At 53.2% G+C, this 133,068-nt stretch overlaps 31 protein-coding genes across 31 annotated transcripts in view; 17 read left to right on the forward strand and 14 right to left on the reverse strand.

Moving 5' to 3' along the window:
* BDP55DRAFT_548915 (dual specificity phosphatase) overlaps nt 1-212 on the reverse strand; it is a gene marked incomplete at both ends in the record, with an annotated part of 2,164 nt that extends 1,952 nt beyond the window's left edge. Inside the window, one exon of the mRNA XM_060568878.1 lies at nt 158-212. Coding sequence (XP_060431495.1) covers nt 158-212 — 55 coding nt within the window. The remainder of the gene's footprint in view (nt 1-157) is intronic.
* Nucleotides 213-1,666: 1,454 nt separating this feature from the next.
* Nucleotides 1,667-2,718, forward strand: BDP55DRAFT_659510 (transcription factor Pcc1-domain-containing protein). The gene is made up of 3 exons (XM_060574552.1): nt 1,667-1,746; nt 1,952-2,105; nt 2,218-2,718. The coding sequence occupies exons 2-3, from the start codon at nt 2,062-2,064 to the stop codon at nt 2,516-2,518; spliced, it is 345 nt and encodes a 114-aa protein (XP_060431496.1). The 5' UTR covers nt 1,667-1,746; nt 1,952-2,061; the 3' UTR covers nt 2,519-2,718.
* Nucleotides 2,719-2,783: 65 nt separating this feature from the next.
* Nucleotides 2,784-5,263, reverse strand: BDP55DRAFT_87119 (helix-loop-helix DNA-binding domain-containing protein). Its single transcript, XM_060581283.1, has 2 exons — nt 4,583-5,263; nt 2,784-4,528 (listed from the first exon to the last, which is right to left on the reverse strand). The coding sequence occupies exons 1-2, from the start codon at nt 5,144-5,146 to the stop codon at nt 3,041-3,043; spliced, it is 2,052 nt and encodes a 683-aa protein (XP_060431497.1). The 5' UTR covers nt 5,147-5,263; the 3' UTR covers nt 2,784-3,040.
* A 3,692-nt stretch (nt 5,264-8,955) lies between these two features.
* Nucleotides 8,956-10,421, forward strand: BDP55DRAFT_692788 (velvet factor-domain-containing protein; the record flags this gene model as incomplete). The annotated part of the gene is made up of 6 exons (XM_060577157.1): nt 8,956-9,167; nt 9,227-9,281; nt 9,338-9,417; nt 9,477-9,769; nt 9,828-10,095; nt 10,154-10,421. 6 exons carry the CDS (start codon nt 8,956-8,958, stop codon nt 10,419-10,421), a joined length of 1,176 nt encoding a protein of 391 aa, XP_060431498.1.
* Nucleotides 10,422-11,937: 1,516 nt separating this feature from the next.
* On the reverse strand, nt 11,938-16,743 carry BDP55DRAFT_548985 (RhoGEF domain-containing protein; the record flags this gene model as incomplete). The annotated part of the gene is made up of 3 exons (XM_060568893.1): nt 11,938-12,054; nt 12,122-13,216; nt 13,267-16,743. The coding sequence occupies 3 exons, from the start codon at nt 16,741-16,743 to the stop codon at nt 11,938-11,940; spliced, it is 4,689 nt and encodes a 1,562-aa protein (XP_060431499.1).
* Nucleotides 16,744-26,908: 10,165 nt separating this feature from the next.
* Nucleotides 26,909-27,717, reverse strand: BDP55DRAFT_87242 (uncharacterized protein). Its single transcript, XM_060581284.1, has one exon. It carries the CDS (start codon nt 27,445-27,447, stop codon nt 26,995-26,997), a length of 453 nt encoding a protein of 150 aa, XP_060431500.1. The 5' UTR covers nt 27,448-27,717; the 3' UTR covers nt 26,909-26,994.
* A 429-nt stretch (nt 27,718-28,146) lies between these two features.
* BDP55DRAFT_87278 (uncharacterized protein) lies at nt 28,147-30,220 on the forward strand. Its single transcript, XM_060581285.1, has 3 exons — nt 28,147-29,070; nt 29,140-29,484; nt 29,539-30,220. The coding sequence occupies exons 1-3, from the start codon at nt 28,465-28,467 to the stop codon at nt 29,905-29,907; spliced, it is 1,320 nt and encodes a 439-aa protein (XP_060431501.1). The 5' UTR covers nt 28,147-28,464; the 3' UTR covers nt 29,908-30,220.
* A 1,987-nt stretch (nt 30,221-32,207) lies between these two features.
* BDP55DRAFT_87287 (uncharacterized protein) lies at nt 32,208-34,109 on the forward strand. Its single transcript, XM_060581286.1, has 2 exons — nt 32,208-33,056; nt 33,110-34,109. Exons 1-2 carry the CDS (start codon nt 32,372-32,374, stop codon nt 34,099-34,101), a joined length of 1,677 nt encoding a protein of 558 aa, XP_060431502.1. The 5' UTR covers nt 32,208-32,371; the 3' UTR covers nt 34,102-34,109.
* A 1,290-nt stretch (nt 34,110-35,399) lies between these two features.
* On the reverse strand, nt 35,400-38,026 carry BDP55DRAFT_740341 (uncharacterized protein; the record flags this gene model as incomplete). Its single annotated transcript, XM_060580413.1, has 3 exons — nt 35,400-35,880; nt 35,938-36,912; nt 36,968-38,026. 3 exons carry the CDS (start codon nt 38,024-38,026, stop codon nt 35,773-35,775), a joined length of 2,142 nt encoding a protein of 713 aa, XP_060431503.1. The 3' UTR covers nt 35,400-35,772.
* Nucleotides 38,027-44,098: 6,072 nt separating this feature from the next.
* BDP55DRAFT_659536 (uncharacterized protein) lies at nt 44,099-45,789 on the forward strand. Its single transcript, XM_060574553.1, has one exon. It carries the CDS (start codon nt 44,539-44,541, stop codon nt 45,442-45,444), a length of 906 nt encoding a protein of 301 aa, XP_060431504.1. The 5' UTR covers nt 44,099-44,538; the 3' UTR covers nt 45,445-45,789.
* Nucleotides 45,790-48,802: 3,013 nt separating this feature from the next.
* On the reverse strand, nt 48,803-50,305 carry BDP55DRAFT_727208 (uncharacterized protein; the record flags this gene model as incomplete). Its single annotated transcript, XM_060579266.1, has 3 exons — nt 48,803-49,101; nt 49,191-49,871; nt 50,155-50,305. The coding sequence occupies 3 exons, from the start codon at nt 50,303-50,305 to the stop codon at nt 48,803-48,805; spliced, it is 1,131 nt and encodes a 376-aa protein (XP_060431505.1).
* A 4,029-nt stretch (nt 50,306-54,334) lies between these two features.
* Nucleotides 54,335-54,907, forward strand: BDP55DRAFT_727209 (uncharacterized protein; the record flags this gene model as incomplete). Its single annotated transcript, XM_060579267.1, has 4 exons — nt 54,335-54,360; nt 54,519-54,594; nt 54,660-54,736; nt 54,829-54,907. The coding sequence occupies 4 exons, from the start codon at nt 54,335-54,337 to the stop codon at nt 54,905-54,907; spliced, it is 258 nt and encodes an 85-aa protein (XP_060431506.1).
* A 698-nt stretch (nt 54,908-55,605) lies between these two features.
* BDP55DRAFT_87481 (uncharacterized protein) lies at nt 55,606-57,140 on the reverse strand. Its single transcript, XM_060581287.1, has 6 exons — nt 56,904-57,140; nt 56,728-56,793; nt 56,601-56,616; nt 56,353-56,478; nt 56,031-56,255; nt 55,606-55,817 (listed from the first exon to the last, which is right to left on the reverse strand). The coding sequence occupies exons 1-6, from the start codon at nt 56,904-56,906 to the stop codon at nt 55,771-55,773; spliced, it is 483 nt and encodes a 160-aa protein (XP_060431507.1). The 5' UTR covers nt 56,907-57,140; the 3' UTR covers nt 55,606-55,770.
* A 4,503-nt stretch (nt 57,141-61,643) lies between these two features.
* Nucleotides 61,644-63,474, forward strand: BDP55DRAFT_740345 (caspase domain-containing protein; the record flags this gene model as incomplete). The annotated part of the gene is made up of 5 exons (XM_060580414.1): nt 61,644-61,743; nt 61,830-62,033; nt 62,088-62,913; nt 62,990-63,159; nt 63,227-63,474. 5 exons carry the CDS (start codon nt 61,644-61,646, stop codon nt 63,250-63,252), a joined length of 1,326 nt encoding a protein of 441 aa, XP_060431508.1. The 3' UTR covers nt 63,253-63,474.
* A 185-nt stretch (nt 63,475-63,659) lies between these two features.
* BDP55DRAFT_630449 (uncharacterized protein) lies at nt 63,660-68,019 on the reverse strand (the record flags this gene model as incomplete). The annotated part of the gene is made up of 6 exons (XM_060572148.1): nt 63,660-64,371; nt 64,419-65,849; nt 65,900-66,118; nt 66,166-66,578; nt 66,637-67,782; nt 68,011-68,019. The coding sequence occupies 6 exons, from the start codon at nt 68,017-68,019 to the stop codon at nt 63,660-63,662; spliced, it is 3,930 nt and encodes a 1,309-aa protein (XP_060431509.1).
* Nucleotides 68,020-68,937: 918 nt separating this feature from the next.
* On the reverse strand, nt 68,938-69,584 carry BDP55DRAFT_548959 (uncharacterized protein; the record flags this gene model as incomplete). The annotated part of the gene is made up of 2 exons (XM_060568886.1): nt 68,938-69,351; nt 69,498-69,584. 2 exons carry the CDS (start codon nt 69,582-69,584, stop codon nt 68,938-68,940), a joined length of 501 nt encoding a protein of 166 aa, XP_060431510.1.
* Nucleotides 69,585-70,545: 961 nt separating this feature from the next.
* On the reverse strand, nt 70,546-71,685 carry BDP55DRAFT_630451 (ATP phosphoribosyltransferase; the record flags this gene model as incomplete). The annotated part of the gene is made up of 3 exons (XM_060572149.1): nt 70,546-70,916; nt 70,974-71,543; nt 71,613-71,685. 3 exons carry the CDS (start codon nt 71,683-71,685, stop codon nt 70,546-70,548), a joined length of 1,014 nt encoding a protein of 337 aa, XP_060431511.1.
* A 1,669-nt stretch (nt 71,686-73,354) lies between these two features.
* Nucleotides 73,355-76,568, forward strand: BDP55DRAFT_659577 (sucrose transporter). The gene is made up of 5 exons (XM_060574554.1): nt 73,355-74,287; nt 74,348-74,373; nt 74,433-74,744; nt 74,806-74,877; nt 74,942-76,568. The coding sequence occupies exons 1-5, from the start codon at nt 73,818-73,820 to the stop codon at nt 76,093-76,095; spliced, it is 2,034 nt and encodes a 677-aa protein (XP_060431512.1). The 5' UTR covers nt 73,355-73,817; the 3' UTR covers nt 76,096-76,568.
* Nucleotides 76,569-76,708: 140 nt separating this feature from the next.
* On the reverse strand, nt 76,709-77,287 carry BDP55DRAFT_549142 (ER protein Pkr1-domain-containing protein; the record flags this gene model as incomplete). The annotated part of the gene is made up of 3 exons (XM_060568905.1): nt 76,709-76,810; nt 76,883-76,995; nt 77,026-77,287. The coding sequence occupies 3 exons, from the start codon at nt 77,285-77,287 to the stop codon at nt 76,709-76,711; spliced, it is 477 nt and encodes a 158-aa protein (XP_060431513.1).
* Nucleotides 77,288-80,200: 2,913 nt separating this feature from the next.
* On the forward strand, nt 80,201-83,478 carry BDP55DRAFT_88007 (F-box domain-containing protein). Its single transcript, XM_060581288.1, has 3 exons — nt 80,201-80,657; nt 80,721-82,631; nt 82,790-83,478. The coding sequence occupies exons 1-3, from the start codon at nt 80,379-80,381 to the stop codon at nt 83,345-83,347; spliced, it is 2,748 nt and encodes a 915-aa protein (XP_060431514.1). The 5' UTR covers nt 80,201-80,378; the 3' UTR covers nt 83,348-83,478.
* Nucleotides 83,479-89,590: 6,112 nt separating this feature from the next.
* Nucleotides 89,591-90,306, reverse strand: BDP55DRAFT_88110 (uncharacterized protein). Its single transcript, XM_060581289.1, has 2 exons — nt 89,911-90,306; nt 89,591-89,841 (listed from the first exon to the last, which is right to left on the reverse strand). The coding sequence occupies exons 1-2, from the start codon at nt 90,213-90,215 to the stop codon at nt 89,823-89,825; spliced, it is 324 nt and encodes a 107-aa protein (XP_060431515.1). The 5' UTR covers nt 90,216-90,306; the 3' UTR covers nt 89,591-89,822.
* A 1,324-nt stretch (nt 90,307-91,630) lies between these two features.
* Nucleotides 91,631-92,137, forward strand: BDP55DRAFT_630456 (uncharacterized protein; the record flags this gene model as incomplete). The annotated part of the gene is made up of 1 exon (XM_060572150.1): nt 91,631-92,137. One exon carries the CDS (start codon nt 91,631-91,633, stop codon nt 92,135-92,137), a length of 507 nt encoding a protein of 168 aa, XP_060431516.1.
* Nucleotides 92,138-99,303: 7,166 nt separating this feature from the next.
* BDP55DRAFT_659616 (uncharacterized protein) lies at nt 99,304-101,101 on the forward strand. Its single transcript, XM_060574555.1, has 3 exons — nt 99,304-99,791; nt 99,861-100,344; nt 100,417-101,101. Exons 1-3 carry the CDS (start codon nt 99,761-99,763, stop codon nt 100,727-100,729), a joined length of 828 nt encoding a protein of 275 aa, XP_060431517.1. The 5' UTR covers nt 99,304-99,760; the 3' UTR covers nt 100,730-101,101.
* Nucleotides 100,878-101,427, forward strand: BDP55DRAFT_88219 (uncharacterized protein). The gene has a single exon (XM_060581290.1). The coding sequence runs from the start codon at nt 101,025-101,027 to the stop codon at nt 101,394-101,396; it is 372 nt and encodes a 123-aa protein (XP_060431518.1). The 5' UTR covers nt 100,878-101,024; the 3' UTR covers nt 101,397-101,427.
* Nucleotides 101,428-103,867: 2,440 nt separating this feature from the next.
* On the reverse strand, nt 103,868-104,649 carry BDP55DRAFT_88292 (uncharacterized protein). Its single transcript, XM_060581291.1, has 2 exons — nt 103,949-104,649; nt 103,868-103,887 (listed from the first exon to the last, which is right to left on the reverse strand). The coding sequence occupies exon 1, from the start codon at nt 104,432-104,434 to the stop codon at nt 104,048-104,050; it is 387 nt and encodes a 128-aa protein (XP_060431519.1). The 5' UTR covers nt 104,435-104,649; the 3' UTR covers nt 103,868-103,887; nt 103,949-104,047.
* Nucleotides 104,650-108,128: 3,479 nt separating this feature from the next.
* On the reverse strand, nt 108,129-109,839 carry BDP55DRAFT_630459 (uncharacterized protein; the record flags this gene model as incomplete). The annotated part of the gene is made up of 6 exons (XM_060572151.1): nt 108,129-108,446; nt 108,671-108,804; nt 108,843-108,982; nt 109,043-109,521; nt 109,594-109,718; nt 109,830-109,839. The coding sequence occupies 6 exons, from the start codon at nt 109,837-109,839 to the stop codon at nt 108,129-108,131; spliced, it is 1,206 nt and encodes a 401-aa protein (XP_060431520.1).
* A 627-nt stretch (nt 109,840-110,466) lies between these two features.
* On the forward strand, nt 110,467-113,627 carry BDP55DRAFT_659626 (Cullin family protein). Its single transcript, XM_060574556.1, has one exon. It carries the CDS (start codon nt 110,702-110,704, stop codon nt 113,453-113,455), a length of 2,754 nt encoding a protein of 917 aa, XP_060431521.1. The 5' UTR covers nt 110,467-110,701; the 3' UTR covers nt 113,456-113,627.
* Nucleotides 113,628-122,619: 8,992 nt separating this feature from the next.
* BDP55DRAFT_714125 (uncharacterized protein) lies at nt 122,620-123,143 on the forward strand (the record flags this gene model as incomplete). Its single annotated transcript, XM_060578262.1, has 1 exon — nt 122,620-123,143. One exon carries the CDS (start codon nt 122,620-122,622, stop codon nt 122,950-122,952), a length of 333 nt encoding a protein of 110 aa, XP_060431522.1. The 3' UTR covers nt 122,953-123,143.
* Nucleotides 123,144-125,226: 2,083 nt separating this feature from the next.
* On the forward strand, nt 125,227-127,402 carry BDP55DRAFT_630462 (uncharacterized protein; the record flags this gene model as incomplete). Its single annotated transcript, XM_060572152.1, has 3 exons — nt 125,227-126,034; nt 126,095-126,439; nt 126,498-127,402. The coding sequence occupies 3 exons, from the start codon at nt 125,227-125,229 to the stop codon at nt 127,400-127,402; spliced, it is 2,058 nt and encodes a 685-aa protein (XP_060431523.1).
* Nucleotides 127,403-131,893: 4,491 nt separating this feature from the next.
* On the forward strand, nt 131,894-132,383 carry BDP55DRAFT_88600 (uncharacterized protein). The gene has a single exon (XM_060581293.1). It carries the CDS (start codon nt 131,982-131,984, stop codon nt 132,243-132,245), a length of 264 nt encoding a protein of 87 aa, XP_060431524.1. The 5' UTR covers nt 131,894-131,981; the 3' UTR covers nt 132,246-132,383.
* Nucleotides 132,384-132,520: 137 nt separating this feature from the next.
* Nucleotides 132,521-133,068, forward strand: part of BDP55DRAFT_549219 (cytochrome P450 4A12A) — a gene marked incomplete at both ends in the record, with an annotated part of 1,794 nt that continues 1,246 nt past the window's right edge. The window contains 2 exons of the mRNA XM_060568913.1: nt 132,521-132,795; nt 132,889-133,068. The exon at nt 132,889-133,068 is cut by the window's right edge and continues 130 nt beyond it. Of these exons, the coding sequence (XP_060431525.1) occupies nt 132,521-132,795; nt 132,889-133,068 (455 nt within the window). The remainder of the gene's footprint in view (nt 132,796-132,888) is intronic.

The following is a 133,068-nucleotide window of genomic DNA, read 5'->3' on the forward strand; positions in this document are numbered from 1 at the left end:
TAAGGCATAGTTGTAGCTGTCGCATGCTGCGCTCACGTCGGCTTGCGATGAGCGAGGCGACCGAGACGGCGCAGGATAATGATGCGACATGATTGCGATGTTGAGGGCGGGCAAAATGCACAATTTGGGAGTTGAAAGGGCACGCGCGGAAACTCACCTGGGATGTATTCAATGACCTGGCCCATGTTGGCACTCTTGGATGAAGGCGCCATTGGGACTGATGAGTCTCTGTTTCCTCTCTGAAGCTATTCTCCGGTTGAAGTTGAAAGGAGGCAGTTGCTCTCGGCACCGGAATTCAAGATGCAACTTGGAGAAGGCTGGAGGCTGGAGGGGGTCCGAAATGATCAAGGCAGGTGCCGAGAGTATCCAGAGGAGAGGCTACTCCTTTGTATGCAAAGTAATGCGCGCGCAAGGGAACTCGGGAAGACAGTCCCTGGGGAAAGTGTCGTGCAGTAAATGGGTGCGGGATTGTGAGCTGGGTTGAGGCAGGAATGTTGAAATGGCTGGTCTGAAACAATAACAACAACAAGCAGCTACCGTACACCTTTTTGGTCTTGATGTTTTTTTTTTTTCGGGGGGTCTGGGAAGTAGACCAGAAAAGCTGCGACGCTCTTGCGGAGAAAAGAGAAGGAAGCGCAAGAAAACAGCAACCCGACTCAAGGGAGATGTGATGCTTCAAGGGCGGACAAGACAATTGTCGGAGTCTATTGGGAGGATGAGGTAAAAGGAAGGTATTGCGAAAGCGCAAAGGAGACCGAGTGACGGTGTTTTTGTATGGTTTGCTGTGTGTTTTGCTCCAAGCGGTCAATATGGGGCCGGCCCAAAACAGCAAGGGTCGGTTGTTGTTCCCTTAGCCTTCTGTGCAGTGTGGCCCCCCCTCAAGTGGCCCCCCTGCACCACAGCGACCACACTGCTGTGGTGTGTTCTGGCCCTGCTCCTCCAGTGTTGTGCTGGCTGCCGGGCTGCCAGGTTCGTTGTCACGACAACCTGCCAGGGGAAGCACTGACCAAGGGCGCCTCCTGACGGATGGATCGAACCGTCCCATTGGCTCACAACGCCTGAGGCAAACGCACCCGCCTCAGATCCCGCTTGGCTTAGCACCACCTCACTCCGTCACTTCGTACATAGATACCTACCTACCTTGCCAAGGTATCATGGAAACTAAACCCTTTGCAGCATCTGACGGCTATTGACCACTGCCTGCGCCCTTCTCCAGTTTCTATCGGAGTAGGTAGTCCAACAATAACAAACCAAGGTACAGATAACCGTCTCCGCATGAACTGGTTCTAGGCTTTCCAGGTTGCTTATCGGGCGGCACTGCGTCAAACAACGTGTGCTGCTGCGCCAGGGCAACCCCACGTTGCCCATCTCCTCCCTCTGCTGTGGACTCTTCAACTGTGGACTAGGTACCCTACCGTCTACGAATACGGATGGGTACGGAGTATGGAACAGCACACATCATCCCCAATGGAACCAATAGAACATGTGTAAGTCAAAGAGGTCACCAAGTCACGTTGGGGACGGCCCGAGAGCCCTGTGCGTGTGCGTTGGCTACATTGCTTGATTTTGTCGTGTGTCACATTCGGTCCTAGACTGATGCCGCCATGGAAACAAGCCCGTGGAATGGCGGGGCACTTTGCTCCCTACACAGTCACACTATCTTTTTTCTCGGTCCCTCCAAGGTTTGTGCTCACCTCGTGTCTCCGTCCCGCTGTCCCGCTCATTGTTTGGTTTCTTCAAGGCAAGGTACGTTACTTTCCAAGCAAAGTGTCTGCCGGCCGGACAGGAATTTCCTGCGCCGCCAATGACGACTTTACCTTCTCTTTTTGTTTCTTCTCAAGTTCCTTGTCCCGAAAGATTCCCATTCATACCCCACAGAGCCGCAACAGCGTAATAGCGACGGGGCTTTCCCATTCCTGTCCACCTACGTTACTTACATAAGGTAAAATAGTGTACCGACGACTAGCCATACCTATCTCTATCTCGATTGCACCCCTCCCCCTCCCCCTCCACATCCCACCTCCAAGCGCAAAACGCTGCCAGCGCCCAAAATCTCTAACCATGGCCGTCCGCAACACCATTGACCAAGAGTTCCCCTGCTCACTGTAAGTCGTCGCTATACCCAGATTCCGCATGGGCCCCTTTCTTCTCATATCCTATTGTATCATTTCCAAAGACGAAGAAGAAAAAAAAAAGCTGAGACATCGAAACGAATAGAACAATTAACGTCCCCTTCCCGACCCCGCGCCTAGCCAAAGTCGCACACAAAGCCCTCGCCGTCGACCAAGAACTCTCCCCTCTTGTCCGCCGCACCTTCTCCATCGATTCCGACTCACCGAGCACCGCCGACGCTGACGCCGATGCTGCCTCCGTCCTCCGCGTACACTACAAAGCCACCACGAACCGCATGCTTCGCGTGGCCGTCAATGGCCTCATGGAGAGTCTGAACCTTGTCGTCGAAGTTATGGAGGAGCTGGATGTTGATGTCTTGGAACATAATCGGATCTCTTCGCAATAAGGGATTCATAAGAGAAGGAGAGGGAGAGACGCTGCAAGGAGGCTGAAAACGCCTCTATGAATTGCCACTCGAAATATGGAGAACTAAAAGAAGCGAGAAAGAAGAAGCCACCCTTAAAATCTGGGAAGAGAGCGCGAGAGCGCAGTCGAACGCGACGGGAAGAGGAGACGGAAAATGATGCATCATGACTTTATATTTTTTACATTTTGTGATACCCTAGAATATACAGCCACACGATATGTGACATGATTACAATGTGCCAATGCTCTCTCTGTCAAGTTACAGTCTAGATTTTGCATCTAGATTCTCCTGAACCGAATACCTTGGCATTGTGCCAGTGATGACCCCTGAACGTGGCCAGATACAACAGAAATGGCAGGGGAATATGCTTCCTAACAGCTTTACAATCCCGGATGTTCCTCTATACCCCCCTTAATTACTTCGTATATCATGCTCGCCCGGTCTGTTGATCGATAGATTTCCTTTGTAGCTCTCAAGGCTCGTCATTAGATATGCGCCCTTCTAGCTCTCCACTGCCTCCTTCTGCTCGAGAGACTTTTCCTTGAGCTCCAACTTCTTCTCCGCTTCCTCGGCTCGCTTGTTGGCATCGGCGACTTCCTGCTTGAGCTGCTTGATGTACTCAATGGCAAGTTCGACGGTGCTGGCCTTGCTGTTCGGCGCCCCTCCAGCCTTGGCTTCTTTCTCTCTCTCTTTCCTCTCTTCGCTTTCACTCTTGGTCTCCTTTGGCGGCTGCGGCAACAACGTCGCAATCTCCTGCAATGCCGAATTAATGCGGTTCCGGCGGCCCTGTTCCGCAATCTTGTGGGACGTGCGTTTTGATGTGAGGTTGGTCGACAGTTCGCTGGGATACGTCACACCGGGTACGGTATTGCCCTCGAGGATGTTTTGATAGTTGGACTTTGACATTAATAGACGAGATGCCGTGTCTTCCGCGGACATGCCCGGTGTTCCAGGTAGAAGCGGCTTGATGCTAGGTGATATTCTCGGTCGCAATGCAGGCGATACATGTACCGAGCTCACGCTTCCCCTTTTGCTCTGACTTCCTCTGGCCAACAGCTTTGGCGTTTTCCGCGCCGAAGGGCCTGAAGATCCAGGAGCAAGGTTCGGGCTCGCGCTTGCTGACGCCGCAGCGGTAGGTTTGGCAAACACAGGCGAAGGGAGCGGCTGGAAGGACGAACCCGTCGCCGTACCGGGGTCCAAAGGCGATTGAGTTGGCGTTGATGTGTCTAGTCTAGGGGGCTTCGTTTTTGGAGCAGAAAAGTTAACGGACTCGGGCAACTCGAACGATTCGATGTGGTCCGATGGGCCTAGATCGAGAGGATTTGAAGAGGCAGAGTTGTTTGCGCTAGAAGCAGGCAGCTTCATGAGAGAGGCCGGGGTGGCGGGAGACGGCTTCCCTTGAACGTGAGCCGGAATAGCAGGGTGAGGCTGGGGTTGAGGTTGAGGTTGAATAAAGGGCGATTTGCTCGATTGCTTCTGTTGCGGAAGAGGCGGCGGGGGCATATCTGACAGGTTCTCGGGCGATACTGAGGCATTTTCAGACTCCTCGCTGCTCATCGGGGCTGGCAAAGCCGTCGAAGGAAGCATCTGATCCAAACCATCCTCGTTCACCTCCCGCATCTCTGACAGAGCCTGTGACACCATCTTCGGCGTGGGTGTTGCCTTTTTGCGCTGGGGTTTTGAAATGGGCGACTGTCGAACGCTGGCTTTGGCCTTCGCTCTTGAGGCGTTGGTCTTGCGAGCCTTCTTTGACAAATCCACCACTGGCTGTTGCGTGGTTGTCGTTTCAATGTCCATTTCGGCTGGTGAGTTGTGGGTTGAGAGGGACGATCGACGATCGTAAAGAAGTCCTTGGTCGCTTTGCGCGTGCAATGCCGGTGAGGTGAGAGGGCTGAAGTATGCGCCTGGAATTGTAAACCCGCCGGCTTCCATCTGGAAATGAGGATCCAAGGGTGTTACTGCTGGTGAGACCAAGGGAGTGAAAGCCATCTACCATGGTCAGCTTAAAAGCTTCGTTGCACTTTGAGGGGGATCAACTCTTACATCTTGCTGCTCCTTCATCCTTTGATACCTGCTGCCAAACATGGGCGTCTGGCTTTGGTCGTTTGAGTAGAATTGGTTGCTGGCAGGTGGCATTTCGAGACTCTGGGGTGTAGGAGGAACAGCATGTGTCTGGCTAGCGTAGTATGCGACCTGCTGTTCTTGTATCTGGCGATGTTGCTGCTGCATCCTTTGCTGCTGCAGGTACTGTATTTGCGCGTCGATTTCGGTGATGGCATCGCTTGACGTCGACGGGGGAATCATTTGAGTTTGTATAGCAGGGTGCGCAGCGGCCGTTGTCATGTTGATAAGCTGCGCTTGCATGGCCGAGGTGGTAGCTCCCATGAGCATGGATGTGTCGGTTCCTCCCATCTGAGTGTCGAGCTGCTCGCGACCAGGCTGGTGCATAATGCCGGTTCCATTGCTAGTCTGATAGTCGTTGAAGTCGAAGGGCATCGCATCGCTAAGATTCCCCATTCCACCCAGGTCCAAGAATTGCTGAAACTCCTCATCATGATTTGGCGCCAATGCCGGGTCCTGGGGGTTCCAAGAGGCGGCGTCCATCATGGCTACACTGAAGGTTGAGGCTCCGGGTCGGAGAATTTCAAAGCCCGAGTTGCAAATAACGCTGTCGTGGGAACACCGTCGGGTCTTGTGCGCCTTCCTTTTTGCAGGATCCGTTTCGCAAAACCCAGATCAATGACCTCGATTGGCGTGGTCGTAGGTCGATAGCGACAGTCGTTGGAGTATGTCGGGGCGAAGTGGGTGAGAGAGGCTTGGTAGGTTGCGCATAAGGCAGTGTATGGAACGTCAGAGACACGGCTTGCCGTGGGGTTCTGTTCGAGGTGCGTGGGGAACACGGGATGAAAATATGCCGGGCGCAAAGTGTAGAGCGCAGTGCCTCACGCCGAATGAACTCGGTGGGAGACTTCGCTCTCTCGATGTCAAGAAAGAGACTCCCAAGAAAAACTCGGGTTTGGATAATCTGCAATGTAGTGCTTGGTGGACGAGGTTGAGAAATGGTGTTGGAAACAGGAAAACCTATCTCTCGTGGTGGAGAGAGAGAGAGAGGCTGGAGAAAACGAGCCGACGGAGCTGAGGGACTGGGGAGGCAGTGGCAGCGGCAGCGCAGCGGCAGCGAGCAGGTGATAATGGTGGGAATGGTGGGGGGGACACACCTAGAGAAGGAGGTGGGACGGGAGTGCATTCAGATGGATGGACTGCTATTGGCAGCCGGTGAGTGGTTGACGAGCCCGTGGACACATTTTTTTCTTTTGCGTAGTGTAGAGTCGTAGACTGGCGGACCCAAGCTTTGGGGCCTCGATAGTCGAATGCTTCCTTGCCCAGGACATGGATGACAAGTGAACTGGCCCGTGCCCGGTGCATTCATGCTTCCCAGGACTCCCCAGTACAGGGATTTAATTGAGTGGTTGTTGTTGAGCAGCGAGCTATCCGTAGCTGCACTAGGTTTCTGTAAATTGGTCGAACCGACCGACACGCGGTTAAATTGGGAAACCGAAAAATACACAGTACGATAACTCTTCCTCGGTGCCCAAAGACCCTATCCGAACCACCTTGCCGACGGCAAAATGTCATGTTGGCGGGTATACTGAGATACCAGCAGCGACTCCCCGCTAGCAACCTCAGATCTCGGATCGTCAAAAGGTTGGATAAGGTCACTAGACAAATCCAAGCACCGCTCCTAGCGATCCTCACTCCTATGAACAACCAAAATAGCAGCCTGGTAAGGTATATTTACGTTGGAGTCACAGTTGACGGACATTCGGTGCGAAACAATTGCCCAACACGGTTCCATGTCCGATCGATCACTCACTGTCCGGGAAAATCCGTCTTCGCTACAAGTACTGTCCGAACCCTCAGGCGATGCCCAGTGTGAACTGTGAAGTGAGCAAGCCATTCCTTGCCTCTAGGTAGACAATTCCACACCTCCGGAGACAACACCACGAGGTAATCAAGCTACTATGTAATTCCGTATTCTGTATCTACGCATCTTGACCAACTTCTACTTGCCTGCCACTGCTCCAGGGATCTCTCGTCTGTGCTCAACCTGACCCTGTCCACCCTTCTCCATGAGACAAGAAACCTCCTCTTTTCTCTCAAGTTTCAACTGACAACAGTGGAGGTATTACACTATTTCCATATTGCCCCTCTCGGACTCGGAATGATTGTCGGGGAAACCGCAACGTGTAATGGCTGGTATTTCTCCCCGACCATGGCACTCACCCAGCCATCCTACGACTTACCAGTCACCACACTGGAGAGTTCAATAATTAAGACGGGACGAGGGGAGAAATTTTCTCACCCGATGTCTTTTTACGGATTGGCGCTCCGATCACACCGAGGCCTTGAGCGAGCAAGATTAACTTAAAGTGGATCTGGCCCCCCATCGGCAACGGCGCCGGCGCCGCGCCACGCAGGTTCGTCGGAAGCGAGTTCGAGCTTTAACCGCTCCAAGCCCCAAGACTCTCACTGTTGCTTCCATCTTAAGGAAAATCTCGGGGTGTCAAATGCCAGGTGAGGGCATGGTAAGCTTCCTAGCCGCCCAGAAGAGTCAAGAGACATTCCGCAGCCAAGCCCATCACGGCAGACGTCAAAACTGTCAGCCCAGGCAGAGTGGCTCTCTCTAGCCATCAGGCGGGGTCATGTTCCCACACTTCGAGTCCGTGACTCGTGAGCTTGTAAATTCGGGGTCCCATCTCGGATCTCCGACTTCGATCCTGACAGGCGCTGCAGTGCGGTTATTTAATATCCAGCCCGGAATCGGTGCTGCACTGCCTGCAAGTCATGAGCGGTTACGGGGTCCTGCAAACGGGGTCAGACGAAGAATGCAACCTGTCGCCTTTGGTTTAATTTGGATGACCGGTAGTTGGGTACTGTGGACTGACATTGGGCCCAGGTTGCAGTCGTATTGGTCTCTCAGAGTCCAGGGTCCATTGGGATTCATGAAGAAGAACCCCTTCATCAAGGAATGTCCTTGTTATTGCTTTAGGCCCTCACACGAGCTGCTCACGTTACCGAGTGACGGCTAGAGTTGCTCCCTCTCTGCGATTGCCCGCCCCTCTACGAATGAATACCCAGGCAAGCATCCGTAATCACAGTGAGGTGTGATAGGAAACGATGTTTCGCCTTTCTATCCCAATCCAAGGACCTCACCGATAGGCCTCTGGCAGGCGTCACGATCTACGTGGTATAGGAGCCTTCTCACTCACCACAAGCATACCCTCGAGTAAAAGTCCTCCGTAGAAGTCGTTACGTAACGGAAGTTCTAGAACACCACCGTTGATGTGCCTCCTCGTGGGGGTTGAAGGGCTGGGGCCGAAGGTACAGATTCCCGGCTGCAACCATGATTATGTCAGCTACTCCACTGCCTCGCTTCACTTTTGCTTAACTAAGCTAGAGGTGCACCGCCATTTTGTGGCTGGTGTCGTGAGTGAGATGTCCTGAGTTTAGGTTTGGTGGCTGAATTTCACGTGAACGTCCTCCTGACTGACCAATGTCGCAAAAGTGTCGCACAGGTACCGAACCTCATGAATACATGGCTCAAACCATTGCAGGCGCTGGATCATCCTTGCCCGTCATACCAGACACGGCCAGAAACGTCCGGTTAGTAAGGAAGGCCTCTCGGAAGCGTTCATGCGGGAACCCAGCCCGCACAATATTGAGGTTTCTGTTACGGCTCCAAATGCCAGATGTAGCGATTAAGGGCAGTCTAATGGCAGGATAGAAAATTAAGGAGTATCGGTAAATATTCTTTGAAGAAATATTCGTTAGCGAGACGATATTTGAAGAAGGCATTCATTGTTCAAAACTCGATAAATTCGGCGAAGAGCTGCTGATATGTGATTCGTGAAGCACGAAGAGGTAGCTTGCTACCTACCTTAGCTGCTGCCCGCTGCTGCCCGCCGACCCGCTACTTACTTGAGCGGGCTTAACGCTGAATGGTCGACGGGAAGCAAGCATTCGAGTGGGTGCTCGCTCGGTCTCACCCAAACGGCAAACCAAAACACTCCTTTCCCCTCAGCTCCCGCCCCCTCCCCCTCCACTTCACCTTGTCCTTCCCGTTCTCCAATTGTTCGGCGGCTTGCTTACCTTAGCTCTGTCCCATCACGTCTCTGGGCTCCTGGAGCTACCTTGCAGTACCTTATTACCACGGCACAAGCTCAACCATCTAAACCCGAAACCCAAAAACACCATACCTGCACCAATACACCCGCCCGGGCCCAGGTATATAATCCGATCTCCCAAGATCCTGTCACAATCCATCTTCGACACCTGTCATCCCACGGTTGATTGAATCCTCAAATACCCCAACCATGAATTACGGTCATCAGCATCCTAGTGGCGGCTACCACCCCATGCCGCCTGGCCATCCCGCGAACCAGATGCCACAGCTTCCTCCCATGGGATATCCAGCACCAGCGCCCTTGCCGTCTAACATGCCGCCTAATATGCCGCCTAATGGTATGTCCATGCAACATCAACATCACCAACCGCCTCCGCCGCCTCCAGCCCAGGCCCCTGTGCCGGCCTCCATTTCAAAAACGGATGACTTGGGCAGGAAATATGAGTACGTCGCGCAACTTCTGCAGGGCAGGAAAACACTTCCGCTGACAATGTGATTGCTAGGCTCGTCGTTGTGCAGCAGCCCCAGCGAGCGCGAATGTGCGGGTTTGGTGACAAGGTACGCTCACGATTGCCGGTTATGCGACTCGCGACTCCCACTAACAATTGCCCTAGGATCGCCGGCCGATTACCCCTCCTCCGTGTATCAAAGTCGTCGTGCGAGATGCGAAAACTGGCCAAGAGATAAACCCAAAGTACGTGCGGCGCATGAACCATAGCAAAATTGATTTGCTGTACTAATTGTGGCGGATAGTGATATCGATTCTGCCCACTATATCATCCAGGTTGACTTGTGGTCAGAAGATGGCACCCAAGAGGTGAACCTTGTCCGTCACTCCTCCAACACGGCTTCGATATCGACAACACAGCCTTACTCGTACACGGCGCTGCGCGAGGATCCAATGAACCCGCCACCAGCGCAGCCTTACCAAGATATGCAGCCTTACGGATCAGCACCCATGGGGTACGGGCAACAGCCGCCGCCGCCCCAACCCCAGCAGCATATGATGCCAGGCTACGGCATGGCAGCTGGATCCAACTATCCCCGTCAGTCTCCCGACTATATGACTGCTCTATCGTTATAATGTACTGACTCGCGGCGTAGAATACCAATCAACTAATTCTCGGTTTGCGCCGGCAACCCAGTACTACCCGCAACACGCCAATCCAGGCCCTGTGCCCTCGCAAGCGGATATGGCGTACGGCCACCGGCAGTCGCTATCCATGGCGGCGAGCCAGCCCCAGGGAATGTTCACGAGAAACATCATTGGAAGCGTCAGTTCCAGTGCCTTCCGCCTGAATGACGTGGACGATCAAGTCGGTGTCTGGTTCATCATGCAAGATCTGAGCGTGAGAACCGAAGGTCACTTTAGGTAAGTTTCTTTCCGCGATCCGATATATCAGTAACATCACTAATTCGTTCCTCTCAAGATTACGCTTCTCATTTGTCAACATCGCGAAGCCCCCAGGCGTGACCAACCCGAACGGATCGATGGTGAATCAGCACAAGGCCCCAATCCTCGCTGCGACTTTCAGCGACGCTTTCCAGGTCTACTCGGCCAAGAAGTTCCCCGGCGTCTGCGAGAGCACTCCCCTCAGCAAGTGTTTCGCAACGCAGGGCATCAAGATCCCCATCAGAAAGGAGGGTGCCGCCGATGGGAAGAAGGGTGGTGACGATGACGACGAGACCTACCAGTAGCGCAAGTAGGATAAGCGAATCGAACCCGGGGATTGGCGCAACCAACATTACTGGTAATTCGCCTGGAGTTTAGGAGATGCACCGTCACAGCATAAGGATACAGCACGCAGAAAAGGGAGTCTTGGGCGGCTACTGTGGTGTGATATTTTCCCCGGACAGTGGGAGTCTGCAGCAAGGCTTGTAACTTGTATTAATTCTCATTTGGATTATGTGCCTTTGGCGCCATCTTGAAAAGTCAAAATAGTCAAAACGAAACAGACGTGACATGGGCGTGCCCGCGTGAGATCCTAAAGCATCGTACCGAGGAAGTTGGAACAAACTCATGAGAGCACACCTCAGCAAAAACTGTTATACCAAGCTACTGTAAGGGGCCCCCTGCAGGATACAGGATCAGGATCAGTTGGGAAGTCCGGTCCGTCAAGCCAAGATCTCCGCCCACATTCCGACTCGGCCGGGTAACGCTCGCTAGCTTCCGCGTCTTTTTTCTAGGGTGGGGTCGTCCTAAGAGAGAACGGATCACTTTGGAGGGAGGGGGGGGGGAGGAAAGTAGGCAGGAGGAAAGCTTGTTATATTGGTAGATCGATTAGATGGCGGGAATCGAATTAGGTGGAAAGAGGAAAAGGCAGAACGCATCCCGTCAACCATTCAAATGAACCGTTTACAATTTATTGTAGAAACCTTTATCGGACTTATCCTCGCAGAGTAATACGGAGTAGATGGCTTAAGAGTAAGACTCTCCGGTTTCGCCCCCCGAGGCTGCTCTAGTAGAAAAACATTCACAGGGTATTCAAAGCACACACAAAAAGGACGCGTCTCACACAACACACAAGGGGTTCATTAGGCTTCTTCTTCCTCTCCTTTTGAAAATCCGACACATTGTCTCCCATTTGGATATTGAAAGCCTACAAAAAAATTTGATGCCTGCAGTTCTGACCGCAAGGCAATTCCAACGCCGTAACACGCCCTGCCCTGCCATTTCCTTCCCATTGCGGGACTTCTCGACTGAACGACGCTCCAACGCTCCCAAAAGTTATTTCATTGCTGATCCTCCCTTCTTCTGCTTCCTCTCAGGAGAAGCAAAGCCACTGTGGACATGATATCAGCTTCTGTATGATTCGCATTCCAGCCGTCAAAACCTCGTTGTGTCGCCTGTATCAAACGCCATCTCTCGTTTCCATCTCGAGCAAGAAAAAAAGTAAAGACAAAAGGGAAAACAAGTCAGGGTGGAGAGAGAGGGGGATAAAAGTGTACATAGCAAGGGGCATGTCCGCCATTGATCCCCTTGAACCAATCCCTGACTTCACTTTCAAGTGGAATCAAGTATAAGCCTCCTCCCTCCTTTCATCAGCAATAATACATGCCATGGGGATGAGTTCATCCCAGCTCAATAAACTTTTTGAGCGTTCGAGCCTTTGTCAACGCACACGTGCCTGACTGCACGCAGACATCAGCCTGGCCATGGGTGAAGAGAATCATGAGTGCTTTTGGTAACGCCAGCTGTGCGTGTGCGGAGGATCTAAGAATCGGCCAGTTTTGCAAAGTGCTTGGACCAAATCCAACCGACTTGATCGTCAGGGTCATCTTGGTTTTTGGCAAGCCAGAGCTCGCCCTTCTCAGCAATAACATCAAAGATCTACTCAAAGGATTAGTCTAATGGCTCTGGACATACACACAATACGAGAAAGAAGACATGTACTTACCTCACCGGCTTGGTACGTAAGATACGGGTAGCCAGCCTCGTGCTTTGTTGTTTCAATGTTGAACTCGAAGAGTGACGCAGCTAGCCAAAGTATGTTGTATCCGTTTCCAGCTGGAGTGCGCTCACGCGACGATGCTCGTGATGATCTTTGGCCTTCTTCCACCCCATCTGGCATTGGTAATGCGGAATGGAACAGACCAGAGAAGCGTCTGGATTCATTACCTGCATGCTGGGGCGGATATGCTGGGTTTGAATCTCTTCTGCTGTTTGATGTCGACTCTGAGCTCTGTCTCGGTAGACCATTCGCTTCGTAACTTCGACCAGTGCCAGGCCGAGTGGCGGGCGGGGGCGCAATTGCACGTGGCACAGGTGATTGGTCACCTGTAACTGGCGAGGCAGACAATGAAGGTCGCTGAGCAGTTGCACCAGCGTAGTAGTCCCGGTAATAGAACTGGTGGGGACTGAGTGGTGTAGTACTTGGTGACAGAGTGAACTGTCCACTATGGCGCTTGGCAAAGTCGGGTGTCGGCAGCATCGGGGCATGGTCACCATTGACTGACAAGCCTCTGGCTCGTGGAGACGATATCTCAGCTGGCCGGGGGCGGTGCTTAGTCGTGACATCGTCGGTGCTTGCGATAGTTGACTGCGACGTTCTGCCTCTGTATGCTGGGTTCAGGATCCCAATGTTGGCGAACAGTTCCTGCGCGTACTTGTAGTCTCGTTGGAAAGCAGAGACAATGTCGAGAACCTCTGGTGGCGGCCCCGTCTCTCCGGTGACCTTCTTGACCTTTTCCACCCAGATGGAATACCAATTCGCCTGGATATTGACGAAGTTGCCGAGACAAATGTTTCCAATTCGCTCTGTCAAGGCGGACAACTGAGGCAGCTCCTTCTTAAGGGTCTCGTTGAGGGCGTCGTACTGTTCCACCAACTCCTTAAGTCTGGCGTCTACTGTCTTTCCGCCTTTCTTGATTTGTTCTGCTCTCTCGTAGTCAAGCCGTCTCTTTGCTCGTTTCTTCATTGCCAACGAGGGGTTGCCATAAGCTTTGATCACATGCTCGAATGGCTCGATGACATGCTTGCGGACCTGCTGAAGCTACTTGGGTGTTAGTGTGTGAAGCCTGGCTTCTTGAACATATTACTCACATGATCTTCTAGGGCAATCTTCTCGATGTCTCTCATAGAGACATTAAATTGCACCCATTTGCTCTCCAGCTCCGGATAGCTCCCAGGCTGAAGACGCATAACGAGCTCCATGGCAGACAAGTACTGCAAGAACTCATGCACATAGGCGCTGACTTGCCGAGTATAGAATTCCACGTCTCTGAGCACAACTTGTAGCCGAAGGTAGTCGTCGCCAAATTTCTCGTGGAGCTTGGCGTATACGGCATCTTCAGGAATCTTTGAGCTTGCAGCCTGAAGCTTATCGACCCGCTTGCCAAACGCCCGAGCAAATCCGGCCTTCACATCGGATTCCTTCCTCTTCCGGCCAACAATCTGTCCGACGAGCTCGAAGTTCTTCTTCGTCTTGTTGATCTCGACAATTGCCAATTCCAGGGTTTCCTTGGCTGACAGCAGCTCGGCTCGGTCCGGATGATCCTCGGGCGTGTGTCGCAGAAGCTCTTGGATGAGGTTAGGATACTTTGTAATTCGCTGCATGGGTTTGATGAGGAGAGAATCCAGATCCCACGCCGCAGTCAGGTCCTTGGCCACTTCATTACACTCATTGAGCCAGACCTTGACAGTGGGGTCTTGCTGGATCTGAATCAAGCGCTTGGCCGCGTGGTCACTATTTCTGAGGAAGCCCTCATGCGCCAATCTCATCTGTTCAATATGCTTATTGAAGAGAGGACCCAGTGACGTGGCTTTGTCGTTATCGTCACCGAGTTCGGGCGCCACTTGATTCGTAGACGAGTTTCCAGTCTGCTCCGAAGCAACCGAATCCTCCTTCGGCAAGGGGGAACGCCTGCCGTGAGGAACATAAACCGTGCAAACAGCTTCCTTAAGCTGAGCACAGAACATGGTATGGAAGGTGATGATCTCGTCGGTATTTCTGAAGATGAGTTTTATGGTTTTGTCGTCCAATCGTGGACATGCTTCGGCGGTGCCCTTGTAAATCTCCTCCACGATATTCATGTCCCTGACAAAGACCATCTCGGTGTCGACGAGTTCTCTGATCACGTTGCGTCGTTGAACTAGGCGGTGTTTCTCTTTCCCGGTCGGTCCGTCTTTTAGACTGGGTGTTGCTATCGACTCAACCGGAGTCTGGCCGCCCAGAGAATACTCTCTGGTTTCGATCGACATGTGGTCGATGGACTGGGTGGTGGAAACAGGGCGTGATACATCTTCGCTCTGACGCCGAGAAGAGCCCGCGAGGGTACTTCCAGGAAGTGTGTCGGCGTAGAAGCTGCTAGCTGCCGTTCGCCTGTCACGAACTCGTGTAGACGCAGGCACTGGCGGAGGCTCATGTTCTGGCCGTGGCAAGGTAGGATCCGCCTTCCGGTGCGGGAAGTGACTCTCATCGATATAAGGAACCGAAAATCCATCTCCAGTATCCAACTCCGGCAGCTGGTGAATGGTCGCACGGTTGGACGGCTGAGCGACTGCTGTATCTGATGGCGCAAAGTCAGGGCTGTAATGTTCACTCTGTCGGGCAGACGAGTCTCTGCTAGAGCCCGATCCAAACGTCGACTCGGATGCATAGGGCGGCTTGGGGATCGGAAGAACATCGTCAAAGGCCGAAATTCTGTGGTGGATGGGTTCATCGCTGTCGACCGAGAAATCAGTCCATGCGGATTGTTGGCTGGTCCGGTTCACAGTCGCATGCATCGAGGGAACCATCAGGCTACGGGATGTGTCGGGAGTTTGCTGGCTTTCGAGGCTCGTTTTATGAGGGTCATCTTGCGGATCAGAGGACTCGCAAGTAGATGCTCGTTGAGACGAATCATTGTCCTTGTGGTGCTCAGCGTAGAAGTCTTCAGGCTTCTCAAGGGTGTCGCTCGCTGATCCCAAATCCTTCTCCGCATTGTGGTGGAAGTAAGACACATCACACACGGACCCATCCATATCGCCCATTTGACTCTGATCGTCAAAGTCATCATACGACTCCATTCTTGGAAACGGTATTGTTTCCTGTCTAGGAGAATCATATTCAGATTCCCGCCTGAGAATCTTGACCGTTGTTTCGTATGGTGGGCTCGAGAATGGAATCGGCTCGTACTCGGACATCGGCCGCGAGCTGGCGAATGCACCAGGAACGTTCGGTTCATCGAATTCACTTCTCGTCGGGGTCGGTTCAGGCGATTGATGGGAAGATGTTGGTTCCAAAGAGATCTTGATCGAAACCGCATCGTCTCCTGCGGACTCATCCTCCTCGAACGGGTATTGGTATTCCGCCTTTTCTGGTGTCGGCAGTCGTGGCTCTTCCTCGGGTTCAGCCTTCTTCTCCAGCGTTGGCGACGGGGGCTGCTCTTCGGCTTCGGTGGTCTCGGCCACCAACTCTAGCTGGATTTCTTCGGGCTCGTTCTTCTCGAGGGTTGGCGCACGTCGCACTTCTTCCAGTTCAGCCTGCTCGTGGTTACCGTCCGCTTGGACAATCGTCAGTCCAAGCCCAGTAGGAGGTTGCGCAGGCTCTAGCTGCACAGGTGGAAGTTCCTGTGGCTCATTATCAAACTCTGTAGTCTCCGAAGTGGCCGAGATTGCGGAATGCGGGATTTCTTCTTCTCTCTCGAAAGGAGGGCTCAAAGCCGGAAAACTGCCCGGGATGCCCAGCGTAGGGGAGTCTGCAGCTTGAGGCTGTGGCGGAGAGAGGGAAACGATGGGTGGCAAGATCGTCGAAATCGTCAGTGGCTTAGGCGACTGCGCAGGCGATGGAGGCTGCGCCGACGGTTCCGGTTCTCCAGAAGGTTCCTCCGCCGGCTTCTCAAAAGTTTCGCTATGATCCACTGAAGGCGATTCGGCTTCGATCGGCGGGACCGGCGGGACATCTTCCTCCTCAGCAGCAGCAGACTCTTCGTCCTTCCTGCGTTTCGCCGCTGCCTGTTTTGCATCCCGCACCTGGCTATCGCGTATAGACTTAGTATACGCCAGCCTGATGTGTTCGCGTCGTTGCTCAAAGTCAATAGGGCCCACAGAGATCTTTCGTCTTCGGGTCGTTGTTCCATCGGGCTTCAAGGACTGCTTCGGCGCAGGCTTGTGCGGCGACTTGGACCTGTCAACGGCTTTCAAGCGCGAACTTGCTGTGGTGGCTGTCGATACAGACTGTCGGGGTCGAGAACTGCGCAATGGAGGAGATAGCTTCGGAGGTGGTGCTGCCACATATGCTGTGAGGCGGGTATTGTTGTTCGGGGTCACGAGTCCTCGAGGCGCAGGTTTCCGTCCCGGTGTCGCTTGGGTAGGTGTTTTCGCTCGAGTAGGTGTCTTGGCACGATTGACAGGTGTAGTTGTCCGAGTTGTCTTACTTACAGGCGCCGGGCGCTTGAAGGTCGACGGAGAATTGGCTCTAGAGCTTTCCCGTGTTGATGGCGGGCTGTTCGAGTCGCTTGAGGTGGCCAGCTTGCGTACAGAAACCGGAAGGCGCGATGTGGGCGATGCTGCTCGTTCAAACTGCTCGACCTCTGCCATCGGCCGTGATGCAAGAGCCTTCCTCACAAGAGGCGCTCCAGCCTTTGACGCGGCCACATCACTATGTGCCCGAACATGACCTCTAACATTGGGGGCCGAACGTCCTGCTGAACTACTTGGTTGTGTTGTTGCGGCTCGATACCAATCGGTTGGGGAAGCCGGCTCGACGAGGTCAGGGTCGGATTTCGTCCGTTGGTGGAGCTTAGCCACATGTATACTGGACTCTGAAGTCCGCCGCGGTCGTGAGCCCGAACCCTCGATTCCAAATCCCACGGCCGAGGTATCCCGCTGGTCTGGAAGGATTTCGCCAAAAAGTAGACCGGGGGCTCTCGGAGAAGAGGGCGGTAAGGAAGGTGATTTGTTGTGCTGCAAGTTTGTCATAGATTTGGAAGCATGTGCAATGCCCGTAGCTGAAGTCGTATTCCGCGGCTTGGCGATGCGACTGGCGAACGACTGCGAATTGTTTGACAACTGATCCTCGGCGACATATCTCGTTCGTTGCGTTCGAGTGGCCGTTCCTCTGCTAGTGTCAGGTGTCAGTTCACGGTTCGTCGAGGCCCTCAGTGTAGAGTATGATGTTGACCCGCTTCCACTCGGTGTAGTTTTGTCGATATTTGTCGCAGCCCTGGTCGGTCGAATAGGGACGCCTCGCACAGGGATTCTGGGCATCGAAGGCGCTGGAGACGAGGTCTGCTGATCGAATCTCTTGGTCAAATCCTTGACGCTCGGCTTGCGATTTGTGTTTGTTCTCGGAGCGCCAATTGGAGGTTCGACAGGAGCAGAAGCAGATCGCTGCGAAGGGCGTAAGGGCGTACGGCCTGCGGGAGCCGGCGGGTGCTTTGGATCTTTGCCATTGCCGCCGTTTGGCCGCATGGCCGGGTTCTCGCGAGTTCGAGATACGGAGGTCGCCATGTAGTCGTAATCTGAGGAAGGGGTTCGTCGATGATGATTTGACGACTGTACGCCTCGATAGCTTCGGTAGAAATCATCCGGGTTTACTGAATCGTGATCATGACCAGCGGCGGCGAAAGCCCCAGCCGTGTGGGCGGCAGAGGCATCCAAGTTCTCGAGAGTGAAGGCGTTCGCTGTGGGGCTGCTAGGGATGTAATGGCGATGGTTTTGCTGAGAGGCTGTCTGGGATGAGCGGTGGTAACGATCGGAATCGGAGTCGAGGTCGAAGTCGGAGTCGTGATGGTCGTAGTGGGAATCGAAGTTTGGTTGACGATGAAGTTGGTGAGGGTACTGAGGAGGAGAAGCTAGAGGTTGCGGTTGGTGGTATTGGAGACGGACCTGGCGTTGCACATTGAGCGCAGGTGCCAGGCGGTCCTCGTCTTCTGGACTGCCAGCTTCCATTGTGGCCTGAACATCAGTCAGGCGTGTCGGGTGGACTGGGTCGTCAAGAATTCCATAGACCCATGCAGGCTGTGTGGGATGTTTGGGTTGGGAAGCATTGATGTGTTGGCCTGCAAGCTGAGTGGGCAGCGACAGTTTGGAGAGGCGACGGGCAGTCCCTGGTTGGAGAGCGTTGGCAGTGTCCGGGGCCTATCGACAGCAAATCTTAATGCATGGATGGGTGGCCGCCGCAGGAGCAGGCCGTGAGTGCAGTGCGACTTTTTGCTCTGTGGGGGTTTTATGGAGATTGGATAGTTTTGCTGGAGTCGAGACGAAGAGAGATCTGCAGGTGCTTTTTCCGCGATTGTGTTAATTTTGTCCCTTTTCCCGGGGTTGTTTTGTGGTGAGATGGTGAATCGGACGCAACGAGATGGGATGGCAAGAGCGAGGTTGGAATGGTGGGAAGGTAAAAGGCAAGGCCAAGGGCAACCAACGGGAAGGGTGAGGTCAAGATAGGTTGGTTGGTAAGTAATTCAGGCAGGTGAGGTAAGGTAGGGAGAGAGGCAGAGAGGAGAGGCAGGCGCACGCGTGCACGCACACTCACACTTGCACACACCACACAGATTGCCTTTTTAGCGCACTGAGCAAGTGCGAAGCGGGAAGGGAAGAGGAGGATACCTTCTCCCTCTGCGCTAATACATCTGTGTGAATGAGGAGGCAGATGGGATGGGGGAGGAGGAGAGGGGCCGGAGAGAGGTGTGTGTGTGTGTCGCCTACCTCGATGTACCTTACTTAGGTAGGTCAGTAGTGTGGTGTATATGTAGTAGGAAAGAGAGAAGGAGCCGTCGTCTTCATTGGTACGGAGTAGTTATTAGCTCCTACCTCGAAAGAAGACACTCGTCGACAATGGGCAAGAGCCTACGAAGCTAGGAAATGGCACAGGGAAGGAACGAGGAGCAGAATTAGCGCAATGCCTTCCATTCTTTGCGAATGCACCACATCACCAAATTGCCAGGCAGGTGCAAGCAGGGTCGGCACGGCACGTAATCATCTGCACCTGCTTCTTTTGCAATAAGCGAGGCAGAAAAGTCTATGGTCATTGCAAATTTATCAGCTACCTGTGGGAAGGGGCGGACGAGCATCCGTAGTGTATGCGCGTTATGCAGTCAGGTCGTGGTCAACGGGATGAGCTGAGACGGCAAGTGGGGACCGTAGATGCGAAAGGTGAGGGTAATGTCCAGTCGTTCAAGATGAATGCGGTTCGGTCAGAGTGGCAGCCGGGACAAGATGGAGGGCAAACAGAATTGGACCATCGGACATCGCGTGCAAGGTACGGAGAACAAACTGGGCGGTCAGCTTGGCAGCAACTCGTATGCCCATTGCCAGGGAGGGTAGGGTGTCCAGGACTCCAGGTGTTAATCGTACTAGAGAGGGAGACGGGAGAGAAAGGGAGGGGATGATGGCAGGTGCTAGATTCAGTTCGGTAGGTCTGTCCGGACACTCGGGAAAGAGGGAGCGAGACCCGGGCCAGGGTCCGGACGACGTAAAGGGGGTTGACTCTGCACACAACTATGTATCACATAGGTAATCCGTGCATATCTGCCTCTTGGATAGGACAGTCTCAGGAGCAGCGTAAGCAATCGACGACAGTGTTCAACGAATATCAACGGTGTTGCTGGCTAGCATCGATACATTCGAAGTAAATCGGTGGGATGGTGTGTGAGGGACAGAAAGACAAATTTGACTGCAACATCCATGCTCATGCACATCCAGGTCAGACTCACGGTACGGATACAAGGTCCTTTTCGATTGAGTCACATCAGAACCACGGAGCAAAAAAAAAAAAAAAAAAGACAAAAAGCATACCTACATGTACTCCGTACAGATACCCTACAGAGTTCCCGGCACCTGATTCAAATTGCGAGTTTAGGTAAGGTACGGGGTACAGAGAACAAGACGTCAATTTGCAAATTGTCCGTCTTTCCCTGTCAGCCTCCACTCGACTGTTTGGACCTTGGAAAACATGGCATGGGCATGGTTGCGTCTCCAGAGAGACCCAGAGAAACAAACATCAAACTCCACCGCGAGATTGATGAAGTTTGTATTCTGTCCAGACCATCCGTCTTCGCTCCCCCATCTCGAATCGCCCACTCTGGCCGGCAGGCAACAAAAACAAATCGCAATCTCGATTCAAACGATTCAGGATCTATCGTCTTGCGGGGGTAAATTCCTCTGCGATACGGCCCATATGCCCTTCTCCTTCCAAATAGGAAACGTTTTGTTCTTTCGTAGCACAAAGTCAAACCCTGGTGCGTCCCTTGGCCCTCGCTTCGTCCCGTCTTAGAATGGTCTCACGGCGTCTGAGTAAGAATGCAAGACATTGGAGAAAGGGGAATGGACTTGGAGTGCAGTGACGGTCCCCGTATCTAAGCCTTCCCACCCGCAAGGTACACAGAAACAGCCAAAGATGATGAGAGACAAGAAGCTTGGATTCAAATGCCAAGATCGTACGGCCACGACCAACGTCAAACGTCACCACCAATCGGTCAATATTTTGGGCGGTAACCGAAGCCAAAGAACGGCGGGGCCCGGCTCTTCCAGTTCATGGGTGATTGGCTATGAATGCGCAAAGTGACGGCAAACTAGCAAGCATTCCACGAGGTCGGAGGAGTGTGTCTCCATGCTAGGAACCCTCGTCATGGCACGATGCTGTACCGCAAGGCTTAGATCAAAGCCACGGACGAGCAAAGGTCAAATAGATTGACAAATACGTACTCTATTAGGTACGGATACCGCTCTAGCAAAGTTTCCTTCCTCCATATCCATCCGTTCGGCACCGACAACGGAGGAGGTGGAGGTGGGAGGGAAACAACATAACAACGCACCTCGTCCCGAAACGGTCAAAGTCGGGTCGAGACCGAGATTGTGGTGGTTGTGGTTGCCGGTTGGGGTTGCAATCAAGCCAAGTCCTTCCAGGTCCCGGGTTGGAACATCCGAGAGAGCTAAGTTGCCCTCCGACGACAGGATGACTTCAAGGTTCCTATGCAAAATTGCTCAACGCTCAGCAGCCCAATGCGGCTGACCATTGATTCTGTGGCCGATAGCCATCCGCCAACTGATCTGCTTTGGGATCAATATGCACAGGGCACTGGGGAGATTCGTTTCGATCAGGGGAGCGAGTGAACTATGTTGAGAGCCCGGGCACCTATATCAGTGCTACTATCGACTTGCGCACATACGGATGCTCCATGATTACCGTGTCGCCGTATTGGAAACACTCGAAGCTGACAGACAGCCCACTATATGTACGCGGTCATGACCCGGTGGTCATCGAGAGAAGAGATCCTGCTTGCCGCTGCATTGCATCCTGCGGGCTTACGCAGGCCGGACAGGTTGGGGAGAACAGGCGCAGCTCGTATTCTGGCAGAAGACGGGACGCAGAGAAGTAATTCAACGCTCTCGGTCTTGAGGCAGGGAAGTCCCGCCAATGGCCCAATGCAACTCCGGAGTCTGTGCTTATCTTAAGACATGTTACTATGATGTGAGGGCTCAGGGCAATCAATGGATGGATGGCCAACCACGCCGACTCAGCTCGACCTTCCTTGATGTAGCTCCCCCGCCTCTTCCATCTAAAGCTTGGGTGAGGTGGCTTAGTCAGATGTCACAGGCTTGGCCATCTGTGTCCTACTTGTTGACGCTGTCAAACACACTCTCTCTCTCCCGCTGTTGTCGTTGATGTATCAAGGTTGGTACTCCGTACAGTATGGGGAATCAACAACACTTGAAATGAGAGAAGAAAAAAACATAACAGCCAGGCACAACCTGGGGATTCACTAGGGCGCTGATACCCTGATTGCAGAAAATCTTTTGGCTATTATGAAACGCGATCCACGTCCGCTCAGCTGACTGGCTCGTTCCTACGAACAATACCGAACCGTCACTACCGCAGACAAGGAACCCTTTCCCCCAGGCGTTCACTCCAATTTTGAGCCGGACGATGTTGAACAAGTCGGTTCAACGTAGCACCGCAGGACCAACTCTCCTAACCGCGCGCCGCCGCCCGCTTTCCGCTGCCCTTGCATACATAGTAGAGCTCAGCCGGGCTCTAGTCTCCAGGCAATGCTAGGCTAACAAATGACGATGCACCTTTTGGTTAGACGGAAGTAGTGCAAGCCCTGCAAGCGTGCAGATTCGCCTGGTTACAGCATACTCCGTACATGGCATAATACCACAGATACCTATATATAAGCCGACCTATGTAAATGCCGGTGGTGGCTACATCCGTCTGGACCAAAATACCTACAGATACGTATTTTCCACAACAAATACTCGCTTGCGGGGCCTTTCTTCTACAGACTGCCCGTACGCAGACATGGTACACCTCGTGACGTCCAAAAGCACTGGGCTCTCTTAACAGAGTATGACTCCCGAGACCAGGGCAAGTTTGAGAGGCCGACGAACCCGCCCAGCCCCATTGTGCCTTGACACTTGAAGAATTTCCACCGCAAGGTAACGGGAGCTGGTGGACCCCCACGACCACCAATCGTCTCACCAGCCCCCCCTGGGGTGCCTTAGCGTCCACGGTCTCCCACGGTCTTGCGCCCCCCTTCAGTGGCTTGAGCGTCAAGGAGCCCTGGACTCTGGGGCTGTACACTACGGTAGCCAGCATGGCAGCGTCATCGAGCGACAAGTTGACGACGGCAAAATCTCCAAAGAGGGCAAAGCCACAAAGCAACCGTTTAAAGACGGCGCCCGTGTTCGGCAGATCCTGTGGGACGTGCACCGTCGTCCCAATTTTCCCCACTACTCTACGAGCCCAGACCTGAAAGTCATCAGCCAATCAGTACGTGCTTTTCCGACCGTTCAGGCTGCGGTACGTACCTGAGGTAACTTACCCGGTACCGTTAGGTTCTTACCTGAGCAAGGTTGGGTCCCCCGATCACTCTGTTAAACCTCCAAGGGCATTAGTTACCTGATACACTGGACCAACCAAAGACGCGTTGAGCTGTCGCGCCTGTCGACCACCCACAACGATCACAGAGCCCGAGTCTGATCCTCGATCTCGCCTCCGCAATCTCACTGTTGGCATTCCTCCCACACATGACTTGCATAATCAATTGAGATGACACCTTCTAGCGCGTGAGGTCAGGTCGCGCAATTCTGACTAGTGATCATTTTGAGTGGCTTTCTCATATCCCTATTCACCTTAGTCGTGGGGTTCACATGAGGACAGTAACCCAACCACATGTCTACTTCCCTGTCAGTGTTGACATGAAATTCGGCCACGATTATGGCGCCCAAGCGGAAGTTCCTGGCACTTGAGGATCCAAAGGATGAGCGTTCTGGGGACAAGAAGTCAAAGTTGGTTCAGATCAAAGGCCAGGTCAGGCATACGCTTCTACAACAGCACTATGATGTTGTGCAGACACTCCGCGAATATCTGCTTTCCAAGCTGCCAGGGTCTTCGAGACTTCGCCGCAAGAAGATTGCATCATTGGGAAAAGATGGCGCACCGCGGGCACGCATCGAAGACCCCGATATAATCCCAGAGCTGTCCTCGTTGTTGGACACGACCTTGGTCTGCACGCAACAGCGCCCTGGAGCACGAGCCGACTCTCGATGGGAGCAGTGGATGTCCTTTTCTCAAAAGGCCGACGACTCTGTCGTATCTCTCTCGGGAGGTTTGGCCCGAGCCATGTCCTCGCAGTCAGAGGTAGGCAATTTAGACGCGAGCAATCCGGCTTCAAGACTGACTGTCAAACACAGATTGTTGACTTTGTAGTGTGGCAAATATTCAATAGAAGTGCTGCTTGGCCGAAGCACCTGCTCTGTGATGGCTTCAGGAGGCAGGCCCAGAATATTGCCAATGCAAATGGCCACGGTCACAACAGCGGAATTCAGGGACTGGTCTCAGTCGACCCGAATCATTACGTGCAGGCCCTCAAAGAAGCCCCTTGGCCGCAAGCACTCATGCTGCTCGGGAAATCAGGTGAACAGATCATGATAGATCTTTTCATCGATACGTCGATTTTTCTTCCTGTGAGAGCCGGCCTCGGTAATATGTACCAACTCAGTGGTATTCCCATGTCAGAGACGGGTGTAGCTGCCAATCAGGACAACAAGAAGCAGACCAAAGGAGATACTACAGCGCCCACTACACTTCACGAGCGGCTCCCGTCTGAAATCAACTTCATCAGAAATCGAATGCTCTACGCTCGAGCTGCTCTTACCGCCAAGGGTACGGTTCAGTACGGACTGCGGCACATCCGTAAGTTGGCATTCAAACCAAACGCAGGGGCCTTCCACTGAAGTTAATCATCAGATGTCTTGAGTCGCTGTCCTCGTCTATCTTGTATAGAACAGGCAATGGAAGAAGATAAAACAAAAATGACAGCGGCGAACGAGCGCAATACGCTGAAAGTCATGATGTACATGTTCCCTCGACAGTTTGGCTTACACAATGCCTTTACCTCCAGAGTTGACCACTCCAAGACATCGCAAAAGTTTGCAGACTACACTCTCCGCGAAGAAGAGATCTCGACAACATTCAAGGGGCGAGATATCAAGTTTCCAAAGAGACTGCGTGGAGACGCAAAACGACTGGTGCAGAGGCTGCAACTTCTCCATGGTCGTTGTGCTTACGCCGAGATACTGCGGCATTACTGCCCCTCTGCCATTGATTTCAAAGCCCGGAAACCCGCCTCGAAGAAGCCAGTGAAGCTGTCCAAGAGAATTGATCCTACACAGGTGGCGGGAAGAGACAACAACCAAACAGTCGTGTCTTCTGGTCCCCCCAGGAATAGTATACAGAGCCGCTCTAAGCTTCATCAACCCGAGGCGCCTCCGCTGCTGCCGAAGTTTGATGCGATCACTGACTTGGCGACTCCCGCAGCTCATGTTTCCGCGTTCTGTCAGGCTGTATTGGCCAAGATCATTCCAGATGAGATGTGGGGCACTGGTGAGGCCGGGACTTACAACAAGCGTCAGATACTGAAGAAAGTTAATCACTTTGTCAAATTGCGGAGGTTCGAGGCCATGTCCCTGTGCGAGCTCGCAGACGGACTCAAGGTAAGGAAAATGATCTTGCCCTCGTAGAGTTTTATCTAATGCTCTTATCAAGATCACGAGTATGGAGTGGCTGGCGCCTCCAGCTCTCAAAGGCCAGAAAACCAGCTTGACTGACATGAAGAAACGACACGAAATCATGAACGAGTTTTTGTATTATATCTTCGATTCGCTGTTGGTACCCCTTTTGCGCAGCAACTTCTACATCACAGAGTCGAGCTCTCACCGCTACCGTCTCTTTTTCTTTCGACATGATGTCTGGCGGTACGTCGCAGAGCCAGCAATGACGACTCTCCGGACAAACATGTTTGAGGAAATCAAGCTTGACCGGGCTACCGCAATCCTCGATTCCAGACGACTGGGCTTCAGTCGTATCAGGCTTCTGCCCAAAGGAAAGGGCATGCGGCCGATCACGAATCTGCGAAGGAGAACAGAGATCAGGGGCAGGAGCTCCGTCCTCGGCCCAAGCATCAACTCTGTACTGGGTCCGGTGCATTCCATGCTCAAGCTCGAAACGGTGACCATCAGTCAATCTCTGTGTCATCGGCCTATTTGCTGACTATTTTTGCAGCAAAGAAACCCCTCCAGGCTTGGATCATCTATGTTCTCGGTGGGTGATCTATACCACCGCCTCAACGCCTTCAGTGCCAGATTTGGCAACCACCGCCCAGTGTTCTACTTCGCAAAGGTAGATGTGCAGTCGGCTTTCGACACGATTCCTCAAGAGGCCGTGATCAGGCTGATGGACGGCATTCCGAGTCAAGAACAATACATAATCAAGAAGCACGTCGAAGTTAAAGCCGGATTACTGGATTCTCGGCACCAGAAGAATGCGATATCAAAGGTAACGCGACGGTGGCATTCCATCGCCGTCACCCGCGACGACACGGCCGACTTTTCGCAGTTGGTAGAGAAGCGCCTCGGTACAAACCGCAAGAACACCGTCTTCGTGGGTAACACGATGAGGAAGGAGCTAGAGACGGAGGCCCTGATGGGCCTGATGGCGTCGCATATCAAGCAGAACCTCGTCAAGGTGGGCAAGAAGTTTTACAGGCAGAAGAAGGGCATTCCGCAGGGCTCTGTTTTGTCTTCCGCTCTGTGCAACTATTTTTACGCCGACCTTGAGGATCAGTATCTGTCCTTCCTGTCGGAAGAGGGGGAGGATGATGAGGGAGACTGTCTGCTCCTGAGGCTGATTGACGACTTCCTCCTCATCACGACGGACCAGGCGAAGGCGCGCAGGTTCGTGCGGGTCATGCACGGCGGGCTGCCAGAGTACGGCGTCGCTGTCAGCCTCAACAAGACCTTGGTCAACTTTGACATGGAATTTGACGGTACGAAAGTAGCCAGACTTCCAGAAGAGGGTAGGTTCCCTTACTGTGGACTGGGCATCGACTGTGATACCCTCGACATTGTCAAAGACCGAGGCCATGTCAAAGATACAGGTAAGCTTCTCCATGTCTCCATCGGAAAGAGGTAGGAAAGCGCTGCCGCGTTGTGAGCTAACCTTGCCATCAGTGGTTTCCAATGCGTTGACGGTGGATTACGGAAACAAGCCCGGCCAGAATTTCCAAAGAAGAGTCTTGAGTACGTGTTGCAACCTCACCCCCATAGCTCCCCTCAACATAGCTGCCCTCACTCGTGAAATTCGATTCAACCCTGTCTGCTAACCTTTGTGTCATCCGCTACCAGACGCCTTCAAGATCCAATCCCACCTCATGTTCTACGACACCAAACACAACACCCTCAAAACCGTCATGTCAAACCTCCACAAGGCCTTTGCCGAGACGACCGAGAAGATGTGGGCGTACTGGCGCTGTCTTCCCACCAGCAAACGACCTGGTGACGGGCTCGTCATGCGTACGTGTGTCCCTTGCGCCTTGCGGGAGACAAACCCTCCCGCTCATAAGCCCCACCATTGCTTAAAGCTGGGATTTTTCCTTCATCCCGACTAACGATATTTGCTTCTCGCTCCATAGAGACCTTGAGCAAAGTAATCGACGTAGCGTTTGGGCTGCTTACCAGCAAGTCTCGAAGGGAAAAGTACCCAGAGTACGACTGCGCCGTGGAGAAGACGCACGTTGCTTGGTATGTATTTCTTCCATCCCCAGGCCCCATACTGTAGACAACCCGCAGTTTTGGAAAGCATGTGCGCGCTAACTGAATGGTTCTTCCAAGGCTCGCTCTCGAAGCAGTGAGGACGGTCCTCGCGAGGAAACAGGCAAACTTTACGACGGTGTTGTCGTGGATTGATGCGGAGCTCGGGAGGCTCGACTCCAGGAAGACGGCCCGCGCGAGGAAGTACATACGAGGATGAACAAACAGAACATTACCACAGTACAAGATACAAAGTCGAAGAAAAGATTTGATGTTACCCTGTGCTTGTGTTTCCTCCGAGGCAAAATCCTCCTTGCCAATCACAAGGGGTCAGATGGGAACTCCCCGTGTCTGTCACTCCCTCAATGGCCCTCCTCTGTGCCACACAACAACCTATCCATATCGACACGTCGACGACCATTGGCGATGAAGTTCAGGCCAAAGTGCCTCTCGTGCCACCTGGAATCGCGCTGCTTGCCGGGCGGCAGTTGGACTTGGACTTTTTGTGCGATGCGAGAGTTGTTCATGTGAACCGAAGCACCAGAATTATCTCTTGAGGCGAAGCAACCCAAGCACCGCCTTAAAGACATTGATAGCAAGGCGTATTTCAAGAGTCAAGTTGATGTAATCAAATCTCACATAGATAATGATCAGCACTGCAGCCTTCTAGTAACTTGTTCTCGATCGTGCGAAGCCCTCCTGGCAGCTTGGGAAAGAAGTAAATAGGGGTAAGTCAAACGTAGCTACGACGATGGCCTTCGTAGCCATGAACGAACAAGAGTATTTCTTCCTAGAGAAACTCGCCGCAGCGTCCGAGTACCCAGACTCGCTTCTCTACCAAGACGAGCGACGGGCGACACTCAAGGCTCGCGTCGAGCACTATGTCGATAGGAGACATCAAGTATTTGACGAAGATTTGGGGAAACGGAAGGATAACCCGTTGGTCATCATCGATTGCGGCAAGGGTGACTTGCCAGTGGCAGACGGTTCCGACGACGAGGTTATCAGCGGGAAGAAGAGTGTAGAGAATGCTGACTTACTCGTCATACGCACCATCGAGGATCTACGAAACAAGCTGTCCTGGCCACATCCGAAGCAAGGCCCGTTCGATCCCGGACACCTCAAGAAGGACCCTCCACTACGAGTTATGTGAGTCTGCTCATCGAATCGCAATCAAGCGCAACAGCTAGAGGCACTAACCGCAGCAAAACCAGCCTGCTAGAGCGCATGTGGCCGACCTCGCTGCTGCTGAACCTCAGCGAAGACGTACTGCTACAGATCCTAACATACCATCAGGTCCCGGCTCACTTCCTGACGTTCATTACTAGCGGCGGCGAGTCTTGGAGCTTCGCCAGCGGTATGAGCTTCGTGGGCCTCAAAGGCTATACGAATACCCTCCTGGACCCCGGTCGACAGCCCACCAACTTGGCGGTACTGGGTCGTAGTGGAAGGCATATTCAGATTTGCCTCACCTTATTCAGCATCCGCGAGTATCCCTTGCACGCCTTACCCCGAGAAGGGGACCCCGCTAAAACGCCGCGCTGGGAGACGCACTCCGCGGTCGTGTACGTTCACTTTGATATTATCGAGGGCACGGCGTTGTGGTTGCTCGTTAGCCCCCGATCGTATCATCCGGAAAGAGGTCAAGGGACTCAGAACCTGCTTTGGAACAATTTGAAAGACGGCATGGCGGATGGTATGGACGGGCTTCGGTCACTCGACGTCCCCGAGCGATTCCGCATCAGTCTTGACAGTCTCCTCGCCGCTGCCGAGTGGTCCATCGGGATGTTTTCACATCACGTCCAGGACACGGAGAAGAGGCTTTACGACTTGGTGAGTCCGGTTTGCCACACGACATGAGAGGCGCAGCAGAAGTCGAAACCATGCTGAGATTCGATCCAGACCAAGCCGTACGTGTATCCGTATGACGACGAGGAGATGGTCGACGACAAGGCAAGCGAATCAATCCACGCCCAGGACCTCCGTAGAATGGCGTTCTTGATGGAAACTCGGCATGGCAGTGTCATGAAAGTTGAGAATAACCTTCGGGTCCTCCGCCGTCTCCGAGAGTTTTTCGTGGAAGAGGTAGCCGGTCACCTCGGCCCTCTGAGAGATTCCCACACCGATGACATCCGGACGCATATCAAAGGCTTTGCGGAGAAATTGACAACGGTGATCGCAGAGATCGAGGACTTGCTGGACAGAGCATCAGCACTGGATAAACTTGCGAGGAACAGAGAAGAATACGTACGTGGCGACTCAGAGCGTCGAATCAAGGGGAGCGAGCGCTAAACGGTACAGATTCAACGTTTACAAGCGCATCACTCGACTCAGCAGATGAAGACAATCGCGGTGCTGACGGCGGATGACTCGTCCGCGATGAAGCAATTATCCTTCATCGCCCTGATTTTGTTACCAGTCACGGTCGTATCAGTAAGCCAGCTTGTCTCCAGGAAACAATGTTGTTGGAAGAGAGAGAGAACCCGAATGCGCTTATCGGATGTTTTAACTAATGATATTTTATGCAGACCGTTCTCAGTACGGACATTGTCAAGTTTCAGGATCTTTCGAACGAAAACGAGAATACCACCCGAGGCACGGCCGAAGGTCCGGTTCCGATGTACAACTTTTCGGTGGCGGCCTTTAGTACATGGGCGGTCGCCAGCGTAGTTATGACAATCGGGACCTTGGTCATTGTCAAGCCAGTAGGGAAGCGTAGGAGGCGAGGCGACGGCAGTGTAGATTGTGGAACTAACGATTCCCCCATGGAGGGCACAAGGAGATGTCGACTGATGAGACGATTGTCTCATGCGTGGAACATTCGAGACAGGTTCGACTCAGCCATAGACTCTCCGTCCAGCAAGGCCAGGCCACTGAGCCCGGCGACATCGGCACTCGCGACTTCGATACACACGGCACCGACATTCGTCAAGACGGCATCAAATTCGCGAGGGACTCCGGTGGTGGATGTGGACACTCCCGTGCGAGCCCAGCCCTCTCAAACTTGGACATCGATGGGGTGCTGGCTGGGGGGTGCTTGGAACACCGTATGGCAGACTACGAAGAATAAGGTGAACATGACGGAGATGGCAACGACACCTCTACCGCGATGGGATAGTCGACGAGACGAGGGGCGAGAAGATGGGCAGAAATCGCGGGGAGAGGGTTCGTGAGTGCATGGTGTCTAAGCATGTTGGTTTAAGGCACAAGGTTATCCGAAAGGTAATGTAAGGTAGGGTCGCATCGTCTTAGTGTTAGATTCGGAGAAATAGAATCGGCCGCGGCAGATTGACACATGCCAGATCCTCTCGGTCCCTTGCTACCCTCCGAATCTCCAAGGCTGCAAGGTTATCTGACAGACTCAGCTCCTGTGAGCCGCATCTTTGTTTTCATGTTTCTTTCGATGGGTTGCCACTTTCGATACGGACTCGGTGTGTACTGTATTGATGTGCTTGGGTCGACCAGGATAATGTCATCAGGAGAAGGCTTCATGTTAATGGCCGAAACAATGGTCGAGTAAAGGCGAGGCTCGTCATGGCCCGATGATAGATAAGGAAAGCAGATGGAGAGATAACCTCAGATCACAATGTGGCAGTGCCTCTACCTTAGCCTCCGTACTCGGGTATGCACTGTCGTATCTCGAGGTACCTTGGTACCTGAGGTCATAAGTTTTTCAGGCAAGAAGAAGGAAGGGGTCCAAGGCAAGCACGGCAAGGTAAGTCTCCTGGTGTGCTGAGGTAATGACGCTGGTGCATAGGAGGTTCTGGCGAATCAGCCCACTACACGCAGCTAGCGGGCGACCGAGTCCGCCAGAAATGGCCCCCATGATTCGACGTCTTCGGATCCGACAGGGAACCACCTCGCCTGGCCGATGTTTTCCAGGGAAGGCCCCATCTCCCGAGGCAGGTGCCGTGCAGAGGTGGTGGCGGGCCGGGAAGCTTGCGTGGGGCGGCCTTCCACACTCTTGCCTTTTCTGACCACACGACTTACCTTAAGGTACCTTACGGTCCAGTGCAGGGGAACAAACTTACCTTGCTGTGGTGAGGAAGGAGTGGGCTCCGGCTCTTTCATAGACCGGCGGCGTGGTTGACGTCAGACGAAAAGAAGCGGCGATTCTGCGGCTACTCGTCTCCCGCCGGCTCAGCTTACCACGCTTACCTTAAGGCTTACCTTACCGTAATTGCCTTGAACCCTTATGTGATTCAATTCAACAGAACACACCAGTGTGAAATGCGGAAAGGTAATTCGAAGGAGAGGATAGTGAAAACAATACCCTTACCTTGTCTCTTAGTTCCATCCGTCTACCTACCTATTCCCTCTATCCATTATCTCGTCTCCTATCTTACACTCCGATACTCGACCCATCCTTGCTCGCATGACACTGCCATCCCATCCTCCTTCTACGACCTGCTACCTATTTGAGATCTCAGTTTGGTTTCCAAAGGGGCGAAACACATCTTGACTTGCCATGTTCTGTGGACGACAGAAGCACGCACTCTCTCACACCCACTCGCCGCATCCATAATTATCATCCAACTCACCCACACACGCCACACGTCGCATAATTTCAGCCCATCGCATTGCTGCTGCTCCGGGGCCTTTGCCTTTGAATACTCGTCTCTATCTACCTTGCCCCGATTCAAACCGGCTGCGGGCTCCTGAACCATCCCGTTCTGCCCACTCGCGACAACCGTACTCGGGTTCGCTTTGCAAACGACGACATATGACGACCTGGTCCAAGCACGCCGAAATTCACGAGGGCATTGGAGCAAATCCAGTGGCAGACTGTCAAACATCTGAACCATATCAATTATTCTCAAGAGGCTTCAAGTGTTTACTTCTTCCATCCTCCTTAACCAGACAACCCTGGCCGTGGCTAAGCAAACGCCTCCGTCACCTTTCCGGACTCGGAGATTCAGCCGCGTCTCGTTTACCTCGTGTAATGTGCGAGTCAGAAATACACTCAGCTAGCCGCAGTTAATGGCGGTTTTATTTATACAACACTACATTCTCCCTTCTTCCAACGTCTCTTGGCTCACCATTACCGACCACCACTGAACATTCGAAAGGTCTATCTCGTGAGGCAACACATTACCAACTGCAGTCCAAGGACGGCATCCAGACCGAGAACAATATGGCAGCCGACATTAGCACGACGCTGGGTATCCCAGGCCTCACCGCACCAATATTGGCAAACGCCACAAAGCCCAACCTCGCCAACATCAGCGCTCCCTTGCTTGCCACCATAGTTCGCGATAGCTATCGTGCTACCTTCAAAGCTCGCGTCGCCGCCGGTGAAGCAAGACCTTTTGTACTGCCTTACGGCATATTTGCCAGCTTCATCCTCCCCATCCTCTACTTAACCTTTCCGCACACAAACCGGCCATGGCTATACAAGGCACGATGGCTCGTGCTAGCCTTCATCGTCATCTTCAATATCGACATCTTGTTGGGCACCTCCAGCACCAATATGTCCATGTCTTATTCTAGTGGTCTGTCAGCCTTTTGGGGAATCTTGTCCAACTTCATCATGCTAGTATTCACGGCACCACAATTCGACTACGAGAGAGTTGTTCGAAGGAGGAAGGCCACCACTACCCCCAGCAGATCTAAGTCGTCTGCGGATCGCGCAGCTCCAGCAAATGGATTCGGACTCAGGAGGCGAGCTGGCAGCAAGAAGCGAAAAGCAGACCGCGTCACAGCCCCTGAAGTTAACCTCGAAGAGTACGAGTACTACTGGCAGACTTTCCCAGAGAAGGGATCTTTCTCAGAGCGACTTGGCTGGGTCATTGACCTCTATACCAATTTCAGGGGAGTCGGTAAGCAAGCTTGCTCCCCATGCTATAGCGAACCTTGTACTAACATATTCCAGGTTGGACTTGGGCTGTTTCATCGGTTCCCAGCCCAGTTCCCCCAGAGAACCCTGGCATGGGTGAACTCGTCAAGATGGATACCATACCGTTGGAAACATTCGTGGGATGTCAGACCTATAAAGACGAGAAAGAATTCTTGCGACGGAAAGTCATCCCCATCGCAATCTCGTATTTGATCCTCGATATCTCCAAGGTTGCCATCATGGAGGATCCATACTTCTTCCTCGGACCCGAGTCGTTACCCCTTCCTGCTCATCTGGCGGCTCTCCCACCATGGGCTCTATCCATATGGCGGCATGCTGCCGTACTCGGTATTCTCTACGCCGCACTCGTCATGGTCTTCTCCGTTCATGACCTGTTCCAGTATTACATCCTCAGCAAAGTGTTCCCCCTGCGGGGTGAGCTGTGGCAGTACTCGACAGTATTCGGCTCCTTCACACAGATTCTGGACAGAGGCTTGGCTGGGTTTTGGGGGGCTTGGTGGCACCAGACCTTCCGACATGCCTTCTCTGCGCCAGTCAGCTGGGCTGTAAAACGTGGTTATCTCGAAAAGGGGACGCGCAGCACAAAAGCAATCGGCATGTCTACTGCATTTCTTCTTTCCGGCTTGCTTCACGGTGCCGGAAGCGTCAGCGCGATCCCCGAGACCAAGTGGTGGAAGCCAGCGCTTTTCTTTTGGTTGTCGGGGTTGGGCGTCCTCACTCAGCAGACGTTCTGCACCGCCATGAAGTCCCAGATTACAAAGATGTCTCGCACGCTGAGGAGAGCAGGGAACCTCTTATTCGTGCTCGTGTGGCTGCACATCACAGTTCAGCCGTTAGCCGACGACTTTGCCCAAACTGGCCTCTGGCTCATGGAGCCCGTTCCCGTGTCGGTCGTGCGTGCCCTCGGTTTTGGACGCGGAGAGACATCGTGGTGGAAGCCTGATATGGAAGCGATTGGACACTGGCATGTTGGACAGCATTGGTGGGATTCTGGGTTCAGTTATTAGAGCATCGGCGCAAGCCTCATCTCATGTTACCTATGATGCGACGAAGTAATGTTGCTAGCTTCTTTGGGGTATAAACTTCAACAGAGATATTCCTTTTCTTTCGCCCGTTGCTGTCCCTCCGATTCGGGATCGCCATTCACTTTGCCGTGACCTGCCCCTCTGTCTTTCTGATACTCTGCAGGATCATTTCCTGCGCGGAGCTTCTCAAGTCCATTCTCCTCCACCGATGTGAGTCTTCGCGGGATACTGCATTCCTAGTGGTCATCATCCTAGTTTTGTGTTAATGGGCCTTGCACATCGATCGGTAAGATAGGTGATATGAGAGTACATACCAACTTGACTACAATGTGACCGTGAGGAAAGACCTGATTCAGGTATTTCTCGACGACGGGCTTTCCGAGGCCGCATATAGGGGTTTTGTGACCGTACTGTACCCTCGAGAGGAAGAAGCTGCGTACGGAGTTGCTCATCTTCTGTTTTCGAGCGTCTGCGTCTGATTTCTCTTTCCTTGAGTGAGCACTCGTGAAGATGTCAGGGGTTTGGTGTCGCTCGATACGAGGATGGGAGCTGATTCGAATTTCATGAAGGTGCCCACGGTAGGTAGGCAGTAGGTAAACAAATAGACTGGTTCGTACCTTCCCGCACATTGTCACAAGAGATCCTGAGGCTGGGGTATCTACCCCTCCCCCATCCCGATTCCATCACCACAACCAGCAGGCGCCCGTCTAGGCCGACGGGTCAGGTCAAACTGGGATGGGTGGGGGAGTGGTATATGGTCAACAATAAAACCCAGAATGAGCACCAAGAGATGTAGCCTCAGTTCAATACCGGGAGGTTAGGGGAGGGGGGGGTGAACTCTTTTTTTTAGGTAGCTTCGTAAATTACCATCGCATAGTTGGATGGTTTTTTGCTGGTTAGTATGAGGGCTTCCTGAATTCTTCCCTCATATCGTGTGACTGCGGTGGCCATGTGAAAACTCACCTTGACACCGGGAGAAGGGATACATGAGCCTATATCTGGTATCTCGCTTGGAAAGATTAGCTTAGAGCCACCGCAGTTTTGGTCCTACTCCTTTGCCTTGCCTGTGCCTTGCCATTCTGAATCACTCGTACCATGCATGCTTCATCCAGCCCGGCATAATCACATCACTCGAGCGAGACCAATCATTATGATGAATACTGGTATGCTTGGATACTGCATACTACTAGAAGCCTGATTACCTGGCTTAATCAATACCATGAGCCCTCCTAGGCAGAACGATGAGAGGGGAAGGGGGTATCTGAGCCGAAGGAGAAAAAGCCATCTCTAACCCTAGTCTGTCCTGAACCTACGCCCTTTTCAACGCCAGTCTGACCAAATGCAATAACAGAGATGGGGGTATCTCGCAAACCCAAAGCCAGTCCCAAACCAATCCAGACCATTCCTCAGCCAACCAATGCTGAAGAATCCAAATCCATGACGGGAAAGAAAGGATTATAACAAAGGGACGTGAAGCCAAGAGAAAAAACGCAATGCTCAAACTAAAACAAAACGACGCGGAAACCCAATGCCGATACTAAAACCCGAGCCGGTGTACCAAAGTCGCTATTCGAAGGAAATGCAGCCTTTCCATGTCGTAACACTAGTAAGAGCGAGAATCCTCAGTGCCAGGTGGTGTAGGTCGTGTGCGTATTAACTGCCGTGGCCGCCAGCCGACATGAACATCAGAGTGTTGGCACCCACCACATCCTCGCCATTGATGGGGAAGGTGAGGCTAGGCTGAACGGCAGACTGAACTTGCTGTTCGAATATTAGCAAGTCAACCTCTGAGGTCTTCAGAGAGTTTGCGCGACTTACATTTATCTGGACAATGTCAGGAACGAACGCAGCGGTGGATTGGATATCTTGATCAGTTGCGTCCATCCAGTTTCTCGTCAGGGGACATTGTCCCAAGTTCATGTTGACTATGATGGTGTTGGTATAGCCGCGAAGGAGCTGAAACGCGGCCAGCTCTCCGTTTCTGCGCTTCATCAGGGTCAAGACGATGTTGGCCACCCAAGCTTTGTGAACGACCTCGCGGAGGATGCTATCATACCGCTGGGCTGCGGAGACACCGCCGTTGCGGACGTGAAGCTTGACCTTGTGTTGAATCGCATCCATGATATCGACCATGCTGGCGGTGACGAGGCGGCGGCTGGCTTCACGCTCTTCGGGGGTGACGTTCGGGGCAATGCGCTGGGGTGGGAAGATGTGCTGCTGCAGCAGAACCTGGATCTGTGACTGGGTTGGGAACGGGTTGCCAATCTGCATCTCCTTCTGGGCCTGAACCAGGGTAGAGGACTGAGCCTGGGCAGAGAGCTGAGCTTGGGCGGAGGACTGAAACTGGGTGGATGACTGAGCCTGAGAGGACTGAGCCTGGGAAGCCTGAACCTCCTGAGAGGGTTGCAAATTATCAGGAGCTTCGCCGTTCTCAGAAGCCTTAGCCTTCTGAGGAGTCGCGATCTTCCTGAGAGTATCGGTGGTGCCAGCAGACATGGAGCTCATTCCGGCAGTGAGGGAGTCCATCTTGCTCGTGTTCTGACGCTTCGCGGCCGGGGCCTTCTCAGCAGCAGTTGCCGCACGCTTGTTTTCGGTCACAAGGCTGGCGGAGGCATGACTTTGGACGGCTTGAGTCTGCTGGGCGGGAGAGGGAGAGGGAGAGGCCTTGGCCTTGTGAGTGGCACCAGGGTGAAGCTGCGGCAGACCGCGGTGACGGTAGCCCTCGCCGTACTGAGGAGCATGGAGGTACGCGCCTCCGCCTTGAACTTGTCCCTGCTGGGCGTAGCCATGGTCCTGGGAATATCTTGTGAGTGGAAGAACTCAGTGAGGAAGAGGGTGCTGTTGTTACCTGGGCAGGGATGTTGGCCTGCTCGACAGCCGAGTCGCCGTAGGCGAGGCGCGAGGTCTTTCCTTTGGAGGCATGGGACTTCTCGGCCTCGGGGATCTCGGACATCTTCACCTGGTCCTGGGCATCGAGCTCCTCCTTCACGCTGCCGCTGCGCATCTTCTCGTAAGTGTTGATGGCAGCGGCGCGGACGGGACGGGACTGCGCCAGTCCGACAGGAGCGACGCCCCTGCCCGCGGTGGCGACGGCGGCGCTGGGGGCTGAACCCTTGCCGCCGACCTCCGCAGGCGGGACGTACTCCTTGTCGGAAAGAGCGCTCATGTCGTTGTCGTCGTCGTCGTCGTCGAAAACGGAGTAGGAGTCGGAATTGTAGTACGTCTTCTTGGCCTTCTTCTTCTTGCTGGCCTTATTCTTCTTCGAATGCTTGGCCTGCGTGGAAGGGCGAAGCTGGGAAGTGCCGGAGGAACTCTTGACCTTTGTTGGCGTAGATAGAGCAAGGGACGAATTCTGGTTGGAGGTGAGGGTGGTCTGTAGAAAACGGAAGGAGGGGAAATCATCAGCTTTTGGGTGAAGTGAGAGAGGGGTGTGGGTGGGTGGAAATCGGCGTACCTGGGTCATTCGGCTTGCAGAGTCCTTGCCGAAAGCCTTCCCGCCCTTCTTCGAAGAGCTTTTCGAAGCAGATGACTTGCCCTTGGTCGCCGAGGCAGAAGGAGTGTTGGCCTGACGGCCCGGGACGGCGGTGGCCATGGATGGCTGACCACGAGCGCCCGAGCCGGGCTGGCTCAAGTGCTTTACCCAGTCGAAATCGCCAACCTCGTGAGGGACGTGAGAGTCGAGGTTCGAGATCTCGCCTTTCGCAACGCAGTCGCGGCAGACGGTGATGTAGCAATCGTTGCACATCTGATGAACGGTCTGGGCGCCGGTAAGCTTCTGGCAACATTCGCAGGCAATTCCGGGGAGTTGAGTCTGTTCCCAGCTGTCGTGGGGATCTTGCCAGAACACGTCATCGTCACCATCCTTTCGGCCACCCTTGGACAAGATAGGAGCGTTGAACCGAGACATGACAATGATGCTGGTGATGTCGAAATGCTAGCCGTGATGGGCAAGGGGCGAGCTCGTCGAGTTGCTGGTGCAGCAAATATTGCGGGTTGAGCTACGAGAAAGAGCTGAAGGTGTCGAGGGAAGAAACGAAAACTCGAGCTGTCGAGGAAAGAAAGAGAGCCAAAACAAGAGAAGGTGAGAAGAAGAGGAAACAAAAGTCCTGAGCTCTCATCCTTCTTGGAAAACCTCATTATCATAAGAGCGGGTACAACAAGTTGTGAGTTCCCGCCTCATGAGGAAGCCTTAATCTCAGTGAGAGCGAGAGCAGCGAGAACAGTCGAGAAGCAGTGGGCTCCCCGTTCTTGAGAGGAGTCTTCAACATCAACGACGCGGATGAGATGGAGCGAGCCCCCGTCGGATGAGAAAACCCTCATCGCAAGAAGCACTCGTCACACGAACGATGGTTACAGGAAACCATAGAAGCTCTCGCTTTTCAGTAAGGCTATCAATTTGAAATGGGCGAGTGTAGGGGAAAAGGGGGAAGCACCATCAGCTCACAGAAACTCTTAATGTGACAAAGGGACCAGTTATCAATTCACAGACTTTCGATATCGAGAAGGCGAGTACGTGAAAGGGGGTCACCATAGATAAGCCACAATTGTAAAGACGGCGAATAGACATGGACGACATGATCAAGAGTAAGAGGCAAGATCCGTACTATGGCAGATACTCTGATCAAGTCAATGGCATGTTGCAAGGAGTCAACGCACTCCTTGTGCGAAACTGATCACGTCAAAGAGTCGGAGTGGTATGGACACAATGACCTCTTGCCTTGCACCACTTGCTTTTCATGAGCAAGAAACTTTGGTATAAAGCACTTGGTATACCTTACATCTAAGGCTGGTGGGCTCTCGTCTCATGTGTAAGCTCTGATGACAACTATGTCAGATAAATAGCAGAAGATGAGATTGATGTTTAGTGGTGGGGAGGCCGAGTCCACATGATCTCCGTGTGCGTTTGATAATTAGATGATAGGGAGACTGTCCATATCATGAGAAATAATATTATGTTGGCCCCGAAAAAGAATCCGAGCCAAGGTGATTATGATACTACTGGAGATGAAATGATACTTCCGATAAGTACGTACTGAGTTCGAGGCACGTTTGACTACTAAGATGAGTTCTGGATGCAAAAGCAGGTGGGCAAGGCTTAGTACTTGAAGCTTCGCCGAGCATCCAGTGTAGCTGCTCTTTGTGTAGCTTTATCAAAGAGCAGTCATCTCTCCATACGAAGATGGGATTGAACGAGACGAATGTTGTTCTTGAATAGAGATTGCGGACTTTGAAGAGAAATACGGTCTGGTACGAAGGGCGTATTGCCTTCCCAAAGGTTGCACAAGCAATGTTGGGTACAGTCCGACATAAGCGACATAAATTGACCTCGTCATATCTAACACGGTGAAGAGGAGACGACAACACTAGGTCTCAAAAAGTTGTGAGACTTGTCATGTAAACCATAGTCAAAAAGGTCAGTGGCGACGGCAATTTCTAGCCATGATCGTTTGATACAGATGAGAACGCCAAGAGTTTGACTTGTTGGAGTTGAAAACCGAGCGATTAGAGTAGCCAGATACCACTTGGTACACACTTCGAATAGCGAAGAAGTCGTATTATTGGAAAAATCCACTGCAATTGAAGAAGACGAAAAAGGACTGGATGGACGGCCTACAAGAATTCGACTGAGCGTGAGGCTAGGTAACGAGCACAAAGATAAATGTTTTATCATTGGTAGCCTCCGCATGTCTATCCGAAGTCTTCTCGACGGCGAAGAACAGGTGCCGCTCTGCCCGGGGAAATCTGTAGTCTAGCAAAGTAGTCATCGTTTTGTGCGACCAGAGACAGTGCTGACCACTACGTAGTACGATCAAGTAGACTTGCATTATATCCAGCGCTGCGACACTCGTCCAGAACAGGCTTGGCCCCAACGGCTTCGAAGAACAACTTGAACCGGGTAGTTAGTAAGGAAACGAACCGTTGAAAGGGATAGTGTCTCATGCGGAAAGGATATAGTTGAAGTCAAATGCCTAGCTAGCACGCTTCCTCTGTCTGTACCTTGAGAGGGGCAGAAAATGCTGGGTTTTCGTATATCATTGCTTGCGCACAAAAACCCATCAAAACATGTCCCACGACTGTAGTCACTGAGGCTAAGGCTAAGGTACATGGCGAACTGACGATCACTTGATTGAAAGCCCGGCGAGAACATGTATGCGCATTGCGTTAATATCACAGGCCTGCAACTGAAAAATATGTAGTCAAGAATTTGTCAACTCAAGCCACCAGAAAAGTCGGCATTTGTGAGTATTAAATAGACAGATCGCTTACACCCGCGGTCAAAGCTTTTTGCAGCGCGGGGCACAGCGGGCGGGAGGGACATATCCGATCATGGACAGGTGCTGGTGGATAGCCTGGAGTTCGATGCGTGTCCCTCCCGCCCGCGTGCTCCCGATCGTTGCCAGGACGACTTTTGCACTCGACTTTTGCGCAACGAAAGAGATTGGCTGGGCGCATAGGGTGGACGACTGTTACCATAGTGACACTTGATGGATAGGACGATGGGGGTCTTCGGGAGAGGACGGGAGAAACGGGTAGGGTCCACGAGAGGGCAGAATTTGCGCACAACATGGACGGGACGAACGGGGCATTTGTCATGCCCACCTCTCTCTGTCCAAGTGTCCAGTCCTAGAAGGTGACTCCGCAGGAGGCCGGGCCCAGAAGCCTTTTCTCGAAACAGGATGGTGGACTCCTTTCTCACGAATCGGACGTGGACCACGTTTCGAAGTACGGATACACGATTCTGTCTGTCTGTGGGAGTTGAAGAAAAAGTCGACGAGTGACGTTGGATGAGGCGGGTACGTACCTAGCAGGGATCCACCGGAAGAGAACTGGCGCACTGTGTCGGGTGAAACGGTTTGAGAACATTCGGCCAATGGCGAGGGCCATGCCCCGTAGAGAGCTCGCTGATTCGTCAATGGGAGCTGCAATCAATTAAACGCGACCCCGCTGATGGAGACGTGTCAGACGCGTCAAACGCGTGCGGCTCGCGACGACGCGCCGACCGCATTGCAAAGTTTCGCAACGGGCACCGCCCACCTCTCTTTCGACTCTGAACGAGGACATTTTGTGCTTTCTTCCAAAGTCGTTTGTGGCGCAATGCCCTGCTGGCTGAGTCACGGCGGCAATCGCGGGATTTCTTTTCCTTTTCTCGGTGTAGTCGTTCTCCTTCACCGCTCACCTGCCGCGCTCACCTTTATGCAAGTGTTGAAGCCGGCTGAAGCTAGATTCGATGGTTCGGTCAATCTTTGACGATTCTGAATTTGGCGTTGCCCATGTACTTGGGCTAGAGAAAGCCATCGATTGACCTTTTTCTGGGACTTCCGATTTCGCTTTTCGACAGTCGTTGAGAGCGAGTGGGAGACTGAGAGAGTGCCCTTGTCGCAATCGCGAAAGTTGGAAGAGGCGGGGCTTGATAGAGCGGGTTTACCCACGTTTCTGATGCAAGCCATTAAAGACAGCCCCTCTTTGTGTCCAGGGCGCCTGGCATGCGGAGCTCGACAGCATGTCGAACCCATGTGGTGGTGCGCCGCTCATCGTCACAACGTGAGATTGAAAGCCACCACCACTAAGAATACTACCACCACACCGCCATCTCACGCGCTCATGAAATACCCCGTGGCTACCCTGAGGATGGTCTCGCATCACAAAGATGGGGGTCATGAGATCGTTTGACGGTGACATGAGAGGCGGGCGTTTCGGAAGCAGTGAACCGACTTTCATGGCCCAGATCACTTTCGAGTTATGCGTTATCTTGTCCACACCTTACATGGGAGGCTTCGGGCACAGTATGTGTGACTGAGTATTTCGTCGTCTAGCAGGTACTCTGTACAGAAAACCATACGACGCAGAACAAGCTTCAGGAGGAATCCGGTAGGCCTCTGAAAATTTGATTACGGTCTTCGAAGCCGGAAGAAGGTGGTATCCGGAATTAGAGAGATATGATGTGGTTGGGGTCCGATCGGAACATGTGGCCAAAGACGACGAGTATGGCTCCCATGGATCGCTCGAATCGAGACCTGGAGAATGTGACGACAGCTGGAGGGAGCACAGACGGAAGCCGCTGAAGCCCTAAGCCCATTTTCTTTGTGAATTCCTGACACCTCAACAGTCTCTTAATGGAAGTGTTAGACGGTGATTGCTAATTGGTAAGTGGCACGGCATGAGCAGCACGTTTTCCCTCCGCAGCCTAGCTAGGGGAGTACAAGCGCTTTCACCTTCGGATACTCTCGATGGTAATCATATAAAGTCATTTGCTCATCTTCGATATAAATTTTGAAGCAGTCGCAGCAAAGTAAGACAGACGTGAGGGCGGATGGAGTCTCGATTGACAGTAGGCAATCTTGCAGGGCCGAATTGATTGCAAGTCTGTCGGTGTTAGAAACAATAGGCGCCTCGAAAGTCGAAGAGTGTGGGAGCCCTGACTCGAGCTAGGCTCTACAGAGACTGCTATGTTGGTCGGCCGTCCGTGTGTCCTATTGTGTGGGAGTTTGACAGAAGGGAGGGCGCGAGCCGCGGCTCCTTAGCGATAAAGTCTGAGCGAACGCAGTAAGCCCAAAGGGGAAGAGTAGATTTTCTCTACATTCTTACGCCTCCCAATAGAACGGGGAGCCTTAGCTGAGGTAGATGGGTGTCATGAGCGAGGTAAGGCAGAGGAGGCAAATCCCGTGGGAGAGGATGTCTCGCATGTCTTGCAGGTTTGCTCTCGGCCGGAGAAGCCCAGGGAGATGGATGCTGTCTGATCGTTAATGGACTCAAAGGTTGTTAATTGGGCAAAGGAGGGGATGGGGGCGAGATGAAGCAGAGACAATAAAGATGAATGGTCTTGTGCCTTAGTCTTGCGATCACCTTGCATGAACCGGAGGAGAGACACTTCGAAGTAGAGACGGAGAAGGGGGTAAGATTGACGAGACAAATAGGAAGAAGCAAGGAGCAACAAAAGAGCCGGCAGGACAGAGTATTGACTTTAATCGGGAGCAGGTGTGACAAGAGATCAGAGTCGCAAAAAACAAAAGGGCCAAGAAGGGGGAGGGGAGATCGATGGTGAGTTCCTTTGCTATTGCGAATTGACCCTTGCAGATGGGCGAGGGACGAGGGATGGTGCAGGCCCGAAGGTGAGAGGCGAGCTACTGCAGGTCGGTGAGGGACGGAAAAAAGAGGTGTGGGAGGGAGGGTGATGGTTGAAAGGGAAGAAGCAACGCTGCCGTCCCAGACTCGAGGTACCGCCCGAGGCGGTTGAGACACACAAGATGGGCCCTACGAGACAGGTTGGGAGAAGTCGCGATGGCGTACCTATTCGCGTGGCCTGCCCAGCTATTCGTCCATAAGGGCTACCTCGACCGTACCAACAGTGCTGATGGTGTGTATGTACGGATACTGCAGACTGTTTCGGGTGCTTCCATCATCATCATCATCATCACCACCACCATCAACCGCATACCAGTTGCCTCGTGTCTTTTAGGGCTATGACTGATGTACAAAGTACGAATGCCATGGGCTGCTTACCTCATATCTTTGAGGCAAGATACGTTACCTCATGCTAGAACCCAAGGCAGAAAGAAGTTATATGACACAAGCTAGGTAGGTACCTACGACATTGACGTTGGACAGAGGAGAGAAAGAGCGACGTAACGGAAGGGTCGGTCTGAATGAAAAGCTCAGACCCCTCTTGCTTTCCACTTCCATTAAAATCCCTGGCGAAAGGCGGTACGTACCGGACAGTGAATGAGAGCTGCGCATCGGGACACAGGTTGCTGGAGTTTTTTCTAAACACTGTGATACCCACACCAGAGCGACCACGGCCCAAAGTATTTGCAGCAGCATGCAGTTTGCGCACCCACACCCCCAGGGCCCCAGTGCCCCAGCCAGTGGACGGACCCTTGTCAGATGGTCCACTCTTGACTCCAGCGCACTAAGAAAGCCCATTTTCGCCCTTGCCAGACATATTAGTCCTCCCCCCCAAGGGCCCATGAGCCTTTCAGTCCTCCGCCATCCCATCTGCCACCTGCCACTCTGCCGCCATCCAGGTCCCAGCCAGCTAAACTACCTACACTTTCCCTTCCTTCCACCCTCCCGTCTCCCGCCCAAACTTCCTCACCGACACACCACAACTCTCGCACACATTATTACTTCACCCGCATTTCTCTCCCTCATTGCAGAAAACAAGACGACCCTGTGATTCAATATTGAAACACTTATCACCCTAATATCCTCGCCCTTAAGACCCCTTCGTCCGCCCCCTACAGTCCACCGGCGCATTCCAAGCCTCCTCGCTTTCTCTCCCGTCGCATACTCGCGCACAGTCGCAAAAGTCTTTCCGTCGCATACCAATCAACCTCATCAACTCGTCATTGCATCGCTCGCATCGCGCGACACCCAATAATCCCCGCGCGCATACCTCAACCACCCACCGAATCTCTCAAGATGCTTATGCCATCCGCCTTTTCATGCGACACGTCGCAGCCGCCCCTCACCCGCCTCCAGGCATCTCTCTTCGCATCGCCTCCTTCGAGCCCTCCCACGCTGTCAACCAGCAGCGGCTTCGGCCACATATTGGACAGCTGCCGCTCCCTCCAAGCCCTCCTTTCATCGCCTCAGCACCAGACCATCCCCAGCGCCGCTCTCTCGTATGACGCGCAGCAACAATACCTCCCCACGCCATCCCAGCTTCCTACGCCGCCTCTCGCCCACGCGCCTGCTCCTCACAAGCTGCGCTTGCGCTCGCGCGCAAAGCAAGATGGCGCCATCAACAACGATCACCTCCCACGCAAGCGCATCGCAAAGCGCGCGCCGCCACGAGGCGTGAACAAGCGCCGCCGCGCGGCAGATGACGAGACGGGTCGCGAGGACGGTCTTCTTACGGACGAGGATGTCGAGAGCGACCTCGACATCTCATCTCAGCGTCAGTCTTTCGAAGCCACCAACGACAACCTCATCCCGTCCAACCCATCCACACCCAAACGCGCGCGCATCGCACCAGAGGTGATTCCTCTCGGCCTCGAGCGTTCCGACTATCATACATTGCACCTCCTCAACGGCGACGGTGTGAACATGAACCAGAACAGCATGGTGGCGGAAGACACACAGAATGTGGAGGTCGAAGCCGATGGAGAGCGGTGGAGCGTCGAGGAGGATAGGATGCTCGTTGAGCTCGTGCTGGAGAAGCTGAAGCTCTCTAAGACGGAATGGCAGGACTGCGCACGCAGTTTGGGCAAAGACCGGAACTGCCTATCACGGCGATGGAAGAGCCTCATGGTGCAGGGCGACGTCGGCCTCAAGGGACCTCGGAGGAGTAGCCGCAGGGCCAACCTCCACGGCACCTGGCGGTGATTGACTCCGACTCTGGCGTCATCGTCGATAGTTTGCTTTTTCATTTGTCTTTGGGTTCGAATGTGGCGTTTACAAGTACCCAACGGTTAGAGCCCGGAAACGGCTTTTGTGGGACAATTTTAGGAGCGGTTGTTCAGCGCCTCATCTCGCGCTTGATCTCGAGCTTGGAATTAGCTTTCGAGTTGGAACATGTTGGCTTTATCTTCTCTTCTCACGTGTGCTACGTTACTCGAGAGCACACCTTATCTACCAGAATAGGTCATCAGAATCTCATTGAGCGAGATATCCTGTCGCCTCATGCGCCTTATTACAGAGAGGCCCAAATACAAGACACTAACAACACTCAAAACCTTGACGCACTCTACATTCCTGTGACTCGGATCCGCTACAATAGAGATGGAAGTCTCTTTTGCAACATTTACATTTACATGGTGTGCAAGCGCCCGCTGCCCTCTGGGTGATATCACGAACGCCATGTATTAGTCTCACACATGCAGCCGTGACATCCAAGTCCGCATGCGTATGTCTGTCACGTACGTCCTTGTTGGCTGCCACCATCGCATTCCCGTCCAAGGTAGATGGGAAAGAGCTTCGACGAAAAGAGCCTCTCGTCGGGGACTAGCCTTACGACTACACTAGCTACCCGTTCTGTATTGTCGCACTTGGAGCTGTCAAAGGTAGCTGTCACGTTAAGCCCCGCGCCGTTGGCTCGTGGTCGCTCAGACGGCGCTCAGCTTTGCATGTTCTTTGATACCTCGCTATCTGTACCGAACTTGATGCCAGACCCTCATTCACGCGACAAGTTGGAATACAATATTGCCCAGTCGCGCAACGCGCTGTTGCGCAGCTGCTTCTGTGTTTCCCTCCCCCGCCCCCGCCCCAGCCTCCCTTTCCGCATTATTACTATCGCCAGGTACGGATACAGATTGCGATAGTTGTTTTCGGTAGCGCGGTGGATCTTCCCGCCCTGTGTCGTGATCGTTGCTCCAAGGTATGGTGGCAGGTGGGTGGCTGGTTTGCGTGTTGGGCGGGGACCTAGCGCTTTCCCCCGCCATTCCCAAGTCACAACACTAGGTATCCGTCCGGATACGGCGCTCTCCCTTTCTCTCTCGCTCTCACTCTCATCTCTCATCTCACTCAGTCTCCGCTTCTCCAGGACGTTCACTACCTTACCTTGGCCACCTCAACTACAATCCGCACAATTACAAACGGGCTCTAATCAAACCCAGGCAAACTTCACTCTCTAACCCTGAGACAAGAAGACCAACATGTCAGGACAAACAGCGACTGGAAGCAGGAATCAGTAGCGATTGCAGGGACGCAAGGGGTGGCTGGTGTTATCGATAGTTATCCCGTTCCTGAACATCCCGCCCGGGGTGTGGCCTGTACGGCGTACTAAACCAAACCAACCACCGCGGTCCCCAACCTCTGAAACGAGCCCAGATGAACTCTTTTTTCAGGGCAAGGGAACATGGGTGTGGGACGGGATCGGGCGGGATGGGATACTGATACTGATAGTGCGAACCCTTCCACCCCCGCCGTCCCCCCTCCATCCGCGCCAGCTGAACCTATCGGCTTGACGATGTGCCTGAATCGGCCGTGGGGTGTGCCCCCTCTCAAAGGCCTGGACGGCTGGCCTGGGGCCCTGGGATGGCCTTCTCTGGAGGGCAGGCAGGCACCCTGCCACCGTTCATTCATCTTTTCAGGTCGCCTGGTGGGCTCAGTACGTGACCTCGAGCGTTATAGCTGAATTTGAGCCGAGTCCGAGTTGTGAGAGCGGGAAGTGTGACTAGTCAAAGCGTGAGGTCGTTTATTTCATGACCGCGTGAGTGAGTGAGTGAGCAGTATGATGCGTGTGTGTATAAGCGTGTAAGTCGAACCTCACCATCAACTCAAATCACGTTCTCTCTCAACCTCGCAGAACATCGGCAATCCCGTACGCGGAAACGCGCATCATGATAACCAAGATAAACATCTCTCCAGCATTGTCTCAACTCTCAAATCGCAGGCTACTTTCTTCTTTCTTCACTTACATCACATCTCATCGCATCTCACACCCCCCCCCAAACGCGATCTTGCTCAACTATACTGGTAGTAGCAGAGTACTTACCTTAGCTCGCCACCTTGGATCTTCTGCCCACTCCTTAGCAAGCCCTACTCTATCATTTACGGGATACATGGTCGCACAGAAGAAGAACAAGAAAAAGAAACTTGAAAAAAGTAGAGTACAGCATAGCTCGAGCTGTGAATGCAAATGCAGAGAAGGAGCTTTTCTCAACAGAGTTAGCATCACACGTATGCATGTCTCGCGAATCCGGGGTGAAGCGCAGCAGCAGCAGCGTCAATCATCACCCGCGTCCTGGGAACCCTCGCGATCTTCCGGCCACAGAGTAGGTACGGATACCTAACAACTGTAGAAAAAGCAATACGCCTTCGGCGACGAGGCCGACGCCGCCGCTGGAAAGCGCGAACCCTACAGGTCACGACTTCGTAGTCCGCCCACGCCCCCCCTACAAAGGTAAACATGATCGATACAGTGCAAGATACTCCGTACCTCATGTCTTGTACGCCGGCCATCGCGCCGATGATCCAAGGGATGACTGAGACATTTTCTCTTGTCCACCACACCTCCCCCGTCTGTCTCTTCGGCTAAGTGCGCTTCCAGTCAGGAACCAACAGGAACCAACAGTATTGTGTGAGTACTCAAGTCAGGTACGGATACGCGCCTGTGGCATATCCTTCTCCCTGCGTTATCGATCAGCCCCCTCTCCCGACCCATCATCGCGGTTTGCCCTGGTCTGTAGTGATGCACTAGTTTGGCATCATCTTTCGACCGAGGCTCTCCAAGGGGGCAAGGGCGACGCGATATCCGCGTCAGGGTCGCGAGACGGACTGATCTCCATCTCTGTAGTCACTCTGTTCAGAGTATAGCCAGTCTATTGAACCTTTTCAGCAGCCATCGTCAAGGAGGCAAGAGGAAGTCGAGGTCCGCTTGCCCTTAGATCCCCCCCTCCACATCGTTACGACCTTCTATCGACTCTACATCCATCGATTTGTCTCACATGGTTGGGTATTACTCCTTATCGAATGAACTACACAGAGACCAACACTTGCGTCTCGCGTTTGAATTTCAAGGGGCTATGAATCTCGCCAGCTATGGAAAAAGGTAAACGAACGATTGTGTCCCCGAAACCCACCAAGCCGTGCTCTATCCTCCCTCTCGAGGCCGTCACAACTGCCACGCAATGCTGAGCCATCATGTTTATGTCGTCAAGTCGTCATAGCAAGTTTCGCAGTTCCAATTTGACACTCTGACCGCACGCAAACTCCAGGTTCAAAGTTGCCCGGGATGCTGCGTCTAATCCTCGTAAACCTCCTCGTACGCCTCTTCGTACTCTTCTCTAGCCTCCTCAAGGCGCTCGTGGTCGCTACTGCTGGCATCCGAGTCCGCGGCGTCGGCGAGAGCCTTCTCGTACTCCTCTCTGGCCTCCTGGACCTCCTCACGATCACTGGAAGAGACGGAGGAGCCATCCGCGTCAGTAGCAGGGAGCACGGCAGGAGGCTGGTTGTAGGGGTCGTTGTAGGGGTCCTGGTAACCTCCGTACTGGGGCTGGGCTGCGGGGGCAGCCGCGGCCTTGTGCTCATCATCAGAGTCGTCTGCGTAGTAACTGTTAGTGGTTTAATCTCAAAATAAGAGTGAAGCGCAAATGACACATCGCGAAGCACCTTAAAAGAGGTGGACTTACCGAGGGCGTTGGCAATCAACGCGCCACCAACGGCACCGACAGCGAGACCACCGGCTGCTCCAAGGAGCATACCGCTGCTGCTGCTCTTCTTCTCCTTGTCCTTGGTGCCGTACGGGTTCTGGCCCTGCTGCTGAGCGTACGAGTCCTGGCCGTAGGGAGCCTGGCCGTAAGGAGCGGGAGCGCCGCCGTACTGAGGCTGGCCATAGGGGGCGGGAGAACCGCCGTAGCTGGGGTTGCCTCCGTAGGGAGCGGGAGCACCGCCGTACTGGGGAGCGGGTGAGCCGTAGCCGTGACCCTGGTCGCCGAAGCCTCTAGTGTCGGAGGAAGGGTGGGGGGGAACGGGAGGCGGGGCGTAGGAGGAGCCGCCCTGGCCACCGGTAGGAGGGGACGGGTGCTCCCACTGGGAACGGCCGGTGCTCTGGTCAACATAGAACCAGCGGTTGTTGTTGGTGTCCCACTGGACCAACCAGCCGCTGGAGACGGATGGAGCGGCCATGGGGGGCGCGGCAGACTGGGGAGCCGGAGGCGGCGTCTGGGCGTAGCTGGGCTGGCCGCCGTAACCGTGGTCCGGGCCCGATTGAGGCTGTGCCTGCGAGGGGTAAGGGTAGTTGGAGGGAGGAGCGCCGCTACCGTAGCCGCCGTATTGTTGCTGCTGCGGGTGATCACCGAAGCCGCGTTCGCCTGGTTCAATAGAAGCGCGAGTCAGTAACCTTAACGCAACGACGATGGTAGATCTGTTGGGGTCTAGATGATATCGGGAGGTCGAGAGGACAGATGATGGCTCGGTCAAGGGAAGACGATGAAATAGGCAGGGTTATAGTGACAAGGTATGAGGGACGTGTACATGATTTATGACTGTTCAACAACAACAAATCTGGAGACCTTGTCCTCTTTCCCCTCGTTTGTTTTGGTGTAACAGGCAGTAAGAGGAGAGATTGACGGGGGAAATATCTTTTTTACTCACCGGTCTGAGGCTGCTGGTGCTGGTGCTGTTGCTGCTGTTGCTGCTGCTGGTACTGTTGGTGCTGATCGTCCTTCTTCTCGGCAGGCTTGTCGTCGGAGAAGGAGGTTTTGAGCTCCTCAAACTCCTTGGTGAGCTTCTTGAAGAAAGACATGGTTACTCTTTCGGTTCGGTTGTTCGGTTAGGCTGTCAGGTAGTAGAGCAAGGTTGGTAGACTTGGTACGGAGTATCTCTCAGGTAACGCAAGTGGGATATCCGTATGTGAGGTGAGTTGGTGTGAGGTAAGGTAGGAACAGCGCAGAGCTGAGAGAGAGGGACGGAAGAGACGGCAGAAGGCCGAGAAAAGAGCTGCGAGAGGGGCAATAACGTGTTTGAACAGCGTGGCACGCTTCGTCAGCCCTTTTCCTTTTATTCTGATGGGCGGTCAAGGAGGGAGCCCTTGGAGATGAGCAGTATCCGTAAGGTACGGAGTAAAGGTAGAGAAAGAGGAGATGCGGCGGGCGGGCAACGGGAAGGTTCCAAGCGAGGAAAGCGGGATGGGGAAGCCAAGGAGATTTGACGAGATGGGCACCCGGTCGGGTTGGTAGGCGGTCCACGCGAGATGCCTTTGGTGTCCTCGGACAAGACTTTTGGGCACTTGTACTGCAGTGTCTGCGGAAGGCGACAGCGGTACGAGTGGATCACAGGATGCTTCGCAGGTTAATTCTGGGGTGCGAGACGTGGGCGTGGGTTTTGGGCGTGCGGGCGGGCGCGTGAATAAGTGTGTGAGGCGTCTTTACGAATACCTGTAAGCCTGTAATACCTGAGGTAAGGCAGGTGAAGTCGGGTGTGAGGTGAATGAGGCGCTCCTGCCTGCCCTGGTGCGGCGTACTTGTGTGAGGGCTCCGATGGGTTCCCTCCCGGCGCAGATTGTCCAGCGAGCCGAGCTTCGAAGACAACCCGACCTTTGACACCTCACACCTCAGACCTCATACCCGACCTCACACTTCAATCATCAGGCCGCAGACCAAAGATTGGGCCAGTGAGAGAAGGAACGGGCCGTTGATCGTTGGACGAAAGCTGCCTGTCCCGTCGCAGCTCAGGTAGAGGTACTCCGTACGGAGTGGTGTCTGCTTCAGGATCCCTCCCATCTTCACCTCAGACTTTGGACGAGAGTCGCAGTGATCCATGGGTGATTCAGTGAATGAAAACAACCGCCCTGGAGCTTATTTGGCTGAGGCCACCGGGTGATCGTAACGGCTCGATGAAGTTTCAATTCACTCGGCTCCATCTGCCGTCTATCCGAATGTGGTCTGGTAGGAGGCCTCAAGCTAACGATCTATCTCCTGGAATACTGAGTATACTACTTATTAGCAGTTGCAATTCCACATACAACTAGAATGGCCATTTCCCGTATCGTGATACGTATCATGATGCGGGCCATGTTGCCAGGTACGGTGGATGAGGTGCTCGCTGGCGGGGAAGTGTGGGAAGTAAGAGGACCACGGAGATCGCATTGTGGCAAGTGCCAGGTGAGAGTCTGAGAGAGAGGAGGGTATCTGGAGAAACACCTGATTGAGCGAGACAAGTGATTGGCACACATCTGCTGCAGAGCTCTGCAGACCTGGTAGGGCGGGCGCCAGGCCAGGGGTCCAGGGCAACCTATCCGGTACCAAAAGAATATCCGTAGGCAGGGGTCCAACATGGGGCTCCGTCGGCCCCTACCTTATCCTGAGGTCCCAGAGCTCTCAGTGAGAGTTGAGGTACCAAGATAGTGTACCTACGGAGTAGAGATAGGCAGATCACCAAGTCATTGCATGTGCGTGTGTGGGTGTGCGAGTGAGTGAGAACAGGCTGATCAGCAGCAGGAGGTGAAGTGGCAGGCCAGAGAAACATAAACTTGAAGCACGTCTCGAACTCGACCTGTTGCTGACTTTGCTCCTGCCGCCTGCCGCACCCGCGCTCCGCCCTGTCCGCCGCTCTCCACCCGACCGGTTTAAACATGGCGTTTCCGGACCCCAATCTGGCCTAGTTTCCACTGGAACTAAGGTGAAAGGCCCTCCCACCTGAAGCTCTCTTCCCTGCAAATCGAAGGTTCTACCCTATTAATTAACGTGCCAATGAGAAAAAACGGTTGGGTCTAACCGCCTATGGCAAAAATACCAGCCAAAAAGCTAAAGAAAGAGGTGTCACCGTGTCATGTCTTTCCTTGGACCTTGCCTTTTTACTGTAAAGCCATCTCTTTGCATATACCGACCGTCTTGGACGTCTTCATAAACGCATCTGCAGGATGCAGAATCGCCTTGCTTGTACAGATACGGGGGGTAATCCCATGCAAAGCAAAGGAAATGATTGAGTGGGCTGACTTGCTGCTTCTGCAGGTAAACAAGTCAGAGAAGAAAGAAACAAGAAAAGAAAACGAGTCATATGGCTCTTGTGTGGTATCAAACCACAGCCACAGCGATGACACAAAACATCGTCCTCAATCAAAACGAGGAAACCGCATGAGCATCGCCCTCCTTTATGTCCGCTGCGGTCTGTTGTTCATATGACTGACCAGATGGTGGGTTTTCAGGGGTCTGGTGCCCCCATCTTCTCAGAGGAAGAAAGAACAACAGTGTATCAGTGCCTCATCCAGGTCCCCCCGTTCGTGCCGTCCCAACGGGCTCGGCAATGGGTCTTGACAGTCACCACCACCCACTGGGTGAGTGTGAGACTGCCCATTTGTTCGCCAAACCGCCGTGCCGAGCTTGAGGAGCTGAGGAGCTGCAGATGTCCTAACGCTTTTGGACGGTGGACGCGTACGCTTGCCAAGAGGGAAGGAAAACCTTGGCTTCTTGGCTTTGCGGTCTTTTGGTGCCGTCATATCCACCCCAGAGCCTTGTCCCGTTCAAAGACGGCGCAAGGAAAAAAAAAAAAGAAACACATAACACCGTGATTCACTACTAACACAATCGGTATGACCGTTGAAGGGAAGAAAAGATTGGTACCGCCGCACCGGTGGCTTCTCTTTCCACATCCGGTCTTCATGGGCGGGATACCGAAATTGTACAGCCACCAAACGGTTTATATTTGTACAAAACCAAGCGAACGATCAGAGTCCTGACTCTGAGAACACATACGGACACTATCGAATTAAACAACCAGTGGTGATCATACCCCCTGCTCCCCTGCTCCGCCCTATCAACTTATGCAACGGCGACTCCCTATCCCATGTGTGAATGCCCAGAAACTTTACCACCAGATGCCACTGCCGAGAGCCCGGCATCCCGGCCGAGACCCTCTTTTTCTTTTCGGTTGCTCATCGTCGCTCCAACTTCCTTCGCTCCTTCCGTTGAGTGCTGACATCCTTGGTCCCCTCCTCTTTGTGGTTTACGGATACCTTGCCTTTCCTGACTAGCATTGGACCATCAGCCACATGGCTGGCATTGGGTTGATGCGACTGGAACCAATACAGGAACTGGAACCCTTTGCGCGTGAACAGCGATCCGCGGGCCCGAGAACAGGACCCTTTCTTAAGGAGACACAAGGGGGGACCATCCATGATCCAACCAAGATACGGTTGGACCAAATGGGAACATAATGAGCAGAAGAGGGGGGCCACACGGGGAGGACGAGAAGGGACCCTTCCAGGTTGAGTGAACCCTTTCCGCGTTATTCACTGGCAAGACTGGGTTCCCGGGATGTCCAAGGATGGACGGCAAATGTCTGAGGCGTAGCGTTTCTTGGTGCGAATGGGTTAGATGGGTATTCCGTACGGATATACCGTATCTTACACGTAACGCGCGTGTACTATGTGTAGCTGTCAGCGAATCGCCGGACACATGAACCCGGGAGCGAGCGAGCAAGACCAAGAGAGAGCCACTCAATCAGTTCACGCTGAGCCTCCGAGGTTGTGTCCTGCGCCTCGACGAGGTATGATCCCAGCAGCAGCACCACCTGGAATAAACATTGGGATTGGATTGTGACCGACGGGAGACATAACCCACGCCCCATCTCATCTCATCTCACCTATCCCACACCTACTTACTTCCTTCCTTCACATCCCACGCACCACTTCCGCGCAACCCCTTGCACCTTTCAACTTGCAACCTTCACTCTCTTTCCTCTATTTTTTCCATTCCTCACTTTTGCGCCGCCATTCGCAAATCGTCAATTTCTTCCTTTCGTTGATAATCACAACCTTTCTAATCAACAAGCCATCATGTCTCAATACCCTCCCCAGCAGCAGTAAGTTCTCTCAGCCCTCATCACCTCCAGCGTGCCCGCGCTCGCCTTCCTTCTTCACTCGGATGGGCCTGGCTGGACCAGTAAAGCCAGCCTCACCTTTCCCAATCCTCACAAGAACCCTCAAAAACTGACAAGTCCTCTTCTTCTTCTTCTTCAAGGCCCTACTACGGCTCTCCCCCGCCTCCCCAGGGCGGCTACCCTCCCCAGGGCTACCCTCCTCCCGGCCAGCAGCCCGTAAGTTCAATCCAAATACCGTCCCTTCGATTTGCGAACGCTTCATACTGATGCCGACCTATTAGATGTACTACCCTCCCCAGGGCCAGGCTCCCCCTCCCCAGGAGGAGAAGAAGGATGACAAGGGCTGCCTCTACGGCTGGTAAGTCCCACCTCCATCCAGCCTTGCGACCACCATGCGCGCGCGCGCAAGGCCTACTCTACAAGACAAATACTGACCTCGCAAAAATACAGCATCGCCACTCTCTGCTGCTGCTGGCTCTGCGGAGAGACCTGCGAGTGCTGCCTCGAGTGCCTGACCTGCTGCTTCTAATCCACCACACGAGAGCACACACACACACAAGCACACGTGTAACACGCCAAGCAGACGAAAAGGAGAAAAGAGCAGCAACATCCGAACAAAGCGATTGATACCGAGTGCGACCAAAGCAACAAAAACAAACTTACAACAACACAAAGATACCAAACCCCCGAACGCGATCACGGCCTTTATTTGGAGAACGGGAAACGGAATGGGGGAATGGGTGGAACGGGGAGGTTGTTTAACTCGGCAGAAAGACGGATTGCTTTCTTTCTCTCCTTCCTAACTTCCCCCCTTTCTTTGCGATGCGGCCTTCTTTTACCCCCATTCACACAACCTCACGTTAGTTTGTTCACTTGAGCATTGAGAGACATTCTTGCTCTCACGATTACCCCACATGGCGATTGCGTTTCGCTCATTTCCTTGTCGTTTCTGGGATAGGAGGTTTTTCGGACTTTTTGCTTGGTGAGGAGGAGGAACTTTGACGTAAGAAGATCACCTCAGTCATTAGCAGAGTAAATACACGGAAAAAAGAACCCACCCATCTGTCAAATGTTTTCTGTATCAGGCAGGGCCAATTGTGAAAATGTGTGAAAGAATCTGTGTCAAAAGCTGTCAATCAATGTCTTGCATTTATTGTGTCATGTGTGTGATTGTGATGTGTATTGCCAAGTCGTTTTCCTCCACTTTCAAAGCACCCATACCCATCCTCTCTCACTGTGCCTTATGAGGAAAGGGTATCAAGGCGGCAGTGTATGTGCTTTTCCCCTTCCCCCCACCCATTGGACCCAAAATCAAAGAAAGATCGCCCCGCCAAACCGTTTGTCACTGCTCCTGCTCCTGCTGCTGCTGCTTGCGTTTCCAGATTCTTGTTCCTACTTCTTGGGATCCTTCGGAGCCATGAGCTGGACGAATTCTTGATCTGTTGTGTTTTTGCAAGTGCAATGTCAGCTGCAATCCTCCGAAAGTGATGGTGCTAATTAAAGAAACATTGAGTGGGGGCGGGGTGGCAAGCGAAATGCGAATGGGGCTGGTGATGCAGGGCCATTCCGGTGGGCGAGGGACGCGACGGCCGTAGTGATGCGATCGCGGCATGGGTACGGATTCAGAGCTTTGGAGCTTTGGAGTTGCTTACAATCAATAGAACCGTTGCCGTCGAGATCGGCCCCTCTGATCATCTCCTCAATCTCCTCGTCGGTGGCGCGCTGACCGAGAGACAGCAGCACCTGGCGCAGTTCCGAAGGCGAGACTGAGCCGCTGTTGTCCTTGTCAAAGACCTTGAAGGCTGCGACGAGCTCGGTGTTGGTGTCCGAGTCTTTGCTTGACGGCGCAGGTGCCTCGCTCATGAGTTGAAGGAATTCTACACTCGTTGTTAGCCGCGGAGGATCAGGTATGCTACAGCAAAGGCCATGGCGACTGTGTTTCCAGTCGCGCCACGGCTGAACATTCGGGCGCACCTTCGAAATCAATTCCACCGTCGTTGTTGGGGTCGACCTCGGCGATGAGCTCGTTGACCTCCTTGATGCTGGGGTTCAGACCAAGAGATTGCATGGCAATCTGGAACTCCTCCGCGTTGATGGCGCCTAGAGACGCAACCCTAGTTAGCTGGTTGAGCTGATAATCCAGTGGAAAATGGCAAGCCTGGCAGTTTGGTTCGGTATGGGCAGCGCAGGGCTGTTGTGCGCGTTGAGTCGGGAGTACTCACCGGTGCCATCGCGATCCTGTCAGGGAAGAAACACCACTGTCAGCGAGGAGTTCATCCCAAGGAGAACAATGCACAATAATGCCATTGTCGGGGTAGGCACGTGGGAGGCAGGGTTCTTGCAACTTACAAAGATGGAAAAGACCTGCTTGTAGTCTTTGTACTGCTCCTCAGTGAGGCCGTAGGGTGGAGGAGCCTACATGGTGATTGAAGTCAAAATGTTAGTCTTGTGATGCTGGCGAAGAGAAAGCTATATCGGAGCTGCGACGTGAGGGGCAGCATCATGGGTCGCGACTGAAAACGCACCATTTTTGAGTTCTGCGGGGTCGAGAAACGAGCGTGTGTCGTGGACGGATTAGGTATGTTGACGAAGCTACGGCGAGCTTCCGGACGATTGGCGAAAAGTATAGTCTAATGCGTAGGTCGTTTCTTATAGGTGATGGCGCGCGACGAGCAAGAAGAATCGTGTGTTGACGTTGGAGTGAAGATTCAAGGCAGGAGGGCAAGGTAGGCAAGGTAATAGGTGGGAGGGGAGAAAAACAAGAGTCGAGGAATGGTAGCCCCTCGTTCTCTCGCCTGGCCTCAGCCTGATTGAATGGTTCTACATTTTTAGTGCTGGGCTACCTTGCTCCCACCTGTTTTTTGCTGTGAAGAGCAAGGTACCTGCACATGGATGCCGATGGGCTGGATGCCGATACCGAGAAGCAGCGTGCCATCCCTCTGGCAGCCCTGGCTTGAGACTGAGCTGATGCTGGTTTGCTCCGTCCCTAGCTTCGTATTACTTTATTTTAGTCAGTTGTAGCAACATCAAGCCCGGTCCAGATCCAGTTCCAGGCTGCGACGCCAAAGACCCAAAGACCCAAAGACCCAAAGTGTGGTAAGGTTGACAGATGTCTGCCAGCTGAACCTGCATCGTTGAGACACCTACATGTTGTACCTTACCTGTGCAAAAACTGCCTTACCTAAGAAACTGCCATACTGGACATGATACGGAGTACCTAAGATGCTAAGGTAGGTAGTGTAGATACCCTGTGCACCCTGATCACCACCAGCATGTGAGGTATGACGCCAGGCTGCCCTACAGCACCATCTAGCGCCTGCATGGCCTGGGAAAGTCTTGGCATCTGAGTCTATTTCCGCCCGCGGACCTGCAAGCGTACGCGGCCACATCCACATCGCCGTTGCTCAAAAAGGATTACCGTAGAAACTCGAGCAACTGAACTTGCGCTAGCCCGTGCCAGCCCTGCTAGCGCTATGGCAGAATCGTAATACTGCCTAAAGTGGTTAAATGCGGCCGCCACCTATTTTTGGCGTAGGTTAACATTTCGATCGATCTGACCAATGAGAGCTCGCCGTCGAGGCCGGACCCACAATTGATATAATTCAATAATTATTTTGGCTTTCTCGTCGGTTTTGAGCTTTTCTCGTCGAATTGGCAAAAAGGGCAAAAGTGTCAATTGGAAGCAGTCGTACGTAAGCAACCGAGCCCCTGACTGTCCCCTGGCCCACTGCCTCCAACGGGCCCCTATTCATACGGCGGTTGGACTGTCGGGTCGACGAACTGCCCATTGATGCCATCACGGACTTCCTCTGCTGTGAAAATGTACTCTAACCCGTCGTTCAGAACAGCGAAGTCTGGAATCTCCTCTTGCAGCGTCTCCTGCTCAATGTGGGCTTCTACGTCGAAGAGCTCCCACCCAGTGTAATCGATGGCCTCGGCGGGCACGTCTTTGATCCGGATCTCGTCGACCTGGCTGCCATCGGGCCGAATAGATATTCCGCACTGCAGGAAGGCCTGGCTGACCATTGAGCCCTTCTCGTGGGCCAATTTAGCGGCTGCCGTCTCGACTGTTTTGGTGACCATTATTCTCTTCATACCCGTCTCCCACTTGAGCTCCTCCTGCTTATTCAGCGCTTTTTCTTCCTCGTCGAGTACGTAAGCGTCGGTTGCTTCTGAAAGCCACTGCTTGAAGGGCTTATTGACTGCGGTATCGAGAGGTTGGAGGAGGGAAGTGGTCCCTGGCGGTATGAGGCAGGGTGTGATGTGGTGCTGACGTAATAGCGCAAGGATGGAATCTGTCTTATGGAAGGAAGCGACATCCATTACCAATAGGTACTCGTCTCCCTTAGTCAGCGCTACCAATTCCTCTTCAATCCATCTTTTGAACAAGTACTCATTGTTGTAGGCAGTCTTGTTGAACTCAACTGTCACTCCTTCTGCGTATAATAGGCCCTCTTTTTTCCATAATTGACCCCCTTCCTCTGCGGGCTTGCCGTGGAATATTATTTTCGGTTTAATTCGTTGTATGCCGTCGGCGAAGATGTAGAGTATTAATGTGGCCTGCCGCTTGCCCCAACCGCTGCGGTCGCTCTTGCCAGCCACGGTTTTGGCCCCGACGTCGTCGTATGTGTAACCGTCTAGGTATTCGAAAGGAACTGGGGTCTCGTCGAGGTTGAGAATTCGCGAGTTAGGAAATCGACGGGCTGGACTTCCGAGTAAATCTCCGACGTTAGACCGCTTCACCTTAGCCAGGGCCATTTGATTAACTCGTCGGATAAAGGAAAGAAAGCTGTTGACAACTTTGAAGTACTCAGTGGGTAACTTCGTTGCCTGTTTGGTAAGTCGACGTCGGGTAATTCTCATACGATTCTGGAAGCCACGAAACCAACCGGGGGAAAAAATAAAAAGATGTTTGCTGTTCGGGTTCTGCTGGGCGAAAATCCGCTTAGCGGTCCTTTTGAACCAACTGGTACTAACGAGCTTTCCCTCACTTCGTCGCTGGCGGAAGGCGCCGTATAGCGCTGTCTCGAGCTCTGGCCACTGAGGGTGGTAGGCGTAGTTGGAGGACCGATTGACGATTGACTCGCGGTTCTGATACCAGGAGATAACCGTGCTTCGAGGGACTTTGAACCAATCTGCGGCTTCCTGGTATGTGGGACGTCTGTATATCCCTGGGAGCTCGGTCTCGCCCTGGCGCAGCCTCGGGGGGCAAATCGACTCTTCGTCGAGCTTCCTCACGCGGTGATGCTCTAAAAACATCAGGACGTTGACTTTGGTATCGTGGGTATAGTGGTGCTGGCGGCGCTTGATTGGGCCACTTCGCGGTGTATATTTCCGGTCTTTGATGGGGGTAGGAGCAGGCCCGCGGCGCTTAGCTGCTGGAGGTGTAATTGGCACTTTTGCCGTATTCGAATCCTTCTCGGCAAGGGCCCGTCGTGAGGGCATCGTGGGCACGTCGACGAGGCCCGTGGTGGAGGTGTAATTGGAGGTATAATTGACAGTATAATTGGTGGTCAAATCGGTGATGTAATCGGTGGAAGTGGGCAGTTGGGTAGGAGTAAAAAATGGAAAATAATCACTTACCGCCTTCCGTATACGGTTTAGTCGATTATATAATCGGATAAAACTGATCCCTCGAAAGGGCTTAGTGTGGGCCGCTAGCAGGGCTGGCACGGGCTAGCGCAAGTTCGAGTTGCTCGAGTTTCTACGGTAGGTCCTGTCCCGGTGCTTTGAATTGGATTCCGGGCTTGGGGGTGGGTGGCAACATCAGACAGACATATGTACAAACGATAGGATGCAGACTTGCGTGGGTAGAGTTGCAGAGAAGCGCAGGGCAGCGATCCCTCCGCCTTCCGCTCTCTCTTCCCGTCAGACCAGGTCTGGGCATGTCGTCCCTTCTCCTACTGCCGTCCGCGGGAAGGGGAGGAACTGACAGCCGCTTGGTCTTGGCGGATGATGGAGAGTCTGGCGCGAACCATACCTAACAGACTATTATGCACCTCGCTAACCCCCTGCTCCATTCAAATAAGGTGGTCTTGGTAGTATATGTCATGATTGGGCATGGTGATGTATCGAGTTCACCTCACTTCAACCGGCAATTGGGCTCATCGGCAATGATTTCCTGAGACCTGCATTCCAGCGTGGCTTGGACTTCTTCCTCCCACTGAGCCCAGGAGTAGCCACCCATTGAGTCATGGGCCATCTGTATCAGCCTTGGAGGCATCCCGACTGTTGCTTGTCGTTGGATTTGACCAACGGTGTGTGCCTCGCATCCGGAGCCCTCCCACGCTCCGCAGCAGGACCAGGCGACAAGCTCGGCAATTCATCATGACGGTTGGCTTTGTAGCCCGGAGCAAGACGTGAGAGACTGGGACTTATCTCGAACACGCGAGAGAAAGTGTAAGAGCACCTGAACCTCCCAGATTAGAATCGATGATCAGATGATGTGGAATAAGTTTCTGGAACTCCTTCTTTCTCTTCTGGAGGCCGGCGTGAATCTCAGCTGAAAACCCCAAACACTTGCCCAGAAACAGACAAAACGTCGCGCCTTTTGTGCAAGTGTAACCGAGGCCTCCTCCCTTTCACCTTCCATTCAGTTCAGTTTCCACTTACCGCCCCTCTCCTCCCCTCCAAGCTCCCCCCTCCAACCCCACCACTCTGACCTCAAGACGTCTCATCCTGGGCTGCCTCGCCCGTTGCACCTCCATCCGAGCCCATCCCTTTCCCATCTCAACCCAAGTGCTAAGGTACCTAAGCTGCCAAAATCCACGCTTCCCTCCCAGCTCTGATGTGAGCAGGAGCTTCCCGCAGTGCCGCGCTACCGTTCAAAGACCTTGGCAAGGTAGGTACCTGACGGACCCCTCCTCCTGGCTGTCCCCAATCCGACCACCCGTTTCTCTGCGCATCGCTCTCGCATCTCACCCAACTGGAACCCCACAATCTTTCTTAACACCCTTCGCATTCCATTCATATCAACTCTTTACCTTCCGAGTCCGAACTTCTGCAGCTCTTCAGACCCTCCTCTGTAGAACTCGCACCTTCCCTGGCTTGCCGGGAAGTCTCCATTTCAATAACAAAGGCTTGTTTTGAACACAGCTTATTCGCTCATAGTGGGTTTGCCCCTCACCCCGCCCTTTCCGGGGACACCACCTCATCTCACTCACAACCCAACTCACCTCTGTTCCAGCGAAGCCTGTGTAAACCAAAACACGTCTTGCACAACACTCTTCACCCTGCACAAGCACAGCGTCAATTGACTCGGCAACATGTCTGGCTACCCAGGACAGCACGGCTACGGCGGCGGCGGCGGTGGTTATGGTGGAGGAGGCTATGGTGGTGGACACCACCAGCAGGGAGGTTATGGAGGTCACCAAGGAGGAGGAGGAGGGGGAGGAGGCGGCGGCTACGGCGGATATCAACCTCCCCCCGGCCCCCTCCCTCGCACCACGGAGGCTACGGCGGCGGCGGTGGCGGCGGCTACAACCCGCCTCCCGGTCCCCCTCCGGGCCAGGGTGGCTACGGCTATAACCAAGCACCGCCCAACCCGCACCCGGACCAGGGCTACATCGGAAGGTATGCACCCCCTTCCCACCCTCCGCCTCCGGGCCTCGACGTATACGGCTACCCTGTCAATTCCGGACACCAGGGAAGACCCAGTGAGTATCACACGCCTCGCTTCTTCGAGTCTCATGAGTACTGATTCATCTCAGATATGCCAACGGTGAACTCCAACGACTGGGCTCACGGCAACCGAAACGCACCCCCTCCCCCGCCTTCAGGCGCCCAGCAGTTCGGCCACGGCGCTCCCGATGGCTACAGCTTCCAGTACTCCACTTGTCAGGGTAAGAGGAAAGCACTCCTCATCGGCATCAACTACTTTGGCCAGGATGGTGAGCTGCGCGGCTGCATCAACGACGTTAAGAACCTATCGGCCTTCCTTGTAGAGAAGTACAACTATAAGCGTGAAGACATGGTTATTCTCACCGATGATCAGCAGCAAGCCATGGGCCAGCCCACGAAGAACAATATCCTCCGAGCCATGCACTGGCTCGTCCAGGGCGCACAGCCAAATGACTCTTTGTTCTTCCACTACTCAGGCCACGGAGGCCAGACTGAGGATCTTGATGGCGATGAAGATGACGGCTTCGATGAGGTCATTTACCCGGTCGACTATAAGGAAGCCGGCCACATTGTCGACGACGAGATGCACCTCGTCATGGTCCGACCCCTCCAGCCCGGCGTGAGACTGACGGCCATCTTCGACTCTTGCCACTCCGGTTCCGCCCTGGACCTGCCCTACATCTACTCCACCAAGGGCGTCCTCAAGGAGCCCAACCTGGCCAAGGAGGCCGGCCAGGGACTGCTCAAGGCATTCTCGGCTTACACTTCGGGCGACCTTGGTGGTGTCGCGAGCTCCATCTTTAGCTTCGGCAAGCGCGCCATCGCCGGCGACGACGCCTATGAGAAGACAAAGGATACCCGTACCTCTCCCGCCGACGTCATCATGTGGTCCGGCAGCAAGGACAGTCAGACATCGTGAGTTTTTATCCATCGTGCTTGGGAGGAGGCAGAGAGAGAGAGACTTGAAAGATCTAACAACGTTGTTTTCTAGTGCCGACGCTACCATTGCGAACCAAGCCACGGGCGCCATGTCATATGCTTTCATCACGGCTCTTAAGAAGAACCCTCAACAAAGCTACGTCGAGCTGCTCAACAGCATTCGCGATGTCCTGGAGGAAAAGTACACCCAGCTGCCCCAGCTCTCAAGCAGTCACCCGATCGGTAAGCCGCGTCCCACTGCTGTGTTCTTCGTGTCCATATTTGAATGTTTATGCTAATCCTCGCCTAGACACGGATCTTCTCTATGTGATGTGAGCTCTCTCGGTTTGACATGGAAGCTACCCCCCAAAAGCAGGGCACGCAGGAGGGAAAGCAGTGCTTTAAAGCGTAGTAATGACAAAGTCATACAAATGATTCATGATCAACAGTCTTCCCTTTTCTAAAGTGAAGGAGGAAAAGAGCCTTCCATTTTCGATTCTATAACGTCTATTGTGATGGGTATCGTGCTTTTTTGCCTATATACGCCCCTCCGAGGCAGAAGAAGCAAAATAGGCCTTGGTCAAACGCCCTCCCGTAATTACCGTCCCATCCTGTCAATTCAGGAAATGAAAACCTCTTTTGCCAATGGAAATTCACCAAGCCATGTCCAGTGAAGTAAATGCTCACCGATGCCCCAACGCGCTGAGCTCATGCCAAAAGAAACGAATACCAACCCTTTCCTATTAATCCTCGCCAAAAGGGTCATCGTCAAGAAGATTGAAGACCGGAGTCGTCTTCACCCTCTTGCTTCCTCCGTAGGATCCTCCCAGATGTCCTCCGAGAAAAGAACCATCGTCGCCGCAGAGGTCAATAACCTCATCGTCGGCATTGTCCTCCATCTGTCTCTTGCGAGAAATCGTGCCGGAAATGCGACTCTGTCCCGGCCTCACATTATGAGACCGTGGTGTCAGAGCGCTCGACGTGGCCCTCGTTCCTCCAACCGCGCTGCGCGAACCTGGGGGGCTCTTCTCGTTCATAAGGGAAGTGAGCCTTGGATTATCCTGTTTACTCGCGTCGACTAGTCTGCTGAACCGCGACCTGTTTGCGGCAGAGGACGCGGTGCCTGAGCCCACGACATTATCCGAGGCCGTCCGCACCTCCCATGACGAGCCGGTCCGACGCTTCTTGGAGCGTTCCGCGTCCAGAATCGCCGCCGTGTAGTCTGGCTGGTCGCTGCTGCCGGTAGCTGGTGACGGACTGCTTGAGGGGCTTCTTGCTCTGAACCCGAGGCCTAGTCGACTTGTGCTACTGGAGGTACCTCCTGCTAAAGCATTCAGACGTGGTGTAGGCCTAGGCGTAGGGCCACCTAACATGGCATCCAACCGCGGGGTTTTGGAGGGATCGTTGGGCGTGCTTTGAAGCGACGACGTAGACCCCCCCGTTAAGCCGGCTCGTCTGTTGAACGAAGACACGGGTTCGTTTCTCGAGCCGCCCCTCCGAACGGGGCCAACGGGTTCCGCGTTCTCGACACGCTGGATTCGAATCTATTGACGTTGCCGCTCCGAGGTGTCTCTCTTGGCGTCAGGCTCTGGTCTAGTTTCGCCCGGAGTCGAGCCGTCGATTCATCGTCGAACTTGGGCGTAGACTCGAGCTTAATCCTGCCCAAGTTCTTGAGTCGATCTCTCGTCGAGGTGCTGTTGGAGACGGGTATACCATGTTGGCTGCTACTATTTGGAGTGGTTGTTGGCTTCTCCTTTTTGACGCTCGCGCCAAACCTGTCTCTGATATCCCTGTGACCTGACCGCCTAGCTGCTGAAACGCCAGCAGACGAAGGCTCTGGCTTCACAATGCCCGCTATGTCCATGCTCTCTGTCTTTGGCGTTGCCTGGTTGCGAAGCGCATTGTCATGCGAGGGCAATTCATCTCTGGTTGAGGATCCTTGGTGACTTCTTCGAGGCGGCGACGAAGAAGCTGAAGGCTCTGCGGCTGTGTTCGTGGGAGGCCCTTGCGACTCCGCGTCTGCAAGCTTCCACATAATGTTGCCCTTGTCTCCAAGGAACAACAGCAGAACATCTGGGTCAAATTGATGGACAGCTCTGGTTGCCTCCTGTCTCCTCAATGCTCCACTTGTACGGATTCTTTCGTTAACAAGCGAAAATTTGACAAGTTGCATCGTCAGACTAGCCTCGTTCTTACCGTAGATGGCTATTTTGATGGGTTTATCTTGCTTTTTGAGCTGTTCTTTGATGTGATCCACGATCGCCCTCGGCTTCACTAAGTGAATCGTTTTCCAACTTGGTTGCTCCAAGAAAGAGTCCAGGGTCCTGCAGTGGCGGCAACATTCGGCCATTGGGGATATCGACCTCGGCTCCCGCTCGATCCGCCCTGAGACGTCCTCAAAGACTGCGCTCTCGTAATACTCAAAGATGGCCTGAAAGAGGCGCTGGTACGCCGGCTTATCGGGGTCCACCACGTCCTGGAGAGTCCTGAGCAGTGGTAGCCAGAGAGGTGCCAAATGGATAAGCTCAATCTCGGTAACATGCTGGGCAATGTGGTTTGCGAGATCGGATACTTGATCATCCATACCTAGACGATCAAGATTTCGGAGCAGTCCAGCGATCATTGTGTGACTCGCCGGGCCCGGCTTTGAAAGGCCGTTAAGAAGTTCTTCCGTTGGTTCAGCAACGCACCAAGCCTGCCGAGCAGCCTTTGCTTCAGTGCTTTGCTCTTTGTGGGTATTGCTGACCAAGTTCTCGATCTTCCATAGCGTCCGTGATGCGACTGGCACTCCTGCATGCCTCTCATAAAACTCGGCAACTTGGTCAAGGGGCAGGTTGTCTCTCTTTGCCACCTCAAAGAGTCTGTTGAACATTCCAAATATGAATTGACTCTGCTTTGGCATGTCTCCAAGTCGGCTCACAACTTCGTTCATCCTGTCGATCATTAGTATGCGAAGAAATCAGAGAATGGAAAATGTGCTTACGTGTCTCTCCACTTGCCAAACTCCTTGAACAACTTCAAGAGGTTCACTACAACCCGGCCATGGCTAGCTGAAAGAGGGGCTTCCAGCATTCTGAAAGCCATGATCCCCAGTCCCTGGGTGTTTTCGCTCGAAATGTTGGCCTCAGAGCATGCAGGGAGCTTGTCGACTATGCTAGCAACTTGCAAGAAGTTGTTGCCCTCGAACAGAAAATGTCGGAGCCTAAGCTTTTGTTAGTCAAGGTTTGTGATTGGAAATTTCCAACTTACTCAAAAAGAGCATCGGCTGCCGAGTAGCCATAGGAGGTCGCATTTTGGCATATGCAATTGTAGTCTACAATCGGCGCAGATCGGATGTTGGCGACGAGATTCTGGAAAAGCTGATGGTCTTTGAAAATCAGTGAAGCTAGAATAAGGTCACCCATAAGACCGGGGTCCATCTTGTCAATGAGATCTTCACGGTTTGTAAGTCGCAGGCCGAGGATCCTTGTCTCTGATAACTCGTTCCCTCGTTGAGGCCAAACAAAGTGACAAAGAGACCTGAGCGCTCCAAAGTAGAATGCTGACTCTGAAGATCCTTTGCATTGCCGCAGGAGATAGCGCCAGAGGTTTCCAGCAAGCTGGGTCTGATCGGCCATGTTGACAAAGTCTAGTTGCTTTCGGAGAGGTGTAATGATGATTGCCTATGAATAGTCAGAATGCAATCACAAACACCGTGATGGCTGGTCGCCTCGAACTTACCGGTGCGAAGTAATATCCTATATCACCACTAGTGCCTGGGACAATGTTTTGGTACCACTGAGGGTTTGCCTCACGGTATTTTCGCTCGTCGTCAAATGCCCGCTCCTCATAGGGCCATCCCCATGAGAAGATTGAACGGCGGGCCCTTTCCCAGAGGATGTTCCTCTCATCTAGCACATTGCCCTCATGGCAATCAATGGTTTCGGCAAGCGTAAGCTCGTCAAATTTGCCAAAATACTGGATACTGGGTGAGTGGGTGACGTGCTGATTGACCTGCCAGAAGCCGTTCTGCTCAAAGGCTTGCAGCCCGGCGTTGCTGTCTTGCTGGGAGGAAATCCAAGCTTGGTATTGGCAGTGGGCTCCTGTATATTTCATGACCACTGGAAGCACCTCAAATCCTAGCCGAGGGCACAGGTCGATGAGACGAGCCATGAGGGAAGAGTCAGCAGCAGACATGTTCTGCCCCATGACCCAACTCTCGAACTCGGCGGCATTTTTCGGGGCGTGGAAGTGGTAGACAGCATATTGACGTGATAGGGATCGGTCCTGAATCCTAGAGTCCCAGTGCTTCAAAATCTCCGAGAGCCGACCGTATGCAGAATCTAGTGCATGACTGGAGGCTGGTTGCTGGCGTTGATCTGTTGTAGTGGGATGGCTTTCTGTCTCTGAACTAATCGCGTGGGACGTGTCGGGCCCACCGACCGCGTAAAGAGCCTCGATAGCTTGGTATAGCTCTCCTCTGAGGGCACTACTCAATGGCGCGTTGATGCCGTGCAAGATGCCGGGCCTTTGAGGTGCAGGCTCCGGCTCTGACATGACTTTGTTTTCATGTGTCGCATTTGCCGAATCTCTCTGTGACGTGTTTGCGATGAATGAATGAGTCTGTAAAGGCAGCTTGCAAGCTAGGTTGAGTGACTTGGAGTTGAAAGAGTTAATTGGAGTGGGCACGTTGAGAGCCAAAAAGGAAAGGTGCGAAGAGGAAGTTGGCGCGTGCGTGGGGTAAGAGAGAAGGCCCAGAAATTTACCAGAGCCGGTAAGGGAAGCAACGTTCCTTGAGGGTGCTGGGCCCACTCCACGATCTGCCCCACTTGAGTCCCCTTCCCCGGCAGTTGACAAGCAAGAAGATGCAGTGCAACAAGCTCTTCTCTGAAAGACTTAAAGACAAGAGCATTAGGATTCTAAAGGCCCAACATCAGGATGGTCTATATCTGGTACTATATAGACGTAAAAAAGGGTTGCGAGAGATATTTGTGTGTACGCGTCTAAGAGCCTGTGTTCTAATCGTCTATAGGACATAAAAATCGGGACTCTAAGCTGTGCACAAGTAGGGAGTGCTGTGAAACCAGAAATCTTGAATAATTAAAAACGACGAACAAAAGCCATGCTGGAATGATCAAGGATCGGATATGGACCCCGAAATATACCGGGGACTTCACGGTATAACCGGGCTCTGTACAGCTCAGAACCCTTCAAACAAATAGCACAGTGCTTAGTGGATGATAAAGATATGAAGCTACTCAAAAGGTAAGGCTCGGGGCGATTTAATTTGATGTCAATCTAACACCTGGAGGAAGGAGCGATCCCAATCTCCGTCGTTCCTTCCAGCTCGATCCGTATATAAGACTGGACCGCATGGTTGCGGCTTCCTTTAGCATGGCCTTTTTCAACTATCCTTTTAACTTGAGATTGGCTCCCGTTATAGGGAGGTGCCCTTTATAAAGCAAACTCTTACCCACGGGCATTTGAATATCACAGTCAATGTGGGATGTTTTAAGCACGATACCCTGGTTCTAGTGACATGTTCGCTTCTTTTAATGAAGAGTTATGACGAATGCTCCATAGTGGATTTGAGCAAGTTGAAGACTTTTGGTTCTATCATTAACTGCAGACAGCTACAAATCAACTCCAGGGTATAATCACACTTCCGAGGTTTCTCCTCTACGCCATTTTATCCGAACCATCATCCAGTCTTTCCATAAAATCCAAAAATCACACCTAGTCTTTTCAGGCCCTAATCAGTTAAATATCAACACTGAGGTAAGCTTTGAGATTCTCCCCGTTGTCGGATTGTCGAGGGCGGGCCGAGTCAGCCAACCGTTGTGTCAAGTGGGCCCCAAGGAATCGATTCTGGCAGAGCCCTTGGAAGACAGTCGTATCGATAGAAAGTTCATCCCAACTTGCGTCGCCTTCATCCTGGGTGCGCATTGATGTAGCCGGGAAGGGCGTTGCAAATCGACGAGCTGCAACCATATACCAGACATCTCAGCCCGGCGCATATTTCCCATTCTCATTCGCAATCTTTCAGACCTCGAAAGCTCTCTCGCCAAAGCTCCTCCACGCCCAGCTGCAAACGATCCAGCCACCCCAAGCCAAAGCAAGCGACATGGTAAGCAACGCGAGCGCCATCACCACGAGAACATGGCCCCTCAGCTGGAATGCATCGTCCATCTCCATGCGCAGCAGCTTCTTCTGTTTACTGTGGTAGTAGAAATCCTCCCGTTCGTCCTTGGGGCTCGGCGTCGTCGTCGGTGTCGATGTCTTCGAATCCTTGGCCTCTGCGTAACGGTACTGTGATTTCCGGTAGAGGATGCTGTGCAGCCAGGAGGGCATCCAGCCTTGCCGCCCATGGTTTCTTGACCTCCTGATTGTGTAGGTGAGGTCTACCCATGCGAGGGAGAGCAGAAACGAGACGAGGATGATGGGCGTCATTATGACCTGTGGTGGAAATGTGAGCGTCTTGCACACCGAGCACCGCGACATGCCACCTGGAGTCCCATATTGTCTGGAAACCCTCTTCGGTCTCTTCAAAGCAACCCAAGGCCTCATAATACCCATGAGGACTTCAGTGCGTGTGAGCTTACCTTGTAAATTGTGGGTTGCTGGACGGCTCCAGCGTCACTGCCGCCTCGCGTGGCAGTGACTTTGGTGGCTGTTGTTGATGACGACATTGCCTCCCGATGGCCGAAATACTTGCAGAGTCCGTGGACGATGGGCGTCGAGTTGTAAATGACTTATGAAGCTTGGAATCGGGCCCTCTGGCAATCTGCCAATAACTTTTCGTGTGAGAGATGAGTAAAAATCAAGATTTCAGAAAAAGGGAGGAGCGTACAAGACGACGGCGTGCGGAGATAGAAATATGTCAGTAAGACAAGGTGAGGTACCTGATCATCGTTAGCTTCGGCGCGGGCGGGCAGCACCGCCGCCGTGCTGCCACTATCCGTACTGGGCCTAAATTTAATACCACCGCCTCGGTTTCGGTTGCCAGGTGGTGCGCCTTACCTTCCGGTACCTCACCACTCACCTTGCGCGCGCACTGCGGTTGGGATACGGGAGTGACGGAAGGTCCCCACTTGGCGCCCATTGGGGATCACTGATCAGCGAGACATCACATCATACCTCTCCCAACACAAGCTACTAAAGAATTGCAGTGAAAGAAAGCCCCAAAACACACACAACTCACGCAGAGCATCGACCGACACCGATCCAATTCGCTCTTGCTGACCCGTGGACACGAGCCCCCAGAGATCCTAGAGCTCTGTTGATCAGGGGTGCCCAGTGCGTGGCTCTGCTCGTTCTGATTCAGCCCTGTGTCCACAGAAGGAGGCCTGGCAAAAGTGCAGAGCCTCTCAATGCAACGCTAGCGACGCAAGCAATGGCGACGCCTCAATGTCATACGTACCCGTAGGAAATACCGTCGCCTCAGCCACAACTGCTCAGTTGGTCGATGATGAACGGCCGTTTTCACTCAGCACCACTTTTGTTTACGTCTTGTTCTTCTGGACCCTCGCTGGTTTCACCTCCAATTGCGATATTTTGGTTGACTCTTGCACCTTTGCTGACTATTCTTGCAGGAGCATTACATATTTCATGGTATTCATCTATTTTTCCTTTCCAAAATACTGCAAAATTCTATCGAGTGTTGTGGATATCGAGCACCAAAATGTCCTGAGCGCCAACGCGGGTCAGATCGTCCATCACCAGCGCAATCTTCTTCTTCTCAACCATTGAGCTGACGGCGACCCAGCCCTCCTCGTCCAGTGTTGTGATGGTCGGCGCCCGCTTTCCAGGGGTAATCGACTTGGCGTCGGACAGACGTGATCTCTCAATGTTGTACTGGCACAGGACGAATCGCTGAGCGGTAATGACACCGCGGATACGGGCGGCGATGAGCTCGATCAACTCGTTGTTTGACGGCGACCGGGACTTGATGAGGCAGGCTTGAGAGTCGACGACGGTGTCAATGGCCTTGAGGCCGGCGGCCCTCATGGTCTCACCAGACTCTGGATGCGGATGTTAGTGCTTGTTTGAGTGCTGGTCATTCTAGGACGACTACTTACCAACAAGATCAACGATGCCATCGGCGACACCCAGCGCACAGGCAGCCTCGACACTTCCACTGAGATCGATGATCTTGGTGCGAAGCTTCTTGGGTGAGGTGTTGCTGTTGCCATCGGCGTCGACACCCAGCTCCAGCTTGGCAAAGTGCTCGGCCGCCAGGTTGACGAAGCTGGTGCCAATGGTCTTGCCAATCAGGTCCTCCGTTGTCGCGTAGGGGCCCTTCTCGGGGACCTGGGTCTGCAGCTTGCAGTGGCCGAAGCCGAGCTCCATGACCATTTCGCAGCCTCCGACCTTTTGAAGCTCCTCGCCCTCGGGATTCAGTTCGACGGAGGCTCTCCGGGCCTTGTTGCTGCTGATGACGCCGGCATCGTGCTCCTTGACCTGGTCCCAGCCCGTGATACCAAGATCGACGCGGCCCTCGCCGACAAATGTGGGGATATCGGCGGCGGGCAAGAAGATGAGGGCGATGGGGAAGTTCTTGACGAGGGCGATGTCGAGGCGGTTCTCGCGGCGGAACTTGATGTCGGCTCCCTCAAGCAGGTTCAGCGTAGCGGAGTTCAAGCGGCCCTCTGTGGAAAGGAGTCACTGTCAGCATGTGCGACTGTTGGTTTCGGGATGAACATTATGGGCTGACTCACTCTTGGGCACGGCAAACAGAAGGCGGCCCTCTAGGCTTTGCTTCGTCATTAGCTTCTCTGCGAACTGGTCCATGGCGGTTGCGATGGAGGGGTAAAAACCAACTGGTTGACCAAATCCATGGTAGGCAAAGGTATGTTGCAATGACGCGATCGACAGACGGGAATATAATAGGTGGAGAGAAGTCGTTCTCAGAGTTGAAACGCTTCAAGAGGTTAGGTGGAAACGGTCGGGTCGGGCGCGCGTGCGGAATGGAGCACAAGGTCGCAGTGAAGCCAATGGCGATGAGAATTTCTGCAGCGAGAGCGGCGGGGTGGTTTTTGGGTCGCACAGCACAGGTTCGTTGTGGTGTTCAGAGGGGTGAGAGTTGAGGCTTGGAAAGCGAGCGTGATTTCGAGTCAATTGGTCTGGGACTCGGGTAATGATAAAAGTTCAAGTCTGCGCGACTTTGTTCTTGGTCGTCGCGGAAGCTGTCCGTAGGAGGGGCACTGCACTTGTTCGATTCTGCGGTGAGTCAAAGGCCGGGCCAAGACTTGGGGAGAGAGAGGGCGGAAATTTTGTGTGGTGGATTGGAACCCCGCCGTCTTAGTGTGCGGCAGCAGTCGTCACTCATCACCGCGGGCCACCACCACGTTGGCCTATGTCGGAGCTGCGACTGGTGCAGACTCAGAGCAGAGGGCGTGGATGGCGGGGCACGCCGTTGAACGCGGGGCAGTCCTTGGACCAAGTGACGGCACATGCCGGAGGGGCAGGCGGCACCCGAGTCCGTTCTCACAGCGGGCCCTCGCTGAGGTAAGCTATCTACTCATCCATTTGTTGAAGATGAAAGTTGAAGGGCAGAAGGAGATGAATGTTGATGCACCCAACCCATCTTAAGGTAAGCTAATGTGTGGTAAACTATGGAATGCGTTGATGAAATTTACCCTCAGCGGCATGTCGTGTATCGCAGCTAAATGAAAGCCAAAGCAACGGTGAGGTAGAAATCGTGCCTGACAAAGTTCTGGGTGTGGGCATTGTATGTTCAGGTTGCTCTGCTGGGTAACTGGTAGATCTCAAGCTTCAGAGTCAAGGCATGACTGCGCATATGTGATTCAGTCAATCATGAGTTTGGAAGCCTGAGCCGCATAACTACCTTATTCATCCATGTCAGGCTATGCCCACGCCATGATACTCACAGAGCATCTGTGTACACCAATACGATGCGTCTTGGTAGTTGAACCTGGCTTCCTTATATGGCCAGAGCTTCCAGCGCGAGAAACTCCCCGTGTAAGCTTCGACGTGGCTCCAACTCTCGAGCCAGTCCGTTTGGTCAACGAGAAATCGGCAAACAATAGAATGGAACCTGAAAAATAATTCTGTTGAACGGAGTGCGAGTGCAGGGCAATCTAAGTTACTTTCCATTGTTTCAAGCCACATTAAATCGAAACTCTTGATACCGCAGGCTTCCTCGTTCCCACCACTTCTGGTCTCCCTAGCGTGAGGTACAAGGAACTCCCTATTTTTACTCCTAGATAGGTAGAACGATTCTACAACAATAAGATACTTACCTTCCCTCCCGACAAGCCACGAATCCTCATCTAGATGAGGAAAGCACAGCACAGCAGGCTGAGATATTGCTTCCCTGGCCATTGGATTGACGTTTGCTCCCTCTCCTGTTCTTATGCATCTCCCGAGTCTTGGGCTGTCTTGTCCCATCGGACCCCAATCATCTAGGTAGTACCTAATCATTACATTATCCCAAGCTCCCGACTCTGCACAGTCCATCAAAGTTGGACTGTGAATGAATGCATATACCCGCCCTGCCAATTTCGTATTGCATTCCGGCCGCCCAGCTGGCCCCCTACCTCATCTCCCCCGTACCTTACGTATCTTAGTCCCTAGATGCGCCTAGGTATTCCATGCTGGACCCACCATAGCTCGACATTACCACCACTCCTTTGGCCCGCACATCTCGAACCTCCGTTGCATCCATCCCCAAATCGCCAGCAAAGTTAACCCCCGTTGGCTGATCTTCCTTTCACAACCACGGAATTGTGGGCATGACGCGCACCCGGTCCTGATATCCGCAGCGGCCGCGACGCCCGGATTACTTTAAATTCGGTCCTGGTCCACACCTCGAAAACCCCCCTGCTCATACGCAAGCCGCCCGCACTGCCCTTGGCAGCGCAAGCAGCCTGCAGTACGGAGTGCTGCGCCGGCCCCTTCAAATGGCCCATACGCCGGCCTCAACGACTCCGTCGCGTAGTTCCCCGTCCTCACACCTTCATCCTTCCCCCTCGCTGTACGACCGCGACTTCGACGACGATTATTCGGGCGGCCAATCGACACCGATCAGGACGCCCTCTAGATCTTCCAGCAACAACACCGACGGCGACGACAAGGGCGGCAACGAGCTCAATGACGACGTCGACTTTCCCTTTGCAATCCGCAAACCCCTAGAAGTGCATCGCGAAAGGGACACGAAGCTTCCCGGTCTTGGCAATTTCGCCCGACACCATACGGACAGATTCAGAAGCGGCGAGAGGGACGACACCGACGACTACCCCGAAGACGACGACGCTCTCGTGTTAGAGCAAGATCCAGCAGGGATGTCTAGCTGGGCGGGACAGCCCTCCATCAGAGGGAGCTCGGAGGCCATGCGAATGGTGCTCTTGGCCTTTAATACCCTTGGTATCACGTACGTTTGCTAGCGACAACTGCCAATGGGCCTGCCATGCTGACGTGGTCCTGAATGCAGCTTCACGTGGGGAATTGAGATGACATGTACGTCGCTGTGCATCCACTGTCGCTGGACTTCCCATACTAACCCATTCCAACAACAGATTGTACACCATACCTATTGAACCTCGGCCTCACAAAGAGCAACACCTCGCTGGTATGGATCGCAGGACCGTTATCGGGGCTCGTGGTTCAGCCCATTGTAGGAGCCATCGCGGACGAATCCAAGTCGAAATGGGGCAGGCGGCGACCATTCATCGTGGTTGGGTCAATTATCGTTGCAATTAGCCTGCTGACCTTGGGATTCACGAAAGAGATTGTCGAGATCTTCGTTTCGGACAAGGAGACGGCGCGAATCTTCACAATCATCCTGGCGGTGTTGGCCATCTACTTTGTGGATTTCGCCATCAATGCTGGTGCGTCTAAACAATCCTGCACCCAAGTCCATCGTTGGTTTCCCTGCTGACTACGGCACAGTAATGTCTTGCGCACGAAGCCTGATCGTCGACACCCTCCCTATTGAGAAGCAACAGACTGGCGCCGCTTGGTGTAAGTGAAGCTCAGACGCGCATCATCACACCAGGTTGCATCCCGTCCGCTAATCCCCACAAAGCTAGCAGAATGTCAGCGATTGGACACATGCTGGGCTATGGAGCCGGTGCCATCGACCTAGTCGGCATATTTGGAAAGGCAATGGGTGACTCGCAATTCAAGCAGCTCACGCTCATCGCCACTTTCTTGATGCTCTTCTCTTCCGGCGTGACCTGCTGGGCCGTTAACGAGCGGGTCTTGGTGTCGACAAGACACGACCCCCGCAAAGCCACCGGGCGGTTCAAGGTCTTCCGCCAGATTTGGTCAACGCTGCTTCATCTTCCCCCTCGAATCCAGGCGATTTGCTGGGCCCAGTTCTGGTCCTGGATCGGCTGGTTTCCGTTTTTGTTCTACAGCACCACCTGGGTTGGCGAGACGTACTTCCGATACGACGCTCCGGCAGAGGGTAAAGACTCCAAAGATGCCCTGGGCGACATTGGCCGCATCGGCAGTTTGGCGCTGGTCATATACTCGACCATTACCTTCATAGGCGCCTGGCTCCTACCCATGGTGGTCAAATCACCAGACGATGACAACTTCACGGCTCGACCGCCCCAAGCCATTGCGCCATTCCTAGAACGTTTCAACAAGAACAAGCCCGATCTCATGACCGCCTGGATATGCGGCCACCTCATGTTCGCTGCGGCCATGTGCCTGGCCCCCTTTGCGCAAAGCTTCCGCTTCGCAACCTTCCTCGTCGCCTCCTGCGGCTTGTCTTGGACAATCGCCATGTGGGCGCCGACGACCTTCCTCGGCGTAGAGGTAAACAAGCTCAGTGGTGCTCGCGAAGGAGGCGGCAGCGGGACGGCAGCCTACCGCCGCCTATCAAACGACTCCAATATTGAGCTGCCCACGCTCGGCCAGGACCAACCACTCCACCTGGAACATGGCCCGGACGATGGTGGCCAGCAGACCACGTCGTCTACAGGCGAGTTGTCGGGCATCTACTTTGGCATACTCAACATCTACACCACTCTGCCACAATTCATCGGAACCTTCATAAGCACCATTGTCTTCACAATACTAGAGCCGGGCAAGAGTCCTGAGCTTTCAGACGCACCCGAACACGAGCAGCACAACACCGATGGACCCAACGCTATTGCAGTGTGTCTCTTTATCGGTGCCATATGCGCAGTGGTGGCCGCGTTCGCGACGCGAAAGCTCAAGTATCTCTGAGCCTGATGTACGAGTCGGTAAAGAAGAAATAGCACGCGTTTCGTTATTGTACGGGCAAGGGTAGCGTAGGGGATATGGGATGGCGTTACGGAAAGGGGAGAGACCATGTTCTCTCGCATTAGATCATGTGTGGGATAAAGCGTATAGGGCTTTCGTTTCATTTAAGGAATCTCGAGGGCATGGCACATGTCGAGGCTGCCGGCTTTTACTAGACGTAAGGGAGCTATGTTGCTGCACTGCCGCCAGTGAATACACTCGGGGTCATGGATGAATGAGAATATGGGTGGTGTGAATCGCTGTTTTCTTAAGTATTTGTACGTGGAGCTGCTCGCGATGGAGCACGCTGCCAAAGCCCTATGTACAAGTCCGGTCCGTACAGTGAGCGCATGTGTCGACGCTTGCTCAAGGGTATCTCAAATCTCTCGTCGCGCGGATGCGTGCCGAACATCTGTCTCTCTCCCCCCCCCCCCCCCGTCCCTTCCCGTTCTCCTCCTGTTCCTACATTGAAATATTCTAGTGGTGTGCATCGCTCGACGAGTGGTGTTGGTTAAGCGCATCGTCATCGTCATGTGTGTTCTGTACGTCGTCGTCGTCGTCGCGCTTCGAGATCAGTTCACTTATCCTTCTCGTTCTCGTTCTCCGAAACCTTCTCCCACTCGTCCTCGGTGCTCACGCTCGACTGCGTGCCCCCATTCGTGGCATCCTCAGCCCCAGACTCGGCACCGGCGGAAACGGCGGTGCGGTGCTTCAAGTCGGCCGCTTGCTGCTGCTCTGCAGCTGTCTCAACCTGGCTGCTGCCGCCCACGACGCCCTTCCTCCCGCGAGCGCCACCCCTTACCCCTCCGACAACGGCGCTGCCCTCAACCTCGGTGTCGCTATCATCCGTTCCTTGGGTATTGGCTCCTGCCGCGGTGCCTCCTACTCCTCCACCGGCGGATATATCGGTCCCACGCGCCTTCTTGGCCTCTTCCTCTGCGTGCTGTGCCAGCTCGATGACGAACCAGTTAATAGCGTACCAGAGGCCCGCGCTGAGGAAGGAGAGAATGACGAAGTGGATGCTCCAGGTGGCGAGGAGGAGAACGCCGAGGAGGAGCTGGAGCGCGGCAAAGGTTGCGTTGGTTGCGCGGAGGAGAGTCGGTGTTGGGCCTGGGGTGAAGATTGAATCCCAGAGGTTGGTGACGAAGGCCGCCATGATTGATGGGGGAGGGTATTTCGGTGTATATGTTATTTGTGAATGCAAAGGTTTGTCTCCGGCCGCCAAAAGGTTGTACTCGTTTCGCTCGATCGGGTATTCGATTTCGTGGAGTTGATGCGAGGCCTGATGGAGTGAATACTGGCCGCGGTGTGGTGTTTGAAGTGGATGTGATGCTTCGTGGTGGAGTAATTTGCTTTGGGTAAGGAGCTCTGGAGGAGTGGACTCCGTTACGTTCTAGCTTATGGGAGCCACGAAGACGACTAGGGTAAAATTTTCTGTATTTTAGAAATGCAAGACGACGCTCGCGAGGACTTTGTATTTGGCGATGATGCTGTTGTTTCGTTTGGATTTGCAGTCAGACGGCAGAGTCAAGGCGGTAAGAGCGCATAATAAATAGCGTTTCTGGGTTGAGCAACAATTGGGTTGAGGGAGGGGGGCAGGAAAGAGAGGGGTCCCTTCCGGCTGCTTAGGAAGGTCAGGGAAGGTTGTAGGTGATGTAAGGTAAGGTAGGTGCAGGCGAGGTACCATTTGACAACACGCGCGGGTTGTGGCGGGGGTTGGGAGAAGGAGGGGAGAGGGGGAACCGTCAAGATAATGTATCTTTTCTGTTGACCAACAGCAAGCCAGAAGAGACACGGTATTGTCTCTCTCTCTTCCTCTCTCCTTCTAGCTCTCGGAGGAATGGTCGCAACGTGGTCACTCGGTGGTTAACAAATCAGAACAGGTGGCACATTAGAGGACAAGAGGTGACCGTGGCCTTGCGATAGTTGACATCAACGTATTTAGATATTTACGGGGCTGACTGTGGTTGTGAAGAGACAGTGGAGGGTGCAATTTGGAGTCATAAGGTTGCCTGTTAGGCAGAAAGACAGGCAGGTTTCCTCTCTCGGTGTGGTCACGGATTACTCAAGTCAAAGAAGATAGCAGATGCCGTCAAGCAACGCGGAGGGATCGGTCACAGCACGCGGCCCTTCGGAACATGCTTCTTGGACCGTTTCTGTGCGACGCAGCGACAGCAATGGGGCGGCGGGAGGCCGGAATGACCCCTCCATGGCTCAGGAAACGTCACCGTCGCGTTCTTTTTTTCCTGGGGTCGTGGGGTCGTGACCTCTCTAATGCAAAGCTTCAACTGAGCCGAGGCGAGGCGAAGGGGACCTGCTGACCAGCTTATTGGGGTCCGTCGAAGATGAGTTGCGGGGTGAAGCATATAGAGCATCCGCATCCGTACTCAGCGGTAATTTAATATTGACCGCGTCCTGCCAATACACGAGAAGTCAATTCCATCCCTTGATCCGGCACTGCTGCTTGCTTTGCTTGGTCTCTGCAGGCTGCCGTAGGTATGAATGTATTGTATCTTCCATGCGCAAAGTATGTGGTGGGGATCAGTCATCGGCGATAACCGTTGCCGGATTTCGGTTTCACTCTGCGCCAGACACCAAGAACAACTCGCGAGAGTCCCGTCAATGCGGCCGGCCACCACACATAATTCCCATTTTTTACTCTATAGCCTTGGAGACAGCACCCCAAAACTACTTACATTTCCCTTGAGTGACAACTAATACAGACAGCACGCAGGTTATGCAAAGAAAAAGAAAAGAAAGAAAAAAAAGAGCTTAAATCCTTATTGTCAGTGCTGCCGGAAGCAAGTAAGACGGGCTGCATATAGCAGCGCCATTCCTTGCTTGTATCATCGGCCATGGTGTAAGACCGGCGGGAAGAAAAAAATGGAATGACTAACTTGGTGCGCAGGCATCTATTTCTACCTATGTATTGCCCCCTGAAAAGAATGGGGAGCAGAATACATATCTCGACGGAAGAAGAAGGGGCTAGGAGCTGTTTGCCGTATTTACATATGGATATGTATTCGTATGCGTGTCTTCTTCCATAGCCGTCGGAGAATTAGAGCTTGCAGTTAATCTATCTCATTCGCATGGCAGGCCTGTCTGTGTGTGAGATATCGGCCGTCTCAAAGAAAGTAGTGTTAGGTTGTGACTAAGAGAGCAGATCCAAAACAACTGAAATGCCCTTGCCGCCAACGTTCAGGAACCACACGTCGCAAGATGATCCCGGGGTTCCGCCCCCAAATCTGGAACTGAAGGTGCGGGACCGAATAGTTATGGGACCCGATGGATATACCCCTACCTATCCGTATGTTCTTCTAAATCCGTACTGCCGCCGGATTGCTTTTGGTTTTTGATGTACGACGTACCTATCCAACTTCGGGACTGCCCTCACTCAGGTACAACACCTTCCTTGTATCCATTTGCTAACGACTTCCATCGCCCCAAATAAGCAAGAAGGAAATCCTTGAAAGGCAACCTTCCAGTAACCCTGTCTCTGGTTTCCCTTTACCAATCAAATTGGGAAACAATTCCGTTCTCTTCTGGTCGGAGAAGTTGGAGTTTTTTACCCCAATCTCTTACCAGGGTGCGGATACACACTGAGAGAGGTAGGTAGGTGCCTTCCTGCACACGATATCCGGGGAACGTGTGACCGGACCACCCACCTTAGCGCGGAGCACATTGGGAAAGACCTTGGCCAACCTAAGCTGGTCCACCACCGTCCACCACCGGATCGACGACTGACGACCTGCACCGGCAACCAACGCACCACCACCACCGCCGCAACTACCATCATTTACCGCCGTCGCCGTCGCCGCTTCCTCCTCACCACAGAGCCGCAGCGAACGAAATTTCATGACACCCCATGTCGGCCATTTCTGACATGACATGATTGGCCTTGCGAGACCTCTGCTGTCGCCAGCCTTTCTTTGATTCCCTCAACAAAGCATTTCCAATCATCTTCTTTCAGCCAGATACTTCTTTAATCCATTTTACCATACTGTTCTCTGACCCATCTGCGGGTTCACCGAAAAAAAAAAGAACAAGACCAAAACGCGCCTTCCACATCCGAGCCAAGATACCCACGATCGCTTCCTCTGACGACTCACTCCTCACCCCGACAGTACAACATATCACGCCGTTGGGAAACGGGAAAAGCCACGCCATTGTAGCAGTAGCAGCCTACAATACCAATCGACGACAGCTGCCATCGCGATCCGAAGCATGCGCTGAGGCCCCCCGCGATCATGGCCCCAGCCCTGCAGACCAGCGATCCTACGACCCATCAAGCCGCCGAGCCGCATCCGAACGAGGTCGAGCTTCCCTACCACAACGACGTCCCAGGCCATCCTGCCCCCGTTGGCGACGATGGCGTCCCTGATGCTTCGGTAGACCCCTCCGTTGTCATGCGCAAGCTGATGAAGGGCAAGGACAAAGAATGGGATGCTGTCGCGCCCAGCAAGTCGGGAAAGAAGCTGACCCTTCTCGAGTTACCGGTGGACATCTTGCGCTTGATTATTAAGGAGGCAAGTTGAACCGCTATCCAACGTCTTGGTCTGTTCCCCAATACTGACCTTTGCGTTTTCTAGATTACGCACACAAATGACCTTACCTCGCTCGCCTTGACCAACTCGAACCTCCACAATCTCGCGATCCCCCACATCTACTCGAGATTCGACATTGTCTGGCCCGACGCCACCCAGATGACCACGTCCGACTCCAAGAGCGTCGATGCTCTGACCTATGGTCTATCCACAATCTGCCTTGGCAGCTCCTTCGCGCATCGCACCCGCAAGATGCTCAACCCGGGCTACATCCCTACCTACGATTCCAACGTTCGGAGACAGAAGAACGACTACGCCAAATACACGAAAAAGTTCTCATTGGGCAATGGACCACAGGACTGGGTGGCGGAGTACATGATATCCAAGGAGAGCGGCAAGATGCTGGGCACGCTCGTCGCTCTGGCTGTGGAGAAGATGGTCAACCTGGAGTCTTTCGTCTGGGATATGCCGACTGGTGTCCTTTCCGAAATCTTCATGGCTCTGGCATCCATTCCGGAACAGAGCTCGGACGGCGATTCGAAGCTCGAAAAGGTTTGGGTGAGATGGCATGACAACACCGATGGTTCCAGTCCATCGCCATCCTCGAGTCCGCCTCCCCCGATTCCGCCCGTTGTCCCGCCCGGCAGCCACCTCACTACAGTCGGCATCCTGATTCCTTCGGACTCTTCCCATCCGGCACCGCGGGGTGCGATCCCGTATGCGGAAACAAATATCGAATTTCCTACCTTCAGTGTCTTGCCTCCGCTCAAGAGTCTGACTGTTCTCGACATCGACGAACTTGCTTACCTAGACGAGATGGCCATAGCGATCGAAAGATCGCAAGACCGCCTCCAAGAGCTTCGCGTCGGCATATCTCCGAGGGCCGTCTTCAAGGACTTTGTCCAAGCCTGGGATGGGCCCGACTTGCAGCAGATTGATCGGGATGCCAGATGGCCCGGTGAGAGCTCCATTGGCGAGAGGAGACTAGGCGGCGTTTTGGGCGTGCTTGTCGGCCGTATCTATGACATTCGCCGCAAGCCGGCATCGAAATCGAGAGACAAGACCCCTGTTGCGCCATCGCAAGCGACACAACAGTCCAATACCGCGACCCCTGTTGCGGATACCACGGAGACCTCGAATGCTTCGGAACAACCCAACCCGAACGACGAGCCGGAGGCTATGGACGAGGATAGCTCAGTCGAGCCGCTCTTGGTCAATACCGTTGCTCATTCAACGGGAACAACGCATGCCACAGATACCAACAGCGATGATCGAGCACACCAGGAGGAAAACTCACAGCCTGCGAAAGACCAGGCGATCAGCGGCGTGGACCTTGTGGATACATCTTCAGGGGTGCCGAGAAAGAGGCTGGACGGCAAGCTCAAGCTACGATCGCTCGAGCTCGAAAGAGTTCATTTGTCAATTCAAGTCTTCAGCCAGGCCTTCGACTGGACTGTCCTGACCACGTTGACCATACTAGAGTGCGCCCAGCACGATAGTCTCTGGAAGGCATTGCGGAAGCAATTCGCTCCTACTCCTATCGTCAGGCTCGGATCTCATCAACACCAGGGCAGCTCCAAGCAAGCTATGGAGTACCACCTCAACCTCAAGAGCATTCATACGGATATCACTTCGGCATATTTGATCAGCTTTCTCAGAGACACTCTAGCCCCCAACAGTTTAGAGGTCCTCTTCTTGCAGGATCGGAGGCGGCCCAGTGGGCCGCCAGCGGTGACCATAGATCAGATCTTCAAGGGAGTCATCAAGAAGCACCGGGCGAGCCTGCAAAAGATTCTTCTAGATAGTTCAGACCGGAAGCGTAGCAACAGCAATACTGCCCCAGACACCGCTCGTTGGCGCAACTGGGTGCTGCCGACAGACATGTTGCTTTACATGACCAGTGGGCGCATGGTGAGCCTCAGGGAACTCGCCGTTTCCTTACACTTTAAAGACTGGGTAAGTTGTTTCATTTTCATCTGTTTAGTATCTCGGAGCCGTGTGCATCGTATCACGGGTTCATTCAGAAACAATCATGGCCCTCATAACTGCCGTGATGCCCGGGGTTTCCAAAGAAGCAGCATCATAAGAGCTTCCAATGCTGACTACGACCACAGCACACATTCCTTCAGCGCTTGCCGAACACCCCTCAGCTGCGGTCTCTCAACCTACAGCATGTTGCTGACCATATACTCAGCAACTTTGACCCTCGAGAGTTGGCGTTGCAGATGGTGGATATTATCACCCTCCGCCCTGACATTCAGCTCTGTTACGTGGGCATTTCGACCAAGTGCTTCGAGATCCTGGAGAGCAAGCCAGCAGAAGAAAGCGGTGCTTCAACCACGAGTGTCGCGGCTGACCAGGGTGTTGTGGGCCACGAATCTGGAGTCGACGGCGAAGACGATGACGAGGAAGATGAGGTCCCTACGGACGACGACGACACGGCGAGTCAGGTGGATGAGGACACCTCTGAGGAGGAGACTGATGACACCCCGGGGAATGCAGTACATGCAGATGACTCGCAGTCGGAAGCATCTGCGGCGCAAGACTCGGACGACGATGACTCGATGCGAGACGCCGACTACGGCACCTCGCGTCCACGTCTCCGACTCCGTGAGATTCTATTCTATGACGACAAGGTCGCAATATTCAAAGCTCGGCATGGCAGACTGTGATGCAGTCTCTGAAATGGGGCTAGGAAAGAAGCAGTTGATGGGGAGGGGTGTTGGAAGTCCGCCAAAGGAATCATATAGATCAGGCCAAACTTGCGTACAACGGAGACATATGCAAATGGTACAGCGAAACGGTTGAATACCAAGGCGAAGGAGGTTTTGCAAAGTACGTTATCTTGAGGTTTTGGGAGCAGCCTTGTTTTCCCTCCCCCCAGTGGACTAGCCTAGTCGTCTTTTCCTTTACATCGATTGATATCCCCTCCCATGCTGGATAGCAGCGTAGGGAGCTTTGTTAAATCCATCCTTTTCTCTGGAATCTATCTGCCATGGTCCGCAACTCTCTTGTCTGTTGTTTACGTTTGGATCAGTAAAGTCAACCCGGTTTATTTGGTAGAAGGAACGGCATGCTTGTCATCATCTTATCAGTTTCCCACTCTGAAGGGCCCTCACGCCCAAGAGGTGGATGCCATGGTTCTTACTCTCTATCCATCACACTGACCCCGTCTAGTGGCTGACTCTGCAGACGGTTCATGATGCTTTGATACCAGAAAACAGATCTGCGGCAACGGTGCCCCCCGCACAAGCAGGTCTGGACTCCTGTCAAGGGGACATTCGTTATACAGAAACTTTTGCTAATCCGTCTAGGCAGGACAGATACGTGTGAACGACTAGGCTAGATCAAAGACTTGAGGTTTCATAACGTTGGGAACGTTACGTCCAAAGCCCCCCCTGTATTTTTGTTTTTTTTCCCGGTCGTTCTTTTCTCTGCATCTGTTCCACCCGCCCACCGGCGTCTATTTTTTACTCTTGGAGGGATTGGGGGAGATGAGATGAGTATTACAGAGACGAGATAGGCGCAGACCAACGGATAGGGTAGGAAAGGGGAGGGGCGTGTGCCTACGTATGGGACGGACGGAGGTACCTACCGTAGGGTTGGTCGGGAGGAAGGTGTTGTTTCCCTTGTACTCAGGAAACTTGCCACCCTCTTTCTTCAGATGTGAATGCAGATGAGAGGAGAGAGAGGGCATGGGATGTAAGGACGCAAGCAGACCTTGCATGCGTTAGCCGTTTCGTGCCTGCGGGAAGGAGAGGCTAGGGAAGGCAAGAAGCCACCACCACTATCACCGCCACCAGGGAAGCACGGAAGCTGCGTTGGGGTGGAGGAGAGACATCCGACTTTCCGTCTTCCGTGCTGTACGGCGTGGTGTAGCTACTCCCGCATTTGGGAAGTGGATGGATGTGACAAGGGGAGGGGGGGGTATCTGGATAGGTAATGTAGGCGTGGGCCAATCTAATGGTAAATTTGTTTCTTCATATCCCAAGATGAAGCGTTTGGTCGACATCAGGTTTGACTGTTATAGAGTGATATGTTGGACCTGTTGGAGTTGGAGACTACACCAAGCTACATGTGTGTAAGCATGTGACCTCCCCCAAGCCTACGGAATACTAAGATTGCCACTATGCCCTGTCTTTCTTGGAACCAACTTTGGCTTTGTAATTGCTTGGGAATGGGGGGAACCAAGTACCGCGAGTTTCTCATGAGTCCAGGTCAAGAGCTGTGAATGGTCTGATGGAGAGAGGGGAGGGGGTAATGGAGGGTATCTACGGAACTTACCCTGCTGTCACCACACCCACCAATCCCCCTTCTCTCGTTCTAGTCCTAGTCCTAGTCCTACTTCCTCGTCCAATGATGAAGTTCTTCTCCTTGTATACCTTAACCCGGTCTCATGTAAGTGTACAAAAACCGTTGAGGGGAGGTGGGGAGAAAACCCAGAAAAAAAAAGTCCTAAGTCTAAGCTTGATCGAGAGGGGGGATACAGACGTCCATCGATATGAAGGTGGGCAGAACTAGACCCTTTCTCCTTCCCCCTTGGCTGCTTTTACTTCCCCTTCTTCCCGCGGGAAACCGGCGGGTTCGAAAGGGAAGGTAACGTAGGCACCAATGTGAAGTGATGAGGCGAAGTGCAGAAGCCAGAAGTAGGAAGGACTAGATGAGGCAGATCTCTTCTGTTCTGGAAGTATTCTGAACTCCCCCTTCCCTTCATCGCTCCGAGTCTCGGGGGAGATACATTTGCCCTTCTTCATACGCAGCCTCCCCGCCATCCCCGTTGGCTTCGATGTTAGTCACGGAGTACAGGTATCTTTACATGTATACCTGTTGTTAGTTCTGCGGAACCCCTGCGAGAAGCGGAGTTCCAGAGCACCCTCTAGGTAACGATACAACATTCTCGGCCTCCAACAAGCTTAACTGGTCCTAGGCCTGGAGATAGACGGGGAAAGAGAGAGAAAGTGAGGTGGGGGTGGTCGTGGCGGTGATGGCGGTTCGTGGTGGTGGTGGACAAGGGGGCTTGTGCACTGCGGCAGGAAGGAGGAAGAAGCAGGGGAGAAGCAGGTCGAGATGAGTGTATGTGAGTGGGATATCCGTACGGATACAGAGAAGGGTGGGAGAAGGAAAAAAATCAAACCCAAGAACGAGGGAAAGTAGTCAAGCGGTAGGATCGAGATCCTTGCCCTTTTCCCACTGAGACCATGGCGGAGGAAGACCCAAGTGGGATGGGGATGTGGAATTATGGATTGGGATGTACGGATGCTCGAGGAGAAAAGTGATGTTGGGGGTGACGAACGAAGAACTCCCTCTCCTTTCCTTTTTGTCTATGTCGTTACTCCCTACTCTCTCTCTCTCTCTCTCTCTTTCTCAACCTCTTTCGTGTACCCTGCTCATCTCCTTGAGAACGAGTAGATCAATTTACAAGTCATCAAAAACCTACAGCTCGAGGAGACGGGACGACGACATGGAAGCCTAATACAACTTGATCAGTCCAGTCGAAGTCGTCCGACGACGAGGCAGTACCCGTACATAGCTAGAGGAAGTCATTTCGTTTGCATGTTCAACAAGGGGATGCTTACGATTTACCTACTGCCAAGCCGGTAAACCAAATATTGGACAGATGAAGAAGGCCAAGGAGAATGACCTCCCACGTTCAGGGAGTAATACATGGCCTCCATACATGGTCTCCTTGTAGGGCTGCCCTGAACAGTCGTTGTAGACTCCGAGCACTGCAGAGGCGGAGATCCCGCCATATGGATGGCCCTTGACATGCTGTTGCCTTACTTTGGGGACTCCGCAAAGGTAAGTAGCACCGAGAGAATGGGACTGTTAGGACTGCTTGAGCCGGTCAAGGTATCTGAGGATGTGCATCCCGGTCCCAGAAACTTCCCCCTTGGGATGTGGTATTTGAAATATTAAGAGAGGCTGTGGTATCTCTAGGATTGTAATGAAAGGGGTCCTGCTTGCGGTGTAGCCCAAAACCTCATTGCCTGGCACGTAATGAGCAAGGTCGGGACTCGGGGAGAGGTCATTTCCAAACCGGGTCGAGCTTCAGTCAAGACTTTGATAGCTACAGGAGCCCAGAACACGGCCACCCCTTGATCAAGGCTCCTTCGTTTGCCTGCTTCGTCACTGTATGGAAATTGTTTGCAAGGCGGACTTACTGTGCTTGGCCCTTGTTTTTTCCACCCACCGTCTGTTGTATGTTCTCTTATGATAGAGCACCTAGTCCGTAAAGCCGGACCTAGGTCCGTCTGACATGAGCTGTCCCGGGGATGATACAGGTTGGTCGATGAATCCTCCTCATCGACCGGAATGGCGGCATTGTGCGCTGGCTTCGCTGTACCTTGCGCCACCCATCGCTCGACGGATCCTTCCATCTTGGTCTTTCCCCTCCCCCATTTCTTGTCTACACCCTCTCTCTCTCTCCCCCCGCGAAGACTCGCACTCGTTCGTCGGCCCAGCGTTTGGCCCGGACACTAATGGAGCACACCCGCGCTCCGTGAAATCATAATCGAGCCATCGGGATGTTGTTCACCGTCCAAAATAGCAACAAGATAATTCTGGAGCCTAGAATCTGTCATTCCCCTCAATGCCCGGACGATGTGCGGTGGTTGGTCCGTGAGGGCCATAGGATCGACCTCCCTGCGCAGGTCACCGCCTCGTTACCACCGGGACCCCAGCCACAGTTTTGGCAGGATCGCGTGCATACCGCTCAAGCCACGCTCGCGGACCCAGAGAGCGATTATGGAGTTGAGGTTGGCCAGCTCGGGGTCGGGCTGAGGTGAGAAGAGATATCTAGGACACACAAGGCTGACTTTTCCCCCTTCGTGAGACGGGCTTTTGAGATGTGGGACACACAGAAGGCTCACGTACATTCTTCCATGTCGTGCCCTTTGATACACATCGTGCTTCCAAATCGTGACTGCCGCCAGAGGCGGGGGCGTCCGGCTTACCAACCCGTGACGGCGACAACAAGACGCTTCAGCATTGTACGCATACTGCGAATGCAAAGCTTCAAGATCGGATATTTTCGCCGCTAGTCCCTCGGACGTTCGCCGCTTCCAAGTTGAGGCATGCCAGGTCGTCCACCACCGTCAGCCACAATGCATCAGTCGTCTAGCCCTACAAGCCGTGCGCCCCCTTACCAATTCCCCGGACGGCCGTATGGTAGACCGCCCACGAGGTCCGGAGGACCTGAGGCGAGACCAAGTGCTCCGAGTCACATCGGCGTATGAGCCGATTCGGCCACATCCACGGGGTTAATCTGAAAGTCCGACCGCGAACGCAAGAAGGTACCTATCGGTGCTGCGATAGCCAAAGTTGTCCTGTGGTGTCTGAAGATGCTGACCTGTTGTCTACGAGAGTTCCTTGCTGACACTCGTAACGCGCTTGCCGAACTTATTTTCGTTGATTATAGCGATGGGCACATTCATCTGACTTGACCACCGCCATGATTTGTCTGGAGATAATGATAGAAAACAGATGCCATGCGTCGATAATGTCCGAGGTTGGCACTGCAATTCCAGTCTATCTTCGTTTCCACACATAAACGCCGCATCGAGTCGTCGGCGGAGGGCACCGACTACAAGTGGTCAGATGCCGCCACCACAACTGGCTGGCCAGACACATGCTGTGCATCGAAGAAAGCGCGACAACCATACGAGCTAAGTGCGCCATTGCAAGCGGGTGGTGCGTCGCCAAGTTGATCGATCTCTCGACATCAGGAGGGGGGCGTGCCTCTGGCACGTCTTGATCATGCCCTCGTAGGGCGCTTGGTGCGAGACGTTGAATCCTCCCGATGAGCCAAATCATCCATGCTCGCATGAACCTGATTAAAGGCGTTCGGGATGGATCGCGCCGTTACATTTCACGACCAGAAGCCACGCAGGCCAGGCCAGGCCCGGTCAGATTGTAACAATGTTTTTTTTTTTCGCACTTTTGCGGGGTTTTGGGTGAAGGCGATTGGCAGGTTCGGGTTGATATATCAGGTCCCGCCATACCAAAGTGCCAAAAGAGTCGTAAGCAGAGTGGACTTGGACATCCGTACAGAGTGCAAAAGTAATAATTCGTTAAAGTCCCCATAGTAGGGAAGGAGCCAGGGTCTAACCAACGATCGTGGATAATGTGGTGTGTCTGTCTACTCGTCTGCGGCACAGCCGCAGCATCTCAAGTCCACAGGGCAACTGGATGTAACAGTGCTGGGCCACGTCGAGCGTGCAGATGACGGCCATATGTCAATTTGGATCTAGTGCTTCAGCTCATCTTTTGACAAGGGGTGTGCTGCAAGACGCAGTCTTTCCGTTTGAGAGTGTACGGGCGAGCGTATACTGTTTTGGAACCTGACGCTGCATGTCAGACTTTGGAGCAACCCAAGACGCAGATGAAGAGCGGTCGGTCCCTCGTAGGGCTGGGAGGAACGCTTGGGGGCGGCAGCGGAAGGATTCTGAGTGTGTCTAATGGCCAGTATGTACGAGTGTACGGAGAAGAGTTCCGTTGGTCAAAGGTGTAAGCGTAAAATACGTGACGAGGGCGTATCCGTGCGGCCACGTACAAATGTCCCGTCTGCCTGGCCAGCCACGGTACCGGCTGGTCTACGAACAGACCATGACGTCGTGGGGGAAGTACTCGAATTTGGCGTTAGTCGGATATCTCTTTGCCAAAAAAATTGTCGGATCGAAGCCATTCGGGTACAAAACAGCGACTCTTCGTGATAGTTACAGTTTGAGAATTTGAAGGTACTTGAATCTTGGATGAAGTCGAGGCGGCGAAAGTCGTGCCGCCCCTCCGCATATCTTGTCGACGAATCGGCAGGAAGAACACGCGGCTTTTCTGGCTGCGCTCGTGAATACGCAGAGCAAACCAGAAGAGGCAGTTCAACCCTTTTCCCACCATGAGCATGCAGTCTGTCGTGTGGTGTGACCTATGCGTCTCGTGCAGGCAGCCCTAAATCGCTCCGCCCTACAGGGCCAGAAGACGTCGGGTACTCGGCGTACGCAAGAACACCTGGCTGTTTCCAGCCATTCTGTGAGGTCTGTGAAGCCGCAATGATATTGGCGGCGTTTGACCTAGAGACGCCATGGTTTGAGGCACGGCGCCGCCATTATCGCATTTCTAATCTGCTTACATATAACGACGAGCGCCCGCAACTCAGCCTATGATGTCTGTGCTGCCGCGAAAATTCCGGAGGTCGGCCGAGGGTTAGAAGAGCTATTGGTGGTTGGGCGTGGCCTCAAACCTGAATCTTCCAGTAAACGCCCGCGTCTTGGTTTCAATGTGAGCCTTCAGGGCATTAGAGCTCATTCGAGCCTTCATAAGGTCGGAGATTTCGACAGCCGGCCGGCGACTTTGACCTGGTCGAGGTGAATCCGGGGTAAGAGGCACAGTCCTCCCCCCATCGGCCAAGCATTCCGAAGAGTCGATCAGGCTAACAGTAAGGTTTTCGTTGAAAGACTGTGTCATTTGGCTGGGATTTGGTGGACCTTGTAGCATCATAGATTCGAACCCCTTGGAGTAACATGGCAGATTTGGTAATTTGCGCATAGAGGCCGTTTCTGGCAAATCATCAGGAGAAAGTCATGATCTGATCCCCCAAGAAGTCTGGGAAATGCAAAACCCCGAAGAGTCGGTGACGCTAACAATTTTAAGGTAGCAGACGAGCGCCATTTCCATCTCTTTGCAGCTCCGTGTCGCAGTTGTATGTGGGAGGGCGGAGAGAATCTCAATCAAAGTGGGATTCTGTGGTGCACACTGCACGCATGTGGGTTTCTTGGTCGGCGGGGATGTTCACAGGGCAGTGTTGTATGCCGCGTGCCGTGTGCTGTAGAACAACGGGGAACATGAGGAGTCCATAAAACACCCCCAGCCCGGTGGGCTGCAGCCGCGTGAGCTGAGAAGAGCAAGATGCGAAGGTGCAAGACACTTCTGTAATTTCTCTGGCGAAATTTCTCGGGCCCGGAATATGAAACGCAATAGTAAGCAGTACGTTGTCCTGTGAGGGTTTTCATTTCGTGAATGTTCGTGGGTGGCAGCGTCGTCGGTGCAACCGTACAGTGAGGGCCCCTGACCTCGCGTGCCGAGTGCTCTCGGCAATGTTTGTTTTTACGACCTGGTAACCTCGGCCTTTTCCTCATTGAGTAGTTTACGACGGATTAACTGCCAGGTCGTGCACTGTGTTCGTTGCTTTTGAAGGGTCGTCCCAAGGGGTCCATCAAGCTGGCCATCCATACTGTCGGAGCTTGGGGGCGAGTCCCGAGATTTTGGAGCTCACTCGTCCGTGGCCTGCCGCATGAGCAGTGAGCTGTTCAAAAGTAAAAGTGCCAGGCAACCCTGGTCGTGTCGTCTGGTCTCCATTTTGATGGGCAGCCACCAACGTGGCAGTCGTTTCTTCACGTACTTCAGGGGGTCAGGATGCTAACTGCACTCGCGTCATTGCTGCTTGGGGGGTGAGCTTCTGCTGTGTATTCGTGGTGATTCGGGTTATCCGTAGGGATACAGCCAGTCCGGGTCGGGTACGGAGTGGTTATTGCAACCTTGCTCAATGTGAATCCGTTGGACTCGGACTTGGCATTCGTTGAGCAATACTCCGTATGATGATGAAAGCTAGACTTCAATCGTCGACAGCCAGAACTCAGGCGTGGGGAGCCAGCGGTGAGGCCGAGATTTACATCGCTCGCCACAATCGGTAAGTTGGCGATGTCTCCTTCTGAGAGTGACAGGTGTTCCCTTAGCTTCTAAGAGTCCACGCTGATGACGAGTTTGGGGCGTGGGTAAGAATGCAGCGGTCCCAAGACTGAATTCAAGCGTAACATTGCAGCTTGTCGTTCATCGACTCGAACTTGTGTTGGACCTCAAGATTCGTCCAAAGTTTCGCAGTCTTTCCCAGTCTGGCAACTCGTAAATCTGGCCAACGATTGTCCGACCGTCATCTTCGATCTTTCCCGCTTCTTGCGTCTTCCATGCGCATGCGTACATCTCACATCATCAGCGCAATGATCCCCGATGACTGTGGGAGTGATGAGAACTCAAAACGTCGTATGTGGTGCTCTTCCGCTCTCACAGGCATGGGTCTCGCGAGTAAACAATCACTTCCGTCAAAAATGCTTATTGTATTTGCATCTGGTAAAGGCTCCGAATTTGAAGGGTTTCAACAACCTGTCATCGGACCCAAGCCAATGGTTTCGCAGCTTGTCGCCGATTCGGCCCCTGTGCTTCCTTGGCCGACAGGTAACATCTGGCCGTTAGCACGGCTTCACCCTGCGGCATTCTTCTATCCCTCTCGATTTGAGTTTCTCAGCTTCTGCGGTCATCACATTGTGTCCGAACGCTTTTCTTTTGGGCGGCAAATTAATGAGCCACCGGGGATCGATCTCGTGGCTCGAATGCTGTCCACTGCTTTACTTGTAGACACACACATGCGCGCCATGGACCAGGCCGCATGGTGCAAAGAGATGAGCCAGATATGAGCCAGAGACGATTGGCTGAAATAAACGCTGACCGTCAATGCCATCGGATGTTTCCACCGAGCAAGGTGTGATATGGGTCGGTGTTTTGTGATCCAAAAGCCAGGGAATCATAATCCTAGCATCCGTAAAGATGCTTCGGATATGGTACTGTGTAGCCAAGGAGGAAGCTAGAGTTGGTGAAAACAATATGGTCACCAATACCAACCCAACCCAACCCAACCCCGAAGTCTAAGCCTTGTGGGATCAATATCGCAATAGCAGGGACTTTCCCGGCAACGTCGACGATGGGTTGCACATCGTGGGCTGCTCGCTGTATGACTTAAGCTCTCGGTACCCGTCTAATGTGTCAGTCGGGAGACCTCCGCTTGGAATGTGTGGCTCATCTCATAGCCTGAGCTCGTTGCTGATGTGAGTAGGGTGACTGGCGTTAGTACTGTCCACAAGCCCGGGCCTTAATAGGGCCGCACTTCGTCCGAAGGTGTAGCTCTGGGGGGTCCAGCTCGAAGCGGCCTAAGAGCGACGATCGTGTTTTGCGTCTCAAGGCAGCAACAAAATGCACATTGGACCAGCTGGCCCTAGGTCTCTCCGTCTAATTTAGAATATGCAGCACTTTCGGGGCGCCAACCAAGCGGCTTGAAATGTTGCCGGGCGTCAGATGCATTTCGATCACGACGGAAACCAGCCGCTACATGAAGGCATTGGTGTAAGACCACGGATGGCCACTGGAGTGACTTGAAACAGCGATGAGCGGCGAGGGCTTGCGACAGGTGGAATGTCGCCAATGGTGACAGTCGACGTTGGCTCAAGTGAGAGTGGCGTCAAGACTCGTGGGTGAGGTGTTCCAGAGGGACGGACAGCTCACAGTATGCGGGTATGGTAAATAGCTACAATAACGCTGGTGGTGGTGGTGGTGGGACTGTATGAGTGCTTTTAGAACTCTAGAGTCGAGTTGGAGAAGCAGTTGTGCGATGCGAGGACCCTTTGTTGCGGCGGTTGAGTTGTACCGCTGCAGATGTGCTGTCTGCTGACGGCCAAGCAACACCCTTCATCGGCAATGATGTGCATCGTCCTGTCACTCAATGAGACTGGGCCGACGACAAATGTTGTTTGAAGGCTCTTCCCCACAAGTTGGAGATGATGACATGGCGTCGATTCGAGGGGGACTTTTGTCGGCTGTTGAGCGGTAGAAGCTTAGGGAGGACGACGGCGCATCTGATGAACGCCCGCGAGAAAGAGCTTGAGAAGGGCACTGCAAAACCGAAAGACCAAGCCACGCCCCGAGTTCCCGGGCGAGCCCTGTCCGTGATTTAGTTTAGTGAGCTTCGAAACTGAGTTGGGTAATGCTAGGAGCAGGTAGCGCGGCAACGATGCGGTAGGCCTAAGGCTCAGTGTCTCCTCATCCCAGCCCTAAAGGGCGTCAAGGTGCGGGCGACGGCGTCATGTGCAGTCTGTTAGTGCGTCGGGAAGTGACCGAGGTGCGATTTGGGCGAAAGACGTTGACTGAGTAGAGTGACGAGCTAGACGTGGTCAGGGCCAAAGGGCGCCCCATGATTCGGACAACAAGCGACTGAGGACGCTGACGCTGAGGAGACGAGATGATCAACTACTGCGTAGACAGCCGAGCTGGACTGACAGGCTTGACGAGGTGCAGAAGGATGAAGCGCAGCCAAGGACTGTAGAGAAGACTCTGCCTAGAGGCGATGCAAACATGCGAGAATAGCGGCGATGTGATGGGCGGGGGCCGGAGCCTTGTCGTCGCGATGGCAGTGCAGCGGAGTCATCTGTATCCGTACGGATACTGATAGTGCGGTGAAGGCAACCTCGAAACGTTTTCCATTCCAACGACTTGGATTTTCTTCGCTTGCTCAGGTTGCCGATGGCTGAGTGAAGCGATTGGGCGGCTTGGATGACTGGTCGTGCGTGCTCTGTACGAAGATCCGTACGAAGCCCAGTGGGAAAGATGCAACTGTATCTGTTTTCGTATAGACACTCCCACCGGGACCTCAACCAGTGTGGTAAGGACGATACGACGGGAGGTACTTCGTACCTTAGCCAACGTTGACCGGGGAGGGGTGGGTGTGACTGTAAGCCGTTGACGTTACCGGGCCTGCCCTTGCTGCTTTGGATCTTGACGACTGCCTAAGATACCTGGCCTGGCCTGGCCTCGCCCATCCGCACCAAGATCTCGGGACCGGACGAGGTCAAAGCCAGCCGGCGTCTGGCAGTAGCCACCCAGGGGGTAGTCTGCCGGCGGGAGAGAAATTGGAAGGGAGATGGGGGTTGAAGACTGTCAGTGCCTGAGGTGAATGAGCCTTGCCAAACGCAGCTGCATCGCTGAGAGGTGGGTTTGCGTCCGTACTCCGTACGCAGTAGGTGTGGTCTGTGCACCCCTTCCGCTTCTGAGCACCCAGTAAGTATCCTTACTCCGCGTGTATTGACCAGCGGAGCGGCGGCGGCAGGCAATTTCCAACTTCCATGTCCAACTTCCACCTCTCGAATCGCAGGTTCAAGGTTGTCACTGCTCAGGCCAGCAAGGTGTACGGAGTACGTATCCGTATACCGAGACCGGATGCCTTAGGTAAGCCCAGTGAAGTGCTCAGTACCTATCCGTACTTGCTCATAGATCCACTTGGAAGTCGGACTTAGCCCCGTTCAGCACGGTCTGTCGATCAGAAGCTGACCTAAGCACCTCGAGCACGCACGGCACACTGCTTGGCATGGCAGCAAGCTGGGGTTGTTGACCTTCATCTGACATCAATGGGAGAACGATGTTCGAAGTATCTGTACAGAGTAGACATCCAGAGGTGTCCACAATGTAAGATGATGATGAGATAGAAACACCAACGGAGTTGTTGCAGAGAAGCTCGTCAGAACGGAATGAGCTTCTGTCAATTGCATCAAGCTGAATTGATAGGCGGCCTCGAATAATTCAGCCCAACTCGGCCACGGCAGCAGCAACGGCCCCCGGAGCAGAAAATTCCCGTAAGACCTAGAAAAGCAAAAAGGAAACTCACTCATCGTCTGACTGGATGTCTCCAAAAGAAACTCGATACAAGGTGCAACCACGGAAGGCAGAGTACACGGTATATCCGTACCTAGTAGGTGATGACGGGTTAGGCTCAGGCAGGAGATTGGTCAAATAAGCCGAGACGCCCGAGTTCCTCACCTCATCTCACCACCTTACCTTGGGGAATTTGGGCACGAGTCACTATTTTGTCTTACGGATATTTACAGTGTGGCGTCCAGGTCGGTCTGGGAAACGTTATTGGCTTGTGTCTCTATGCTGACGCCTGACGGACGCTATGTGGTCGTCCCGCGCGGGAGAACTTCCCAGATCCATGCCTTCCATTTGTTACCTTGATCATAAGGGAAGGAATGCATTTGTCGCCGCCCAACGACTTCCATCAAGTTTTGTCATGGCCGAGGTACCTTGCTCAGGTCGTCCGACCTCCCGCTCCTGGAAAACCAAGAAGAAAAGAAAGTTGTCCCAATTTTGGAAAGACGAACAAGTGATTAGAAGGAGGTCGGGAAATAGAAGAGAGCGGCAGACGAAAAACAGAACAGAAGCCAATTATTGACACACCCAAGACACCCACCCACATCTTGGACGTGTGTTGAACTTGGGACTTTGACATTGAACAGCAAAACGCCTAGCGCACGTAGCGCACACACTGCGGCTACCCTGGCGCAGACATCTCACACGCTCGTCTAACCTTCTAAACCGAGCCATTGCAGGTCCCATTTGCCGCTGCGGTACCGGTCGGATTGGAGGTGGTCCTAATCTAAGGTATTGGTAATCCGTCATCCGAATGTACATTGCCCCAACATACCTACTGCGTAAGGTTCTCCGTACGGAATTCTAGTGCTCATCATCTTCCGTACACCCACTTCCATGTCTTGCCCCGGATACGGACTCGGAGCAATGAGAGACGACACAAAGCCGATGCGCGGCGGGGTTTGTCCAGTTGTCAACAACCCCATATCTGACGGATACCCGTACAGTATTAACTCATTTAGTCGTGGTTTGCGCTCGCCCAGGTTCAGTCATATTGGTGAGATACGGATACTCCGTATGGATTGAATGAGAAAGAGAGCCCAGACTGTGGACACGGGATACCGTTGAGCCACTTCCATATCTACCGTCGGTACGATTGTCAGTAATGGCAGGCAGAGTAGGTACCTTAGACTGAGGTGGACCTACCTTACCCTTACTTCCTTTACATTAGGTAGACGTGGCATGCAAGAACGGAGTCCGTATCCGTAAGGTAAGGTACCTTCCATTGGAGAATATTCGCAAGGAAACAGTCGTCGTGATTTCCCTTGCTCGTCCCCAGGGCGGCACCTTCCCTACCTTGCCTCGCCTTACTGTGCCGTACCGCCCGTAGGAACGTACAGGTAAGTATCTACCTACCTGCCTTACGCATACCTTGGGAAATACGTACTCTTCCCGGTTCCTCATGAGGCGCTCCTCTAGACCCGAAAAGGATTAGCCCCAAACGACCCACACAGAACGTACCTCACCTCGCGCTTTCCCGAACACGCACCGTACGTTTCCACTCCGTCTTGGACGACGAACGACAGCTCCATTTTCCAAGGCCTTTTTTTTTTTGGTCTCCTTCTTCTCCAATTCTCGTCTCACCCAACCTACTCACGTTCTCTCCACCACCATATCCAAGACCGGGCCATATACGGACAAGCAGCGACAAGGATCCCGATCCTTTGTTTTCAACCTCTGGGGGGGGAGTTCAATGGACTTGTCCTTCCCTCGCCATTTGCCGCACCTGGTTTTCACGTCCTCCTCGGGTCCCCTCTCCTGTCCGCCTTCCGTTTCGCGCACACGTCCTGCTCGAGTAATCTCTCTGTTGAACGCCGCCTGCACTTCGATGGAGACGGTCAACACCCCCCAGCCCGTTCTAAACCGTCCTTCCGTGCCAATCTCTCGTCTTCACCTAACCTATCCGGGCATCTTGTTATTCTGCAATGCAGCGGTATGGATTGGCTTCCGCTTCCGCTTCCTTCGTTCCCAATTTGAGTCGCCCGTCGCTGTGGGCACTGCTCAACCCGCCCGTTGAGAGCATCTAGTGTCCGAGTCCTTCGTCAAACGGTTTTCTTCTATCGAAGCAGTTCATTCTTCCATCTGGAGTTGGAAATTCAGTACCGGTGGCTTCCCGGTCTCTGACTTGCTGTCGATGCTGCCAAGAAAACAAACGAATCGAAAAAGCAAAAAATTGGAAAAAAAAAATGAATGAAAAAAAAAAAAAACGGCTCATGTCGTTGGACAGGGCAGCGTCACAGCCCATCGGACCAACATCAAGTTCTTGCTCTGCCTGTCCAATGCCGGGCTAGGTTTGCTACGCAAAACCGCCGTCCCGACGTACTGGCTCCCGGCCCAACACTGCCATTTCCTGGGGCCCAGTGGTCAGTCACATACTGCAACTTGGACAACCTGAAGAGGGCATGGATACACAGGATGCCACACACACATTCAACCACACATAGTCTTCCTCGGCACACACACACATACACATACACACATACACACACACACACCGGCTGCTAGGTCCAGCATCCTAATACTACATCATTTCAACTTTCCTCGGTCTTCTCTTGCGCGCGCAGCGGTTCCTCATTCCTAGCTTGCTGGAATTACACCTCGTCGTATCGATCATCGAAGACTCTCTCAACTCAGGGTACTCATACAAACACGGCCCCTGGTTCGCCGTCAACGTCGAAACTGCTGCCCCAATAGGGAATAAGGTCAATTGATGTCCCATTACCCACTCTTTCCCGATCACAGACCGGCTGGGACGGGTTCAAGTCAAGGGCTTCCCTCCTCGTCACCAACATTCGTGTACCGTCGTCTTCCCTGAGCCCTTCCCCTTGGCCCAGTATGTACCAACAGAACAGACCCAGAAACTAGAAACCCAGAACCCAGTGGCCCGTCTCTGACGGCCAGCCAGGGCTCGAGCGATGTCATCCATGATCCATCCTCTACTTTCCACACCTCTTTCACCTTACAGTGCCTTGGTGCGCACTAGCCATAGCCCTGCAGCCCGCCCCAAGCTTGAAGCAGGGACGTTGACCAGGGCGTTTTCGCTACGGCTGCCAATGCTTTTGCTGGAAATGCTGGAGCCTATCGATCCCTTCCCCGTCCCCGCCACAGCCCCATGTCTTTCTTCACTCGTCAACTGTGCCCATCTGCCCATCATTCCCCTCTACCTTAGCAACCCTCACTCTCACTCTCACTCTCACTCCCCCAGGTCCTATTAATTATGTATTGCATGTCACTCTCACTCGCTCACACACCTCTAGCAGTGTGCCTCCGCTCTGCGCGCTTTCGCTCTTACACCATGCGCTAGGAATGCTCTCGCCCGCTCTCACCCGTGTTTACACCCCCTCCCCTCTCCTCAAGCAGTAGTCTGCCCTCGTTCCCCATCTTACAATACACGCCCCCCTCGTCAACTTGGTTGTTGCGATCACCCCCCCCCCCACCCCCCATAACATAACAGTATACACACAATGGGCGCTGGTACCTTACTCTGTTCTCCATCCTGGTCACTCAATTCCATCTCTCTTCTTCTTACCCTGAACCCCTGCCCACCGTCTGGACTTACCTCCATGTAGTGTAGCTTGTCTCTTTGAACATGCCGTCTTGTGTCTTCTCTCCTCTCATGCGATGGAAAAGGTACGTCCAGAGGTCGGGATCTAGCTACCATCTCCACAGCTTTCACTGCCCGCTTACCATTTATAAGACAGTGCCCGCTCCTGGGCCTGTGAGGCTGAGATCTTTAACCTTCTGGTGATATCCAAGATTAGCATCTGTGATCTCGTTGAACCGAAAGCCTCCACCTGGCAAGCAAGCAATCCTTCCTTCTCCAGACCTCAAAATCGTTGCCTGATCGCACTGGTCTCGTTATAAGTCGTCGATCCGGGTCTTCGAGTATCAAACATCGTCACTGCCTTGATACAACTCTTCAACTGGTAACAACGCTCGGACATACACATCAAAGGTAGACTCTTGCAACAAGTACATCTCGACATCAACTCTTCGACAACCTCGCGCGTATGTGCCATCCAGAGTTTCTTCATCGTCATCCTTCTTCTTTATCAATGGCTTCCAGTTTTTCTGAGCAGGGTTGCGAGGACTCTTACTCACTTCCACCCAGATCCAGAGCAGAGAGCCGTGTATCAGCTACTGCTGCTCAATTCGCCAACATCCAACTAGTCGATTCCCCCAGAACGCTACCGTTAGAGTCCAGCCCCTCGGTCAGGTCTGAGGCTCTCCATTCCTCCGGCTATATCAGTCCCAACCCGCCCAACTCCGCAACCTTTCTCTCAACCTCCAACTCACAAGGATACTCGCCCTTCCCTCTCTTACCACCCGAGATCTTGAACGCATCAGAGTGGAACGAACACGAGGTACATCACACATCGGATTCGACCCCTCTAGTCAGAGTGGACCCCGCCCAGGACTACTCTTCCAACCAGTCCTCTCCGCCACTGCGAACTGGAGCAAGCATGAGGTGCGCTTCAAACATTGTGCCAACCACTAGACTATAAAGACCGTCTAACACTTCCTCCTTCTTCAGCACTGTTGCTATTCCATTTGACCCTTCATTCACCATGGGAAGCCGATCAGCATTCACTTGGCCTGGTAACTAACCCTCCACTTCAACTCCCCTTTGGTAACCTTCTGGGATCCTCTAACATGCTCAACTTGAAGGTCTCGACAACCCCGAAGCAAGCGGATCACTACTCGGACACAACCTCTCTTCTCTCGGACATCATCACCAAGACGCCAGCCTCACACCCCCAAGTGGATCCAGATCAGTAACAGCAAGTCCACCACGGGGAACCTTGACGCCAGAGCAGAGGGAACTGAAGAAGCAGAGGGACATGGCTCGTCGAGACTCCAAGACATCATCACGCGTCCACAGAGCTGGTAGCAACCCTTACATTCATTCGCCTCCCCTCAGCCTACCCGACGTCTCTTCAACGATGGGCGTACCCGTGTACACGACAGCACCGGCGCCGATTTCCCTCCTCGCAGAGCCAACAACGTCAATGGGATCATCATCATACCTCCCATCGTACAGCCCACCTCTATCAGACCATGGCTACCAGAGCGGGTACCCGCCAATGGCTCAGGCCTACAGCATGGGTGGCATGGATTACTCCAACCAGTTCCAACCACCAGCGCAATACGGGTATGTTGTGAGAAACCAACCGAAAGGCGGTTGTGCAGGAAGACGTTTTGATACTAATAATAACCAATGCAGAAGCCGACACTCGATGCCTGTTGGACAAGACACGAGCCTGATGTACGGCGTACCTCCATCGATGGGTCCCGGAGCCCCGGACCAAGGGGGGCACGTCAGAGTGGTGCAGAGCCGGCCTAAACCTCAGTGCTGGGAACATGGTTGCAACGGAAGACAATTCTCTACCTTTAGCAACCTCCTGAGGCACCAGAGAGAAAAGTCTGGGCAGGCAACCAAGGCGACATGCCCTAATTGCGGCGCAGAATTCACGAGGACGACGGCAAGGAACGGCCACCTTCTCCACGACAAATGCAAGCAGCGCCGAAACACGTGAGTGCTGTTGGTTGTTGGAACCAGCAGCACGCGAAAGGGGAGAGAGAGCCAACAATAACAACAAGAACAACAAAAGTCCCTTTTTTCCAACACACACGCAAGCCACGCAAGGACCTTACGGCCGTGCTATTTGCGGAAGGAGGGGGGAAAAACCAGATCCGTTTTACCATTCGAACTGTACATGTTTGGGGCATTGGGCATTTACTTGAAGAGGAAGCGACAGAAGCAGACGTGAGAGGAGAGTTACAAAAATATCGCTGGAAAGGAGGGGGAGTCACATAGGTACAACATGTCCAATGAGCTTGTCATTGGCACACCTTTTTTTTGGGCGGAGTTTATTTTTGACATTCTTTTTTTTCGGTTTGTCTGGGTTATTTGGATTTGGATTCCGGGGAGGTGTTTTTTTGGCTTGTTTTCGCTTCTTCATTTTTTTCTCGTTCTCACGACAATTTTGGAAGGCTTTTTCGGCAGTAGCAGCACCAACTGCTCAAGACGCATATATTCTTCTTCCTCATTTTTCGATATCGATGTCGATAAATCTTGAAATATACCCTTTCACTAGCGTCACAAGAACGCATCTTTCTACCTCATGCTCCAATTTCGCCTTTTCGGTGCGCGCAACATCAAGGTTGGGAACATGCGACAACTCTTCGTCGAAATTGAAATGATCAAATCCGTCAAAACAGAAATAAACCATTGTCCGTCTTACCAACGTCGTCTCGTCTCGTCTTACACTCTCATCTGTAAGACGGACATGGCACCCGGCTTCCGTGGAGAAACCCTTTTTTGGGTGGTTATTTTTGATAGTAATGAACAGTGCGTGCAGATCCAGCGGACATGACATCCGAACTTTGTTAGGTGTGAGAAAACAAATCTTGTTGCCTTGAAGGATAAATTACAAGCATCCTTGAACGTGCACGTCATACTGAATAACTTTTTCTGTCTCGCTCTCATATCCGTCTTATTGTTAGTCTACATGTGAAAGACATTACTGGGGTGTCTGGCGGAAGTGGTGAAGCGGGAGAAGGAAAAAAAAGAAAAGAAAAAAAAGGCCTCTGCAACCCCAGCGCTTTTTCGCTTGAACCCTTGGCAATCTCGAAATTGGGTGAGTCGCCCGCAATCGGCAGCCCGCAATGTCTCTCAAGTTCCCTCACTCACACCCCACCCCTTTCTCTGTTTCGGGCATTTGTTACCACCGACCGTGGGAAACGACCAAGCTATCCGAGCTAGGGCCCTTGAAATTCGCGAGAGAGAGAGGGGGCAAATGGCCACTATCCAATACAATGGGAACTTGAAGAGGGGTGGGCCCAAGGAACAATTGTTATTGTTGGCGGCCGCCAAACGACGCCGTGACGCTGGGTCCCTTGTCAAGGCGGCCGCGGAAGCAAAGCAAGAAGAGTAAAGACGAGGTTGGCAAGGCGAACAGGATCCCGCCCTTCTCTTTCCTAGACACACAAAGGAGGGAACAATAAGCATTTTTGCTGGGAGGGTGTTTACGAGATGACAATGGAGCTCCCCCGATCATGCGGCGTAGCTGTGGCAGGCTAGTTGGATTTGAAATGCGGTACTCCGTGAGGGAAATTGGGGACAAGCAAGCTGGGAATTTGAGTACATTACCTTACGTTGCTTTGCATCCGATGTTGTTGGATCTTTTGTCAATTCGTCAGAAATGGAGATACGACGGGTTGTGGAGGGTTAGATGTCGGATGGACCAAGGTTTGGATGGACGAAGGAGGGGGCGGCGACGACGTTTCCAGCGAGAGCCATGGGAGGAGAGGAGAGGTCCTAGCTTTCGGAGTCGCTCTCCGTCCATAAGGGGGACGCTGATGCATAAGCGCCAGCGCCAAGTGAGCTATGAGCCGGGGGCCTCCTAGTGATGTTAAGATCAGTCGAGCGGAGTTGGGGAGGAGACGGTCGTGCTTTATCCGACTTTTGCAAGGGCGCGGCGGAGACTCAAAAGCTCGGGGGGGTCCCCCGGTTCCCAGCCGTGGAACCCATGGATCCTGGGGCTGTAATTCCAGGCCGCCGGCGGGAGCAATCTATCGTCCACGTGTACCTCGTACGGGGAGGTGTGAGGGAATGGCATCTGTGATTCTGGGAGACTGGTAGGCGGCGCGCCCAGCATCCCATTTTGCTTGCTTGCTACCGCTTGTCGAAATCGAGGACCATCGGATGACATCAAGAAAATATGGGGTTTCTTGGTGGTGGATGGAGGTCCCCTCTTCGCGCCGGTGCCGGACCGAGACGGCTCGGAGCCAGGAGGGGGGCTTTGACGCACGCTGAGGATCAATAAATGATGCCATTCATGACTTGGGATGGCTCCAAAGCGTATCCATTCGCGAGTCGTAGTCCCGGAACCGGCATGGCTATCAGAGCCGCTGTAAATAAGTGCCTGTCGTGCAACGTCGAAAAGCCGTGAAGTCGAAAGATGCTTTACCAAGTTTACGGGTCGACTGGCGTAGGATCGGCACCGTACAGACGGACAAGGCAACTTTCAGATGCCCAAATGGACCGCGGATGGGAACGCTTTCTTCTCGAATTCTCCCTCCCCCATTTGACATCGACCACTTGGCCTGTGATAATGGGACGATAAAGTCTGCAATTTCTTGAGGAGACCTGACTTGACATCCATCGGACCAGATCCGTGAGGAAAATGCTAGTTGCTAGACCATCCAGATATGAGCAACACATGCAATGAATACTTGGAAGAGCATGCAGTTGGCCGAATCAGGCTGACCGACTTGCATGCTGCCATCGGACAAGGAAACGCAGGAGGGGGCCAGTCGACTCGACCCAAACCTCTTCTGTCTAGTGTAACTGGTCCCGGCGGGCAATTGAAGACCCGCCTCCCGTCACAACGGACCTGGACCTGGACCTGGTTGGGGCTAGGAACCTGGGACCCGGGCTCCCAGGGCTCACAAGGGAGAACGGGCAGCGATCGCCGTCGCAGACGACCCAGCTTGCCAGACAAGCTGGGTTCATTCAAGGCAACGAAGTCTTCTTGCAGATGGGCTGCTTAGAGGTGTCTTGCTAAGTTGCTCGACCAGCGTATCCGTATGCAACCGTCTGACTCTAGACCAGTAGTGGCAGGTTCGATTCCGTATGAGCAGGAAAGCATCCGTAAAGCTCAGGGTTATGATATCGTCCAGGCCAAGCGGGCTGCATTACGGTGAGCAAAGAACAACGAGGAAGGTGAGGGGAATTTGAGCGGGATACGTACCGAAAGTGAAGTAAGGCAAGGTACGTACTTATTGGAGAAAGGAAAAATGCTGATGGTGTGGTGTGGTTTTTGTGGTGTAGGATGTAGCTCCCCCCGCCTTCACCCCTCCCCCCCCGTTCGACACAGCCGCGATGGAAATAGTACGGGTCCTAACTTGTAGGGAAGACGTTGGTAGGTTGTAGCGTCCCTAACGATGTTCGGTTTAACGTCTATCAAGTCCATCTGATTATGGAAGGGGGTCGGGGTTGGAGGGTTGATCGCGACAAGCCAGTCTTTAGGCATCAAAATAAGGTCGACTTGGAGATGCACGAATCTCGTTTGAGCTGAGATGAGTTCTTGCTTTTGAGAATTTGAGGCTTGGAACGGCCCGCCAGGGCGAGAAGGAATAGGCGGGCGGGCGGGCGGCGGCGGAGGCGTACCGCGGCTGTTGACGCAGGTAGTGCGTAGACTTGCGCGGTAGTCATGGGCTGTGGTGGTGGTGGTCATCGTCGTTCTAGTTCGGGCTCCTCTGTATCCGTACGGATAGACGATGACGATGACGATATCGTCGCTTGCTCCTCTGGCCGTGAGGGTGTCCCGTCGATGGCTCTGTGAAGCCCACGCGCCTCTCCGAGGTCTTCCGCGGGAGGATGGAGCAAAGGACCAAGTGTTGCTGCGTCAAGGGCGTGTCATCCTCCGAGTCCGAGAATGACAGAGGAACAAACGCAGCCCAGTCCGAGATCAACGTGGGATTGAGGAGCCATGCAATGCAGATGCAGTGCGAGGGAAGACGACGTGGGTGCCACCCGGTTGGTGTCGACGACCCAGTGATGGATCAGAAAGGGCTGGCCTGACGAGCCTGGCTTCGTGTGCTTGTAACTTGTGAGAGAGCGACACTGCAAAGGTGAGAGAGACATCTGACTGGACCGCCCGGACTTTAAGAGGGTCGTCTCCGCCACCTGTCAGCCCTCACCCGACAGACGAGGAGGGCAGGCCGCAGGCCGTAGGCGTGGGAGGGTGCAGGGGACGCTGCCCTGCGGATGAAGGTGAAGAAAGTGCAGTGCAAGGCCACCGCAGTGGGTTCCTTACCTTGCCTTACCTTGCTCTGTTCGTTATGTACGTATGGATACGCCTCACATCCGTGGGTACGTAGATATTGCTTGTATGGATACGTTACCTCCTTTCCTCTCAGTTGGCATAGAAGCCGCGAGATACGGATACTTGATGATACCCTTGTTGTGCGAGCCGGGCCTGGAAGTGACGATTGCAGGTAGTGTATCAGCAGTTGAGGCAATCTCGACCTACCTTGGTCAATGCTCGACATACCGTTCTGTCTCCTTATTGCCACTTCTCAAGGGAGCGTCGAGACTGCCATATCCGGTTACCCCCAGAGACATCATCCGTACACATTGAACCTTCGGTCCCGAGGCAAGATCTCGTCCGAAACCCTTGCCGGGTTCACTGAAGACGTTCATCCTTGGTTCTGGCTCGTGCTTGTCGGAGACTCTCCGCCCCCAAATTTTAGTTCCTAGGGTGGAGCGAGCGGTTCAAGTCGCTACCCGAAACTCTCGCAAGGGCCAAAAGTTGGTACCTATTGCAACGTCAGCTTCGCCAAGTGCGCAACGTCGTAGTACTCTAGCCATTATGTACGAAGTATCCGTACTTCGCTCTTCCTTCACACCCCGAGAGTAGCCTTCCCGTACAGCTCAATCTGCTCTCTGCTGGACCCCCTTTTTGAGGAGACAACTCGACACACCCTGCCCTATGAGGCACATGGCTGACAGGGAGAAGCCAGGTGTGGAAGACGAGGCGAGAGACCCGTGAGCATGGAGATAAGCGGCGTTTGTGGGGTGAGGGGAACATCATCATTCATGCACTGAATGTTACCGCATCTGTACCAGTGATGAAAAGAAGACGAGAGGCACCTGACATAATCTGATGTCATCTTTCGTAAGTTGCCTGCCTAGAGAGTAAACGTGCGGTAAAATGCCAAATCAGAGTTGAGAGTGAGAGTGAGAGAGTAAGAATAATATTGTACCCGTTTTGGGACAGTCGAACATTTGGTCTTTGCTTGGTGGATTCATGGGGTATCAGTCAAGTATAGCCAGCAAGAAGAGAGTAAAGATGAGCTCACTGTTCTGAGCAATTCCCTTCCTCCCCAGGCGAGGCGAAAGTTACCCCTTCCTGGCGTCCGTGGATTATCCGTCATGCCGGGAATCCCGCCCGGCACTCAACCATACTTCTGAAGGCCCGAAGTTGACCGTTTGATGAGCAAACCCTATTCGATATGGTTCATAGAAAAAGCGCGACCAAGACCCAAGACTCAAGAGACCCAAAACCCCCTGAATATGAGCCAAAGAGGTGGGGGGAACGAAGGAGGCCAGTATCGGTGGGGGTTGGCGATGTCAATCATCCGTAAACCTGCTCGTCCGACCACTCCTTGAGCCCAGGTACCAGAGGTGCCTGGCTGGCTGCAACATAACACATGAGATGTACGATGATTGGTCCCTGCTTTCTGGATCCAACCTCTAGGTTACGGCGTTGCAGAAGACTGCAACCTCGATTTTACTCCCGAACAGGCTCGGGGGTAAACACCTCGAACGCATGGTAACCTTGCGAGTATCCGTAGCCTGTACTCCGTAGTGTACAAATACGGACAGGTATCAATAATCGGGCCCCCTTGAGATGTGATCTGGGGGCTCCCCGTGCTGGGTAATCGCTAGTCTGGGCGGATGACCGCCATGCCAACCACTCGAGATTGCAGTCATTAGAGTGGCCTCATGCTCCACATGGACGTGTCGGCGGACCCAGAACGACTACAAATGATCCCCGAGCTTCCGTGGCAAACCGACCCTAGTCCCGAATTCTGGTGCGCGTTCGGCCCCATTACGCCCGTCGGTGAATCACTGCGAACGGGGCAGACTGGGACCTACGATCGTCGGGCATGTCGGTGTTGTCGTCCGGGCCTGTTTTGCGCGGCTTGGTGTATTAGTTGCGGCATGGCAATCCGCATCGCATAGAAGCGCCCCCGTATCACAAATGAGAAAGATCGGGAAAAGGAGAAAGGGGCCGCTGTTCGGCAAAATCGAAAATCCCGCGACAGACCAAGTAGCCATCAGCTGTGAACAAGACAATATGCACGACTGTTGTAAAGGCTCGATTGTTCTGCACTTTGGCCACCCGTCTTGAGACAGTCCACAACTGCTTCGCTACATTGCGCATCATTAAGTGTGTCCAGTGGGAATTTGGACCCTTCTGCAGGTTCTGAAACACCAGCGAGTATGAGCGTCTCTTACTAAGGACACAGAGCTTGCGTATATCCATGACGCCAAATGGTTTGTCGCAAGCCACCCTAGACAGACAGCTTGCGACAGCTCATCAACCAACCCGCCAGGGCATGGTGTTCCCAGACCGTTCATCGTGGGGTTGGGGGCCAAAACTCAACTTCTGCTGTATTATATAAGCAGAACATGCAACAGCCAAATATTCACGTGGGGTTGCGACTCCAGCGACCCGGAAAAGTAAGGGACCCATATCCTACCGGTTTGGAGAATCACCTTAAAGTGATGTTGCATTGGTGATGGCCCACTTTGAAGGCATGGTAAGTTGACAATAAGCTGTGACAGGTCCTGACATGCTGTGGCCGTCTACTCTCCTCGCGCGCCATTGGACGAAATACTCAACGGCACTCGTTGCATCTTGGCTCTTATTGGCCGCCATGCGAGCTGCAAGTTGAATCCTTCGAGACTCATCAACCATCTGCTATTCGATGATGGCAATAGCGAAGTAGGCGCAGCAAATTTGACCTGAGACGCCAGAGCATAGTCTAGCTAACTGCGGCTGCTTCCTTGCCAGTTGTTCGGGATTTCCTGGTATACCAACGACCCCCCTCTTGTTGCTAGAAGTCTCCGTCCCAAAGTCAAATGGTGGGTTTCTGGCGTTTGCCAGAGCTCGAAGAACTGTAGCTGCCCTTCAGGTCATCAAACGTAAAGCTCTCTCTCTTTCAATGACCTAGGTCCACAGCAGTTGTTTAGGGTCGCGATGTTGCTTGACGAATACCCTGCGGCTGTTGAATTCCGGTCTTCAGGCTTTAAAATCTCACCCGGAGACATGATAATATGTTGGTGTACCCTAAGGTTGATGAAAGTCCTGGCGATAGACTCGAGGAATTCTCGCTCCCGAGCTCCTGGAAGACGCCGCTCTACCAGCCAAACGATGGTGCTAGTAGTCTGTTGAGATACTCGGTAGCCGCTCGTCGGCTCTCTTGTCGCTTACGCTCTGCGGGCATGGCGACGAACTGTGATGACTTCCAGGCAGCAGGATTCTTCGAGATCCACTGATGGGCTAGGCGGAAGAATGTGGACAAGGTTGGTGGCTTGATCCACTGCCGTGCCGGTCGGGAGCATCCCACAGCCCAGTCCGTCTGCATCCATATCGATTCACCCTCCATCTCGTCGAAAGCTGGTCGCTCAGGAGCCAGCCCTGTTGGGCGCGAAGTGGCGAAGTCACCGGCAGGACACTGATGTACAATCGCGGCGGGGCGAACAGGTGGCACAAAACCGGTGCCACTGTCACTTGCAAAGGATCATGAAGCAACGGCGGTCAACGGCTAATGGTGGTTATTAAGCAGGGGCCGGCTCATAGGGCCATAGTGGAACAGCCACATGGAAGCTCTGGAAAGGACTGTGCCGCCTTCAAGCATGCTTTATCTCGTCTACCGGCTGCTTTGACTTGGAGGCATACGTTAAGGGGAAGCCATGGAGCTGCGACCCCTGATGAGCGGGCGTTCAGATCGGAAGGATTGCAGTCGGGGTCGTCTTCTGAACTACCCAGTAGTTGATAGGTAACGGCGGAACGTTGACGACAAGTACGGCAAGCTTGACCAGAAGTATAGTGAGTCCCGTCCTATCCATACGGTCAAAGTTGTCAGTCTGTAGGGTCCATGTCAAAGACGAGACGGCTTCTTCGTATAGGCAAGCGTATATTGAATAACCAGGGCACCCCGTGGCATGCTTGTCCATCATGTCGACCTTGTTCGGGGGTGATGACGGTGAACTTGATTCAGCCGGAAGATAGCAGCCGCCTGATTGTCTCGGGGCCGAATGCCTCCTCTACCTCGATACTTCCGTGGACTCATGGGGGTCGCATTTCCCCGCTTCGAAGGAAGAGGCTTGACGACCCGTGAAGCTGTGATCGGTCATGAAAGTGGCCGATTGGGGCAAGGCCGCAACGGTTCGGTGTTTGAACCACTTTTTGGCCAGGTTGTCTTGGACTCGATTCGTTCGTGTACTCCCGAACCAATCTTTCCATACGGAGAGACGAGCCGACAGTGAGCGATATTGGAATGCATACGTATTGGAGTACCCGGATGACGCGACAGCTGCCGGACGTTGAATGAGAATCGCCCCGGCCATGGATGGCCACGGCGCCCGTTGCTTGGGATGGCCCTGCCTCTTTGTGCTGATGGAGGAGCCAGCCCATTGGCAATCAAGCCTAGATTCGAATCCTCGGACGGTTTTGAGATTGCTCTTGATATTGCGCACTGGCCAGCAATGCTCCACGTCTGGACACGAAACACGGTTAGCGCTAGTGATCTATGGGAAGAATGAGTTACAAGCTCTTGGCGGTACGATTGAAGCTTTGGGGGCAGGAAGAAATGTTCGTACCTGACATTTAGATCTAATTGCTCCCTCGTTGTGTCTCCTTGGGGTTTCGCTCTCTTGTGTAAGCCCCCTTCCATGGCCCTTTTGTCTGGTCCGACCGCAATACCTTGTCATATCTCCTGTTTTCTCTGCGTTCAAGCATGCAAGTGCTGCTGAGGACAGGTTCGACGCAGCTTGTCTCGATCCTTCGTGTCGTTACCCCACACTTGTTGTAAGGGGAATACCGCTTGAAGACATACCCTCGACCATGCTCAACAGGGAAGAGCGGCTGCGGGCGCTTTAAGCGAGTATTTGTGGGTTGGTGGCAACGACACTGAAATGACTTGTTCATGGTCTTCAGGTAACGCGCCTAGCCAGGTACGATACTTTCTTCCGGCGGTTTTGAGTCTTCGTAGCTTGGTCATAGGCCGCGACTCATCATCGGGAGTCGTCCGCGAACATGATGGAATTCTGTGGTTGCTTAGATAAGGTAACAGGGGAGATGTTGGAGGTGTGCAGGAGACAAGCGAAAGAGAGAGAGTCGTGTTGCGGTGCAAAGGAGGAAGGGGTGATTGTATAAGTGAATCTTTTTGGCAGAGGGTGTGAACCTAAGCCCATGCACTCGGAGCAGGGTGCCTTAGGTACCTAAGATGGCTACCTGTGTATACTGTGCTCGCTACAGTGCTGCTTGGTAATACATACTGCTAGCACACCACCAGCATGTGCGCCTGTCTCGCTTCGTGGCTGCCGCTCCGGGCGTTCCTTCCCCTCGGGCTTACCAATTGGATCTTGGGAGCGGCGCTAGCGCCTGTCGCCAGCTGCGGGAGAAATAAGCGCGACGCTGCGATAGGCCCACGTTATCCCTTCCGATTTTGAGGCTTCAAGCATGCACTCTAAGCGCAGCGCTTAACCCACCCATCAACGCCAAACAAAGTAAACACCTCCCTCCACCTACTTTGGAATCAACAACAACTGGCGACAGCACGGCAATCCTCCACGATAGATACCGTCGACCGACATAATTACAACTTCCTCATTGAGTGTCACCGCACCATCCTTGCCGAGACTCTTCAATGAGGCAGGCATTGAATCCTTCCGCTTGAGCGCATCTGGATGCATTCAACAAGCAGCCATGGCCACGATAGTGAGCGCCGCGCCGTCGAGGTGGAGCGGCAAGAGACAGAGCGTGTTCAGATCAGTTTTTGACTCCGAAATCTCGCAACCCCCTCCTCATTCGATACCTTCTCAAAGGTTCAGGTCGCATGCCGAGCCGTTTGGCGGCGCACCATCAACACCACTACACCGTCAATCACCCTCCCGCCCGCACTTCCCTGGTCATGGCAAATCTTCAGACATCCAAGCCTCGTCTTCATCTCGGCGTTCACAAACTTCTGCTTCCATGCAGACTAGCGATCAAGTCCGGTGGGACCAAGCATGGCACATTGTGACGACTCGTATTCAACTTCCGCCGTCGGTGGCCGCTGAGGACTCCTTTGGCACTCTGGCTCCGGAATCCCAGGACTACGATGCAGACTTTTATGACAGTCTAAAGGTGGTACTCCATCCAGAGAAGCACTCTGAGAACACCTCTATCACCGAAGACATCCTTTCCTGGCATACTCAGCAGGTTCGCCACCACTTCGCCCAACATGTCCTCCCCCTACTTTCTGCTTGCAACACGTACGGTGACCAATCCCAGGTGCTCCTAGGCAGCATCCATACTCTGGAAGCAGCTCACCGCCAGTACCTTTATGGACTGTCTCTTATCGTGCGGGGTCTTGAGAACAAGCATGCAGACATCGCCGTCGACAAGTTTCGCCGTGATCTACACGCAGTCATTGGTAACTCCATGTCGCAGGCGCTTATGGAGTCCCTCCAAGCTGTTCTGAGTCGTCAGATGAGGTTGGTTCTGGGCATGCAGCAGACTAGCCCTCCCCCGGGTGCCTCTCGGACAACCGACCTCGAAGCAGACCGTCAGGCAGCAGCGGCAGCGGCAGCGCGGCAAGAGCTCCTGCAGTTGATTGAGGCACTGCACAAAGTAGGACTGGCAGGCGAGAGGTTCCAAGTCCTATTCGCTGAGCTCATGGATGCCATGATGGTGGAGCACATCAGAACATCATTTGCGGGCGCCTGGACGCAATCGAAATCAGATGGCGGGAAGGATGCTCCGCGCGCCTCGTCTGTGCCTCGCGCTACGAAACTTGGCACCCCTTCGCGCTGCATTGCTGCGCTATGCAACTGGGTCGAAAACCATTACTCGCGGCTAGCAGTCGAGGTGTTTGCTCGCCTCGGCAGCGGAGACATTGCCTGGACCGATGTTGAAAAGTGGAAGGAGATTGCCGTTGGACGTTTAGCAGTCATGCGTATCCATGAGCTCTTCGACATCGTTCTCCAATGGCCCCACAGTAGAGGCGCTCTTGACGACCTCCGAATGGCCATCACAACGCCGCAGAGACGGCTGCAACTGACGGACACGTTTTCGGCAGCGTTACAGAAACGGCTGTTGCATCCCGGACGGTCAACTCTGGACATACTACGCGTATACATTTCTATGATCAGGACCTTCCATGCTCTGGACCATTCCAAAGTGCTATTAGACCGTGTGGTCCACTCGCTGCAGCTTTACTTATGTCAGAGAGACGATGCGATCCCGATCGTCGTGACTGGACTCCTATCAAACCCGGATGTCTCCAATACTGAGGCAGGCAATACTAAGCTCGTTGAGCTCGCCGTTCTACTCAATGATCCGTCACAGCAGAGAAGACCTGCCGTTGAGGATGAGGAACTGGACTGGGACGATATGGAATGGATCCCTGATCCCGTAGATGCCGGAGTCAACTACAAGCGTCCCAAGTCAGAGGACGTCATCGGGACATTAATCAGCGCTCTGGGCTCTCAGGATATCTTCATCAAGGAGTTCCAGAACATCATTGCAGAGAGATTGCTGTCTACACAGATGGAATTCAGCCAAGAAGTCCGTGTGCTCAATCTACTAAAGAAGCGGTTTGGGGATAATGCCTTGCAAAACTGCGATGTTATGATAAAGGATATCCAAGACTCGAAGAAAGTTGACTCTATCATCTCTAAGACGATTAGGACAGGCGTCATCGGTGGTCCCATCCGTAAGGCCCACAACACTCCGTCATATCATACCAAGATTCTTTCTCGGCTCTTCTGGCCAACTATGGACAGAGAGCATTTTCTCTTACCTGGACCTGTCACCGAGGGCCAAGGACAGTACGCAGGCGAGTTCGAGCGCCTCAAGTCCAACCGCAAGCTCACATGGCTCAATAATCTCGGAAACGCCACTGTCAACCTTGAACTTGAAGACAGAACAGTTGAGAAGGAGTGCAAGACGTACGAAGCCGTTGTCATCTATGCATTCCAAACAGATGACTCTTACAGCGGACCGCTTCCCGTACGTCGCACGGTTGACCAGCTTGAAGAGATGCTACAAATGGACGACGATTTGATTCGTTCCGCCCTATCGTTCTGGGTCGGCCAGCATGTCCTCCGTGAGATCGAGTCGGGCACCTTTATCGTCATTGAGAAGCTGGATGACGATGCCGATGATGGAGGGAATCCACCTGGACCCGGTCCCGACGATGCTCCAGGGCCCGATTCAGGTGACCTTTCACCCAAGAAACCGGGCGTGTTGGATGCCAAGGAGAAGGAACGTCGACAGGTGTACTGGCAGTTCATTGTTGGTATGCTGACCAACTCGAGTCCAGCCATGCCACTGGTTCAAATCGCCATGATGATGAAGATGTTGATAGCGGACGGGTTCCCATGGAGCAACGAGGAGCTACAGGAGTTCCTTGCGGAAAAGATGGCCATGGGTGAGTTGGAGCTGGTCAGTGGAAAGTACCGACTGCCAAAGAAATGAGCGGCATAGATTTCTCCAACAGTAGAAAGGAGAATTGTCGCGATATGGAGGTGCTGGATGGACCCTCATGATGAGGGGACCTTGGTAACTAAGTAGATAACCTGCGGCTCATCTGCAGGGCCACACTTTGCTGCAGTCAATGATAGCTACGATATCCAACTAAGTCATGCTCAGCAGCCGACATTCTGTGACAAAGATGCTGTGACTGATGAGTACGGCTTACAGTCAATAAGTTGTCTGACTCCGTATGCTTCCCGAACACGTCGTTCTGGTGGTGAGACAATTCGTAGAGTCACCCTGACACATGTTCTACTTCGTGTCGGATCGATCGTATGACTGGATCTTTACGGTCGTGAGCTCTGATTCCTTCTCGTTTATCATCAGCCAGCGATAGTCGTAACTGCTTCAGATAATCCGAGCGTTGTCGGGAGATGGAGGGACTTTCAAGTTTGTTCCAGTCCTCGCTTCGGCTACAGTGGTTAGCAGGGCCAGCGGGGAGCTGTATTACGAGTCCTGATAACTTCCCAATAACTCTTGTATCCAGGTCTTCTCTCCTCGTCCTACCCCAACGGATAGAGGGGCCAGAACCAAGAGGACTTCCATCGCATCGTGCTTTAGTTCGTTGAGAACGGGATATCTAGAGAGTTGAAACTGATATTCGTGAGTATCTGTCATCGGATGGGACTCTGAATACGTTGTCTCTTAATGTCTTGGGACGACCAGTGCGTTGCATAGGTAGCTGTCATGTTAAACAACGCGGCTGAAGTCTTCGACGGTCGTCAGTCTTCGGATTCGCGTGCCTCCCTAGGTACCATCTCTCGCCGTGGGTTTGGCTACTATGAGGTTTGGTGTAGCCGAAAGTGAATTGACCCCCCTTCCCGGACCATGTACGTTTGTCAGTCGTCATCATCATGCTCGAGAGACTGCAGAACCAGACAACAGCAAATACGCCATACTTTTCCTGTTTCTCGCACCTTGTTGGCCAAGGTGGGCATAACGTGAATTGTGAGAGACTTATCTGGTTCAATCACGAGATTCCAATTACAAGTGCAACATGCAGAGCTCGGATTCATTCCGCGTGTAAATGTGGATGTTCAAGCATGGCGACCGGCGATGTGCGAACAACCTGGGGGAAGAGTTTTTTTTAAATAGTCTGTGAGATCTGAACAAAAACCATCGAGAGGTTCATAATGCTCTCGATTTCATATCATAGCGCTTCCATACTGCTTAGCTATGATGACATGATAGTACCCTACTTCAAGGCCCCTGGAGGTATTTAGACTGTCAAATTTACATCAAAGGGGCCTTCAAGCAGTATAATGGCCACTGGATGTTGACATGAGAGCTCTCTCGCAAGCCCTGAACTTAATGTGCGGGGAAAGACGACATGTTTGACCTCAGTCTTTGGGTTTAAGGAGCGCAATGAAGTGGCAGCAACTTATTCGCGCACTTCTCAGCCCGAATTTGTATGACTAGACCAGATCTAGGGCGACATGCCTTTCCTCTTCATCACCAGTATCAGCTTCTGAACGGACGGTCTCAGTGAGCAAGCGACGGGAAGCACAAACCCTCATGAATCAAAGGGACGAATGATTACTATAGAGAGAATTACCCTGGATAGCTGATGCTCCCGCCGACCGTGACAGGCTTGTAGCCTGGTCACCATTCAGCTCAGCTACCCCTTTATTCAAGAGATCCTTAAGTTAGATCATGGTAGCACTTTCATGCTACTTGCTAATAGTGATTGGAGCTGATAGCTGACACTGGCCAAAATCTCTGGATTAGTTCCCTGGAAGCCATGTAGGTTATTCCGCTGAAACTGGCACGTAGTCGATTCACGGCCCCGATGTCTCAAAATCTTCCCTAAACCCCTGAGTTAGCCCAAAAGCTAACGAGCCTAACCCGCGTATTTATTTCCGTCTCTGGATTAGGAATATCGAACAATCTCCAAGCTTGGTTTGGATACATTGGTGCAGAATATGAAGCCTCGGTATGAAACATGGCAGCTACTGGGAACCTTCCACTTCTCACAAGAATCGAGTCTCTCACATCTGTCGATAGCGTAGCCTCTTTTCGAAAGTTGCTCGAAATACTTTCCTCTCCGACTAAGCCAATGACTTATGCCACGGTTAGATCTCACGATATACGACCTGGCCTGCTTCACAAAACGTGGAAACGAATGAGGATGGAGGCTCCAATTTCATGTTCAGCGACTTCATGACATGTAATCGAGCCGCTGCTGTGGACATAGTACCAGCGCCTACACAGAGTACGAGAATTTGATAAGAGCTCACTAGTCTGCATCAGCTGCGCATCGTCGAATGAAATGGCTTTAACTAACTCTGCAGGTCCAAGGAAATTCGTGTTTTCAAGGAGACTACTGTCAACATCTACATCGTTTAGATACCACTCCTTCCACAAATTACCAAGTACCATTTAGGGATGTAAAGAATCAGAAGAGAGGAGAGCTCGGAGGTAAGTCCCGAAGTCTTCCTCGAGCACGGCAGAGATGCAGCGCCTATTCCAGCACAGTCGTAGTGTACTCATTCCGTATTTTTTGGGCCATGTGATTCACAGCGGAATAGATGAACACAAAAACTTTGTTCTCAAAGCGGAGGTTGAGATGAAAACTCGTCCTAGATGTGAAAAGCCATCTTGGACTTTGGATATCAGTCTACATAAACTCAATTGCTGAAGACGCTATCATCACCGGCCCTCAAGATTGAAGTCTCTTTACTTCGTTTGGATAGGAAGGCAGAAAACTTTACATTACTGTCGACACGATGGGAGTAAGGACGGTTGACCCTGTTCCCTAACCTCACTGGAAGCCACATCAATCATCGGCCACTTTCCGTGTACACGATACATGCGTTCATCGATTTTCACACGGAAAACCGTAAAGATAACTAACGCCAATGTCGATTCACTGAAGGGATGATGCGGATCCTGGGAATCAAGATGTCATGAATTTCCGGCCCAGAGAGTGATTAGACCATCCTATTACTCTTTTGCGACACCGCAAGTTGGGAAATAGGAAGGAAGAAAAAAACAGAACCACTGAGCTTTCGGCGTACATCCTTTCACCTATCATTCACTCTCAATCAGCTCATGTGGTCGGCTCGACAACTATTTGAGCTGAACAGAGACTAGCAAATTGCGTGACGACAAGATGCGGTGAGATATCGGTAATGAGACGTAACATTGGCAGAGGTTCAAGGGCCGACAAAGCCGACAAGACGTGAACCAAACGTCATCATCATCCAGCCGAAGTTCTGGACCCCCCCGCCTCAGCCAAGCGATGGTCCAACCATGGGGCCCCGAGTCAGCAGTCGTCGGAGCAGGCCTTCGGAGCAGATATGCCTGGAATGTGGATCATCGGACCGGTTGGGTGCCTCGGACGGGCAATCGGCGACTCGGGGATTGTTTGTTCAATCATGCGCGGCAATCGAAGACGGCACAACCAAATGTGGTAGGTGAAGTGCTTCCCACCAGAGAGTCGTCGGTGTTTTCTTCTTCTTCTCCGTGTGGTAAACAAGTGAATGCTCCATGCATGGCGTCGATGGCCTCGCTATTGTATGGATGTTCACAAACGGTAGATTCCGGCTTACCTGCCACGCCTGCTAAACCCGTTACGTACCTCTCCGGCTGCTGTTAAGAAAACTCATAAGAAATGAAAAGAAAGCAGAAAAAGGTAGTCTGCCAACCACAACATTAATGTAGCTCGCTCCATGTAACTCAACCTTGTCTTGTGTAGTGTTTGCAAATTCAGGTGCCATTGGTCCTGCAGGCGACCACATGAACGCCCCTAGACAAGGCCCAGAGCAGAGACCTCAGACTGGAACAAAAGCGCCGGCATGCTATGTTTCCGGCATTCGTTGGTGTGGTTATAAGGAAAAGCCTCGGAAGAGTTTCGACCATCAGATTGCTGAATAAGAATGATGATTATAACCCTCAAAAGCCCACTCAAGCTGGCTCCCGTGTTTTAGGCTTGGCTCTACCTCAAGTACGGTAGATGTATGCCGAGGGGAAAAGTTTGCTGATGGGTGCATCCTCCACCGCCATGGACGATAGCAAGGCGAGAGAACAGACATGGATGGGCACACCTGGGCGATTGCCACGGTGCTGACTCGAGGTCCAATAATGAGGCAGTCCACCCTTGTGGCGAGCCTGGAGCATTGAATGATGAGACGAACATCTGAAGCAAAACAAACTGACTTGGCGGGAAAAGTCCGTGAAATTAAGTAAAATCTCACCTGGTCAGGCGACGGGGACGAGGTGCAGGGAGGTGGGACAAGAGAAGGGAGGGACAGAGAGAAGACTCACAAAAGCAGTCGATAACAGTAGTGTCGAGCGTAGCCGGGGACACTTTATCTTAGCGCGAACCAGGGCTCAGAAGATCGTCGCGGGGATCCCGCTGCTTCGAAAACGAATGAGAGACGAGGTTAGCGACTAAAAAGGGCTTCAGCCAATGGATAAGTACCGTCTCCTCGAAGCTAGGTCGTCTTGCAGCAGGGTCATGACTGGGGTCTTGTTAGGACAAAGCCGCGGGGTCCTTGCATTTCCCTCGTGTCTGTTCCTTTCGGAGGGGGAGCTAGAACCTATTATGACGTAGCTTGCTGGCTGGGGGTGTGTGAAATTGCGAGAACGCAGACTCGGAGAAGTGAGATTGTGGGTTATTTTGAATCTGAGAAACGCCTGGGTCAAACGGATGGTTCTTGGCCAGTTGGGAATAGTAACAGGACGTGAGGACTTGGAGATTCCAAGACTCAGATATGAAGTGAGTCACCGTCAGGGATCCATCCAAATGGGGACCGATAATGGTATCTTCCGCCTAGGACCAGAGCTGATTGCGCTGCTGATGCAGATGAGGGAGCATACCTACGTTAGCATGGCGCAAGGCGGGGCACGCCTTGAAGGTGGTGGGAGAGAAGTGGTTGGTTTTCCCACGAGAGGTGTGGTGTGAACGGCCCGGCGCAAACGGTCCAAGTTGATCATGGCAGGCCCCCACGGCCCCTCCTCTCCCGTAATGTATCCGTACTTTTCGACCACTGCCCGGGTGACAGGGTTAGTAACGGACGTGAAGTGGGATTTCGTGAAGAAGGCCCATGGGAAAGAGGGACGAGAAGGGGGAAACCCGAGGAATACGAATGGTGTACAACATTGTGAAGGGGCAATGAATGAGGAAAAAGTGATGGTTCCTTGGTGGCTGGTCCCAACAGCTGGCCCCTCCCTGCCATAACGACACCCTCCCCTACCCCTCCTCCCCCCTCCTTATCGTTATCGTGTCAACGGATAGGTGGTGCACGCCGGCCGGCAAGTCGGCGGTCAGTCCACAGGCAAGGTAGCGCGAACTCCAGGACTTGATGATGGGATTCGCAATGATGCTGAGGAACCAGGTCGGGTGTACGTTGATCAATGAGAAAACGAGCGAGAAACTGCCGAAGAATATCGACTTGAGAAAATCTTCCGTAGATATACGTCGCTGGCTATTAGTAGGTGTGTGTCGGGTATCTTGGAGCATCTCCCTCGATTTCATCTTCTCGGCACGCTCGGCGGATTGTCGGGCCCCTCGTGCTTTCTCAAGAGGGCGGCCGCAATTCCGCAACAATCAGGGTGCTCACACCCGCCGGGGAGTTGGAAAGTTAGCCATCTGACGGATACACTACATGTGGGCAGAATAAAAACCACGGCTGAGTGAGACAGCGCACGGTGTGGACCGAACAGAAGCTTCGTCGCCTTCGGACCTTGGTTTTCTTTTGGCAAGCAGGCCAGTAAACCGGTGAGAGGCGGGCAGGGAGTCCGCAGCATCATGGGCTTGCTGGGTTCTTTTAGGTGCATTTCGTGATCGAGGGCTGTCCGGCTGAGGGGTCAAGTTGTGGGGACGCTGTGTCTCGCAAATACCGGGGAGTAGAGGACAAACGCAAGGGAAGCCGTCGGATGCGGTTGTTTGAACTTTGACCCGGGCAGCCTAAGTATTAAGTCTCAATCCTAATACTCCTAGTGAGAGAGTTGAAGTTGCAGGAGACGGTGCAGGAAGGTATTGCAAAGAGGCTGGCGAGACTTGTTTGGTTTTGAAGACGGCTGAGTTGGCGAGGGCAATAGCAAGGAAAAATAGGCCTGCCGGCGAAGCAAGCTTGAGATGACAGGACCCCAGTCTGGATGCAAGTTCAGGGTCTCTCCTTCTATTCGCCAGATGAGGTAAAGTGAGCGGAAGACTGGCCAAGCCAGAACTTATCGACAAGGAAGGACTCGATGAGTGTCTGTACAGAGTGCCACAATTAACACTGAGCAAGGTATCCGTAGCTGCGAGGCAAGCCGCAGAAGACACCTTCTGGTAAGGGAAGGCGGCAAGTCCAGGTTTCCCGGGGCAGAAAGTGCGAGATGACCACAAGTACGGATATCTCACTTGTCTTAACAGGAAAAACCACAGCGTAGCCAGTAGAGAAGGATGGACAGGCAGGCAGGGTACATGGCGGGTGTTAAGGCGGTCTTCATGTATAACAAGCCGAAAACATGCTGGTGCTGCGAAGGGCTCGCATATGGCGCGTGCGACTGGTCGACCAAGTTGAGTTTCGTAACACCTGACAAGCCTGCGTTAGTTGTGTATTAGTGTGTTAGTCTCACTCTCACTCTCACTCTCATTCTCACTCACGCTGTCGCCCGGCCCTGGTTGCTCTCAGGCCAAGTCGAATCACACGGTCCCCTAGACAGTCTCCCACACCTGAAGCCATACTGCTTCCAGTGCAGCCACCTGTGAGAATTCAGCCATGAAATGTGGTTTATGGTGGCAGTGAGCTATTGAATAATGTATTTTTTTTTCGCATGGGAATTGGCTTGCGTCTGTGTAGTGCCTCCGACAGAGACCAGGTAGAGCAATAGTGGTGACTGAGTTGGTGAGCGATGACCTTACAGGGCCGCCGGCAGCCTCTCACTATTGTTATGCCGGTATCCTGCAAGCCCAATTAGCCATGCGGTTCTCATTGAGGTGAGTACCAGGGCTGCCCATGAGGCCCAGCTAGATGGCAAGCCAGCCAGCCAGCCTACCAGATGTGCTGTGATGAGCTCGCGGGATACGGATAAAGAAAAAAAATGCCTAGTTATAGCCTCATAGGCCATTGCGGCAAGGATGCTGAGCCAAATTTATTGATACTTGATACCTCATGGCGGATACCGTAAATGTGGTATTATTGAGTGGTTGTCTTGCTTGGACCGGCCGAGCTCAGGTGGTTCATGTGAGCACTTCACTCACACTTAGATGGAGCTGACCAACTGAAGCCAGGACTGCCGCTGCCGTTGCGACCTACTGACACACCCCTTGGCCCCCGGTCATTGACGTTTACATACATACCGCTTTAGCACCACCGCCGAAAGGTTTCGTCCTTTCAGGACCCGGTCACGACATGATGACACGCGGTGGAATCACGGCGGAGGTTTTGGGACTTTCCTTGGAGGACAGCTAGATTGGTGAGTGAGTGGGTTCTCACTTCCGTCGGACAGTCTGATCAGCGGGCAGAAATGTGCAGACTCTAGAGAAACAAATCTCGGGAAAGTGCATCTGGCCATACTCATACTCAGACGCTTTCGGCAGAACAGCATACCTTATCGTCGCTTCTAAACCATAGGAGTAGTAATCGTAATCTGCTAAGCCCGCTGCTGCTAATGCTAATTTTGATGCCAACATGCTGATGTGCCGATGCGGTGCGCTTGCATTCCCGTCAGCGCCCGCTTTTCCTGATACACCTCACTCAACACGCCTCCAGCAGCGGCTCCTTTTATTTTCCTCCTGTTCAGGTCTCCAGCTCATTTGGATCATGGATGTATGTGGTCGACAATAATAGACGAGGTGCTCTTCCTTTGCCAGCTGCTTCGTTCTTCCCAACGGTTCCGCGGCCCCATCTCAATCATGTATCGTTCTTTGAGAGCAAGGAAACTTTCAGTCTACCGCCCAGGTGCATCAATTCGTCCACATTTGGTCAACAGCGGATACCAACTTACATGGTTTCTGCAATGACCAATCTATGGTTGCAAGAGAAAGGCGCAACCTGCTGGGAATGACGAGACCTAGCTGCAACTTGCAGACATCCTCAAGCCTCTCCCTGTCCACCGCCGCCACCATCAACCACCGCCCATCCGCCCTTCAGGACAGTGCTTGTGACCTGGTCTCGACCCAGTCTTTGGCGTATCACAATTCGTCTCTTCCTTCGCCGCCTCCAAAAGTGTTTAGGAAAGGAAAGGTGCCTTGCCGCCGCCAACTGACACCCGCCCGCGCCCGTAGGATCCGAACCTACAGCAAAGGCACAAACACACCCGCTCGCTACCCATGTCTGGTAAGGTTGCTCACGTCTCGCTCACGTTGGTGGCTCGTCTCGGACGGGGCACTAGCCAGGCAGGCTGCAAAAGGTTACTCTCAGTCTCAAGGGAAGGGCAAGTTGCAAGGGAAGTGTAGGGTACCGATACGCAAGTTCGGTGTATTCGTGGTTCACAGTTCACTGACTCTCAGATCCGAACTTGTCTTGGCTTTTTCTTTCTGCCTCTTCATCCGCTTCCAGCTTCCGCTTCAACCGCCTGATGAGCACCCGACAAGGGACTATTCATTTAACCCTCGTCCAGCGCAGTCAATGTCGCATAGCTTGCCCCTCCAAAGAGACGGAGCCACGCACATCCCAGGGCTGGGCCTGTTTACATGTGGAACATTGACGTGGGAGAGACCACTGTGAACAAAATGAGGGCATCGCACAAGGTAGCCGTACCCAGTCACCCAGCACGGTTCCGCCATATTAGTAGACTGGCATCCGCATCAGCATTCAATAATAAACCTCTTTGCCAACAGCGGCGCCAGCAATCAGCACCCTCCCGGCCTCGACTAGGCCACGCGGTCGAATTTCCGTCATATTCTCCTCCCAGACCCATCTTGCCACTGTTCCCGACAGCCACGTCCAATATTCGGTCTGCTCCAGTTCCAGTCCCGGATAGGTCTGCTCTTACTGCTTATTGTTGTTCCTAGTGGACAAGGCCGTACGAAGTACACTCAGTTCGGTTAACGGAGAGAGGCTTTCGGGGGGTTCCGGAGCGAGATGAGAGGATCAGAGACGATGGATGAGTCGGATGCAGCATTATTGAGAGGGCAAAATTCAAAACCAAATACCTTGTTGGATGAGAACAAAATGGCCCTCAACTGGGGAACTGGACTGGACCGGCGGATGTGCATGGCCCTGCAACTCTCTTGCTCGGCGCTCGCCCAGTCGTCCGTCTCTGACTCTCACACTCACACTCACACTCACACTACCTTACTTCCGCACCCGTACCCCCAGCGTGTGTCGTCCTCTCACGGCAAGTCGTCTTCTGAGTCCCGGTCTTTTCTGCCCTTGCTCCCTGACCCGACCCCCCATTGGGTTGTTGTCTGCCGTCTTCCCTGGCGGGGAGTGCAGCGCCATGCCATGCCACGCCCTACCTTGGCCTGCCCTGCCCATGTTGTGCTGTGTGTACGAAATAGGTAGTGCTGTGTGTGCCTCTGCTCTGCTGTGCTTTGCGTTGCTGCACTTTGCTTCGTCGTCTTTGGTTCGCTCTGGTCCAATCCAATCCTGTTTAAGCAAAGCAATCCAACCCAGCCCATAATTACCGCCCTTTCTGCCCTGCAACGACATGACTTTCTGGACATGGAACATGGTCCCGGTCATGGGCTGGCTGCTACTCTTTTGATCGGAGGAGGAGGAGGAGGAGGAGTAGCGGTAGTAATAACTGGCTGGCTAGCAGTACCGTAAAGTAAAGACCGGCCGGTCCAACCCAGCCCCAGCCCGGCCCAGCCGTATTGATTGTCCAGTCTACCAACTTGGTCCCGTCTTGGTGCATGGTTTCCCTCACTCTTTCTGCACATGTACGTATGTATGCTCTTACTAGTTCCCCGTCCCGGTGTCATTGCCCGGGCATTCTGCGAGGGCTCCATCATCAGTGGTCTTGTCTTGTTCCAAGCCTGTCCTTCGTAAGGGTCGAGTGTGAGCGAGATACCTGACTTATACCTCTGGGGGTGGTGAGGTCCAAGGTGGGCTTTTGCTTTGGCTTCCGGTGCCTTGTCTGGATCTCGCCTCGTCTTCCCTTCCGGTTCCCCCCCATCCATTCCCATTGTCTCTTAGACCTTGCCTGACTGGAGTGTATCCTCCTCGTCTCTCGTCTCTCGTCTCCGTCGTCCATGGCCCTGTCGACCTGACCTTCTTACCTACACCTTGCCTCAATAAGCGGTGGTGCCTTGTCTGGCATCTGGTATCTGGTGTCCCCAAGGTTCCCTTCCTTCTTGCCTGCGACGAAATACAAAACCCAAGACTGCCTGCCCACCCCTCTTTCCTTGCCGCGCCTTCCCTTCCCTTTCCCACCCCCCGGTGACCGTCTCCCATCTCTTCTTCCCACTTCTACCTCTCTTCTCGAGCCATCGTCGTCTCACCGATACTCTTCGCCGCCCACCGACCGCTGGTGAACCAAACCTAACCTCCCAGCGTCTCCCTCCCGACCCCCATCGACCAATATCCCTTGCTCGGCGACATCGGCGTCACGACGTATGCGGCCTGTCACAACAGAAACCAAACCCATCGAGTCACCCGTCACCCCTCTTTTCGACGACCTAATAAGAAGACGATCAGGCTGCCTCGGACCTCTTTCTCTCCATTTCTTTCACTGCCTTACTTGGCGTGTTGGCCTATCTCACCTTACCTAGCCTCCTACTGAGTTGTCACCCTCAACCAAACTCATACATACCACATCCATATAAGGTATCCCATCCCTCTCGATCCCCCGCCTTGAACGGCTCTCCCGCACAATCCTCTTACACGCTCCTCCTTTCATCCCTACTCCATCACTGCCCTGCGACAAGAGCAAGAGCGAACAAGCAGATTAAGAGACACAGACCGCTCTTAATACTAGTTTGCGACGAGGAATTCCCAGCAGTCGTTTTTTCTCTCCCCTTTCTTTTTTTTTCCACCACGGCATTAAACTTCGTCGCCCTTACTCAGGCTGCATCTTACCTATTACGGCCAAACGAGACAGACGCCTGCATCACGTTCTTTCGCGAGCATCCGACTAACTTCTGAAAGCGGCATGATCCAGCGGCTCATCCCAGTGTCTTAAGCAGCAGCGCCCCTCACCTCACACTCACCTCACGTCACCGCGCGACCGGACTCTTACATTTCGGTACCGCCTCTACTACCTCTTTGGTACACAGAACTTGGGCTTTAAGTTTTCCACCCAACACCCTGCGATCAAGCTCAGAGGACACAAATTGCACAAAAATAAACCTCGATGGGTTACTGGGAGGACAATATCCTGAACCGACCTTTGAAACTCTTCATCGCGAACCGATAATAGCAACAGCGACTCCCAGTTCAACGCATTCTCCGGCGTCCCCAAGAAGCCCCCAGACTTACCCGCATCTACCCCTCCTCCAGTCAGTCCACGACGACTTGCCAACAGACCACATTCATTTCGGACCCGCTCACTTCAACGATTCGCTTGCCTAGACCACCGGCAGCTTGTACGACGACGAACGCACCTTCTGATCGAACGAACAAAAGCTTAGGAAAAGCAAGCGAGCGACGCCGTGCAGCTGCATACAAACAGGGGAATCAAGCGACAAAAGGAGGGTCATAAAAAAGAGAGCCAAGTTGCTTGGTGAAAGAGAGATCGTGGTTCTCCATCACAGGCAATTCTGGCCACGACTAAGAAGCCAGCCTCACAGTGACAGTTGGTAGGACTGTTCTCGCATAGCAGTAGAAGGGATTCACAGTATGGATGAAGCCATGGATTACGCATATCACCATCCGGAGCAGTCTCAGGGCCAGGCGCAGAATCCGTATGGACAGCAGCGTCCGCGATGCCCTTATTTCCTCAGTAGAGAAGGCCAACAGCAAGCCCTTGGGATACCCCAGCACCGCTCTACAATGCACTACGACCCAGTCCACTCCTCAGCGAATTACCCAAGCTGGCAACCTCAAGGACCACCACTGCCGTCTGGGCCATATCACTGGCAACATCAACCTCCCATGATGAACCACCGAGGACATCCGGCACCCCAGCACCGGCCTTCAAACTCAGCCTCTGAGGCGCCTTACTACAATCATGCGCCTGTTCCTAACTTTGGCAATATGGCTGGTGGCTACTCGGGGGCAACCCCAAGCGAGATGGGGGGCCCTCCGACCATGCAACCGTCGTTCCCTCATACGCAGCTCCCTCCGGTGAGATTCAATCTATCGACAGCCCTGCCATCAGGCCATCCGGCACAAGGCCAGCCGTTCTATACTAGCTCTGAGAGGAACTTTGGTGGGCAGCATTCAACCCCACGCCACAGCACCTTTAACACAGCTTCACATTCTATGAATACATCAACTCCTGCCGTAGCGCAAACCAACCCAGAAAACCTTGCGGCGGCTTCAAATCCCCCTCAGCTCGAGGCACAGGAATCTACCAGTGGTCCAAGTCAAGCACCATCTTCCGGGGCTAGTATACAGTTTGGATCTGCTCCTCCTTCAGCTGCTCCCCACCGCGGCCAGGCGACCTTCCCCAATCCGCCCCAAGAAGTTCATCAACCTACTTCAGGTGAGTGGAGTTTGCCTGTATCTGAGAGTCTACATGCTAATTGTGCCTGGAATATTACAGGCGCCTCATCTTCTGGAACCTCAAGCTCTTCAAGTAGCTTGGGCTCGTCAAATCATCACCATTCAGAGCGACGCCGTGTTCCTGCTATTCGCCGCACAATGTCCAGGAGACAAAGCCCATTGTCCGACAGTGATGTGGATTCCGACCGAGGTGCGCTCGAACAGGTCATAGCAATGGCTGGAAACCCAACCCAAATGGCACGTCATATCATGACTCTGGAAGAAGACCACGTTCGGGCCGCCCAATTCATGCGTGGCTCCGTGACCACGAAATATGTAGCATCTTCATCAGCTATCCAATCTCTTCAGAGCGTTCCGATGACCGAGCTATCAGAGAGCGAGAGAAGTAAGTTATGAGGATTCTAGCTCTATTGTGAGATAAAAAGACTAACATGACTTTGCAGCCTGCGTCATCTGCTACAACGAGTTCGGTGTAGAAACACCCGAAGGTGTGAAGGAGGCACCACTTCGACTGCCCAAATGCAAGCACGTATTTGGTGACCACTGTATCAAGAAATGGTTCGAGGAGTCGGACAGCTGCCCTTACTGCAGAGACAAGGTGCCGCACGAACCTAAAATCACGTCCACGCACCCAAACTTTGACCGGTACTTCCGTAATCGCGGTCAGCTGAGCCTTGGAGGCATTGCTGGCTACGCTGGCTACATGCGAGATAGGGACGCCAGTTTGGCACAGGACGACTCCAACCGATCGCAAGGATCTGGATCTAACCATGGTGAACGCCGCTCTCCCCCAACAGACAGCGGTGAAAGTCGGCGTAGGATTCGACCTCGTACTGGTGTTCAAGGGCCAGGGTCACCAACTTTCAGCGGTAGCCGGCCCAGACCGGTGTCCAGCACGTACGAAAGTAGTCGGAGATCGCATGCTGCCATTCCTGCTCTGCTCCCAGCTCGAGGAGCTTTCGCATCCAACGGCTCTCATCGTGCGCACCACAGTGCTATATCACAGGTGCCCTTTTCTGGTTCCAACATGCATCAGCATCAGCATCAGCATCAGCACCAGCATCAGGCGACTGGCTTTGGAGGTTTAGGAGAGTCTTCGACTGCGCCAGCGCTGTCAGTTCCGGTCTTCTCACAGCTTACTAGTGGAGCCATGCCCACCGCTCTCGGCATGCCTGACGGACTCCATGGTAGCGGATATCTGAACTCTACGAACCGAACCTCTTTGCCGGCAGCCCTCCCGAGCCCTTGGACTATCGGAGACCCAGCAGCACCTGACGAAAGCCATCGGCGTATGCTGGGCGGTGAGAATGGTGTGTCGCTCCATGCCAACCCATGGGTACGGGAATAGGGAAGTGAACATGGACTTGGCGGGCGTGAACAGCGTACGCATGGACGGCGTGGGCAGTGGAGACGTAATTGGCATATCGGATATGGGGGACAGTTCTATTAACCAGTCTGCAATTTACTTTCGTGGACAGGCCTCGGTTCGGCATGCAGGATGGCCTTCAACACCGATCGATCACGGCGTTTAATTTTCCTTTGAGTGGTTATGGCGTTTCAGGGAACCATGGATCATCATCTTCGTGATGGCATGCTTCAGGAATCAAAGTATTTTAGCAGGATTCAAGGGGTCTGTTGGATCTGACAGGTTTTGAGGGCAGACCACTTGAGAGGCCAGCTCGAGTGTACACAATGATGAACACATTTCAGGGGGGCACTCACTTATTTGGCGCCGGGCTGTAGCCACGATACGCAAACAACTCGACACCGCACACATGGCGGAAGCGACACAGCAAGCTAGTCTAGTTAGTGCTAGTTAGTTGAGTGGACGAATACATGACTCTATCCCACTCATCTTCCGCACCTAAATATTCCGTTGTAGGATAGCTGACCACATAGTGTTTGAGTGTACTCGTAGACTCGCCAGGAAGGAAGCACAACTTTTCTTGGGCTAACCTGAGGAGTCGGCAGGCACACTGGTATTCATACGGGACATCACGGGACTTGGTTGACACACAGACTCGTAGCTTCTAGGTGATGATTGGACGGCGAAGTCTTTCCTTTCTAACGTTGGAAAACGACATTGCGGAGAATGTAATGTAGACGGCACGGAACGGAATTTGGGTTCTCCTTGGCCCATGTGAAATCCGTCGGGACGGAGGGACGGAAGGTCGTGCCGTTTACGTATGCGGGTTCTCTGGACATCCTGGCCGATTCGGGGGTTTGGGTTATCCCGGCGGGGTTTGTTCCGTCGGGAGCGGAGCAGGGGAATAGGAAGCTAGGGGGAGGAGGGGTATGTAGGTATTGTCATGTCTTTTGGCTGAACGACGAAAAGAGTCAGCTTGGAGAGGTTTGCTTGGATTTTCCTTGACTTGATGGCGAGCGGTGGAGGCGAAGAGAGGGGGGCAAGAGGGGGATGGTTAGGTAAGTATCTGGGGTGCAGTTACGGCGGGCACCTACCTCATTGGCATAGAGGACGTCGGAAGTTTAGGGGGAGTGGTAGTTATTTCTGTTCTTGGGCGTGGCCGCGTGCGGATGGGGAGGGAGGGGGGGGGGATCACGAATCATGGGAGTTTTGGAGAATTATCAGATGGTAGTGTAATGATACCCTTTGGAGAAAGCGGGTGGCGAGGTTTGTATTGCGTCTAAGTGGCTGGAGTAACGTGAGGTGACGAAGTGTGTGACGGGTGGTTAGATAGACAAGGCGGTTAGATGGACAGGTAAAGCGGTTGTCTTACAGCATTCAGCTAATTGGGAGTTATTCTATCGTTCTTTCCTTCTTTTCTTTTCTGTGGACTTGCCAGATGGGAAAGCTGACCAGCAGACAGGCATCGATACAGAGGCGTGTAAGCGAATGCGAAAAAGAGCCCCCGCAGCCCGATGAGGATGACGATGGGTTTGGCCTTGTTGTCCATGTGGTCCCTTTGCGTGGCGTATCCGTTCCGTATCAGTCGCTCCCATCATGAAGTGTGATTCTGCCCAGCCAGCGGGAGATGTACGGTTATGGGTAGGATTTGGGTACATTTGGGGGGGGGGACCGTGATGGGTTTTCAGCCGTTTAAGCACCCACTCAAATCTTGGACTTTGGTTCTGATGTCCCACGGAAGACTACCAAACCGAATGTAGGATGGACAAGTTTGGCGTAGAACTACAGAATTTCACTGCCACAGATTTCCCAGTCGTCAATACAATGCCGCTTCTCCCGAGCGGTGCAGCACTCGCTTCGAAAAGAGCCGGGAGGTGCATTATCAAAGTGTTTTTTTTTTTTTTTTTTTTTTTTTTTTTTTTGGAAACAAGGGGGGAGAACGGACCTGTGGGCAAACTGGTACGGACGGACGCTTGGGTGTATGGCAGGCACGCAAGCAGGGGACGGGAAAAGGTTAGTGACACGAAAAAGCTATCTTTAGCGTGTTGGAATGGTAGAAAACAAAAGACGGGTTGAATGGGGTTACTTGGATTTGAGCCTCACCTTTCGCCCTTAACTCACGGGCTCACAGACAGCGGAACGGAAACGAGGCCTGCCGTGGGACTTGGAGGCGGAAGGCTCGAAGGTGGCGGTGCTGCTTGTGTTTTCTTGCACTCAATGTTCCCTGCTTGGAAGAGAGAAAGATGGTTTTGTTCCCTTTTGGGTTGTTTTAACAGTCTCTTGGTGCTCTGTGGGTATTTGGGCCTGTGCCTCCTGTGAAATACAGGTTCAGGACAACATGTGAGGTGAAGGTAACAACAGCCCAATGTTTTGGTATCGAGGTCGAAAACAGCAACAACTTAGGCTGAAGTTGGACTGTTCATGGTCAAGGTTAGGTTATGGTTCTTCTTGACAAATCAGTCTGAATTTGGCTTTTTTTTCACGGTCGTCTAGACGGGATGTTTCTTCATGCTGGACTATGCCCATTCGTAACCCGTCTTGCAGAGGATAGTTCAGGGCTCTGCTTGTTTGGACATATGAGGGGCTAGAGCGAGAAACAAGAGAGTGAGAGTGTGTGATAGATATGTTCCCTTATTTACCTGTTTGTGTCAAAGTCACCGTATTCCTGCAAGCCGTACTCGTCCTGGAGCTGAAGGCGGAAAAAAACAAACACACATACGGATAGAAGAAGAAGTTGCAGAAGCAGAAGAGCACTGTCCACGCGATTGAAACAGGCATGCTATGCGACTTGGCACTCTTCTTTTCCCTTGTGGCACCTGTGCGCGTTGTCGTACTTGTCCACGCCTTCCAATCCAAGGGACCATCCGAAACGAACAAGTCGGACTTTTCCTGGCTGAGCCAATCGCCTTTGCCTCGCACGGCCAGGCTTGGCGTGGTATCGGCATGGGACTGGACCGAGTCGCTGGAATCGCAAAAACGTTGTATCCTTTGCTTTTTTTTTTCTTTTTTTGCTCTCTTTCTCTCTCTTTGGTCCGGGATTCGGGGTCGAGGGGGGGGAGGACGGGTAGTGGTCCAAGGTGAGCCAAATGTCACACCGAGAAAAGGGTATCGGCACTGAGTACGGAGTACTGAGACGGAATTCAAGACAAAGGCAAAGGAGGCGCTGCGACTGCGACTGAATGCAAACGGAACGACACTGGCTACCACACTGGACAGTGCTCCCAAGGTTATCCAAGCCGGCAACATCCCGCCGGGTCTTCTAAACAAGATGGAAGAATGAGAAGGGAACGAAGGGTGGGATCGGGCGAACAAATCATCCCAGAAGCCCGTTGGACTGGGACGATGGCGGATACCTAGCCCAGAGATTGGGGGACCCCCAAATCCCGTCCCGGACTTTTAGTTCCCCTTCATAACTTCTCCCAGATATCTGGACAAGCTGGACCTTTTCCAAGACGCGACACAACCAATCCACGGCGAGCTAGGACGAGAATGGCATTCAATTCGAGCTGGTGTCTCCATCAAATGGGTGTTACGCAGTGTACTCATCATCCATAGAACCCCCCCTCCCCCCCTAACCATCCCACCTTTTTCAACAACCACCACTCGCGGGTCATGTGCCGATTCGTTCATGGCCTTTTGCGGATGAACTTTTTGAATCCCGTGCGTACTTTCTCGCACTCGCAGGGAACTGTGAACATATCCGCGTAGAGAGAAAGAGAGAGAGAGAGTAAGACGGAGACGGAGACGGGGTGCTGAATTGACATGCCGCATACACCACAAAACCGCCCACTAAGACGGATCAAGAAAAACAAGAAGCTCCCTTGTCAAGCAATCGAACCGAGCTCTCTCATCTCTCTCCACCGAGCTGCAGAAAAGCCAAGAAACCCGCTAGGGGCTCTTTTGAGGGGGGGGGGGGGGGCAGAGCAGCTTGCAACCAACGGCAGACCGGCTCATTGTCATCACTCCCAGCTCTGTTCCCCAGCATCCATCTCGTTTCTTCTTTACTTTAGTAGGCGCAACCTCCTCCTCCTCCACCCTGAACCCTTGCCGCTCGATGGCCTCGGATGCCACGTGCTTTTGTCGTATAGTTGCTCCATCGCCTTCCATTAAAGATAACATCTCAGATCTTGTCAAGATACACAATCAAGAGGTTTCGACGATAACTCATCTCTGTTAGTTGAACTAAAGACCAGATTACAACAAGCCGGTCGTCGTTTTGGAAAGCTTTCATTCACCCCTTCTCCTTACCCCGGTATCCCGTCGCGTCTCGTCTCATCCCAACTCCGTTCTCCATCGTCTCGCCCATCTCTGGTCTCCAACAGCCAAAACTCACCCACCCCACGGCCCCTTGTCTGAAGCGACAACCCAAGAACGGAGTTCTGGAGGAACACCAAGTGGCCTTACCTTACAAAGTTACGGGACTTGAACAGCAGAGAGACAGCAGTGGTCGTAAGGACCCCCCCCCCCCCCCCAAAAAAAAAAGAAGACGCGGTACGTGCGTGGGCCTTTCTCTTGTGTCTCCGTCCCTCTCTCTTCTTGCCTGGGTGTGCATGTGCTGGCGATGCTTTGGTTCCATGTCTGCAACCCCGTACGCATGAAACCGATCGACCCGGCCCTCCTTCCACGCGGGATCTACCTCGCCTTACCTGCCCTTCTTCTACCACACACACCACCTCTTTTTTCCTTTCTAATTGAGCTTAAACTTCAAGAAACAGCTTTGGTCCTTTTGTTCCCTCTTTTCATTTTTTATCATTTACCTTACATAACCTTACCATTACCCGGGAGCTTAAACGCCCGTCTAGCCTTGTCGTTTGCTTGTCATTGAAAGTAGTGCTCGCGACTTACGCAAAACTCCCAGATCAACGAGGCATAGCATCAGAGCCGTCACCGCGGGTTTTTTTTTCATCGACGTTGACGTCTTTCACGAGAGGTCTTTAGAGGTCGAACGACGCAGTCTTTGACAGATCTCGCTTTGCCCACTTCGAAACTCGGATAGCTCGCTTTTGCGTCGCAACGTGGACGTCGTCGTCGTCGTCATTGAAGAGAACCAGCTACGCTGGCATTGAATCTCCCGAACACACTCGAATAACAACCGCAACAATGAGCGTACCCTGGCGCGGAGTATCTGTCAGCTCGGCAGCAATCGCCGTACTATTGGCTCTGCGACAGCCAGTATTCTCTAGATGTCACCTCCTAGTCGCATTCGTGGGCGCTTTTGCCTTCCAGATGCTGGCATGGGGCATCTTTGTCGTCTTCTTGTTCCCCCAGTACTTTTCGTCTTTGCGCTCGCTTCCGGGGCCCAAAGGTGATCACTGGTTGATGGGACAGTACCCGAGGATCATGCGCGAGCCGACTGGAGTGCCCATGATTGACTGGTAAGTAGAAAACCAGAGAGAGAAAGCTGTCTTCACGGCGAACAGAACCTTGATATATACGAGAGAGAGAGAGACTAAATGTGCGCCACTCAGGATCAACAACATCCCTCACGAAGGCATCATTCGCTACCGCGGCTTGTTCAACCAGGAGCGCCTCTTGATTACGTCGCCCAAGGCCCTCGCTGAGGTGCTCGTCACCCACAACTACGACTTCCACAAGCCTGGCGCCGTCCGCTCGTCCATCGGCCGCATCCTCGGCGTTGGGGTGTTGCT

The sequence above is a fragment of the Colletotrichum godetiae genome (genome assembly GCF_030913485.1).
Source record: "Colletotrichum godetiae strain CBS 193.32 chromosome Unknown BDP55scaffold_14, whole genome shotgun sequence".
NCBI lineage: Eukaryota > Fungi > Ascomycota > Sordariomycetes > Glomerellales > Glomerellaceae > Colletotrichum > Colletotrichum godetiae.

Coding starts and splice junctions, on each gene's coding strand:
- BDP55DRAFT_659626 (XM_060574556.1), top strand. CDS start 110,702: ATGGCCACGATAGTGAGCGCCGCGCCGTCGAGGTGGAGCGGCAAGAGA.
- BDP55DRAFT_88600 (XM_060581293.1), top strand. CDS start 131,982: ATGCTTTGGTTCCATGTCTGCAACCCCGTACGCATGAAACCGATCGAC.
- BDP55DRAFT_87278 (XM_060581285.1), top strand. CDS start 28,465: ATGTGGCCGACCTCGCTGCTGCTGAACCTCAGCGAAGACGTACTGCTA. Junction 29,071..29,139: donor AGAAGAGGCTTTACGACTTG/GTGAGTCCGGTT, acceptor GATTCGATCCAG/ACCAAGCCGTACGTGTATCC. Junction 29,485..29,538: donor CGAGGAACAGAGAAGAATAC/GTACGTGGCGAC, acceptor TAAACGGTACAG/ATTCAACGTTTACAAGCGCA.
- BDP55DRAFT_88219 (XM_060581290.1), top strand. CDS start 101,025: ATGAGCTTGTCATTGGCACACCTTTTTTTTGGGCGGAGTTTATTTTTG.
- BDP55DRAFT_87287 (XM_060581286.1), top strand. CDS start 32,372: ATGGCAGCCGACATTAGCACGACGCTGGGTATCCCAGGCCTCACCGCA. Junction 33,057..33,109: donor TACCAATTTCAGGGGAGTCG/GTAAGCAAGCTT, acceptor AACATATTCCAG/GTTGGACTTGGGCTGTTTCA.
- BDP55DRAFT_88110 (XM_060581289.1), bottom strand. CDS start 90,215: ATGCGCAAATTACCAAATCTGCCATGTTACTCCAAGGGGTTCGAATCT.
- BDP55DRAFT_659536 (XM_060574553.1), top strand. CDS start 44,539: ATGCTTATGCCATCCGCCTTTTCATGCGACACGTCGCAGCCGCCCCTC.
- BDP55DRAFT_87242 (XM_060581284.1), bottom strand. CDS start 27,447: ATGTACTTCCTCGCGCGGGCCGTCTTCCTGGAGTCGAGCCTCCCGAGC.
- BDP55DRAFT_88007 (XM_060581288.1), top strand. CDS start 80,379: ATGGCCCCAGCCCTGCAGACCAGCGATCCTACGACCCATCAAGCCGCC. Junction 80,658..80,720: donor TGCGCTTGATTATTAAGGAG/GCAAGTTGAACC, acceptor TGCGTTTTCTAG/ATTACGCACACAAATGACCT. Junction 82,632..82,789: donor CCTTACACTTTAAAGACTGG/GTAAGTTGTTTC, acceptor CTACGACCACAG/CACACATTCCTTCAGCGCTT.
- BDP55DRAFT_659577 (XM_060574554.1), top strand. CDS start 73,818: ATGGCCCATACGCCGGCCTCAACGACTCCGTCGCGTAGTTCCCCGTCC. Junction 74,374..74,432: donor GTGGGGAATTGAGATGACAT/GTACGTCGCTGT, acceptor TTCCAACAACAG/ATTGTACACCATACCTATTG. Junction 74,878..74,941: donor ACAGACTGGCGCCGCTTGGT/GTAAGTGAAGCT, acceptor ATCCCCACAAAG/CTAGCAGAATGTCAGCGATT.
- BDP55DRAFT_659510 (XM_060574552.1), top strand. CDS start 2,062: ATGGCCGTCCGCAACACCATTGACCAAGAGTTCCCCTGCTCACT. Junction 2,106..2,217: donor CAAGAGTTCCCCTGCTCACT/GTAAGTCGTCGC, acceptor CGAAACGAATAG/AACAATTAACGTCCCCTTCC.
- BDP55DRAFT_87119 (XM_060581283.1), bottom strand. CDS start 5,146: ATGATGGACGCCGCCTCTTGGAACCCCCAGGACCCGGCATTGGCGCCA. Junction 4,529..4,582: donor GGATGAAGGAGCAGCAAGAT/GTAAGAGTTGAT, acceptor TGACCATGGTAG/ATGGCTTTCACTCCCTTGGT.
- BDP55DRAFT_87481 (XM_060581287.1), bottom strand. Junction 56,256..56,352: donor CGGTGGAATTGATTTCGAAG/GTGCGCCCGAAT, acceptor CAACGAGTGTAG/AATTCCTTCAACTCATGAGC. Junction 55,818..56,030: donor CGGCAACGGTTCTATTGATT/GTAAGCAACTCC, acceptor AAAACACAACAG/ATCAAGAATTCGTCCAGCTC.
- BDP55DRAFT_88292 (XM_060581291.1), bottom strand. CDS start 104,434: ATGACCACCACCACCACAGCCCATGACTACCGCGCAAGTCTACGCACT.
- BDP55DRAFT_659616 (XM_060574555.1), top strand. CDS start 99,761: ATGGGAAGCCGATCAGCATTCACTTGGCCTG. Junction 99,792..99,860: donor ATCAGCATTCACTTGGCCTG/GTAACTAACCCT, acceptor CTCAACTTGAAG/GTCTCGACAACCCCGAAGCA. Junction 100,345..100,416: donor CAACCACCAGCGCAATACGG/GTATGTTGTGAG, acceptor TAACCAATGCAG/AAGCCGACACTCGATGCCTG.